The 140,555-nt window shown below is 47.4% G+C and overlaps 2 protein-coding genes across 3 annotated transcripts; both read right to left on the reverse strand.

Annotated features, from left to right (window-relative positions):
- Nucleotides 1-1,542: 1,542 nt before the first annotated feature.
- Nucleotides 1,543-121,542, reverse strand: gpc3 (glypican 3). The gene is made up of 8 exons (XM_030107417.1): nucleotides 121,294-121,542; nucleotides 112,130-112,291; nucleotides 51,480-52,168; nucleotides 39,269-39,420; nucleotides 38,342-38,467; nucleotides 32,577-32,688; nucleotides 18,871-19,057; nucleotides 1,543-2,249 (listed from the first exon to the last, which is right to left on the reverse strand). Exons 1-8 carry the CDS (start codon nucleotides 121,448-121,450, stop codon nucleotides 2,074-2,076), a joined length of 1,761 nt encoding a protein of 586 aa, XP_029963277.1. The 5' UTR covers nucleotides 121,451-121,542; the 3' UTR covers nucleotides 1,543-2,073.
- Nucleotides 121,543-131,302: 9,760 nt separating this feature from the next.
- cab39l1 (calcium binding protein 39, like 1) lies at nucleotides 131,303-137,775 on the reverse strand. 2 transcript variants are annotated; one of them, XM_030110068.1, is made up of 9 exons: nucleotides 137,498-137,774; nucleotides 136,967-137,095; nucleotides 136,703-136,867; nucleotides 136,383-136,501; nucleotides 135,666-135,834; nucleotides 135,416-135,475; nucleotides 135,268-135,333; nucleotides 135,022-135,165; nucleotides 131,303-134,876 (listed from the first exon to the last, which is right to left on the reverse strand). In XM_030110068.1, the coding sequence occupies exons 2-9, from the start codon at nucleotides 137,081-137,083 to the stop codon at nucleotides 134,685-134,687; spliced, it is 1,032 nt and encodes a 343-aa protein (XP_029965928.1). In that variant the 5' UTR covers nucleotides 137,084-137,095; nucleotides 137,498-137,774; the 3' UTR covers nucleotides 131,303-134,684. The 2 variants fall into 2 exon arrangements, with proteins under 2 accessions (XP_029965928.1, XP_029965937.1); XM_030110077.1 differs by having other exon boundaries at nucleotides 134,685-134,876; nucleotides 137,512-137,775.
- Between the last annotated feature and the right edge of the window lie 2,780 nt (nucleotides 137,776-140,555).

Below are 140,555 nucleotides of genomic sequence, written 5' to 3' on the forward strand. Positions count from 1 at the left end.
GCCCAATGTTTCTTGGAGGGTCATTTACTTACATTCAATCGTTTGAACACAAACAGTAAGTATTGAGTAGTTGGGCTTGATATCCACATGTTTACCAGTAAAAGGACTAAAAGGCATATTAAACAGCGTTTATGAAGACCCGTCAGAGATCCTGCTGCACCGCACATTACTTAACCCACAATGTCATCGAGTTTGGAAGAAAAGAGATTTACAAATACAATCATAACAATCGAACTCGACTGCATCCTGCAGGTCCAATATTATTTTCCTCAGTAACTTCTCCAAGTGTAAAACATCAATCAGAACACGATGAGCTCTTTTTGATAGCTGGAAAGTTACATCCCTTTCAATTCTTAAATAAATATATTAACATCTTTTGAATAGTTCATTGCAGAAACACATTTAAAAAGTTTGAAGAATTTTGCATCGTTGTGCATCGTCTCCTCTTTTGGTACCGTTTGTAAATACTGGAAATTGTTCACAATTTTTAGATTTTCTACAATGTTCCTTTTACACCTGAATATATTACTAATCGGTCATAATACAAAACACCTCTACAGCTAGTTCTTATTAGTAGCACTCACATTTATTGCCGTTGTCCCTGTTTTTTTCCTCCATTAATCAAATTCAAAATAAGCCAATATTTTGTGGTGAATGCTTTTTTTGTTTGTTTGTTTTTTTTTACGTTCTCATATCAGTCCAACCTTTTTGGAATCGCAAAAAAGAACACATGAAAAGGGGAAATAAGGAATTTGTGTGCGTGTGTCGTGAGGATCGCGTCTGAGCGGTGAAACCGAATCATCGGTACACGTGATGGGACGGCCGAACCCTCGCAGCCGCGCAGCCAGCCGCTTTCCACACATCCATCACATCTCCAGTGTGAATAACGAGGGGAGCTGGACTCCATCTCCGAACCACACTTCATACTGAAAACCAAACAGAATTAAATAAACGAGAAACCGACTTCTGGTTTGAAACCCAGAACACAGAAGCAACAAGTGATTAAATACAAAGTTCAGACTCTGAAAGTGTGTGAGCCCAGTGCAAACCAACATACACACATTTTTACACATATTTATACTTCATCTTACTGCTCACTTTATGCACAGTGCAGAAAAGAAAAGAAACAAGTTAGAAACCTGCAGCAATGTTTCATGGTTCGACCAAGAAATCAAAGAACCGATGCTGCAAATGAAGTGGATTTTGTAAACATGGCACCAACACGGAGAAACAAACATAGATCTGTACAGGAGTCAGGCTGATGTGGAGACTGATGCTCTGGCGATAGCCCTTGGATCTTCTTCTTTGTTTGTTTGTTTGCTTCTTTCTTTTTTTTTTTTTTTTTTTTTAATTTTTGGGCTGTTAAGAAATGCAGCTCTGAAAGTTAAGAGAATGGTGATGTTCTGGTGGGAGTGCATAACCGAAGTGTAACTAGCTGCAGAGCATTTCAGGAGCAGTGCATCTTTGAATAAGTGATTCATTTCAACCTTCTGGATAAGAAACTCTCAAAAACAAAAACAAGACCAAAAAAAAAAAAAAAAAAAAGAAGAAAAAGTCCGCTCTTGGTCCAGTGCTGGCAGGAGATCATTCACAGCCCGGACGGGAAAAATAGTCGCAGTCGGTTTCTTCTTCTCCGTCCAGCTTGTTCCTGCAGGGCAATAACTGAGTGCAGACTCAGAGTCAAAGCATTCTGAGAAGAAAAGGCCTGTTTTGTGTTAGGTCCTCAGTTACAGGTCCAGAACAAAGCCGTCCAATGGCGTGGATCTCCATCATGGTGTTGCTGTAGAGAGGATGGTGAAGCTAAAGGGCAGCAGGTTGAAATAGCTGTGGTGGGAGTGGACTGGTGGGTAAGGTTCATATTTACACAGTTCGGAGGGTTTTTCTCGTGTGCTTTGGTGAAAACATCTGCTGACTCTGAATGAGATGAAACCGCTTTATTTTGAAGGGAATGAAGAAATGTAAGGTTCTTAATCCCACTGATGAGCCACTGCGGTTGGAACCAGCGCGGGTTTGTCACCGTCGACGCAGTCCGGAGGGAATCCCGGCGTGACGGGGTGAGCCAGCGGAGCGGGGTCAGTGGAGACGGAGCAGGACCACAGTGAGCGCGGCGGGGCCCATCAGAACCGGGCCGCTCCTCCGCAGGGGGGCGGCGGGCGAGGAGGCTCCCCCGACCCCGCCCGTGGCCAGCCGAGGGGTCAGCAGCTGCTCCTGGAAGGTGAAGTCGTCCACCGCCAGGTTATCAGACAGATCTGCCGGGGAGACACAAGACAACAGGACGGCGAAGGAATGAAAAATATGAGCGGCAGGAAAGAGGATGGAGTCCATTAGAATAAACACTGTGACAGAATCTGAAAAACACATGTCTGTCCTCCTTTCGCATGATGTCTTCCACAGCTGTGCAAACAATGTTACATCGGGAGAAACCCAAGCCCCTCATATAACCAGATGTTGCATGTTATTGTTGTAGACACATGCTGAATCATGCAGACATAAATTTTGCTGAGAGTGAGTGCTGAAATGCCGATTCGGGCCTCGAGATGCAGAGAATCCCAGAAAACAAGCTGCTGCAGGAGACGGCGTCCGAGCAAATGAAAGCATCAAGACGTTTGACTGACGCGCGTTGTCCGACCGACTCCGGCAGATTGACGAGACGAGACACGGCTCACCGGACAGACGGATCACAGATCACCGGGCGGCTCCGCAGGTCGCCCGCTCAGATGTTCACAAAACCCTAATTGGATCTGGAGGAGACTCAAACCGGCTTGTTTTGGCTTCGCTGTAATGTTTTTGTAATTCAGAGCAGCCACTGCAAAACAAACGTTTGTATTGAATTTATTACTTACGTAGTGGTGGGAACAATTAGGCCTAATTTTAACTTTTTCTTTTACAAACACTTTTCTGCTGAGACAAATCACATTGTCATTGTAATCATCTGTCCTTCCATGTTCCCCAAGGGAAGGGAATTCCCCAAGGAGACTAATAAAGCGTGCTCTTCCTTCTTTTTTCTTACCCACTGCGTCCATGTGGATGATTGTGAGGGTCTAGAGAAGAGGTATGCAACTTTTATGACAAAAAGAGCCATTTTTATGACTTTCAGCCAAGTCAAATTTTTCTGGGGCCGCAAAACACATTTAACCTGTAAAATGAGGTGAATAGTTGTCATACACAAACAACAACTATCTCATATCACACATTTATGCAGTCAGGGTTCAGAATACTGAACATTTTATTGAATTTAACCTATATTTGTCCTTGATTTTAACAGTTTTCGCTCCTACTTTCAGGTATTTTTGTAGACAATTTTTAAATTTGAGTAGTTTTAACCATTTCACCTCCTTCTAAGCAGTTTTTGCATTTTTTTCCAACCATATTTCTGTTCTTCTTTTAGAAATTCTTGACATTTCGCTTTTTTTAAGCTGTTCTCTTACTTTTTTCCCAATTTCTTGTGGTTTTAGCTATTTTTCTTAATTTTACTTGCACCTTTATTTGAATCCCTTCTGAACTGATAGCGACAAATCGTTTTGAACAGTACTGTGGTGTGTCACTATAATAATAAAAACAAGTTTAATGTTCATTCATGTTTCATGTAGTGAAGGCGTCGTGGAGCCACTGCAGAGGGACTGAAGAGCCACAGGTTGAACACCCCTGGTCTAGATCCTACAGCAATTGATCAAAAAGAACATCTTGGCTGATGATCAACACCACCTTGGTTATTCTTTGCAAAAAAATACTGAACATTTCATGTAGGCTCCGTTTACACCACATTTAGTGAAAACCCGTAATTTGTGAGTTATCGAAAAGTTTCGTGTTTGAAAATGACGTTCGTTTATACAGAAATGGCCGAAACTCTGAAAACAATGTAGTTTTCATGTTGGAAAAGTGGAACTGCTGGTTGTTTTTGGAATGAAACCACACACACACCCAGAGCAACATGCTGTAAACCAGGGCGACTGAACTCCAGGCCTCTCGGGCCGCAGTGTTTCAGCAGACCTCAGTCTGAAGTGAAAAATCCCAGTAACGAGCCCCTCAGTGCAGCCAGGTGCTGCAACTGATTAGCAGATCAGCTGCGACCCATTAACTCATAACCACTGCAGTTTTAATTCCACAAAGATGACGCCCCATGAAACTCAGCTCAGCTCGGCGGAGCACAGCAGATATTGTGTGTGTTGTCAGGGGGCTGCACGGTGGGGCAGCGGTCAGTGGTTTCGCCTCACAGTGAGAGATCCATGGTTTGGATTCGGTCGGGGAGCTTTCTGTTTGGAGTTTTCATGCATGGAGTTTGTGTCTCCACTTTCCTCCCGCAGCTGAAAGACATGCGCCCGAGGTTGATTAGTCACTTTAAGATTGATCATAGACGGGATTATGATGTTTTCTGCTTCAGCCCACAGTCAGCTGGGAGTGAAGTCTGAGTCCCGCAACCCTGAACGATTGGACAAAGCAATAAAGAAGATGGATGCATTACCAGGAGAGAAAAAAAAATAAAATATGACTTACAACAAGTTTTCTTCAACTTTCAATCGATCACCCTCTTTCATTCTTACACTGTAGAACAGCTTGTTCATATTTTTGTGAGGTTTTTGGCATGAAATTGATTAAAATCTGCACATCTGTTAAAACTATATGAAGGTTGAAATCAGACTAAGTTCTTTATCAACTTTTACGCCACTGTAGTTTAACAAGTTGATGCCTTTTAGTACAGAGGTGGTGAAAATGTTCTTTTTCAGGATATATTTACAGTCATTATGTGAACTGTGACATCTAATTTGCAGAATGTGGAAGTAGTGGCTGACCGCTCGGTTTGGAAAACTCTCTTACATAAGCCTTACTGGAAAAAGCAAAACGACTGGCCAAGCACAATCAATAGAAACACAGATACTAATCAGGCTCTTAAGAGGTCAAAATACATATTTCAACTGCAGCATCTGAACCCGAACTGAATATCTGCTTTACATATTTCTAATATTCCTTCCAAACAGCCGCTGTACTGGGATAAGAGGGTGTTCCACCAACAGGATATTTAGAGAAGCCTTTCCCCTCCTGTACTCAGCTGGTATTTATATTTGTTGTTCTTATATCAGTAGTCAAAGCACTGAAACGGCATCTGGGGTGAAGTGTAACAGAGAAAGTTACATCCGTGCGTGAAACTGGTTCTGCCGTGGGCTGAAAGCCGGCCATTCTTCCTGGCTCGCACCTCTCCCGCCACAGCTATTGTAACGGCGCCCTAAAGCAAAGGCACTTAACTCATTTGCTCCAGCGGGGCTGTTCGGGGGCTCAGGGTCAGAGCGCCGTGGCTCTGAACGACCCAGAAAACCTTGTTTACATTAATAAAAGTTTCTCAAAGCGAAGTGCTATTTTTTTTTTCCCCTCCATATGTTTCGGACGCCGCGGTGACTTCATGGTCACCTGCTGCTCCGCCGCTGCATCCACAGCTGTTCCCCTCCTGACGCTGAGCAGATCCTCCTCCCGGTGTGTGTGCGTGTCTGTCTGGATGTATGCGTGTGTGTGTGTGTGTGTGTTTGCGTGATGTGATCTGTGCTGCTTTGTCTGGCGGAGAGCGGCGAGAGAGACCGAAATAAAAGGCTGAGTTATGAGAGAGGCCAGGAGGATATCAGTAATAAAGCAGCACTATGGTGAGGAACGCCAGCTATGAGCTGAGCTGTCCCCTGTCAAGCCCCAGGCCGAGCACGTCTCCAGACGCACACACGCACGCACACACACACACACACACACACACACACACACACACACACACACACACACACACACACACACACACGGGTGGATTTCTCACATACCTCATTCCCACACAATGCTGGTGGCTGTGCACATGTAAGTTCACATCCTCACACACATTCACACACTCTGTCACAACTGAGCTCCGAAAAACAAAAACACAGATCACTCCTAATTGAATTAGGCCGTCCCATCTGATGTGTGCACGGCTCTCCCTGATGGGAGCGATCCGGCGGGAGGAAGTGGCCGAGGCGAGCCACTGTGTGATCGGGGGGGAGCAGCCGGGGTTCTGAACCACGGCGGGCGAGGGGCCCTTCCAGCCCGGCGTCTGAGGCCCCGGGCCCCGGCGCTGCCAGGCACCGTCTTAAACAGGGGAACCGGGCAAATAAATAAACCTCCACAGCTTCCAACTGCATGTCCGACGGATTTCTTTGCGGTTACGACATCGTTTGAGCGCCGGCCAGGGGACAATTAACTTTTTTTCCCTCCTCCCTGTGTCCTCTGACATGGCAGTGGGCAGACATTCTCTGGGGCTCTGAAAGAACGATTTGTCACTGTCGACAGCGGCGCACTGTACTGCCGAGCCAATTAAGCTCAAGGTGCAATTCGATACAGCTTTTATACACAGCGTGGATAAGAGGCAGGGCAGAGGGAGGGGAGGCGCCGGGCGGCGGCGGCGGCGGGAGCGGATGATTGAGTGGGGTGTGTTCGCCCGTCCCCGTGTGTTTTTGTGAATAAGAAGGGGACAAAGTGGGAGAGCACTGTGTTAGTGTGCTTCACGGAGGCAATAATTTGAGTGGAAAAAAAAAAAAAAAAACTCCCAGTAAGCTGAGGAGAATCTGGAGTTTCTAACTGGTGAAAGAGTCGGACATGAGGGGAGCCTGGTTCTGCTGGACTGAAAAACAACCCAACAGGGACTCAACGCTATGCAAACCTAGATCTCCGACACTCCTACACAGGGCTCGCACTAAGAATATCCTGGTATAATTAGTGATGAACACCTGTGCCTCTGTGTGTGTGTGTGTGTGTGTGTGTGTGTGTGTGTGTGTGTGTGTGTGTGTGTGTGGTAAAGTACAGACAGAGCGAGAGTGAGCAAAATGAAAACCACAGACAGAAGTCACGCAGATTCCTGTTCCCCTTTCTGTTCCGGAGAGCAGCCGGGACAGTACTGTAGACAGACAGAGACAATTAAACCAATAGATGGACGCCTCCCGGCTATAAATAGACCCAACGGTGATGAATGCGACCGCCGCGGCCGTCCTGGCTTCTCTCTCCGGCACAGCCCTCCTCCCGCTCTCTCATTGGAAGCGTCCACCTTGCCAGCGAACCCCTGCTGGCTTCACCCCGGCCTTATGGGCTCCAGTTACGACCCGGGGGGAGAGGTCAACAGTCCACCCATTGATTTCTGAGGCTCGTGGCCCGGGACCATGAATGAGCACATGCGAGTCAACAACCAGCACAATTTAACCTTTAGAGCGAAACGAGTCGATAGCACCGACTTCTCTAATTTGTAGTTTTTGTGTTAGAAGGTTTTGAGTCAGTTTCAAGAGGCATTGATCAGTTACCTTGAGCATGATGCTAACTCTGATCCGATCAAGTTATAAAAGGTGGTTTGGCCACATTTGGCTTCTACATAGTCATGAGCATCGATTGCTGGGACTCTTTGCAATGCTGCATCAAGATGCACCAATTAAATGGAAAGTGAGGCATCGCAGAGAGGATTCCATCACCTCCCAAATGCCTCGGTCAATAATGAGCCCAACAACACTGCAAATAACATAAATGAGCACAAATTAAAACAGTTTAGTTGCAGAGATTATTTTGCCACAATGAGAGCAGACACGTAGCTTCAATGCTCGACCTCGGCCAGGAGACCACACAGCAGCTGTAATAGCGCTGTGCTGTGTTATCTGAGGGCCAGTGGCTGATCTATTTAAAATGTTCGGCTGGAGTCATTCAAATGTGAGCAAACTGTTCATGAACTACTGAGAGAAACAAGAGGGAGCAGCCCATCAGCTGATAGCTGACAAACATGAGGCTGGTTTTATAAACTGAAAGGTGAATCCTCTCTCAGCTCCTGTGACTTCAGGCTAATCGGAGAGATACCCACAGTTCGTTAGAGCTCCTCCACCGGTAAACAGGAGTTTGATGAAACAGCAACATGGTGAGCATAACAACCAGTAGTGTAATAACTTGCCAATAAAGCCATAAAACAGGTAAAGATTGTTTTTACAACCATGATCGAGAGACAATATTGAATATATAAATATAAAATATATCCTCAGTGAATTACTGACTACCTCATCTGTTACATTTATTTTTCAAAAGAGTAATTGTGCAGAAGCTGCAAGAAAACTTTCTATTTCCCATAACGGCCACCCTATTTATGTATTAGCACATTACCGGCTGCAGTCATTTCAAAGTGATTTTTAATGTGACTTCAGTAAAGGTAAGAGATGACATTACTGGCAAAAGGTTACTGCAATAATGGATCAAATATCTTGCTACTCTGTTCACAAATGAAGGCAGGTTTCACATTCTTGGTTGTCATGAGGAGATATAAAATTAAAGTCCATCAAACCCTCAGCAACACATTTTACATGAGTAATAAGTTACTAACATGTTGCTGCCAATCTCTTTTTGCGCGAGTATACCTTGGCTTTGATCAAAGAAGACAGATATTCACAAATCGTCTGCGTACGCTGGTCAAATAACTTTCCATTTTCCTCCACAGCCTTCATTTTTCCACCTCACTCCAGACATCGGTGCCCACCCGTCACTCCAAGGTGCCACAGATGCTGATGTTTTTGATGTGTGGTTTTATCCTGTAAGTGTGTTTTCGTAGAAACTGCAACCGTACAAACTCTACAAACAGCAACAAATCTTCTGAATGAAGCATTTTTTTCTTTTTTTTTTAGCTTCATTGGTAAACACACCTCTAATAATTCATACCAAAGAATACTGGTTATTCTTTTATGGTTTTGAAACCTAATTTTATTCTCTTGGACTTTTTCCTCGAATCATTCAAACTTGGGTGAGTGGTTAAGAACACATTTTTTTTGTGGCGTGACAAATTGAGAACACATTTATTTCTGTTTCATGTGGCCTTAAACCTTGTTTTCCTTTGCGACCAGTTCTCTGGAGAACAGACCAATATATCCCGGCGCTGTGGGTTTTCAGGGGGCAACGGATGTTTGTTTGGATCCCCCTAACAGGTCAAACAGTGGCTGGAGTGTGAGTCTGCCTGTGCATGTGTGTGTGTGTCTGTCTGACTCCACACAGAGGGACAGGGCAGAAAGAGGAATGGAGTGGAAGAATGGAGTGGAGGAGGGGGGGCTGAGCGTGAGTCTGGAGTTTGGTTTTGAGCCGTGATCGGTGCCTGAGGCCTGTCGTTTACGGTTTGCAGTTGTCACAACAAGGAGACTATGTGGAGAAATTGCAAGAACGGCTGGAAAAGCCGCACTTCCCGACACACCCCGAGTCCAGGTGAAGACTCCGTGTTCCAGAAAACGACAGGAAACAGTCAGGCTGTCTCACACGGTCAGGAAGCATGTTGTTTTTAGTGGTGGCCGGTTTGCTGTTCGGAGTCGGAGCACATCGGCGGCTACTTGACACATTTCGGCTGCCCGGGCGAGCGGGTGCCTCCGCGGCGAGGTACAGTTTATGCAGTACATGTGTGCTCTGCACAAAGGCCTTTATTTGGTCAGATAAGAATGTGGAATGTTAAGTCTCCAAACACAGGTGCTCCTTATGAAACGGGAGCGATGGTTTAGATTGCTGCTGCATTGGCAGACGATGTGTGCACATTACACACCTAAGCTGGTCAAATTTGATCTCGGTTTTTAAGATTCAACAGCTTAAAAGATATTATGGTTTCCGAGGTAAAGCAAATATTTTATCGCTCGTCTCATCTCCGCGGAGAAAACGACTGACTCGGGTGTTCAATTCAGCAGCTTCAGAAGAATGCGAGGGGCCGGCGTGCCTCGAGAGGAGCCGCCTTCCAGCTGCAGAGGAGACGGCGCTTCTGTCAAAACACGATAGGAGCTGCTGAATTCGCCGGCTCCGATCTGGCAGCGCTAGACTGATAACAACTGTGATTACTGGCTCCTCCGTCACATTCTGTAGCTGCGAGGGTCTGCCGGGGCCGGCCCGTCCCCACCGAGGACCCGGGACGGGAACGGAGGGGAGCGGCGCGGGATGCCTCTGTCCGCGGGTCGGCGGGAATGCGAGCGTCTGCCTCCACACCCGCGGGCCGGCCACAGGGGTGCTCGCAGAGGCCAAGACAAACGGGGAGGCCCCGCCCCTGCTCCCCGGGCCGCCACGGCGCCCAGGGACCGTCGTCCACCGAGGGCGAGAGGCTGAGACACGAGGACGAGGTGCCGAAGAGGGCCGAGGACAGATAGAGAAAGAGACGCGTTTAAAAAGGAAACGTGCAGAGGTGATTACATGGAGCTCGGAGACAAACACAATGAGGGAAACAGGAAATGGTGAGGATACAGGAGACAGGTCTGCTACGGGTGTGTGTGTGTGTGTGTGTGTGTGTGGGTGTGTCCTCTCTGATAAGAAGGGGATAAACCCTGTCAGAAAGAGGGAAGCCAACCCGTCACAGACACTTTCCAAGTTTTGACTCGTGGAGCAAATGCAAGTCAACACCTATTAATTAACATGACCGATGACGGGAGGCGGTGTGAGTGAGGGGATGACCAGCATGCTTTGCTGCACCCACTGGCCTCTCCCTGCTCCACACAAATTAGATTAACGCCAATGTATTTATAGTCTCCACTTCCAGCAACAGCTAATAGAATCATAGGAGGGGAGAAAGAGAACGGGCTCAGAACAGAGGCATAAATTCTAGCTGTGAATTCCTCGCAGCGCCGGCGCAGGGAAGGGTGGAAAGTGTGTGCACAGGCCAGAGAGGTAAAAACCATAACAAATCAAACGTACAAAGAGTGGATTCTGTGCTGAGGGCGAGGGGGCTCTGGGTTCTGGGCGGGGAGCTGCGGCGGCGGACAGAGGAGGCCTGTGAACCGGCTCAGGGGTCAGCGCTGACGGAGGGTCAGAGGTTCTCAGGGAGAGTCGCTTAAGGGCCGCACAATGGCGGCTCTTATCAGAGGGAAAGACACGAACTGGTGGAGGAAGCAGGAGGGGCTGTGCACCGAAGCCGAGCCGACCAGCGGGACGACGCTGGGCTTGAGGGACGTTCTGATCCTGGACATCCAACACATTCTTCGAGAGCTGCAGCGACAGGGTAATAAAGAGGGACGCTGACATCCCACACATTGTGCTTCCTCCTGCTGGGTCCAGCAGTCAGCGCAGCAAAGGAAATGTAGCTGGCAGCTCGAGACGTGTGTTTGTTGTGCGAGTGTCCCTGCCAACAAACGAGCACAATCCTCCTGACATTCCTATCTTAGAAAAGCTGACTAGATACAGCCAAGAGTGACAATTTGGCTGCTTGGACTGCACACACAAAGAGCTCCTGTTGTTTGGTTTCTCTATCTGTCTGAGACCGTTTTTTTTTTTTTTTTTTTTTTTTTTTGGGTGGTTAGCCTTCGCTCTCCTCCAGCAGCTCAGAGTCCTTTTGACAGCGTGGCTCCCGCAACGCTCGCCGCACCGTTGAGTTACTGTTAAGAATGAGCTGGGAAAACAGAGCGGGAGCGGGCCAGAGGCGGGAAGAGTGGGACCGAGGGGGGGGGGGGGGGGGGGGGCTCCGGAGCTGCAGGTGAGGGTGGAGGGCTAACATGTAACATTCAAGTCACCCAAATCCTCAAGTCAGCTTTTAAGACATTCCCACAAAATGGCTTCTGTGTGTCGCTGTGGCAGCGAGCGGCGGCCCGGCGGGCCTGGAGAAAGGTCCCGCTGTGTGCAGAGTGTTTGTGGACTGTGGCTGGGCTGATGGACACGACCCAGGAATGGGCCTGGAATCAATTTGGAGCGTCCAAAAAGTGCCTGCGAATGTAAATAAAGCTCTTGAGCAAACAAACGCTTTTCCAAGAGGCACACACAAACACAGAAAAATGCTCGGGCCTTACAAAATGAATCAAATGTCGAAGCCCCCACCCCGCTGCCCCCCCCCCACCGCCCTTCACAGAGCTGATGAGAACCCAGGCAGAACTGTGTGCTTGTATCCACAGAAAGGAAAGTCAGGGCTCTTCCTCCCGACTCCGGCTAATCTTCTGGGTTTTATCCCCGGTTTGATTTGAGGAAAGCCAAGCGGAGGAAGACCAACAAGGCTCCAGTCAGAAGGGAACGCCGTCTCTCTTTCTCCCGTCCCTCCTTCCACCGCCACCCTCTCCGGTCAGGCTCGGACCCGGGGACCCCCGGTCCCGGTGAGAACCGGGCTGCAGCGGCGCTCTCTGGCCAGGCCTGTTTACACAGATGGTGGCAGGCTTCATTATTTTTGTGTGGGGCGTGGAGGAGGTCGAGGGGGTGAGGAGGAGGATTGGCTGAATTTGTTTATGAGCTCAGAGAGGAATGGTCGTGGAGAACATTGGGTCAGGACATTTCCAGCGTGTTATCAGCTTCTCCGCCTCCGCCTGATCCTCTCAACGCCTCCTCTGCTTCACGTTTTTACACGATCATCACTTTCAGACTTCTTCATGAACACGGAGCCTTCGTTTTGGCCGTCAGTCTCTACCTTTAGGCCAACCGTTAAACAACACAAACTTAAACAGATTTTTGCTGGCGTAACAGAAGATAGCCCTGACGAGCGATGGAAGCAGGATGAAAGCGGGAAGCATTTTCCCAGATCTCTGCTTGGACCGACTGGTCGATCTGCAGCGAGGCGGCAGGTCGCCTCAGAACTGAGCAACAACATCTGTTCCCTAATTTGTGTGCCGTCTGCATCTGAAGAACAAAACAAATCATAACTGCGCTCTTTTGTAACCACACTTAAGATACATTCCATCAAAACCCAAACTTTTCAGAGATGGAAACATGTGAACAGCCCTGATTGTTTACTAATGCTCTGCGGTCAGACGGCAGGGGAAAGAAAAGAACAAAAAACTAAACAAGGGCTACAGTTTAATGCTGTAAACACATGGACGTGGTCACAAGTGATTCCAGTGAAACTCACTCTGTTTAATAGCAGATAGTCTGAGTCAAAAGCGACCTGTTCTCTGAAAATCAGTGATTCATTACAGCCTGCGGTTCAGTAAAATACAATGCTCTCACATTTCTGCTGAGTGTTGCTGGGAAATGTGAGTTTTGAGATGCCTCTACCTTCATTATTTGCAGATGACACTGCTTATAGTTTGACGTTTTTCATGTTGCTGTTGGAGCCCGGAGGATAGTTCAGGATTAATGTGGCGTCCCCCAACAAGGAGTGAACAGAAGTTCAGTGAAACGGCTGCGAGTCTGCAGTTTGGAAAACACTCGACACAGAGACAGCAGCTCTGCAGCCACACCTCTAACAGCTACAGCGTTGACCCCCGTCATGACGTTTAATTCATGACACTGAATATGGTTTGTTTAACCCTGTTCGGCTGTGAGTTTCAGTCTGCTAGTCGTGAATTGTGAGTAAACTGTTTTGTTTTCGGTCTCTGCCAAGTGTCCCAGCCTTTTGCCCACAATGCTCTGGGGCAGTTTTAAACATGTTCTTTAACGGACCGTGTGTGTGTGCAGATGATGGATGGATGTGTTTTTAGCATGCAGTTGAATAAACCTATTAATGTCGTCTCCCACTCACTGCAAGCAATTACACACAGCGCTATCCTAATGCCGAGCAGCGGCGAAATACTTCTCCAATGATGGAAGTGATTGTTTCAGTTCTAGAATCACATTCAGCCGCCTCGAGAAAGCAACGCACCACTCCACCGCACCTTCAACACCAACAGCCCGCTGCGCGCTCACACGGCCGCAAATGCATTTGCTGTGAAAACAGTGTAATACGGGATGGAGATACGACAACTGTGTCACCGCAAACACACTTGTGTTACACTTGACAGCACTCAGGAAACTCACGTAAGATAAAACCCCGAGACTCTCCAGCAGAGTCCGTTTGGGATCATGTTTAAACAGACGGGTTTACCAGGTACAGTGTGTCGCCGTTACTCAGGCTGACGTCGTGGTTTACACTCTCGCCCTGTAACACGGGCGGATGGATGGATGGATGGATGGATGCATTCCCACCATAATAATCTTGCCAGGCAGTTCAGCCATCTTCAATTGATCACGTAGTCACTTAGTCAAAGAGGTGAAGACAGGAGATTTCTTTTAGATCAGAGGGATTCGGATTGTAGTACAGTGGAAACAACTAATCCCATGGAAACAATGACTTGTTAAACTACAGCTGCAGAAACTCTTTCAATAGAAATTACCCACAGTCGATTCTTAAAGCATCTAAAAGTACAGGAGTAAACATCATATAAGCCAGAGGTATGTAATATTTGTCTTAGCGGGGAGGAAAGTGAAGGCAGGGACAGTCGGAGGTGAACACACCCAGCCGCAGCGGAAGAGAAAAATAAAAATAAACAGGCGTATATTCACTCTGTTGGACCAGCACACAACTGCAGCAGCTCAAGCAGGATTTAATTAAGTTGCATGGAACGATGGCTGCTGCTAACGCGCCACGCTCAGGTTAGTTTGGCATCCTTTAAATCCTTATCTCGCCTGGTTTGAGGAGAAAATGTAACTTATCACAACACTGACCAGGCAAAGTCTTTATCCACTTAACCTACTGGAAGATAAAGGCTTTGGGAATGGGATACGTCGAGCTTCAGCTGGAATGCAAAATGATAACCTCCAGAGAGCAAGTCTTACTCAGGCAGCATTTAAAATCCATTATAGTTGTTGAAGATTGTAATTACAGAGTATGAAATGACTCCTTATGCAAACAATATATTCCAGGGACATTGATTCACTCCTTTCTGAGAGATTTCCTCTCTTGAACTTTAGTCGATTCCTCTTGAATCAACCTTTTTGTTTAGTCGACAGAGAAATTATACATTAGGGACATTCGTGATACATGTACTGCTACTTCTATGGCCAATTTGAAACCGTCAGAATGTGCTTCTAAGTGATCAGTGGTACTCAGTCCTGCTAAAGGGCGCTCTGACACAGAAACAGGGACAGACAGGTGATTGAACCACCAATCACAGACCCCTACAGCTGCAGTGGACCAACAGCTAAGGCCTCTGGGAAACGTTGAGTGCTGAGTTGAGTGCGAGTTGCTGAGGCAGCATAGACTTGGCGCTGTGTCAGATAACACTGCACCTGTTGGTTCTCAGCACATACATTTGCTGGAGGAGTTCACCTGGCTGAGGACGGCCTCGGTCTGCGGCTCGCTGCGACTTTCTGATGGAGGTTTGAAACCACAGGCAGCTCGGTCCATATGGGCACACACCTGCACGCCTCCTCACACATCTGCATCGTCCAAAACCAGCTCACACCTGTGGCACGCAGGCCCTCTGACTCACAACCACATGTTGACGGCTTGAGAGCTGCAAGTACCTTCAGGCCTGAAACTATACGGCGCCGGACCGGGGAGGGACCTGCGCGCACGTCCGGTGCCGCTAATGTCAACAGCGTCTGGATCGCGGCTGCTGTGATGGAGACACGTGGCGAGCGCTACCGTGGCGTGTGACTCACCTATCAGGTGCGGAGGGTCAGAGGTCGCAGCTGGAGTTAATTAGCATACCGCGTCCTCGCACCGGCGGCACGTTCGGCCGTTAATTCGACCCGCGCACACAGAAAGGAATGTTTAGCTTTCCCAGCGTATCGCCCTTTAGAGCTATCAAAGGTGTTTTTGTCTCTTTCTGTTCTTTTCCCCACATTTTTTCATCGCCTCCTTCTTTTCTTTCGCCCGCTCCTTTGTTCCAGCCACGAAATTCGTAGCAGACCTGAAAGGTGAGCCCAGCCCGAGCCTCTCATCGTAAGCCGCGTGTTTCACATTACAGGAATATTTTCACTTTGTGTTTTGCTGGCCGCCCCCCCGCCGGCGCTGATAAAACGCTCCCAAAAGAGCAGCCTTCCTTCGGGGTGCCTACGGTGACCGAACGTCTGAGAGCGGGAACATAACAAGAGGTCCATTCAGGCGGCGAGGGCGCAGCGGAGGCCCGGACGGCTCGGCGGCGAGCCGCCGAGCCCGGCCCAGGTGGAGCCCACCAGCCGCTCGCTTCCAGACGACCCAATGTTTCCAAAGAGCTTTAAAAAGCCACTTTAACAAGTTATGTAGTCCAGCAGTTAATGTCTTAAATAACCGTCTTTATGGAGGTTTAAACTTGAGTAGTCAGCTCTCGTTATAGAAAAAGACATTTCTTTGGATTAGGGCCACTTTTCCCCAACAGGAACTGCCATATTTTATTATGTTGCCTTTTTTTTTGTGTGTAAAAACTTCAATAACTGAGTCATCCAGTTTAATGACTTTACATGGTGAATTACTCAGTACTCACTGGTGTTCTGGTGAGGCTGCACGGTCGAAATACAGCAGAAGCAATCTGACGTGGCGGCGGAGGATAAGAGGGAGGCGAGCATGAGGGAACGATGAGAGACTTTTAGACAAATCAGCAGATTTTTCTGCAGTGATGGAGGCGCTTTCTTTGTTTCTAACCAAAGCTCCGCTGTCAGAGGCCAGGTGTGCATGAAAACAGAGAAACACAGCCGAACCCTCATCGGAAGGGAAACACAAGTCTCACAAAATCCAAGATTAAAGGAGCCTCGCCGTCCACACACACAGAACGATACACTCCCAGCATCACACACAGTTATAGGGGCAGCTGTGACTCAGATGGTACATCCAGCAGTCATACAATCCCAAGGTTGGCGATCTGATCTCAAGAACCGGGTGCAAAGACTCTTTGCTGTACTGTAATTAATTCACTGGGTTTGCAGAGACACAGCAGTGACCGAGTCTGAGACTGAACGATGCTCTGATACAGAGAGAAGTGCATGATATCCTGACCCGTCCTGTCCATGTGACCCGGATCATTCATAAGCAACTATTCAAATAATTTCCATCTTGTAATTTCCTGATATGAGCAGTGTAGCGTGTTGAAGTATATATTTGTTGATCCAGCTGTTTACGTATTAAAAACGAGAGGAAAGACTTCAGATGCTGATGTTTTCGTGAGTAACGAGGAGCATGGAGTCCGGATAGGAGCCACTCCTCTATGACGTTACCCCGTGTCCTTAAACTGAAAGAAAAACAGACACTGACGTGAATCCCAGCTTTAGTAGGTCAAATAAGGCAGTTTCTCTCTGCTGCTTTGAGATGCGTCTCCAATGCTCCCGACCGTGAATTCAGGCTCATTCGCTGAACAGCGTCATCACTGAATGCCAACTGTGTCGGGGTGAAACTGGAAAAGGCCGCCGAGTTATTCGTTGATCTGCTTTCTACAGTGTGTAAGATAAGAAATACCAAACAGTTCAGTTGAGACGCTGAATTCACAGGCAGTAAAGTCCAGTCTTTAGTGAGCTTGTGGCCTCGTGAGCTGTGCCTCTGTCAGCAGCCAGAGGAGGAGGATGATGTTCACGTTCTCTTTATGACTGATTGCACTAAACTGTGTGGACAAAGTCCAATGACCAATCATAGAATCATTTGACCGCCAGTAACCACATCACATATTCAGAGCTGGAACTGTCAGCATAACAGATATTTCATTGTTTCTCAGAGCTTCGACCGATCCACAGCTGATCCTTCTGATTTGACAGCCTCACATTTTGGCTATAAATATGGAAGCAAAGACAGGTCAGTATCCTCTGGCTGCCAGTCTGACTTTATATGTGTGTGTTTGGGGGTGTTGGTGGGGAAGGGGGAGGGGGGGTGTCCCTGTCCTGGAATAGCTCGCCTGGCCTGGAATGCTCTAGGGAATGTGTAGCATGGGGTCTGACTGGTCAGGAGGGGGAGTGTGTGTGTGTGTGTGTGTGTGTGTGTGTGTGTGTGTGTGTGTGTGTGTTGTGGAGTGAGTGGCATTAGTGATCAGAAGGTTATGGAATCTGAGCAGAGGATGAGCTGTGACAGATCCATCACTGGGCCCGTTTCAGACCGTCCTCTGTGGCGTTGGGGCTGACAGCCGGGCCGTGTCGGGGTCTCAGCTCTGCCTCGGCCCTGTCCGCACCTTGTTGTTGTGGCCTCCGCCACCTTTCCCCACCTCCTGCGTGTGTGTGTGTGTGTGCGCATGCCGCCGTCGTTCTGCACCGGGGCTTTGTGAAAGCGGACCCGTTGCGTCCATCTCGGAGCAGCGGAGCTCAGACAGGCCGCCCATCAGGCCCGGTGCTCGGCAGGCTGACCTTTGAACTCAGTTCCCCGGCCGTGCGGCCGTGCTGGGTCGGCGTTTCGCCGGGTCGTTGCAGGCTATCAGCGGCTATCTGCCGCCCCGCCAATGAGCAGAGACTCCTCAAGGTCTGCAAACACCGCTGGCTCGTGTACCGACAGGCACAAACAGACGTATATGTGCCTGCAGACACACACACACACACACACACACACACACACACAGCAGAGGAACACAAACGTCTAATCTTGTGATTCGCAGAGCAGATAAAGGAAAACTGCTGCAGTGCTGAGATTAGAGTGAAACTTCCAGGAGGAGTCGGTGTAATCACGCAGTATTGTTGTTCACTGGCAGGAGTGTGTGAAGGAGAGCGTGCTGCCGCGGCCCGGCCTGCTGGGAGACGGGGCCCCGGGGTTCCTGCTCCAGCTCCCAAACCCAAATCTCTGCCACAACATCCCCGACGGGAGGACAACTCCCACTGCCGTGTTTGCTCAGCTGCGCCGGCTTTGTGTCGGGGAATCAAACCCGCTTGTTCCTGCGCCGTGGCTGTTTTGCTCCCTCTTCTTGTGTTTGGTTTCTTTTCTTCCAGCAGTTTGTATCTTTTTTTTTTTTTTTCCGTCCCTCGTTTGGCTCCCAGAGAGCACGTCTGGCGTTGGACTGGACCGACGGGGACAGGGGTCAGGGGTCAGGAGGCCGCGGCGAGGCGGGACACCTGAGGAAGTCTCCCGTCTCCCGCTGCATAGTGTCGCAGTGGTGTCAACATGTACAGTAGTCGTGTAAACACCTCTCCGCTGCGCCCGCAGCTTGGCTCTGACTCACTGCGCAGACGGCGAGTCTCTCCGAGCGCGGACTGATTTTCAGTAAACAGCTGCAGGATTGAGGTCGAGCGTCAAAAGACGCCGACGTTCCGGTTTCCAGCGCGTCTCACCTGCGAAGATGCGTAGCCGCTTGCGTCTGGGCGGCGGCCCGAGCCCCGACACCCCGGTGCACTCGTCCTCGTCGTCGCAGTCGCCGCTGGCGAATCCGTCCTCGGCGTCGTCCCCCCACCCGTCCGCTCCGGCTCCGCGCGACCGGGCTCTCCAGCGCTTCTCGGACACCGTCACGATCCGCAGCAGCTGTGGGGTAAACAGGACGCGGTTAAAAGGTAATGATGCACAGTCGCTCCCAGCCCCGCCGCTGGAATGCGCCCCGCGCATATTAATGGTTTAGCAGAGCCGTGAAAGTAAATAGGAAGTGTCCTTTGATCGGAGCGTGCACGGTGTGATTACAGCAGAATGAGGGGAATTCCAGGCAGAGAGAGACGCAGCGAGATCCCAAAGCCGCGCCATTTACAAAACTCCCGTTATAATCACCAGGCAGGGAGACAGTTTTGTTATCGGTGCCAGTTTTGTTATTTTAGTCCAAACGTGAATCATTCAAAGGGCTGCGGCTTTTTGCGCCGTGTAATTTACTGGTGGAAAAAGAAGCTGCGGGGCGAGCAGGCTGGTGCGACGGTGTTGGTATTGGCAACCGTCATTGTCTTGAGTGGTTGTTTCAAAGCAATAACACCACATGACACACTGTCCGAGAAGACATCAGCCCTCAAGACGCTAAATTTGAAACTGGAGATGACAGATCGGATAAAACAAACACTGAAGCTGAATATGGCTTTTCTTTATTTTCTCTTAGATTTACATCAAACTTGTCCACAAGTGTCAGAATTAGTACTGGCGGTGCTCCACTGTACTTCCCAGCAGGTAGTTAAAATACTAGTATTTACATGCAACAGCAACAGCACAGAGGAGAAGAGCCTCATCAGAGCAGGCAGGACAGTTTAACCTTCTGACCCGACAATGACCTTTAAACAAAAACTATTCTTTGTTGTGCTGCAGAGGATGCGTGATGAAAATGTTCATATTTTACAGAAACCAAACAATCTCAACATAAAGCTGATTTTAATGATACCATCTGGTGCAAAATACTGTGAAACATCTATAAAACAAAATACAAAATACCAAAATCTATGTGTTCCGGGCCGCATCAGAGCCTCTTGTGGCTGGTTTTGTTCCAAGGGCCTTATGTTTACCACCAGACGCATAGAGGATACCATTGGCATGTATCTGCCTATCTATTATTAGTCTTTTAAAGCAAAAAGTTAGGATTTCAATGCAGGACAACCGAAAAAAATAAGCTAACAAGAAGAAAGAATAACAGTTAACTGAACCCTACAGAGGCTCTAAAACAGGCAGTAAGGATGTGTGTGAGTAATAAATCACAGTTTCTGAGTTGAGACGTGCCGTTGTTTCACATTTTCCGATACATTTTATTGAAGATCACATCATGTTGTGCGACACACACCAGAAGTGTTTATTGAAAACTGTGGTAAACCAGCAAACTCAGAAATAATAAAAATAAAACAATTCCACCGACAAGCTTCACCAACTAAAATAAAATATTTTGTACTTTTAATCACTAAAACATGAGTCCAACATGGCGTCTTCAATGATGGAAGAAACCCTCTTTGAATTAATTTTAATCTTTTTTTTTTTTAATTCCGTAGCTGTAGATAAACTCTGGAATGAAAAATGAAAACACGTCTTCCCGTCTTGTTTCCACGGGTGAAAAACATGTGTGTGAACTTGGAGACGGCCTACACAACCACACTGTGACCACCTTTCAGGCTCCAAAACATCGCACATGATTGAGAGCCCTGCCAAACGAGCAGATGTGCTAAATTCCAGCCGCCTGCCCCGCGAGCATCCTTTCATCTCGCCGCTCTGCCTCCTTCTCCCTGTTTGTGTTTTATTGATTTCCTTCCTATCTGCGTACGTCAGCACGCATTTTTTCGGGGCTTGTTGTTTTGCGCTTGTTTTTAGTTGTCGACGGGAGAAAATTGGGTGCATATGGGCGCTGGGCTCAGGTCAGCTGCGTGGGCTCAGACAGAGAGCGGAGGTATAAAAACCCGGAGCCTAATCGCAGAATTACGTCAGCCAGAAGATAAACAACCCCGCTCCCTCTGCCCGCATACACAAGCCAGTCAATCTGGGTTTTTACAAGTGACATAAACTCTAAAGTTTGGAGAGGGAACACACATCACCCTGTTCCCGGCGCGGCCGCCCAACAAGCCCCCCATTCACGCCTCGGCATTGAGGCCGTGCATGGACGATGACCGCAACATTTCTCAAAGCTCGGTCACTCGGGGAGCGGGGCGGGCGAACAGTAACTCACAGACGGGATCCGACCGGGACGTTTTCGCTTCGGCCTGAGCGCCGTCTGCCGGCGGGGCCGCTCGTCTCACGATGAATGGGGCTTTAATGTACTCCGCTGTTTTGTCACGGACAGAAATGTGTTTGTCTACGTTTAGCGGAGTGCTCCACAGATTCACCGAGGTCCTGAGATTCCTTCCCATGGTTTGTATCCTGGCAACTGGCCGGGTCTCTGCCGAGGGGAGGGACGCCGCGCAGACCTCGTTAAAAGGCAAACAACCACTTGTAAAGCGCGGGGGGAAAGATGTGGCTCGGGGTATTTTAGAACAAAACCTAAAAAAAGGAACAGGGAGTGAGGGGGGAAAAGCACCGGCACAGAGCCGCTCGCCACCGCTGTTTAGACTCCAGTCTGCGAACGCCGCCATGCGGAGCGCACCGCCGTCCAGCAAACACACAGACGCTCCTCAACACGTAAACACACACACACACACACACACTGTCGTCTGATTCACTGCAGACGAACCCAGGAACAAACACGTCCAGCTCGGTGGACGCTCGGTGAGCCGGATGACAATGTCGGCATGTTAAACTACTCTGATGTGATACTTTAAGGTATAAAATCTCTTTTTCGTTTTCTCACATAACGGTGAGAAAATCTCCGGTTCGAGTTTGGAAAAGGGGGAATTTCTGAGTGGAGTTTTCTTGACCTCTTTGGCCTTTGACTGGTTTTCATACCAGCCTCGGTTCAGCATCTTTCAGCTGCTCCCTGCGAACATGACGAGATCTCAGAGTATTTAATGTCTCACAGGTAACTCGTCCCGGTCAGCTGGGATCGGATCTGCCAAGGTGCAACACCTGGAGAGCACAGATGATCCTCAAGGATCTGCAGTGGGAACTTGTCAGCCAGGGATTTGAACCAGTATATGTATACATGAACCTGGGTTTATCTACACATAATATAAAAGAAGGATCAAAAAGTGTAAATTATGTCACAAAATGTATGAAAAAATGAGGGATGAGAGACTGAAATAGCTTAAATAATACTGATTGCTTTGCTGCTTTGGTGAAGTATAATGTGAAATTAGAATGTACCAGATTGAAATAGTAATGTAAACAGCAGATCACACAATTCCTCTTATAAATCTGGGTTTTGAGAATCAGCCCTTCTCCAGACGGCAGCAGCAGGGCAGTAACTCTCTCCGTGGGCTGCGGTGGTCGGGATGAAGTGACGCTGCGCTTCTGGCACGGCCGAGCAACAGCGAGGAGGATTACCAGCAGAGGGAGGAACCTCAAACTGCCATCTTCAGCAATTAGAAAAGGAAAGAGAAGCAGGGAGGAAACAAATAAGGTGCAGTGTGTTTTCTGTTAGAGAGGAAACGTGGAGCTCTCGCTCTCCTCATCCAGAGCTGCAGTCGGCGTCGCTGCGGGCGTCCCGCGGGCCACGGGGTTCACCTCCCTCCAACACAAAAAAAGCACGAGTCACACCAAGGAAACGCCGGCTCAGAGGCTGCACACGAAGCCCAAACATGTGGCGGATTGCTCAACGGCAGGCCGGCCCAGACAGAGACACCGAAACCACAAGTCTGTCCCTGCCTCCCACACGTGACACGAACTCCAGCGGGGTCACCGCTCCGCGCGACAGCTGCAGCCGAGGCCCGGAGCGCCGCCGCGACCCGCCGGTAGAACCAACCTGCGCTTGCCGATCATCAGCTGTGGTCTCTTCCCGCCAGCTGACGCCCGGCGGAAATTAAACACACGCGGCGATGCAGCGGCAGGAAGGGGGGGGGGGGGGGACGGGCTGTCAGCATGTGAGATTAGGATCGGGGCCGCGTTACGGCCTCCGCTCCGTGCAGTCGGACTTGTCTGGGCAAGTTGCTCGTGACTCGGCCCAGACGGAATCTGCTGCTCCGAAAGTTTCTGTCAATGCCTCGGCACATCTAATCAAATCTGGAACCCAAACAGGCCGGTTACCTGACAACGCAGCACATTCAAGACCCCAAACATTTACGGTTTCCACAAATGCTGAAGGCTTTTTGTGTACGAAGCATTTAAAGCCTTCTTTCAGTCACAAACTGCCTCTGAAGCTGCTTTACAGAGCTGTTTGGATCAGTGGAGCTCGGCAGGTCGTTTACACCATGGCAGCGTTCCCTCTTCCGCCGCGGAGCCTCTCGCCGTCCTCAGGAGAGTGCACGGCACACTGAGGTCCCACTGCAGCTCTAAAGTGTTTTCGCCTCCTTCCTGTGGCTGGATGTTTGAGCTTCTCTGTGCAGAATGATGTATGTGCAGAGTTTAAGACGAGGAGGAGAGGAAACCGTTTCATCTGCACATCAACAACCACGGATTTTAAGGAGCTGACGCTCAACAGCGAATTTTATGAGACTATAGATACTGTTAGTGTGATAGAGACACTATTTTTGTGTTATAGTTCACTTTATGACCGTTAATTTGTCTTCACTGCAATTATGACACCAATTTTTACCTCCAGCATCCACCTTTAAAACTGTATGCTTTATTGAAAGCGAGTGGATTATTTGCAGTTTTATTGCAGCCTCTCTGTTCGGTTAACACCCGCAACTAAAGCACACCCGGAGAACATCTTCTGTTCTGCAATAAAAACTTGGCAAACTAAACATATTTGCATTTTCATACATGCAGAAGTTCTTAAAGAGGATTAGATCTCACTTTAACCCATTAAATCCACATTCTAAATTTATGTCGATCCCTTTATGAGTGTTTACAGCTCCGGCATGCGCCTGTGCCTCGGAGCTGGAGGAGGCAGCATGTTTTTACCTTTTTCCCCCCCACATGTGGTTCTGCAGATCATCCTGCATTTCATTGGTCACGGCTCTTCAGACTGATGGCATCATTTTAACACATCCATGCTGCATCTGCTCGCAGAGGCCGGATTTGCATACGTGTTGCTGCAGGTTGTGGAGAGTTAAGAAGTTTAACAAGGTGACATCAGTTTTTTTTTTTTTTTTTTTTTTATGAGGGGAAAACAGATAAGATCAACGCTACAAGCAGAACATTTGTCTGAGCACGTGTCTTTGGGGCCTCCTCTCAGTTCATCTGCTTGATTTAAAGACAGCCTGAATGCTGAAGCCGTGCATGTGTGTTGTTTTTGTTTTCTTGTCGGATGCTGCGTTTCCTCCCACAGCCCAAAAACAAGCTCTCTGAGGTTAAAGGGTGACTCTAGGTTGCTGGTGGAGGTGAAAGTGTCTGTTTATCCGTGGAGTTTGGGATGGATGGTGAACGTCTGCTGGGATCATCTCACAGCCCTCACACAGGATGAAGCATGTCAGGATTGATCCATCATGATCACGGTCAGTTGTCTTTTCTCTAATTAACTGAATCCTTTTTAGCTGTTTGTCTGGTTCCTCTTAAACACACAGCACTGCAGTGGCAGAAGTTATGGACTCATTTTGCAGAAGTTTGCATGTTCTTCCTCTCCATAAGCTAAAAGGGGGAAATATTATAACGCATATATAATCTCAACTCCTTCTTTAATCACTGTGTGTTAGGATCGTGTTCTGTGTTTTCTTTTTTCTTGTCTTCCTATCTTTAATTTGAACATTCATATCAAAGTTTTTGCTGTATACTTCTCCGACTTCGTCTCACAGCCCAGAGACGAGGCCGTTTCTGTTGATTAACGCCTCTTTAATGCCAGCATGTGTGGAAGCCTTTCTCTCTTCTGCCTCTCCCCTCCGTCCTCCCGTGGTGGCAAACAATAAATGTCCCTAGAATCAAAAACTTAACTACATATGGTGGTAAATTCTTAAAGTACCATAGAAGGGTTTTTTTTAATCCACTACGCTGTAAGATACATAACTGTAATGTGTATTCCAGGCAGGGGGGAGAAACGTAATAAACCGCCGCATTTTACAGTGTCTGTAATTGTTTTTCTATTTATATCAGTGTTCCTGAGAAACCAGAAGCAGCAGCAGAGTCCTGCAGCGGCGGAGGAGTGAATGTCAGGGTCACTGTGTTAAACAAACACGTCACACTCTTCAGAGCAGAGGATTTTACTGCAGAAATGAAGAAAGGGACTTTCCTCACACCTAATCCCCTCAGTTACTCCAGCGCCGCCGTGTTTGCATCACACTGGCAGACAGTTATGTTTGGATGATCGGGGCGAGAAAGAAAAAGGCAAAGTGAAGGAGGAGCATGATGGGAGAGCAGATAGAGCGGCAGATGGAGGGATGACAGCGGGCACTTTCCACCCAGTGAGTCACGGAAAGCTCCTCGGCAGGCAGAGCGGCGTTCCCACCGCTTCTCCGCCACTCTTATTGAATCTGAGAGAGAGAGAGAGAGAGAGAGAGAGAGAGAGAGAGAGAGAGAGAGTGTCCGCTACCGTCTCCTTCTTCTTCGTTTCCTCCCCCCTCAGCCTCTGCCTCCCTCTATCTTTCCGCCGTCGAGTATGTCACGCAACGGGAGCTCAGCCTCAGACGGCTAATGCAGACAGGATTCATTTCCTGATGTTCATTCCAGTCGGAAACACGGCGCACAGAGGCGGAGAGCAGCTCCCTGGCCCGGCGTTAAACTGGGCGTGTGTCCACTCCACCTTTCTGACTAAGCCTTTAAGTCTATTTCCAGATTCCTCCAGTTCAGACCGAATCCTGAGACACTGTTGGCAGGGACCTTTCCCCACCAGTATATAATTTATAAAAAGCTAATAAAAACTCTTAATCCTTGTACATACACATTAGGCTAGCAGTTAGTCTTCAAGAGCGTCGGATTCCAGCTCAGATCAAGGGTTAACTCCCTCAAGTATCAAATATATCTGGTATGACAGCCATTTTTCAAACTTTTCTGAGGCTAACCAAATGAAAATCTTGACTTATGTCTGTGAATGTGGCCGATTGTCTGTGCGGGGGTTTAATAGTTTAAAACGTTCCATTCCTGGACGGGCCGCTGGCAGCTAAATCAGATTACGCCTCGCAGACAAACCCTTTCTGTCTGCTGCTCCGCCGCTTTACACGTTATCGCCGCGCTGCGCAGAGTCACGTGTCGCTTAGGAACCTCTTCGTTTCGCCGTCAGCAGACTGTCGGCCGCGCGTCCCATGATCGCACCTAGCGGGCGGCGGCGTGCGTCGGGGCTCGGCCTCCTGCAGGACGGCGGCTGCTCGGTGCGGAAAACTGCCAGAAAACAGCAAGAAGAACGTGAGGAAAGAGGGAGGAGCAGATGTAAAACAAGGAAACGGAGGAGGAACACGAACTGCAGAGATAAAGCATGTTGGGGGGGGGGGGGTCTGGGAGTGTGAACGCTCCGACAGGCCCGGGGATGTGCCTCTCGCCGTGCCGTGCCCCCCGGAGCACCGACGCCGCAAACAAAAGGCAGGGGAGGGACAGAGGAGGTCTCTGACCCTGACTGGAGACCCTCTGGTGACCCGGCAGAAACAGGAAACAGGAAGTGTGACCCCTGACCTCCTGACAGGGTGGTGGAAGGTGGGGGGGGCTGGTTTACAGCTCCACGTGAGCGTGCACGGTGACAGCCACCCCTGATGTGTGTGTGTGTGTGTGTGTGTGTGTGTCGCGTCATGGAAAGAAGACTGTTTGTGCTTCTGTTGAAACAGAAAGAAAGAAATTACAGAAGGAGAGCGAGGAGGAGCCTGGGCCAGAGGCGGGTGCCCGGCTTGCGCTGCAGGCTCTTTATAAGCCGGGTGCATGATAATTACACCCAGTGGGGCGGCAGAGGTGTGGGATCGGAGGGGCGGAAAGAGCGAGGGAGCAGAACCCAGTCCGGGCCTCAGGACGGACGACGGGAGGGAGAGGAGGAGGTGAGGAGGAATGGAGGAATGGAGGAATGGATGGCGGCCGTGGAAAAAGGATGGTTGAGCCTCATTAGCAGGAAGACTAATTGGAAGGAAAAGGACCCTCACATGCTCAGTCTGACCCCCCAGCCAGCGGGGGAGAGACCCGGCGAGGCAGAGGGGTGTGTGAAAGGAAGAGGGGCGGGACACTCGAGGAACCAGAATCCCCAAAAACCCTCAACTCGCTGTGAAGTGGCAAGTTTCCGGAAAACAAAGGAGGTAACATGCGTGGACTCTGCTCTGATAGGAACGGAGTGGAGGGGAGGGGGGGTGGGGGGGTGGGGGGGTTACAGTCTCAGCCCACGCAAATGCCCCGCAGCTCCTCAGGGGTTTACACCAGGTGTCACACTTCATTTAAAAAGCCCTCGTGGCTTATTCCTGCACACACAGCAGCGTCGCAGCCGTTCTTCCTCCGCCCGCTTCCAGAGCAGTCACGTAAAAAAAAAAAAAAGAGCGAGCGAGCGAGCAGGGCGACAGGACAAAGGCCCCGAGGGGGTATATTAAATAACGCTTCAAAAACCCTCGGTAAATAACATCAAACAGGAGTCAGAGTCTTTGACTGGAGCGAGCATAATGACTAGGTTAGCAAGTGTAAGTTTACAAAACAGCAGGCCGAGTCTGACACCCATGGTGTCTATTAGTCTGATTGTAAGCACACCCCTGAGGAAAAGGCCGCCGCATGCTGGCCTTGTCATGGAGCGGCTTCCATTTTATCTCCACTGTAATAACAACACACACCGTACTGTATTTCACTACATCTTGAAGTGTTGCTTTATTTTACGGCCGCTCGCCGGCGTGTAAATCACCGCTGCATATAGGCTGCAGCTTTATTCCTGCGTGTAACAAAGATTAATCACGGCGAACATGAAACCCGCTGCAGCTTAAGTGTGTGCGCTATATATTAAAGAGCGCGTCCTGTGCGAGCGTGCAGGAGGTGTTGAGCGAACGCTGCCCAGGCGCTGGTGGCTCGGAGGAAGTCGGCCTGCGTGATGGAATTTGTGGCGCTCGGGATCTGGTTTATTTTCCACCCTGGATTCCTGTCCTACCTGCAGGATTTTCCCAGGTTCTGGCTTCAATTAGTCTGGGAAGCTGCGAAGAGGAGAGGAGGAGGGGGGAATGAGGGGGGGATCGAGAGGTTTAAGGAGGGAGGGGGGGGGGGGGGGGCAGGGGAGGGCGACAGCGCTGGAGTCTGTCACACACAACTCAGCACAGCTGGGGAGACGGAGAGGAAGAGAGGCTGGCTGCTCAAAACATGCAGGGGAGGAAAAAAACCTCGGCTCGCAGGATGAAGATGTTTGTTATTCTTCAAATGACAGAGCAATTTTAATGGCATGCCGTCAAACTATTGCTGTTTTTCCCCAAACAGATTGAGGAGAAAAAAATCCTCAACAGAGAAGTGTCTCTCCGAGGAGCGTCGCGGAGCCAAGAGCCTGAACAATCCCAGGAGCTCTGACCCCGCGGACGGCCAACTCCTCGCTCCGTAATCAAAGACCAATCACATAATTGCTCTATTTTGCCACCAGCTCCACCGTCCTCCGCCAGATTAGCTGTTCGGAGGAGAAACCTGATCCTCTGGGAAGTTTCCCAGATGTGCCATCGAAACATGTCCTCATTTAAGAGCGCTAACTCCAAGTATGTGTCTGACGAACAGAGTCACGTCCACAGTCCACGTCCCGGCCAGAATATCATCGCCCTGACGTCAGGGACGAGGGGAAAGCGGCGAAGCACACTTGTCTTTATCAGCTTTAACGTATTGCATACACAGGCTCAGACGGGACCTCACACAGGAATGTGCTCGGACCAAAAAACGTCCACGTCTCCTCGCACTGTTTAAAGAATCCAGGTCGAGGAGCAACAAGCGAAGGAGAAAAGCGTTTCTTCCTCCTCCATTTATAGTGTGCAGCTTGCTTTAGGCTTGGCCGCCGCTCAGTCATGACTTCAGCTGCTTTAGGCGTGAGAAAACCCTGTTTTATAAGCCCAGGCGACCGGCTCAGGCCTTTTTTTTTTCCTCTCTTACGGTGTTTAGTTTTTGCCTCGCGGAGGCCAGAGCGTCTCTGCATCTGCAGACACTCTGATCAACACTGACAACGTGAGAAATGACACGTTTCCGCCGCAGAGCCGCGCTTCGCAGGCCCGTCGCCACAGAGCACTTAGGAGCGCAGGAATGAAACATCGGGGGGATTAGAGTTGGAAGGAAGTAGATTCTTTGGAGGGGTCCCACGTTCCCCTCGCTGCTCGGCGGAGCGAAGCCCCCTCATTTTACGACGGGGTCTCACATGCTCTGGTCTGGGACTGATTCGGGGTTTTAAAGTGGGTCAGTCGAACCCGGAGGAGCCACTGATTGCATCGACAGTTTCAGCCAAAAAGGAGAATAAAGCTCAATCAGTCGGAAAACGGGATGAGAGCGGCTTCCGGGAGTGTGAGGAGCTTCATTCAGGTGGCCTCCGCATGCAAGTAACACACATTCTTCAGCCACCACAGAAGAAGATAAATCACACAGACTGAAATCTGCTGGTTGACTTCCAGGAGCATGACACACACACTGTCAGAGCGCTGGCCTGTCCTCACACACTCTGCACATAAACAGGGCAGATGAAAGTAATTACCTGTGGCCCGCTCTCTGGCTTCAGATGCTCAATTAGTCCATTTGCCGTTCTGCCCCACGTCGTCCAGAGCCGGCGGTCTTTCCACCGTCGGCTGGGCGGAGACCTTGTAAAAGGGCTTTCAACTAAACAACATCGCTTTCTCCGCCGCTCCCTCAGGTTGTTTACAATACGAGAGCCGAGAGCCGCCGGGGCCGTGAAATACTGCGGACGGTCAATAAACATTTCGCAGGATTATAAAGTGTGTTTAAGGCTTGGTGAAACGTGACATCAGCCTTTCCTCTCGGCGGTCCGGGTCTGGGACGGGGATGCCAGCGAGTCGGTCCGTCTGCCGCCTTGTTCCAGACGGAAACGCCTCGAAAACTGCTTCAGACTTCGCCCAGGTGTTAGTGACGCCCAGACGTTCTGTCGGTTCATGAGCCTTTTTATCACACTTTACTTTCTGCAAAAAAAAATTTTTTTTTTACTTTGGGATTAAAGGTATCCTGGAAACCTTGGTGATCTTCCTCCTTGCTCCTCACCCTCAGGCACAACCAGGGGGCTGACGTATGTGGTTTTGAATAAAATGTCGGCGCTGTCACTGGGTGGGTTGCTGCTAAATTTCCTACAGACATCCACACATCCCCTCAAGTTGAAATCCAAGAACTTCTTTCTTCGTGTGTAACCCAGCACTCCCATCTCTTTAGAAATTGCCCAATTCTTGCCTAAATACCTTCATAACTTTCTCATTAGCCTCTGGCAAAGTGAGCACTTTGACCACAATTGTATAACACTGTAAACGTCTCTTAATTCATCGCAGAACAGCTTCGCCAGATTGCGCAACGCTGTAACTTGTCCCCATCATTTCTTGCGCGCTGAAGCGTTGTGATGATTGGTTTCGAAAATATTAGAATAATCTGATTTCAGCACGGCTATGAGCCATAAACAGTTTTACTGCACATGAAATATGCAATCAAACACAGTGGTCCTTCCGTCAGATGTTGATCCAGCCCATTGAAGTGGAGATCTGACGGGAAGTTGAGGCTGCAGCAGAAATGTGCTCCACTCTGCTGCATGGTCATCAGATACGGGCCTAAAAGCTCCCATGTGAAAAGTCAGCGTGCATAAATATCAAGCGTTCCTTCTCCAAACAAAATCTTTAGAAAAAGAAAAAGAAAAAAAAAAAAACCCACGGCCGTCCACGTGCGGTGCGGACCACGTCACCAGCGCCAACCGGAGCCAATTAGAGGCCGAGCATTAGGTTACCCAGAGCGTCTGGTTCAGGCGCGTTCCTGTTTCTGAGGATATTGTCCGAATGTCTTTAACACAATGAGCTCAGTCATTTCGCTAAACTGCATTTTCTCGCTAAATCTCATCAAAAGCCTATCAGGAACTTGATCCAGGCGGTAAACAGGCCGCAGTGCCACGGGCGGAACGTGCGAGGCGCTCGACCTCCACTAGGGGCAGCACTGACACATGGAAATCGAACTACCAAACCTGGAAGGGAAGAACGCCGGTTCTCCGTCACTGAGCCGCAGTCGCTGCAGCACAGAAACATAGTTTTCATCATCTTTTTATTACATCTGTGCTCTTCAGTGAGTTTTAAAAAGAGTTTAAAAGGAACTGGTAGATGTGTTTTCAGCAGAATAAAATAATGTCTTAAAAGGAAACAAGCATAAAAGTACTGTGGAATACATTTTTACTTCCCGAAATTCATTTCATTCCTCTCTCGGCTTGTTTTTCTCTTTTCGGCACCACAGCTGTTATCATCATGTGAACGCTGTAAACCTGAAATCAGGCCCTCCCAACTGGTAACTATCCTGATTACCAGTTCACAGAGCCATGAACAGAATTCACTCTGTCACTTATAATGAAACTGCAAACAGTTGGACGGAATTTTCTTTAAATTCCCCTCACCTGAACTGATCCAAACGAGGAAAAAAATCAGCTCAAGCTCTCCATTAGAGACATGCATCGCGCTGTGTAAACATCCGGCTGCAGTTCTGACATGTTTGCATACAGTTTTCTCTCCGCAGTGACGGATTGTTATTGACGTTTTACACTCTTTCAGTTTTAGCAGCGCATTAAACGCTCCGCCAATCAGAGGACTTGTTTCTCCCTGCAGCGAACCTGAGGAATTCAAACTGGCAAGTACAGCGTGATGATGATGATGACGATGATGAGGATGATGATGATGACAGTCAAAGCTATGAAAGTAATCGATAGGATTAGAGTTATCAGAGATCATGTTTGGGTGTTTTGAAGACGGCAGGAGCCGTGTAACACAAACGCATGAGGTAATGCAGCAAAAGAAAATGAAAAAGTGAAGTTTTAAACCCTCAACCCGTTTGGTTTTTTCCTTTTTTTGGCCCCTGAAGCGTCTGTCAGAGGGAGTGGAGGAGGGCCCACTGCCGCTCTCAGATCTCCCAAGTTGTTTAAACAGAGGAAAAGGAGACTGTAATCCACTGAGACAGGTCTGCAGCGCTCTGAAACTCAAACACACACACACACACGCACACACACGGTGGGTGTAGGTGGTCAGCCGGAGGCGCTGACAGCTCCAAGTGCAGCCACCAAGAAGCAGGAAGTGTCAGCTGATCGGTGGGCTGATACATCGATCTCGGGGGTTTGATCCTGGGAGCATCGCCGCACCGTGAAGGTGGCGTCGGTGATAACTGAAGACGCTGAAGAAGGAAAGAAAACTGTGGGCGCCGGCCTCGATGACAGCAGGGCTGACTGTAGCCTCTCAACAAGCTCACTTAAAGACAGAAAATAGGTCACCCTGCGGCGGCTCGTGTTTTCAGACGGGACCTGGAACTCTCTGCAGCCTTCTGTCGGCGGCGCTTTGTTGTGTTTGAGCAGAATGAGGTTTCCACTGCACCTTGAGCGCAGGTGAAGCATGTGCGTGGCAGAACGCCGCGGCTTCATCTCACGCCTCCGTCTGTCCTGTGCTGACCCCCCGAAGGAGCCGCGCAGCCTGCCGAGGCCCGCGGCATTCTGGGAATTCAGCGCGATCGGAGACGCGGCGCTGACAGGAAGGAGAGGCTCGGGACTCACCTGATTGATGTGTTTGAGTTTGTCTATGATCTGGCTGATGACCGGCTCCGGGGGCTTGTTGCTCCTGGACTCGGAGGCGGGGTGCAGCCGTTTGAGGCCGGGTCCGGGAAACCTGCCGGGACAGAGGACAAACATTCACGCACATCTGTCTGATCAGACTCTGGGAGCTCCGGCAGATGTGGAAGAAATTACAGAGTGACGGCCGCTCCCAGAACCAGGGGTTTATCACCATCTAGTGTCGATGCAGTGAATGGCAGGACGGAGGCTCGGAGCTGCGAGGATCATCTGGAACCGAGCACTCCGCACCGCACAAACTGTCATCTCTAATGGACCTTTAAAAACTCTGCAGAGGTGAAGCATTTAATGCATGATACCAAAAGGAAAAAGAAAAACACTCGCTTGAGTAGTTCTAGGAAAAGCCAATAAATTTAACTTGAAATAAAGTGATAAACATGCTCTTAGGTGCGTCTGCATTAGCATCTCAGCAGTCTGGGCCTCCATCCAGACGAGTGACCATTAGGACAAGTTTGGCTGCTGATTAAACTCCTGTACATTAACTGGTCGATTAGTGTCCTTTAAATCATCCACAGTTAACGACAGAACATTAGCAGGAAGGTATTTCTGTCCCGCTGCAGCTCCGGCTCGGCGGCGCTCACACGTTTCCACGTGTAGCCGAGGAAACGCCGCTCTGCTGACACTCGTCTGTGTTGTGGAGAGGGGGAACTGGGCGAGTCTGGAAGGTCGATTTCTCTCCGCTTTCACGTGGAGACGCTGCTGCAGGTGTTTGTTTCCTCTCCTTCAGGCGGAGCTGTGAATCCACCTCCTCCAGACACGCCCGGGCAGCCCGGAGGTGGAGGCTGACTGACTGCCGCAGAACTCCACGGCGGGATCGGCCCCGGCCAAAAGGCTGGACCGCAACGCAAATGTCACCTGATAAAATTGCCGTGAATGTTGGAAAGATGAAGGACAAATGAGTCGGAGTGGAAAAAATGTGTTGGTGTAAAGGTTAGTGGGATGGAAGAGGGGAGGGTGAAGTAAATACTGCGTTCAAGTGGCTCAGTAAAGCATGAGGTCATGCTCTGTTCTGGTCTCAGTGACACACACACACACACACACACACACACACACACACACACACACACACACACACACACACACACACACACACACACACACACACACACACACACACACACACACACACACACACACACACACACACACACACACACACACACACACACACACACACCTTTCCATTTCCATTCATCAGTCTCTTTCCTCTCAGACTTTTCATTAAAATCAAATTACATTCCCCCCGTTATTTATTCTTATTATTAGCCATGACCTCATCTCACTCCTAATTATGGCATTAATAATGGAAGGATGTGTGATCCGTTCAAGAGAGGGAAGAGGAAGCGTGGGTGGAGGAGGCGGGATTAGAGGAGGGAGAGCGGGGTGGAGGATAAGGAGCCGCGGCAGGTTAGTGTTTCACCTGATGAACGTCGGATCGTTTAGCCGCGGCGTAATTTATCCTGCATCTCTGTGAAACTCTCTCCTCCTCCCGATAGTCTCGCTCCTCGGCTCTCTCCTGTTTCTGCGTCGCTATTTGCCGTTAACTCCGGCGATAACTTGATCTAATCTCACCTCAGTTATCACGCGATCGGGTCCAGGCCGGAGCAGGCTGTCTCATCAGGAGGGGGGGGGGGGCAGACGGAGCCCAGGTGCTGCAGCCCGGAGTGTTTTCACACCATCTGAAGGATCACACCTCCGGTCCCACGCGGGGGGTCAGAGGTCACAGCCAGCGCTGTGTTAAAACTGTGGTTACACACCAACGTCAAGCTGAACGAGGAAGAAATCTCATTCAGAAGTGAGAAATGTTTATCATTTTTGTAACAGGCAGGGACGGTATGATCTGCTGTTTGACGTGCGCTCTGGCAGCTTCACTGCTCGCACGTCGTCCTTGTGCATGCTCGGCTTCTCTCCTTTCCCTCCGCAGTCCACAGACATGAACACTACCTCTCCGCTGTCCGTCAGTGAGAGAGAGAGAGAGAGAGAGAGTTTGTCCTTCAGTGGACTTACAGACAAACGGTTTATTCTAAACACTACAAAACAGAAGGTTTCTGATTAAAGGCGGCGTTCTTCTGTCTCACTTACAGACGGGTTATTTTTCATTTGTAGGATTCACTGGTTTTGTTTCCTATTTGAGATGAATCTTTTTTTCACTGAATTTGCTCCTTATTGCCGTCTGTTTTTCCTCTATGTCTGCATATTGGCGCTTTCATTCGCGTCCCGACTGCATTTAATGAGTTCACAGTCGTTGCAGCTGGAGCAGATGCGAGTCCAGACTGATGCAACATCCAGGAATGTTTGTCAAACATTAACTTTCCTGAGACGCTTCGTTCACTCAAATGACGGAAGCGCCTGACTGGTTCATTTAGGAGCCGACATGATGAGGAAAGACGTTTCCTTCAGACTTTCTTTAATCACTGCTTTCTGAAAAGTGGAGTAAACAAGGTCACAGAGAGTCAGTCGGGCCGCCGTTGATCACGAGGGTGCCAGGAGATATTACATTAATGAGGATGAGATGGATGAACGGACAGTACGGAGACTCCTGTTACCTCCCTGACGCCCAGCACAGGCTTCAACCCTCTGTCGAGGCAGCAAGCTAACTTTCTGTCTTTCTTTTCAACTTATGAATACATGATGAAATTGTTGGGTGAAGTTTTCAGAATGGATCTACTGCTTGTTTTGCACTGTTAAAGGGATACTTCAACATTTTGGCAAATTGGCCCATTTAGCGCAATTCCTTAGTCATTTCAGCAGCATACTTACTTTTTTGTGAGGGCGAGCTGTTGTTTATTCAGAGGCGAGTCGGGGAAGGTTTTCGGGACGGACACAATGGAAGTGGATGGTATTTTTGTTCCCCCTCGTCAAACTCATCAAATACACAATCCAACAACCCCAAAACACTTTGGTGGACACGTTATAATCCACACATTCACTACGCTGTGGAACACCAACAAATAATATTGTAGCGTTACGACACTGAAGCAAATACTGGGAACTACTTTTTCTTTTGAGATCACTACGCCCAGACTCCATGTTTAGTAAGTAGTTCCGCCTTAGCAATCTTTGCATAAACAACTCAATCTGGTAATTTTGCATTAATATTTCACAGCGTAGTGAATGTGGGGATTATAACGTGTCCACCAAAGTGTTTTGGGGTTGTTGGATTGTGTATTTGATGAGTTTGACGAGGGGGAAGCAAAAATACCATCCACTTCCATTGTGTCCGTCCCGAAAACCTTCCCCGACTCACCTCTGAATAAACAACAGCTCGCCCTCATAAAAAAGTAAGTATGCTGTTCGAAATGACTCAGGAATTGTGCTAAATGGGCCAATTTGCCAAAATGTTGAAGTATCCCTTTAACCTGGAAAAGCCTCATTTTCTTACATTCAGTTCAAGCATATAGCCACAAACTAGACTTTATAAAGCTGCTTGAGAAAAACAATGAAGTTATCTTTCCTGCTGCCTTCTGGTCTGTCGTGTTGCTCAGAGTGTGTTTTCACCGCCGTAACAGTCACACTGAGAAAGGCGCTCGCTCTCCTTCAGAAGCATCTTTCCCAAGGACACTTCGCACCTCGACACAAAGGTCATCAGGATCACACCAGCAATCCCAGAGACCAGAGCCCCACCTGAGCCCCAGCCCCTGCCTCCAGGCTGAGGATCCTTCCATCGCACGATTCCACAAAATCATCACAACATGCTCAGAGCAGTGTGTGCAATCTCTAAGTCTTAACCTCTAAACATGAGCATATTTATATACTGCATTCATTGTTATTTGCTTCACCTGATTTGAGCTGATTGTGCACAACAATAAGATTTGGCTCCAACTGGAACAAATACTCTGCATGTTTGAAAAATAAAGTGAAATTCCACTCTTCCAATGTACCACTCAGAAAAAAACTGCAATTTGAGTGAGAAATAAAAACATTTAGCTTCAATGAATAAATGAAGAAATAAAGCAGGAAGTAAAAGAAAGCCGTGATTGGCTAGGAGCATGCAGATTAAAAGGTTTCAATATGAATTCAGAGAATTCTAAGTATTGAATTATCTTAGTGTTACTTGTGTGTAGACTGTAGAGTGATACTGGAATTAGAATGAGTGTTTCTGATATTTATTACTTTCAACCCTGATAAGAATTGTTGCTGTATGAACTGAAAAGACTTTTTGTTTGTTGCAGAAGATCTTCTACACACACACACACACACACACACACACATCCACAGGTGGTTTAGCGCCACCAGTAAATCCTGGCCTAACGTTGAGGGACTTGGAGAAGCAGCAGGCTGCTGTAGGATCGGGGTTAAATGGCTGAGAGAAAAGCTGAAGCGTTCCCTCCTGCCGGGCGCCGCGTTCTACAGATGTAGTGTAAACTGTCACCTTAACCACCGACTTAAAAAAAAGTCACTTTATCTTTACATGAACGGAATGTGGAGAGACTCCCTGAAGGCTCCGGGAGAACCTCGTTAGGGAGAAGGAGCGAAACAAACGCAGAGCATCAGGCGTCCTGCCACGGCCGTCAGCTGCCTGATCACAACGCTCTGACCTCCTCCTGATTTTCACAGCTCTTAAATGAAACGTTCGCGTCGACACGGCGTCTTATCTGCTCTCGCTCATCGTGTCATTAGATCCAAAACGAGGAGGAATGAGGCGACGCGGCGTCTTTATCTCCGTTATCGCTGTGACGCTCTTTGATGTGCTGAACAGTGCCGCCTCCTCTGATCTCCGTTCCAGGTGGGACGGTAAACACGGCTGATAAAAAGCGCCTCATTTAGCATCCCCGAAGATCGACGGCTCAACTATCTGAGACGGCCGACCCCTCCGGAGCTTATCCTCCCACCCCGCGGGATCCAAAATAACCCGCCTGAGACAACGGAGCGAATATCTGCGGCGATAATGGAGGACGATCCAGAACCAATCTGCTGAGGATGTTCCGGGAGTGTGTTTGCACTCGTGGGTGACGCCGAGAACTGCCTGCTGGAAGGCGCCGTAATCTCTCCATCACTTCGTCCTCCTCCCCGCCCTGATATCTCCCCGCTCGGTCCAGCTTGTAATCACCGCCTCGGGACAGCTCTGCCCTCGTGCCAACCCGATGTCTGCTCCTCACACTGAAGGCCTTTTCTCTCTGTGTGTGTGTGTGTGTGTGTGTGTGTGTGTGTGTGTGTGTGTGTGTCTTCGCCCTGCAGTTTGGGAGAAGCAGTCATTCTCCATCCTCCTTGAGAATGAGAGGTAAAACATTAACCTGCAGCACTTCTCGTCTGAAACGTCTCCTTCTGCACTGATTTAATTCCAGACATAATTTAAAAGACACAAAAAAGGAAGATGATGTCTGAATCTATCTGAGCCAAATTGAAACCGCGGGCAGGACGACAGCGGCGGCCCGAGAGGGAGGGAGGAGTTGTGACGTGTGAGGCCAGAGGACGGGGGGTGAGATGAAATACGGGGGGAGGCAGAACGCGGTTCGGTGGGGTGCACGGGAGAGAAGCGGCAATTAACTAAAGCGGGAAGGAGGTGACAGCGAGCCCGGCATTAATAACATCCCATAGAGCCAAAGTCAAGATTTACACACACACTCGGCGGGGAGGGGAGGCCCTCGTGCGCGGCCCATCAGCTCGGGACGAGCGTGCCCTTCAGATCACCTCCACGCCCGGACGCGAGGCTGAGTTTAGAAACACTGCGAAGCGTGAAGCGTCCGTACCTGTCTGTCATCTCCTGCCCGTTCCAGCAGAGGGAGTCGTTGGCGGGGGCGGGCTCCCGGCTGCACAGCGCCTCCCCCAGGCCGCTGTAGAAGGAGCTGAAGCCCCGCAGGCTGGTGATGAAGTCCCTGCAGCGGCGAGGACAGGCAGAGGAAGAGGAACACCTCGGTTCATTCCAGTCAAACTCAGGAAGACGCAGAGGTGGAAACCGTCAAGACTGAGTCAGAAGCGTCTTAACATCTGGATCACAGATCGACCTTCACCGAAACATTCATTTAAGACATGTTTGCCAAATACATCTGGATTACAAATGACTAGACAAAGGAAAAAAAGCGGTTATTGATTGGAAAAACAGACCATTATTATTTTCCCAGCATGCCTCCTTCCTTGCATTTTGAGAAGAAATTATGGCAAACAGAGTGTATTTGCACAGTGGAATTAATATTTATTATTAATATAACACACAATACGTGCATGAAGGACAAACGGAATAAGCTCCACTGTAAAACCCTGGAGTGTGACGGGGATGAGAGCTGCAGGACGTCAGGATTCCTGATGCAGGACGTTCTGCACCGAGCAAGAACCTGAGAAAACGCAGGAGTTTGGAGGGAAAAGCCCGATTCTCCCTCACTGTGTGGGAGTGAGCGGCCCTGTGGAAGGAAGGAAGAAGGCAGAGACACGATGATAGAGGGAATTCAGCGTGATAACAGAGAGAGTAAGTCGATTAGATCCCCCTGGAGGAGGAGTGTGTAAAAGAGGCTAGAATAAGCAGTGTCTCTCCTCCTAATTGACATTAATCTGGCCGTTGTGCTGCCGAGGCCGACGGCCCCGCCGGGCTTCATCACGCTGCTCGTTTAAGCCAGTTACTGCATCAGAGGTGTGAGAGACTCCGGAGAGGGCTCGCGCCTCCATCGTCCAGACTGTCTCACCTGCGGAGGCCTGCCAGGGTCTCGTCAGAGTCCGGAGACGGAGGCTGGGCGCCGCGGGCCGCCGCCGCCGCCGCCGCCGGCCGTGGAGGAGGAGGAGGGGATCCCACGGAGCGGGAGGCGCGCTGAGGAGTCTGTCCACACATCCCGCTCACCTGCATGGACCAGGACAGAGGGGGGGGGGGGGGGGGGGGGGGGGGGGGGACGTGTGAGCGAGCGAGTCGAGCCTGTTTGTTCAGACTCCTCGCGGCGCCGCAGGCACTAAGAACCTGTCGACTGGCAAACGGCGGGCCTTACTCAGCTGAGCCCCTCTGCAAATTGTCATCTGTTTTGGGTTTGTTTATTTTTGGGAGGGATGAAAGCGGGAGGGATTTGCATAACAAACAAGTCATTGTGTCGTCTGCCAGCCCTGTTCGAATTTGTAATCATAACACTCGAGAAAAAAAAAAAAAAAAAAAAAAAAAAAGAGGGAGTGTGAAAATAAGGCCTCTCGTTCGCTCCTTTCTCCACATAAATGCCATTGTGTTTCCACACGGGACGACGCAACAATAATAAATAAGGAGTCCCTCTCTGTCTCCCCGAGATAATGGACCTGGCGCATTCTTTTCAGGTGCAATAAAAATGCAAATGGCTGTTAATGTTTAGCTTGTGGTTTAATGATTTGCCGCCGGTTTAATTTCCCGGGGGGGACGCTGGCTGAGGCGGAATTCTGCCATGTAATGTTAACGGCTAATTGTGGCCGGCTTCTCCACAAAGTGGACGGGCTGGAAGCACCGAGGCTGAATGCTGATGGGAAGTGATAGAACTGCACCGGACAGCTTCATCTGGCGCTGAGCGGAGCCACACACACACACACACACACACACACACACACACACACACACACACACACACACACACACACACACACACGCGCGCGGTGTATTCACCATGTTTGTTCCTCACTGCCTGAAATTCACACATCTCCCTCCCATCGATCCGTCTCCCTTCCAGAGAGTTCCGAGACTCCATCTGACCCACAGTGGTGGAACTAAATAAATGCAAACACTCCATCATATCTGAGCTGCTATCTTCATGAGGTGCTGACTGAATTCCATCAGACCTCATGAAGGACGGGAGCATCAACAGAACCCTGATCCCGACACGCAGACAGTTTCAGTGGGGTGTGAGGAAGTCAGACCTGCATGTATCCTCCAACTGGTCCTCTGTGGTCTGAGCAAAGACAGCGTCACAAAAACACACATGCACACTCACGTACGTGCATGGAAATGATGTACACACACACGCACGCACACACACGCGCGCGCGCGCGCACACACACACACACACACACACACACCATACACTCATAAATAGATTATCCATGATAAACAAAAAACAAATCATTTTGTGTAATTATTCACTTGAACATAGTGCACTTCAGCCCATTAACATGATAAACACATGCTTCAAGACAATATATGCATGGCACACACACACACACACACACACACACACACACACACACACACACACACACACACACACACACACACACACACACTCGCACACACACAAACGTTTATCAAACAAACGCTGATTCTAAGAAATGCTGATCAGCTGTAACACAGAATCATCACCGTTAATCAATGTGGCCTTGTCATGTAAGCATAGAGCCAGCTCGGACACACACACACACACACACACACACACACACACACACACACACACACTCTCACACACACATACTCACGCACACACACACTCACACACACACAAACTGAATTGGTATCTTGATGGTCACAGATGGCTGAAATCTGCTGCTCTCTACGTTCCGCAGCACCCAGCATCCCCAACTAGCCATTTGTACTAATTCACCCCTGCTGTGTACTTGGAAGAAATCACACACACACACACACACACTACACACTACACACCACTTCAGCCCATTGTCTCTGGCACCCCATTCTTTTTGTCCTCCTCCTCCTCCTCCTCCTCCTTCTCCTCTTCCTCTTTCTCCTCCTCCTCCTCTCTTCTTCCTCTTCCTCCTCCTCCTCCTCAGCCTGCAGCGGGCGCCGTTTCCCCCACAGGCCATGATTAATGTGAGGGGAGCCAGGTTCCCTGCCTGTCTTTGTGTCGTGCGTCCCGGGAGCCGTAGGGGAGTCGTGGCACACGAGTCCCGCCGGCCCAGCCCCACCCCTTCAATTGTTTCCGGATTTCTTCACGGAAGCGGCTCATTAGCGGGGGTATTAATATCACCCAGGGCTGGACCGACACAACCGACAGGAGAAAGTGCAGATAAAGCCCGTCTCAGCGTGAGAGCACAGAAAAATATCTGTAGACTTTTATCTGCACTGAGCAGCCTGCATGGCTGAGGAGAGAGGTGCTGACAACACACACACACACACACACACACACACACACACACACACACACACACACACACACACACACACACACACACACACACACCTGCATCTCAGGTTGTGTGTGGGGCTCTGCTTGTGCAAACCCGCTGTAAAGATAAACTCAAACCATTCAACAGAAAGGCACATTTGTGCGACCATTCATCTGGATCACAAAGATCTTCCTCATCAGCAGTCTTTAATCCGATGCTATCAGCGGCGTCCGGCGGCACGGCGCCGTGCGCAGCGGCAGCAACATGCTGGAGAGTATTTGGTGAGCAATGTTTGTGTTTCAGGAGAGTCAAGGCTGAGAGGAAGGACTGAGTCAGCACTCCGCTCCCCTCCTCCTCCTCCTCCTCCTCCTCCTCCCTCTCGCCGGATTGTTGTCACCGCCATATGAACTGACTTCTGGAAGATGCACACATTGCAGACAGCCTCTTTCAGCTGCAGCCTTTTCACTTTCACCCAGCGAAATGGAAACGAGGGAACGTCTCAGTGAATGTCAAAGGTAAAGTAATATCAGGCGACCGTGGTTATATCTCCAGGAGATTGTACGGTCTGGGCTTCAAATGAGTCTTTCGGGCTGAAATGTAACGTCGCACCTCCAGATCTGAATAATACTGCAGTTCTTCCAGTGGAATACAGTCTTTTATTTCTGGGAAGTCGGCCTTGAAGGAGCCCTCTGCCCAACGACTCTCATTTCAGTGGATTTTATAGTCTATTTGTATTTATGTGAAGGTTGTGAGGCTTTCTTCTACTCATTTTTGTGCTACAGGTAATTATTTTATTTTTTTACACGTACTCATATGACAACTTTACTGGTGTCCATTGCTTTCTCAACATTGTCACTGCAATGTGCTTTGAGCTTAACTTATTTCATTTATGTCTAAAAGAAATTCTGTTTGAATAATTTGACAATAAAGTATAATGAAGGAGCAGAAGGTGATGCAGTCAGTACCTCTGCATCCCTATGGAGGGCAGCGCTGAGCACACAGCAGGAGTGAAGCATGGTTTTATTCTATCAAGAGGCCTGTGTGCAAAAAAATAATGTAAAGTAAAAAAAAAAAAAAAAAAAAAAAAACTGTTTCATAATGAACCTCTTGGAGTGAAAAGAACATGACTTTGAAATTTCAGCCACAGCTGCACGCTGACCCTGTCTGCATTATTTCCACTGATTGAAAAAAAGACGTTTTACAATCAGAAAACTTGAGCTGGTTAAAAAAGAAAAATGTGTTTCAGCCGAAGTTTTTCTGTTTAAAGTTTTGAAAAACCTCTCTTTCTCACTGGTAGCGTAAGAAAACACTCTCTGGACTCTGGGATTTCATTGATGTTGCAGTAATAATGGAAATGATGAATGAGAAAAACAAATGTATGTACGTTAACAGGTACGGCAGGAACACACCCCGGCAGCGCGGAGCCCTCATGGAGTGAGGAGGGCATCTCTTCACCTTTCCTGTCGGATGGTGTTTCAGTCATTCCCAGGCTCGCTGCTGGGCGGTGTGGTCTGACTTGGCACTGTTACCGCTCCCCCCCGCCTCCTCTCACACTAACACGTGTCACATTAGCGGGCCGCAAGCCGACAGACGCCGATCAGAAGTAAACTGCGGGGTTTTTAAGCTTCCACCGAGCCGCTTCAGAGGTGAAAACGTCCGCATGCGGCGAGCTTTTTGTTGCACACTTTTGAAATATTTCTCAAATGAGCTGAGCTCTCCTGTAACGGCAGCCGCTGGCGGCTCCAGAAACGGCCCCCCCGGGGCACGGCGGCCCCCGGGCGGGAGCTGCTGAGCTGGAGGGAAAGTGTGAGGACAGGAACAGCTGCTTCACTGCGGCGGTTCTGAACTCACACACACCTTCACAGGTAGAGCCAGTCGGTATCAGACGGACTGAATATATATATGGCCCCGTTACGGTGAAACTAAGCCTAACACATGTAGATGATTCTCAACAGAGAGATAATTTCAGAAACATGGATTCAACTGAAGGGTACTTTAACGGGATGCAGGAGTTGGATGAGGACGGAGATAGATGCTTCCAGAAGCAGCAGCGACCGGCTAATTGCCTGCACTGGGAGACCAGCGGCCCTGAAAAATGGCCCTTTACTGACAGAGGAAACGTGTGACCTAATGAAGAATGATTACAGGAGCCCATCGGTAAATAAATTCAACTCCAGACTTCAGTTCTGGTTTAATATGTAAAAGCAACTGTTGGATATCCACATTTTACCACTGAAAATTCATTATCAGCCAAACAAATTAAAAACATTTTCACCAAATACATTTTAATTTATATCATCAAAGAACGAACTCGAGCCTTTTATAAGCTCCACAGATGAAGTTGAACACAACTTGAATGATGCTGCACTATTTCTAAATGGATTTTTTTTGTATGTTTGACAGCTGCAGAGGTTTTTTTGTAGTTGTTTGTCGTCTCAGAGCTGGGTGAGCTCCTGGCGTCTGTGTCTGAGGGGATTAATAAATCATAAAAATGCAACAGAGATTTAATTAGCACTCGTTTCCGTCGGTGAAGCAACAGTTTGATCACAGATATTTCTGTGCAGGAGAGGTGGGAGGCAAAGATAAAAAAATTGTGTCGTTGACAAAATATGTTGGAAGCACAGTTCATGTTCAGACCGTGTCGTCCAGATCGGGCTCACTTGCTTGTTTTTTATGTTGTGGGATTAAACCCTGCACAGGAAGAACATGCAAACCTCACAGGTCAGGTCCAGACGCCACTTTGCAGCCCCGATGCTTGACGTGAGAGTTAGATTGAGTGTGAAGACACACACTCCTCCAGTCCTGCTCAGATCCGTCACATCCCCGTCTCAACCTACTTCCTGTCTGGGCTCTCAGCCGAGGGGTCGCGGGGTGATGGATGTCTCCTTCACACTCTCCTGTCCTCCTTCCCCTTGGGCTGCCTCCTCACACACACCTCCCTCCTCCACCCTCACACTCTCCATCCCTGCCTTTGTCCCTCCGCCTCTCCTCAGTAACCGGTAAAAATAGAGCTTCATAAATCATGCATCTTCTCTCACAGCGGCGCGTAAGGAGCGAGAGGAAAGAGAGAAATAGATGGAGGGGGATGAAAGAGGGAGAGAGGAGATGTGGAGACGGGGGAGGACGACATCAAACTCCAGGGCCGGGGTGGGAAGCTGACAGGGGGATAGATGGGAGCTGCAGGGCTGCTGGCCGCCCTCGCCGCCGCCGCCGCCGCTCTCTGATTCACGCCGGAGTTTCTGCCGGATGGAGGAAACGAATGTTAACGTGCCGGCAGGACGCCGAGCGGTCATCTCGGGAAGAGGAGAGAAGCCTTCCTCTCTCACCTCCGCTCTCTAACTGGAGGGGAGGTGAAGCGAGAGGCGCCGACCGCATCTCCAGCCACAGGAAACCACAGAACAAGACGCGCCGCGCTGCAGAGCCATTACGCTGCCAAAACGCTGAAGTGTCGCTAAATGATTGCTCCAGGTTTCCTCTCAGCGGTGCACATGCAGGATTTACACAACCGCAGAGCTGATTTACACTTCGACACCTGACTAACTGAACGTGGTTGGCTTTTATCTTTACCGTTTAACTCAACACAAGGCTGGAAACAGAAAAAAAAGGAAGGAAGGAAGGAAGGAAGGAAGTTCTGCGGCCACTTTAAAGTCTGCGCCTGATCAGAATTGAAAGTAGGGAGTTAAAGACAAAATTTCAAGAGCGACTTCTGAAGAGAACACCAAAGGCCAAAATATATCTGCATTAAATGGAGCTACACAGAAAAAACCTCTCCACCAACTTCAGCTCTGCTTCGCGTACAGACCGAACTCACCAGATTCAACCAGTTTCTCTACTGTTTTCCATCAAATCCTCTACAATAAAGAAAAACAGAATTCTATTCATCCAGGCACTCGTCTGAATTTACACCACAGCAAACGAAACGGCAACACTTTCCTGATTCCCTCCCATGCAGTTGGAACTAAACTCTAGTTCTGGCTTTAGTCAGTCCTGGTCAGCAGCCTTCAGGACTGTGAGGGTTTAATTACGGTCCTGCTGCAAAAGAGGAGAGGAGATGTGAAAATGAACTGTGGTCTCCGCGATTCAGGCCAACATTTTTTTTTTTTTAAAACCATCCAAAGAAGATGGATGGGAATAAAAACACCATCCGACTCCTTCCTTTGACCTTTAATTATTACTGAATAATGCCAGATGGCCGGTCATGTCACTTTAAACTAAATATAGAGCAACATGGGGGGGATGAGTGATGGTGCATCTTGGGAGGTCAGTTTTCATTCCGTCTGATGTACGAAGCTTCACTTCTCTCCGGTTTAAAACACGCTCCATCCCAGCTGCACCACGTCCAGATATGCTGCTGGTGCTTTCAGGCTTATTTCAGTGTCAGAAACATCCTGTCATGGCCGAACTTTCCCTAAACACTGAACGAAAAGATTCCTGCATCTTAAAGGAAAATAAAACATATTATATTACACTGAAGGATGGCAGGAAAACCTTTACTGACATATAGGTAGAAATCCATCACTTTAAGCTAGAAATGGTGAAATATGTGTAATCATTGATCATGGAGATGTAAAGGATGCTAATTTATGTCAGAACTAAAAAGGTCCTTTAGCACGATTGAAGCATGAGGGTGGATTTTTGGTTTTAAAGGTAAAAAGTGTTCAGTGTACAGAGCGCTCTACTGAAGGATAAAGGGAATAATATATAAGAGCCATATCAACATTTTCTGACAGCTGAAACAAGGTTCACATTGTTAGCTAATAGTTTAATGGAAACTGGCACGACTGAATGAAAATTAATGGACGAGGTGTTAAAATGGCCAAAGTGACCGAGAGTCTCATTCACCAGGCGATCAGAGCGTCGGTCAGCTGATCAGAGCTCAGAGCTTTGGAAACGTTTCCACGACCCCATCGCGACACATCTTGACCTTTGAGTGTGCGTCGTTACAAATCTAATCATTTCATCATTAATGAGAGTGAGACGGATTCCCAGGAACAAAAGCAGAGGCAGAAAGACATGGATTCAACAGGCAGAGGTTTGATTTGTTGAATATTACATTTGCGGAGAGACTGCACCACTTTTATCTGTTACTGTCTCGTTTAGCCTAATAAAGGCGATTTGTCATCTGGTCGCTGTGATCACATGTTAATTCAATCATAATTAAAAAGAAACAAACCTGCGATTAAGAAAATGTGATAATGACATTTTAATTAATGTTGAAGGGTTCTGGCAGGAACAAGAGGTGTGATTAGTAAAGGGGGACTCGAGGGGAGATCGACCGCTGCCTGTGCGTCGGATCTTCAGCTGAAATGTTTTTACGGAGCCGGGTGGGGAAGCGGTTTGGGTGGAGGATAAAATCTGTCTCCCTCCCACTGTGATCAAAGCTCCTTCATCAGCAGACGGGATTAAACAAGACCGCACACGGCGCCGACGCCGTCATGTTAAATATATGGCTGATGTCTGACTTCATATGAGAGATTCTGTTAACAGCTGTAGGGATCCAAAAAAACCCGTTATCAGATTCATCTTATTCATCTACTGCTGGGAGTCAGGCTGGTGGATCCGTTACACCTGCTCGCTTCCTGCTCATTTCACAGTTTTAAGTTACAATTAAGGCAAAAAGAAAAAAAAGTTTTGTGATTTTTTAAAAATAATTACAATGATAAATTGGAGAAGAAGAACCACATTTCTTAAATTAGGATCATTAAAGTCGGCCGTACAGGGCTGCAGTGGAGCAGTGGTTCACACCCTGGCCTCACAGTGAAGAGGTCATGGGGTCAGCTCCAGGCCGGGCGTCTCGCTCAGGAAGCAGGTCGAGACAGAACTATGACGGGTCTGAGCAGGATTACAGGACACGGACTGCTATGGACCATTTTTGTAGAAAACATACGTCTACAGGACGTTCCTGGATTGGAATTGGATTTCTGGGATCCGTAGTTCCTGTGCTGGACCGTCCAACGGACTGTCCTCAACATAGTCCTAGGCTTTACTTCTATTGTCTCATGCTAGCTGTTGCCAAAGCTGTCCGTCCCTGGGAGAGGGATCCCTCCATACTGTGGTTCTCCCCAAGATTTCCTCTTTTCCCACTGGGTTTCTGGAGTTTTTTCTTGCCGGATGTGAGGGTCTAAGGCAGTGGTTGCTTCGTTTTGTCTTGTCACTGTGAATTTGACATATTAACATTATGCTTATTCACCGTTTTTATTTTTACCAACCAATGTAACATCTTGAAGCCTCTGAGGCAGCTGTTGTTGTGATACTGGGCTATACAAAAATACATTGATTGATTGATTGATGGATGATTGTTTTCCTCTCACAGTGAACATGGATTTACTAATAAAGACCTAAACACCTGGAACAGAACCTCTAAAGAGAGGAACTTCTCCACATCATCGTCAGACTGATAAAACTCTGAATATCTGCACTCCTCAATGTTCTTATTACATTTCCTGCATCTGTTGTCAATAAATCTAATTGTCTGACGCTCATCTGACTCACTTCCAGCCATTTCTTCCCATCGTCCCAATTTTGAGAAAAATTCGAAATGAGCAAATATTGAAAAAGGGAAAATGTCCTACTTTCAACATGTCTTTCTTCTTCCCTTCTTTTGTGAATAAAACATATGAGGAATGAAAATCATCGCCACCGATTTTATTTGCATTTCACACACACTGTCAGAATGATTGCGATTGGGCTGCTGGGAAAGTTTTAGAAAGGTTGGCGGAGAGAGAGGATGAGTGTTTGAAGCCCGGCTGAGTGAGACGCTTTACAGAGACGCCGCAGAGAGAAGCTGAGACGGACTCCTCAGGTGCCGAGGGCTAATTATGGAGACAAAATTAGCCTTCAGGGAAACGATGCCTCCGTCCTTCAATGACACAGCGGAGGAAGGAGTGTGTCTGCACACACACACACACACACACACACACACACACACACACGCACACGCGGAGCTGAACAATGCGCTGGCAGATTGACGTTAATCCCCCGGATTGGAGCAAACCATGAACACAAAGTAAAGTCGTCGCCGCAGACTCAAATAAACCCTCACAGGACGTTATTTAATTTTGGATAAGGATCCGAAACACGGAGCGAGAGAGCCGTTCCCCCGCAGTCAGCGATTCGTGCGTCGACACGCCGCAGAGTAAGTGAGGTCAACCTGTGTGTGAATAAATGATGGCCTCTGAGTGGAAACCCGCTCGCTGCCGGGATCCGGGGTGTGAGAGTGAGGAGTTCAGACGCTCATCCGGCTCCGTGGCTCCGGCCGAGGGAGGCCTTCATATTTCATGAGCGCTTCTCTCTGACTTCGCATGTGGGCCGAGAGAAAGCCTGGCGGTTTCATCGCAGGTGAAAAACCACACACACACGGCGGGCTGCAGTGAGCGTCTGTCCGACCCCCCCTGGAGGAAGACATGATGGTTCTCTGAGCCGCTTCGCTCCGTAAATCCAGTCACAATGTGGGTGAAGAGACAAGGCAGACTCACGGCACCGCAGAAACAGACGTGATCTAAAGCTCTTCAAGGTGTTTCCATTTCCAAAAATGACTCAGAGGCTTTAAATTTTTAAGTTGGCATGAGCCGTCCTGGATTTTACCGTAATTATGAAAGGGTGGGGGTCGACCCCGGAGGGCGGGGAGCTGGAAAAGGGCAGAACTCTGGGGGTCAATGAAGCCTTTTCCAAGCAGGATTTTTACTTTTTTGCTTTCTTTTTTTTTTTTTTTTTAAGAAAATAGCCATACACACATTTTTATCACTTCATTTGAGACACAGCTGCAATAATTTTGCATTTGTGCAAAACCAAAAATTGAAAATAATTCATGAAAACACTAAATAAATGAGTGTGTCATGATGTAAATCCATCTCAACAGACAGGTTGGACTTCTACTTTGCATTTTTTGTGGCTTTGAATGATTTATATGAGAGCTACATGAGATAAACCACATGTAATCAGTTCCCCTGCTTTACAACCATGCTCTTTAAAGGACATTAGATGCTGAATATTGGACTGGATATTCCAGTCTGTGGGACTTGTGTCTGTCAGTCCTCAGTCGGCCCTGGGAGCAGGCCTCGTCTACATTTACACCCGTTTTTAAAAGTGCAAAACTTCAGTAAATGAGGTCCATAAAGTCTTTAAATAGGATGAGAGTAGTTGTGTTTTTTCATTGCCTGCAGGTCTCAACATCCTTTATTAATCCAATCTCACGTATGAAAAAGATCAGCCATAAGTTCCCATTTAGCAGGAGACGTGTGGAGTGAAATTTTAGTGAGTGTGTGGCTCCGTGTGTGTATGTGTGTGTGTGTGTGTGTGTGTGTGTGGTGGGAGATGTTTGCATCAAAAATAATCAAATAAAAGGACAAAATGATCCTCCATCAGTAAGTTATTCATACAGAGTGTAATTTGCTGTGTGGGAATACATCCCTGCTTTCATCTGCTTGTCCCTCTTCTGAAGAAATCATCTTCGTGGCAGGGGGTGGAGAGAAATCCACACCCCCGCCTCAGTGATTAAAGCCGCTTCACAAACACACAAAACTAATCAAGCACAAGTAAATGTATTGGAGAGGAACTGTTACCAAGACTCCCGTTATTCTTCCATTAATCGAACGACGGTGATTCATGGCTGATAATTAGAGCCTGATGGCTGCAAATTACAGGCGCTGAAAGTGAAACGGACAATTGTTAGTAGAAACCTGTTGTACTTATTCCCCCCAGGTTGAGGACATCTTCTTCTTTTGAGAGATACGACTTAAAAGTTCACGTATTGTGCGTCGCAGCTGTCCTCTTCCTTCAGCTGTGAGGCTTTAGTCCAACAATCACTCCTGTTGTTGGCTTTTCTACGCTGAGAGAAAGTTGACCGCTCAGAGGATTCAAGCAAAACACTCACCAGCTGCAACATGCAGTGCAGAGACACACAACCCGTGACTTTTATTTCTTATTTCTGTCACACAGTTCAGAAAAGCTTCTTTCTTGTCCTCCATTGATCAAATATAACTGATTACTTATAAACTGTCGTCACTAGGGTGCCATGTGACGCAAGTTCCGATCAAGAACGAGGGTGTAGAAATGTAGATACTTAGAAAATTCATAAAATGTGACGTTAGAGTGTCCTTGACCTTTGACCGTTGAGATTCATCCCATTTTTTGATAAGTTTGGAACGAAATTTTAAAGGAATTCCTTCAAGGCATTCAAGATAGTGTGTTGAGGAAAATTGGACTGAGAGAGGCCTCCCAAAAAAAAAACCTATCTTTTGGCCTCCAGCTATCAGCAGGGAATGAAAAGGATTGTATTTTCTGAGTGTTTGGTGTCTGGTCGCTCAGGCTGGACCTCCTGCAGCTGATCATTTCATCGTCTCACCAGAGGAACAAGAAACACAACCACATGCGGCCCATTTACAGTCTGACACCTTCACAAGAGAGTGTGTGTGTGTGTGTGTGTGTGTGTGTGTGTGTGTGTGTGTGTGTGTGTGTGTGTGTGTGTGTGTGTGTGTGTGTGTGTGTGTTTATGACTCTTGTGGGACCCTGAAGCTGTTACAGCGGCACATTTTCAGGACTTGTCGTCTTTGAAGGAGGAAATAAGATTAAGTCGGTACGAGGAGAGTCATCAAGCTTCAAACAGAAGGCACGGCGCTTCCCCTGAACTTACTAGGCTACAGTTGTTTCACAGGTCAGAGGTCAGGAATGTACTCATGACAGCTGGGAGCAGAGAGATTAATGTAAGTCGATGCTACGTAGCTAAAAGACAGAAACACTGATTCAGTGAAGTTCTGAGATATGAGAACCTGACACACTTATAGGAACCAGTGAGGCTTCAGTGTGTGTGTGTGTGTGTGTGTGTGTGTGTTCACTCACCAGGGTGCTGATCCGGCTGCGGGCGTTCACGGCGTGCTTGATGGCCAGTCTAATCATGGACGGCAGGCGGAGCACCACGGCCTCCATGTCCTGCTCGCCCCTCATGGCGGCGGCCAGCTTCCCCAGCCCGTCGATGTAGCTCCTCCAGTGCGGCTGCACCTCCGCCGCCCCCCCCAGGCAGCCGTGCATCACGGCCTGGCAGAAGCCCCGGCAGGCCGGCGGGCCCAGCATGCCCTGGCAGTGCGGGCAGTACCACAGCCGGAGCAGCGCGCGGCCGCAGTCCCTGCCGGGCCGCAGGTGGTCGGTGGTGTTGACCACCTCGATGCCCAGGTTCAGCGCCTGCAGGAAGACCCTGGTGGCCAGCAGCGAGCGGGACAGCCGGGTCATCATCAGCTTGGGATACGGGCCGAACGCCCCCGAGTCTTTCCAGGCCCCCCTCACGCACTCCTCGGACGCCGACGCCGCCGCGCCGCCGCCCAGCAGGCGGCGGTACGCGAGCGGGAAGAGGCGGCCGTAGAGCGCCGCCACCATGTGGTCCACCGTGGAGTCGGAGCCCAAGATGTAGAGCGACATGTCCAGGAAGAGCTGGCCCACCGAGCTCTGGGCGGCGCCTCCCAGGCCGGGGAACTCGGACTTGAGCACGGCCAGCGTGGAGTTCCGGCCGTGGCGCAGCACCAGGTCGAAGGCCTCTGCAAGACAGGAGGACGGGGGAGGTGAGCCGAGAGGCCGAGGCTTTCACGACGCGCCTCAATAACCGCAGCAGGTATGCCGAGCTGTCAGAAAATTGGCAATTTAGCTCAAAAACATGAAACCCTCAAATAGAAGCTATTCCCTCGAACACCGAGCCCTCCTTAACAATCACAGCGAGAGAAAAAAAACTTCCCACGCACATCCATTCTTTCCCTTTTCCCTCTTTTCTCGATTTTTTCGTTTCGTCTAATGGGACTGCTTACACACACACACACACACACACACACACAAACACACACAAAATACCGAGAAGAAAAAGCAACTTGAAACGTTAAGACAACAAAGAGCCGCACATAGGCCGACATGAAAAGAAAGAATCTGGGTTTGACTTTTGATCGCTACAAAACATCGGCCTGGAAACCGGCTCGGAGAAACTTTAAAAAGACGCCGCTCATGTCAATATATCGGGGGGGAGGGGGGCGGGGGGAAGGGGGGGGGGGGGGGGGGGCGTCTGCAGGGAGGAGGGCGTTCAGCATTCAGAGTGCGCAGGAGGGAGGAGGCCGGGCCCGGCTGAGGAGGAGGGGAAAATAATAATCAGCGGCGTTTTCGGGGCACAAAGCGGAGTCTTATCAACAAGGTGGCACAAGAGCAGCCAGGTCTGTCGTCGGCCCGGTAGCGAAATGAGTGAGAACCCGACAACTGAGGGGATTTAAAGCTCCATTACTGAACTTAGCAGGGGAGCGGGGACCCGGTGAAATGAAGCCCAAACCCCATCCATACCGCCGCCGCTCCACTACATCACCGTGCTGAGAGCTGATCGCTCTGAGAGGAGGGGTGTGTGGCAGAAACACTGGTTTAGGACACATTAGAGGAAGTTATTGGTTTTTATGCTACAGCAGCTCGCCATTTCATCTTTGTTATTTCCTATCTTCCTGCTCGGGTGGTTTTATTTCCCTCCGAGGTGGAATGAAGCTCATTAGCCTGCTCGTAGCCGTGGGTCCTTGGATATGTCTTATTTGCGTAGGACATATAACGTCCTCGTCTGTGTGCAGTTCCAGGCCCATAAAGAAGTCCTGCCATGATATAAATACGTACGAGCAGACGTCTCCCGCGATGACTAACCGGCTGCTGGTGTGCATTTAAAGTATGTGACCTCTGACAGAGGAGTGAGCACAGATTCCTCTTTATGACTCAAACTGGAAGTTGAAAGAAAACTTAGGTTCAGGGCTTTTTTTCCCGCGAGTCGTCCCGCATTCAGCATCAAAACACATCGCACTGAGGCAGTAAGTGATGCATAAACACAAACGGCTGCAGGGTCACTCTGGGAGGTAAACATAAATCCACACAGGCCACCAAGTTTCTACTTGCACTTATCTTGTGCAGAGGACCAATTATATCGCGACAATCGCGGGGTCAACTTCCCCCCATGCATAATGAGATCCAATCGCAGGCAAACACTTGAGCAAGCTGAATTCCTCCGCTCATTAAAGCGCCCTGTAAAGTCTGCAGCTCAGTGGAGAATATGAAATCCTTCACAGCCACTTCTGCGATGAGGCCGACCAAATAAACCAACTGAAATCCTGAGAGGAAGCAAAGTTTTAACTTCAAAAAGATAAAAGATGAACTGAAATACCACAATTAGTAAAACTATTCATATTCTGACAATAAATCCTCCATTTGTTCTTGACCAAGACTGAAAGCCTGATCGACTAAAGGTTTTCTCACATGAGAACTAACTTGATATTTCGTGCAAACATGTGAAAGTTGATCTATTAACAGGATGCAAGAACTGACAGACGAGCAAAATAAATCCATTTATGAAGCAGGTCTGCTTTCATTCATTGAAATGTCAGGTGTGTCAACCAGATCTCCCACGGGAGGGACGTATTCTGAGAGATTCATCTGAAAAGCTCAATGTGATTCATGGATTCTGGAAATATTCGCAGTGTTTATATCTGCTTTCATTTTTAATAAGTTGAAAAAGAAGGTGTGGGTCAAAGCTGTTAGTGTTCCTGCTGTTATTGAGGTAAAAGACATTTCCTCAGCTGGCCCGCTGCAACTTTTATGTGCACATTTTGCTGCAGCACGACACTCCGCAGACCTCGGCAGAGCGAGTTCGTCAGTGTGAAAGCGGTATTAGTGTCAGCTCAGGTTTTAATAAGCAATAAAACCATCAGTCACACATGAAAGAAACACATCGTACCATCAACTGGCAAAGATTCAGAAAGCTTATTCTCTTAACCAGAGCATCTCTACAGATTATTTAAAGATTAAAGGGATTGGAGTGTGTTCGATAAGTTGGTCAGGAATACACAAACCACAGCACCCTCTGAGAGGTGGAGTGAAGTTAAACTTCCATGTTTTTGAACTGGGATAATGGGTTATATGATTCAAATTATTATATGCTGCAATACTATCAAGACACAACTATGGAAATGGACAAGAAGACACATATTTCTTGATAAAAACACAGCATTCTGCTGAGAAAACACAGTTTAGACGCGAGTATCGCTCACGTTTCAACAGTCGTTAAACAGGAGAGTTAACTTTCACTAACCAAAGTTTGCATTGAGTGTGTTCTCTCCCTACAGAGCAGCCCACACCACCTCCACCTTTTCATCTCACCAGGTTTCTGTGGAATCCTTTAATTGATTCTGGTCCTGCTCTATAGTGCGTGCATTGCAACAGAAGGTATTTGTCCTTGGCCCGACACAGTCAAAACTCTCTGCCCTGCTGATGAAAGGACATTTTTGAAAACTCTTTTCAGAGCTCCTCGTGCTGCCGCTCGCTGTCATATGAAACACATGCATGAATGCACGTCGAGGCTGAATGTCTGAAGGTTTCAGGAATGTCATGAATTATGTTTTATCCCGCAGCGTGGAGGCTTTAATTGAAACGACTGAGGAGGATCTTTGTGTTTATTATGCAGCCTCACAATAGCCTCACACGGCCACAGAGGAGACTCGGTTTTTAAAAAAGTCCCTTAATTAACCTCAAAAAACGTATGTGCAAACACAAAGCAGCACATTCAGTGAAACGGCTGGCAGGCGAAGAAAGGTGAGAGAGAGCACTGCAGAGTGTCTGGGTGTGTCTGAGAGCAGCGCACATCTGTCGGCGGCCGCCCTGCTGCGCCGTCCCTCTGTGATCAGAGAGCGGACAGATGTGCAGACGAGCAGACAGGCCGACGGGAGGAGAGACACCCACTCAAAAATCGCACGTGTAGATAGAAGCCTTCCACTCCCGGTGGGATACAAAGAGAAGCGTTCAGTTATTGATCGAATGCATCCACCTCAGAGCCGCTCCTGTCTTGTTTCTATGAAATCATCCAGCGTCTAGCCACGCCGCTCAGCTGGTATGTGCAGAATCTCTTACGCCATGAAGAGGAGAGCCACTTAGTAAATTAAGGAGAGAGACTAGAGGGCTCTTCATAAATGCACCTCAGTGGCTTTGAGTAGTCAGGATCACACTAAAAACCATCGTGAGCCCATTTCCTGCTGCACACTCTCTTTCATGGCTGATAGCCGGGGCAGGATCAGGTATCCTTTAATGGAGGCGAGAGGGGCTTCGTGTCGGAGACCTGCGACGCTCTGGGTGCAGCTGCACCAGGTCAAGAGCGCGCATTACCAGAGGCGAAGCCCGCACGATCGCACTGGGTCACGCTCTTTAAAATTAGCAGCAGCATTTATTTTGTCAGAGTCACAGATGGAGGCAGGAGGCTGGCTCCCGGAAAAGCGTTTCTCCAGAGACCGGAGGCTTTTTACAGGCGGAGGGAACGGTTTCTGCACGGCCTGCTTCACTTCTGCTCACCTCCAGCGCCAGGCGGATCATGTTTACCCCGAAGAAACAAGACCTCTCGTCTTCCCGAGGCCTAAAATCACACGCACCATTATGAAACAGTGCAGTATTTATATAAAACGTTCAGTCTTCATTCACAGTTTCAGCGGAGATATCTGAACATGTCATCAGGTTTTGGGCCTGTTTTCCAAACAGCCTTCAACAGAGACGTGTACTTTCAGTCTCTCCTTCACTGACTGCGCTGTGATTGATCTGTTTCGACTGCTTGACGTTCAGCGGCAGCTCTTCAGCTTCATCGTTCCCAATCAGCCGTTTCTGTACATTTCTGACAGCACGTCTGACCGACGACAGCCTTCAATCCCGATCGCGACGTTCGGTTACTCCACGGGACAGAAAAACCAGAGACACGCTTCTGAAAAACAGACGTCGGAAAATGTCCAGTCGTTCAACAAACGTCAGTGAGGCTAACGTCCTCATACCTCCAGAAACTGCTCTTTGAGCATAAAACCAAAACAACACCTGTCGGTTAGAAAAAACACCTCCTCCTTCATCTGACGGTTAGCAAATGTTCAAGTCTCAGTTTTAATAATGAAGCACAGAAGACTTGTTTTCCAAGAGATCCTTCTCTCATTAACATGATTGAGTTTATAATGAAGTAAGTGAAGGTAAATACTGTTAATCTTCTATTAAAACACACATTTTTGTGGGATTGAGATTAACTGAACTCATCAAATGAGCTAAACTGGGCTGCGACAGCTTTAGACTATAAGTCACGACTGTAACCAGAATGAGGATCTGTGCTTTCACTGACAGTAGATCACTGACACCAGGAATATCTCACGACGTGATTAAAAAACCCAGTCAGTCCAGAAACTGGTTCACACACCATGAATGTGCACATCACGTCATCATGTATTTTTTTACCTTCCCTGCATGAAAACGGGCCAGAGTTCACCATTTAAAGTCCTATTTTTGAAGGAAATTTCTGGGCTCCGTCATTTTTATGCTTCACACTCTGTTACGTGGGCCGGGCAGCGCTGACAGCCGCTCGGTCACACCGCCGCCGCCGCCGCCGACTGATGTAAATCTGAGATGTGGCGTCACACCACGAGTGTTTTATCATAATATCAACTTTCTCTGCATATCGTGCCATTAATCAGCACAGCCAATTACACGGTCATCACCGGCTGCAGACATTCGGTTATCCGAGGAAGAAAAGAAATCTAATAAATCTGCTGCACAGTGAGGTCGGTCGCTTATCTCTGGCTCTAAGTGACTGCGGATCCGGCATAAAACACCCTTCGCGCGGAGACCATGAACGGCCCATCAAACCGACATATTAGACGCTCAGAACGCCATAAATCTGCTCAGTCAACACGGCGGCGCTGACTGACCGCTGACGGGTCGACACGTGCAGCGTGCTGCCTCATCCGTCAGCGGCCCGAGCACCCATTATCCCCAGGAGAGGAAAACATCAATAAATTACCAAGCCAATGAGACTAATCCATTTGGCTGATGGGGTTTCACCTCTAGCTGCCACGGAGACGGATGCGGCCGTCGCTGCCACCTGGTCTGGTCACAAAGCCGCGCCGGCCCGGGGAGGCCTGGCACGGCCGCCAGAGCCTCCGCTTCAATGTGGCAAACACAATCACACAACAGTGTTTCTGTTTGTGGACGGTCCAGCTTTGGGCCTTTTGAAGGGAGATTCAGACAGATCGGGTCAAAACGACAAAACGGCTCCATCACCGGCGTCTCAGACCGAAGCTCTTTCAGCGTGAGCCCACTGACTGGACACAATATGTCGCTTTGCTCGGTGCAGCCACCTGACAGCCCGGCTCTGGAGGGACCGGCAGGGCTCCGGGGTGGGGCCCCGTCCGGCCCGGCCCCGCCCGGCCCGGAGGAGGGGCCGGTTCCAGGAACAGGGCAGACAGGATGCTGGTAAAGGCCGAGATAGCATCGCCGGGCGGACCGTGAGGGCCGGCGGACAGCGGGGCAGAAATGAGACGGGTATTAGGTTACTCCATCTGTTGGCTCACACACACACACACACACACACACACACACACACACACACACACACACAAAGACGGAGGAACACACTGCAATCACGGGGCACAGCGGCGGCCAGGTGGCGACAGCACGGGCCAACGTTTGGCAAACTGCAGCAGGAGGACGAGGTGGGAGTCAGGTGTGTGAGGATGCAGCCACACACTCACACACACTCTCACTCACTCACAAACACACACACACACATGCAAGATGATTTGTCTTTTCATTCATTTTCTGTGCTTCCAGCAAACTTCTGGGGAATATTGTATCACAGCGAGATAATGTGGAAACAATGGAAACTCATTTGGAAGTGATATGACTCCTTCAATAAAGTTAAACACACACTTTGCACAGTCATCTGGCTTTTAGTGATAACTGGATCTCTAAAAACTCAAAGTTTAATGAGAAACGTGCTCATTTAAACACAAGACGACGCTGTTATAATACCAACACCAAATGATTTGTTTCTTCGATGTTTTCCTGCCGCCGTGATTTAAAAGTGAAACTATTTGATTTAAACTCTAAAGTTTTGTGTCTCACCAAGTTGTAATGTTCGGCTCAGTGTCAGAATGAAGGCAGCGTTAGACCCTCTTCCTTGTGTTACTTTGCAGAGTCGAGCCACACAAAGCAGCCTCACCTTCACTCCGGCGGAGAGCGCCGGTCTGGGTTTCTGCCCGTGGAGCTGAAAACATCCAGCTGCATATTTTATCTGATTGACTGGTTGAAACGGCCTCGTGTCTGCAGACTGCGGAGCCTTAGGCGGATCTTTAAGCTTGTCAAGTGCATCCATCATCGGCCCAGGGTTTTTAACAAAAGCAATTGAACACAACTCCGCTGCCAGCCTCTCATACACACACCTTTCACTGGAATCTGGCTCCATATCTTCACTTGCAGCTGTGAGCCGAGCGTAGAGTGTAGCATATATCGTCCAAATGGTGTTTACTGTTTGCAGAGATGAAGCCACCCACCTCATCCTTGAGACGCAACCGATCCCTCTCAAACACACACCGACTCCACAAACTACAGCATCCGGTTCTGTTCGGTTACTGATTATACAGAATCTGTAACTTATCAAGCAAGACTGGGAAGTTTTTGGTCTCCATGTAATGCTTTGATACACCCAATCCTAATCAATACTGAACAAACAACAATTAAAAAAATAACCTAGAAAGGCATTTATTATTTATTAACAGAGTGCTGTTACTTTGATTTTTTTTCTTTCGGCCCAATCCCCTGAACTGCTGCTGACCTTTCCCTGCCTCGATTTCTCAGAGTAAACCCGGGGAAAAGTATTCTGTCAGCCGCTTGTTCTCCCCGGAGCACGTCAGTTTACCCACCTTGTGTTGTCTCGACTTCCCGGCCCCGGCGTCACACACTGCTCCAGCCTCCCCTCTTCACGCAGCCTTGTTATCTCCCCTCTCTGTTTTCTATTTAGGTCGAACACTTCACGCTTGTCGGCTCCGCGCCTCTCCTGTTGTTCGCGTCACGTCGTTACAGCCGTTCAGAACTTTCTGTATCTCGATGCCTGTTTTGACCCCGGTCTCCACTTCCTCTGTCTGCTGTTTTCCCTTTCAGTGGTTTTGTTTTTTCACCCAGCGCTGCTCGCCTTGATTTTTTTTTTCTTTACCTTGTGGAATACATTTGTCTTGGAAAGTTGCTCCGGTCGTCAGTTCGAGTCCTTACAAGAACTCTGCTCAGTCTTTTCTCCCATCCTCCCTGCAGATGTGCTGAGGTTCAGGGGTGAATAACGTTCAATGAAAATAGTTTGACAGCAAAATAAGACGCTGATCAACAACAGTCAACGCTTTAAGGCCTTCAGATGCTCCAGCAGGATCATTTGGAGCCTTCGGTTTGTTCTTATCGTCGATTCATCTGTTTCAGTGTGGACGGCGCTCCACTGACTCCCCCTTGGTCTGGACTTTATTTCAAAATGGCAAAAACCAAAAAATCCAAAACACCCAAAATAAAGCTGATCTTCTGCACCACCCACGGCGCTGTCTGGCAAATCCAGCGCTCTCCTGAGCCAAGCCCAACAGAAATACACTGAATTCATCGCTGAGGTTAAAAATGGGACGTTGAAACAGCTGTGTGGGTTTATACGCTAAATTTTATATTACTAATTCACTATTTAATTACCTTCAACAAGAAGAAACATCTGCAAACACACAAACCATTGAAGACGAGCGACTTTCTGTTTCGAGCTGTAATATTTTATTTCTTCCCAGTGTGAAAATTTAATCAGAGCAGAAACCTCCCAGTCAGGATTTCACAAAGGCGCGGTGAAGGCTGCGTGGCGGCGGCGGCGGCGGCGGCGGCGGGCGGCTCGCCGCGGCGCGTGCAGTGTGTGTTTGCCGCAGATCTGAGGTCAGGGGCGCCGAGCGTCAGAACGTAACGAGGAGCTTTCATCCAGCACAGCGGCGAGCTCAGCTCGGGTCGCCGTCGCTTCCTTCATCTCTCTCGATGCAAAATGCACAATGGCTGCGTTTGTGACATCTGAGCGAAGGACGCCGCCGGCGTTTGAACCGCAGCTCTGCGGACGCGGCCCGATGAAGACGCCGAGCCGCGAATCTCACTCTGCAGCGGGAGTTTTCGTCTGATCCGGGTTGCCTGATCAGCCCATTTGTGGCCGAGTGTTGATGTGTTTTGTTAATTTGCTGCTTATTGTTGCGCCATATGGAGCCACCCAGCAGTTTAATATCCTCCACATCGCTGCACACCAAGATGCTTTCTTCAGTTTGCCTTTCAGAGAGTCTGTGGACAACCCCTCACATCTGTGAAGCCGAGTGTGTGTGTGTGTGTGTAACCTTCGGGAAATACACACAATTAGCTCTAAATCCTTTATGTCTCTTATTATGTTCTTCTTTCCTGTGTGTCCATGTGATCGCTGCTGTCCCACACCCCGGGCTAAGAATCAATTCACGATCAATAGCTCAGTTTTCTTGATGTGTGTGTGTGACAATGCTGCTCTGCAGAACTCAGATTCATATGTTTTATATCTGAGTTGTACATGATCTGTAGGTTTGCAAGCCTGTGGGTTGTTATAGTGGTTAACTTGAGTTTTCTTCAGGTTCTTTGACTTCCTCAGACATGCATGCTGGTTAAATTATGACCCTAAAGTGTCTTTTTAAAAAGGCGTTCCTGTCTCTCTCTGCGCCAGTATAGAAAATTAATCCGCAGTTTGGGTGAAACTTTCCAAATTAATCTTTTATTTCTGCCATCCTGTACATTGTCTCTCTTCTGCTCTGCTCCTTTTTTCTCTTTTATACTTATATAATTTAACTGAGGAAACCTGGACAGAAGAAACCTTTCAATGCATCAAGAAATCACAAACTGTGTGTTATTATGAAGATATGATGATGATTACAGGTCACATAAACCAATATACTGGAACTGCCTTGGCTATTTCTTGAGATACCTCAACATATTTATATGAGGAAAAGTGAGTTATGACTGAATTTACACACTTACCAAGTGGACTCGGACCAGAACAGCTCGCTTGGCAGCTCAGCTTGAACTTCAAGTCACACTTACCACAAGAAAGGTGCAACATCTTCCCAAACGAACCTGCTTGAGGTCGACTCTGGGTGACATATTGGCAGAAACGATGTTTGTTTCAGCGTAAAGACCAATGCTTGTGCACTGTGGTTTTGTTTGCTCAGCGATGTAGTGTTAAGAAAAGTAAGAAGCAAACGATCATCTTTACGTTTCTGGAGTATAAATCCATGAGAGGCAGAAGATCTTCTTCCCCAGTGATACAAAATATGCCGACAGCCTTTTTCTACTTCCTCTGCCTCCATATTTCTTCATCGCCATCGACTCCATTGATCTCCGATGCTGCGGTCCTCGCCAGGGTCAAAGTTGAGCATCTCAGACCGACAAACGGGCGCTGGGCAGAGGACAGAGTGTGCAGCCGAGCAGAGGACACGGCGAGGTGGGGAAGAGAGCTGGAGGGGAGGAGGACGAGGACGAGGAAGAGGAGGAGGAAGAGGAGGAGGACGAGGAGGGGGGGAGGTTGGTGAACGGTGCCAGAACGTGTGGAGAGAAACATTCAGCCGGGCAGGCTTTGAAGCCGCATTCAGAGGCAGCTGGAGTCAAGCAGTGCCAGAGCTCTGAGACACATCGCACACCTCTCGCCAAACCTCAGCCACGAGGGCCGACACCCCCGTCACACGCTCGCCTCGCGGGCAAAACACACAACACACACACGCAGCGGGAGCACACGCTCGGACTCTCAGGAACCCGACCACTCAGGAAAGTGATACTTGAGTGAAAGGCTATTCCAATAATGGATTCATTTCCAGCACACAGACGCAGACACAGAGGCAGGACAGGCAAACACACACACACACACACACACACACACACACACACACGGCTCTTGTTGCTCTCCAGGGTTACAATCTGAGGATGTGGATAAAAAGCCTGCAGCCCATCCAGAGTGAGGAAGACGTCAGCCGAGATGAGAGAGGTCACGGCGAGCGCGGCTCCAGCACTCCTCTCCAAATGAAGCGTTCCAGCTCTATTAATCCAAAATGCATCTCAGAGTGGCTCCTGCGGTTTGAGATGAATGCGCTCCCACTCATTCACCCTCAGTCCAGCTCCGCATCACGCCCATGCAGCGTCGGCTTAAATCTGCTGCACAGCCCACTTTCCAAGGAGAAACAAATGTTCCAGAGGAAATATTTGCGCCGAAGTGCTTAAAACGTAATAAAAGATGAGATTCTTTGGGGTGTTTTTTGAAGTCGGGCTTACGAGACATAAAAGGAGCGGCGGACTGCAGCGAGGAGAAGTTGTGGAGCGAAGCAGCGAGGGTGTTTTTGAAGTTCTTGAGACAGATGGGTTCACAGTGTGAGGCAGAGGAGGAAACGAGGAGCGCGAGAGACGGAGGGGAAGAGATGGAGGGAAGCTGCGCGGCGGCTGCTGCCTTAATTGTGAAAAGCAGACAAATAACTTTCTGCGCATAGCAAAAAAACAAAACAAAAAACAATTAAAGCATCTCGTCCAAACTGTGACAGTATTTCTTCTGGAAGCTTCCTGTGGCCTGGTCACAAAACCAGTGTTTTGCTTGTACTGTCGTTATCTAACAGCAGAGCGTCGTCAGAACAAGTGGATGAAAATCCCAATTTCAAGCAATCATCATCACACTTCTCCGATTCCTGCTCACGACAAACCCTCCGTCGCTCCTCTTTCACTGCAGATGCTAAAAATTGATGCAATCTGAACCGAGCTGAGCTAACCACGCCAGTGGAGTTCAAAATGTTTTTGCAGAGTGTTTTTTTTTTTCTTTTTTTCCTGCTGCTGTGCCCCCGCTGAAAAACTCGCGGGCCCCCCAGGGTGGCTGCACCACACACGATGGAAACCACTGATACACTGCACCAGACCCAGTGATACAGAGGAGCACGCAGAGTTGTGGATGTGAGAAGTTGCATGGCAGGGATGGGATCAATCTGCACACTGCAAACTGCAGGCATGATGCTCGCTGCTCTCAAGAGTGCAAATACGAGAATCCGACCCAGATCCCTTTTTCATAGACCTGCGAATAGAAAACATCAACAGGAACTGGCTTCAGGTCTTCAACAAAAACAGAATGTTTTGTTCTGGAGTCAATATCAGCTCACAGTCCAGCATCTGAAGGCCGAGCAGCTCTATGAGCTCTTCAGCCATCGATTCTCCTCAAATGCATGTTTTTGATGTGTGAAACCGAAGCACCAGAGGAGCCAGCAGACAGGGAGGATATGGAGGATGTGCACAGGAAAAAGCCCGTGAGGCGAACATGCAAACCACTACACAGCAGCATATTTATGTTACGGGGAAGCTGATGCATTTCATGAGGGAAACAGAACGACTCCATAGGACACAGACGACTCGAACAGTAATAATAATCCCACATACAATATTTAGATTTGCAAATGCTTCCATATAACGGCTGTGAATGTGAGAGCTTTTTGTAAAGTTATTCTTCACCATGTTGTTTCAGTCAATGTGACCCCAGTGATACAAAAACATGAGCAACAAGAGGCTCATTGAGTTACACTCTAACCTCTTCTCACGCTCGTGTGTGTGTGTGTGTGTGTGTGTGTGTGTGTGTGTGTGTGTGTCCACACAAAGATCCCAAAAGTGCAGAAATGAGATGAGAGTCATTTTTAATTACTACAAGGAGAATATAATAAAAGATTAGAAGGGCCAGCGCCGCGCTGCTTTAATAATTAATAGTGGCGAACACGTCGCGGCTCCTATAGCGTATTAGTATGGGAGGAGTATTGTGACTTTGCTGTGGTGGAGTCAGGCTGCTTGAGGAGGACTTATCTTCATCCATTGTCACCAGATCAAATGGGTATTAAGCGTGGGTGTGTGTGTGTGTGTGTGTGTGTGTGTGTGTGAGGTGGTGTTTGTAATTGACTGCCTGGAGCCCTGAGGGTTGAAGGACATCAATGACACTTTCATTACGGCGCTGCCGAGCTGCAGAGTCAGGAGTTTTTGTGTTTGCTGTGTCTTCTCCTCGCAGTAATGCAGGTTCAAGTGTGACACCGAAAACACTGAATCAGTGTGAGTTGTGCTTGATGGACCAGAGATCATTAACCGAGAAAGCCTCTTCAGCAAGACGCTCGCACTTAGCTTTAAGAGAGGACGGGAACAACAAACTTTAAGGTTTAACATGAAAAATACGGAACTTCTGACCAAAGCAGATGTGAGGAAGGAAAAAAAAAAGGCTTGAGGGGCTTTCTGTAGCTGGTGGAAAGCAGAGTTTACTGGTGTTTATGGAGAAGATGGAGAGAGGAAGCTGGACCTGGCAGCTGTCAGGCAGGGAGCAGATATCTGAAGTGTGCGGTCAGGAGGGCGGAGGGGTCAGGAAGGAGGATTAGGAATGAGTGAAGCAGCCAGAGGAAGTCGGCTGAACGGCGGCGTTTGGCACATCGACTGGATAAAACCGGGAAAGTTATCAGAGTAGAGACAGCGAGCCCGGGGAGAGCGGCGAGGAAGGCAGGCGGCTGTCTCAGGAAGGAAGAGGAAACGACAACAAGTGGAGAGCAGCAGACGCCAGATGACAGGGAACGCGATTCGAGTGTAAACCGGAAGAATCCCTGATCGCACTGACGACCGCAGAGGAGCAACCAAAGAGGGCGAACAAGCGAAGACGGCACTTTGCAAAGGCTCATCTATAATTGATGAACTCGCTCGTCGCTGATTCCTCTTCACGGAGACGGATTTGGTAAAGTCTGGGTTGTGTTTACCGCCTTTATTCTTTTTGCTACACGAGCTTTTAGCAACACGCTGTACTGTGTGTGGAGCCGAAAGTCCTTCAGTCTTTATCTATAAAAAGATCCAGTCTTTTATACTTTATACATTCTCTCTCTACCTGCTGGGATTGTGCATCTTTTGTAGGAGGAGGGGTTTTTTTTTGTTGCACATTTTAGAAATAGTGACGCAAGATGTAAGATAACTGTGAAATACAAATGAATGTGCAACAGGAAAAATAAGGGAAAAGGCCTCCAGAGAGGAAGCAGCAGGAGGGGAAAGCTTGATTAAGATCTCATGTAAACGTGGCGGAAAAGAACATTCAACAAATGGTAAAGGTGTCTTCTCTGTAACCCCGGCCAACCGCAGTCACGAGCAGGAGAGAATATCTGATAACCTGAAGGGGAAAGTTTCCCAGAGTGCAGCTCTGCAAGGAAGTCACCTGCAGTCTGAGGACCTGCTTACCTGACGCTCTCAGAGAAGCTCAGAGCAACTCAATACTTTTTGAAAAATGGCTCCCATAGTGGAACTTTTCAAAAACTCTCAGTCCGTCTCCGTTGTCTTGTGTATAAAGTTTCCTTTTCTGTTGCTTACGTTATTGATTGGCAGAAAATTATTCGAAAGGGTCTATAAAATAATGAACTAATGTAAAAAACTAATGTGTTGAAGGTTTAGCTGTTAAAAGACTTACTATACTACCATTTGAAGTTAAAAAAACAAACACTGACCTCTAGAATGGTGTCTTCTGCACACCAGCAGGGAGACATGGAAAACATGCAGGGCTGCGGCCCTTCAGGACCGACTTTGGACACCCCTGCTTTAAACAATCGGTCATCTCCATCAACAATGTCTTAATTTTTTTAAATTCAAACTGAGAAGTATAATCACACTGCTGGTCTTGATACTAAAATTCAGGCTTTTTGCTGAGACCTGATGTTTTCCCATGATCCTTCAGACTTGATTTTAAATGTGCCGCCATCAGACTGCAGTGTGAACGTGATACGGCCAGGCAGTGAACGGAACGCACTGAAAGAACTGTGACGTCCCGCCGAATGTCCTGTTTAAGGAAATAAATATAGAGCTGTGCAATAGAGAACATTTAGAAACGACGACGAGGGAAAGAAGGAGAACAAGACAAAAGAGAGTCCAGCTTCCTCTGTGCCGCTTCGTGATGTCAGTGTCATGTCGTTGTGAACAATCCTGTCCTCGAATGAATCCTCCTTCCTCCTGGAGGTGGGACAGCTGAGCCTGGGCCTCTCGTCTACCCGTGCCATGTTTGTTCTGGTTATCTGATATAAAATCACTGCACAGCTCTGCAGAAATCCTTCACTGCAGACTCATTAGAAGTGAGGCGAGAGGTGAAACCAGCTGCCTGGTTTCTGACTGCAGGAGCGCGATTCTTCACAGGGTTCCTGATCTACTGAGGCTCTGCTTGTATGATACGCAATATGGAAAAGTGTGACTGTGTTACAGATGAGGCAAAATACTGGGAGGAGTTTATGTTAATTAGGTTCATGAGCAGTGTGAGCTACTATTTCAGAAAACAGTAGAATTGTTTCTGATTGTGTTTGTTTTAAAGCTCTTGAAAAGGAGGCAGAAACCAGCAGCATTCAGCAGAGACGCTGTAGTTACTGTATTAGGAGGCCTTTTCCTCACCTGGCTCCCCTGAACTTTTATTTGTGGACTTTATTAAAGGATATTATTTGTGCTCGACTGTTTGATAACTTCCTCTACTACAACTACTGCTTTATGAAGAACTTCTATACCTCACACCTGAGCTTTAAGCTGTAAATCTCACAGGTTAGCAGGAGAGACTGGAAATTCGAACCCGATGTGCAACAGGTGTCCTCCAGCCTCGTTCAAACGTCCCACTCAGGCAGCTCAGAAGCAAGAAGCTGGGCTTCGGTTTTCCTGCTGCCGCTGCGAGCGGTGGAAGCAGCAGAGCCGCAGAGACGGAGACGATCTGCCAACGGATCTGTTTTGAAGCGCGGCGGCTCCCTCTCATGTTCCGGTACCGACTCTGACATTTCCACTCTCCTGGTGGAGGACATTAGAGCCTGACCTTACTAAACCCGGCGCTCTGATGTTTTCACTGCATGACAGCTTCCTCCACAGCGGCAGGCAGATGTTTGTAAAAGATTCCTTTGTATGAAAGTAAGTTTGGATGCACAGAAGTCAGAGTTTCTGCTTTAAATTCATTGATCGTATCAGCATTAGCCTGCTGGTCTTTGTTAAATTGACAATGCTGAGCGACGCGGTGTGTGTACAGCTCATCCACAGCAAAGAATAGAAACTCCCACTTCACCCTGCGTAGAGAAAGTACTCTGATAAATTTAACTTCAGTGTTTCTGCAAACACAAAACTTTTCTGTGCTTGATATGAGAATGTGGTCGCCACGGCGACCGGTGGGATTAATTAATCACAGTCCTGTGAAACTAAAAGCAACCTTACTGACCAGCATCTCAATGAAGGAGCTTCAAACGCCAAGAGCTCTCTCCCACTATCCACACAAAAAACACTTGGCTCCGAATGCTGGTGGCGTGCTGTCGGACATGATGCAACAAAGTATTTATTTTCAATTACTGCCTCGCTAGGCCACAGTCAAATATTGATATGGCAGCAGCCCCAGTTTAACAATGCCCCCGACGTCTCCTCCAACAAGAGCACCAGATGTCCTGAGATTTTGGGATTACATCCGTTTCTCAAACAAGACGGGGAGACAATTAATCTTTCAACCAAAGAGGACGACGACAAATTCTGATCTCACATGGAAACGTTCCTCGGGAAGAAATCACTTTAAGACCCCTCTTTAATCTGGAGGCAATTATTTTCTCGGGCATGATGGCGCGGTGGCTGGCGTGATTATAATGAAGCGTTACGTTTCCAATTGATGAGGCGAGTGAAAGCATCTCGGAGGGCTGGAAACACAGCGGCGTGCCCGGCAACAAATTCAATCAGCACAACAGCAGAGCAGGGATCTCGTTAAACGCGCGGCGCTGAAAGCTACTGTGCAGCCCCAACATCACGCGAGCTGCTGAAGCAAGATGAAGCCTATTGTCAGGAAAGTGGCGTCGAGAGACGGAAACGACGACGCTAAACCAACAGGAAGTGCTTCAACAACGAAGCACCCTCTGAAACAATGTCTGGATTTAAAGCCTCGTTTATTTTCTAGTTTTAGAAAAGTTTTGTGTTTCCACGGCAACATTTTGAAAACGATGTCCAGTTAGATGAAAACGGCAGGAACAACAACGAAAATGTTAGCATACTCGGCAACAAGCTAGCGCTATTAACTTCACTTTTTTTTACTATGCTTATGATTTCCTTGTAGAGTTTTTTGTCACAGTAACTTTCCTTGTTAATTGCTTTCCTAAAATATCAATCAATTTCCTCCCGTTTCAAAAGGCACTTTAGATGCACATACACTTGAATAAAGAGCGTTCAATAAACTGGAAGCAAATATTGGTTTTCGAAGCTGCAGTCCTAAAATAACACGTACTTCCACAAAGATAACTGAAAGCCAAGCAGGTAATCTTCATCTTGCCTTCGGCAGACAACATGTGGTCACAGAGATGAATAATAAACAACCAGGCTCCTTGATTTCCATCCACAAAGTGAAAGCACTTAATTAGCATTAATTAGCCTATTTTACCTTCTACAATAAACAGCAGGAATTCCAAATGTGAGAAGCACAGTGGCATAAATAATATTAAACACATATTTACCTACGGTGGCTTATATATAGGCTCATGATTTAGTTTTTAATTTCTCTGGAGATTGACAGGGTTAAAGCTTCACACAAATCTGCACAAATTTACCCAAAAAGACGTCTACTGCGACGCTCTGCTCCAGACCAACCTGATGGATTCAGGACAGAATGATCAGAGAACAGCTGCAGGTCTGAGACGCAGCACCGCCAGCCACGTTTCTTCTCAGGCACCATGAAAGCTGAAGGTTACTGCATTTTGTTTCCCTTTAAAAGCCTGTTTTTTCATTGCCTGCTGCTGCCTGGACATGAGAAACAACGTGTTCAAAAGCCTCGCCGTTTCTCTCGCCGCTCAGCCTGGACGGTGAAGTATTTACTCAGGACCTTGCTTTCATTTCATGAATAAGGAAATACCAATATGATCGAGGCGCATGTTAACGGACTCTTTTGAACTCGTGAAATCACAGCTTACATGCAATTAGCACGTCGTGTTCGCTAAGCGTCAATAAACCCCCTCAGGACAGAATCTGCTGCCATGCTTCACGAGGTGTTGGTGGAGGTTTGTTGTGGATCAGAGTTAAAAAAAGAACCTAAATCATGTCTTGGCGTTGAATTTGATGAAGTTATGAGTCAGATTTTGGACGGACTGCAGTTCCTCTGGGTCCCACATCTCCTCTGCAGCTGCTGCAGCATTCAGTCAGGCTTCAAATCCGCTGGGTCGCAGTCGGTACCTTTATTCTGCATGACAGCGCGAACAAATACAAGGGAAAAGAGGAGCCGGCGGGGGGTGAGCGCCGTCATTTCGCTAATCACTCGTCAAGCTGGCCGTGGTCCGTCCGCGTCCCGCATCGCCTGGATGGAGGAGTGACTGACGTGAGACGGGTCTCAGCTGAGAATCCTCATGTGGGGACTGGAGATTGGAATCTGGAGGTGACCCCAGCTCTGCTATCAGGGGCAAGTGACTTTAAAACGACCTGCCTGAGGCCATGAGGCTCGGTGAACTTCACACACGCTAACAGCGAGCAGCTTACCGTCCACCTGCCGTCTGCGTTTCGTGTTATTTATACTTAAGTGACGCGAAAAGCAGCAGAATAATACAACTGAGTCAATTTAAAATAAGATGAAATTATCATTAACTCAAGTGAATTGAACAGATTTATCGTCACATATATTGAAAGTACTGGCGCCTGTCCCTCTGTGCATGAAGCAATATTAATAGTGAATAGATTTCAAACATTACGGAACTTGAAACGGGGAGTGAAAATACTAAAGTCGATCTGTGGTATTTTCCAAAGTTCAGCGCAAACAGGTGCTGATTAATGAATTATAAATGAATAATTATAACTTCTGACTTTCACATCGCCTCATAACTTTATTTCGTTTGCACGTCTTAAAATCCAAACGTTTCCCTGTTTCACACTGTCCACCATTCAGAGAATGTCTTTTCTGGCTGATACGTTTTCCAATCCTTGAAATTGTTTTTAATAACATATTCCTATGCTTTCAATAACTTTAGCTTCATTTAAATTGTACTACAGTGTGTTTATTCACATTTTAATGTCTTACAATATCTTTTACTTACGATCCAAGATTTGATTTGAGCTCTAGAGAAATAAATGTGACTTTTTTTTTTGCGTTGGACTATCTATTTTCCTGTTCTTACTGATCAAAGTGAAGGAAAGTGCAGGTAACTGCAGTAATTATCTCCTCTTCACTCAGGTTCATGATGAGCTGCATCTTCCTCTCCCTCCTCCTCGTCTTCCTCCTCCTGTCAGGTTGCTTCCTCACATCGGAGCTGTTTGCTCAGACCTTTCAGTTTGTGAGCAGTGTTTACCTCTCTGGGTTTATTGGTAAACAAGCGCCTAATTAAGTGATGCTGCACTACTGTGTGTCTGTGTGTGTGTGTGTGTGTGTGTGTGTGTGTGTGTGTGTGTGTGTGTGTGTGTGTGCAGCTTCTCAACCTGCGTGGCTAAAAATAGATGAGAGTTTGGAAAAGCTATTGTACATGATGGAGGGGGGCTTTGTTGTTTGCGTGAGAAAAGAAGATGAAAGACAAACGCCTACACTGCCTGAACGGGTTAGACACACCTTCACTCACTCACTCACACACACACACACACACACACACACACACACACACACACACACACACACACACACACACACATACACACACACACACACACACACCTCCCCATCACCCCGCTCCCTTCTCTTCTTTCTCTTCTTCACACTGCCTCGCTCTCACCCCCAAAGCAGAGCAGCCCCCCCCCCCACACACACACACACACACACACTAACACACACACTTGTTAAGGTTGACGCCGGATTTGACTGATCAAAGGCTCACACACAAACGCACTCACGCACGCACATGCGCGCGTACAGTAGTGGCCTGTCAGAAAAGTTGTGTTTTCACCCGTTTCCATGGTGACGGAGCATTTTCAAGAAGTCCCACCTCGGGAGCCATTTTCAAAAAGTGGCATTTCAGTGGCTCGGAGCACCGTTGTCGTGTAAACGGAGGAGTTTTCTGTTTTCAGCCCTGCTGAGAAACACCTGAAAGCTACTGAGAAATAAGCAGAAAGACTTTTTGAGACTCACATCCAGGAGGCAAAGAAATAGAAAAACAGCAAACATCTTATATTCGGATCAATTCAGTACTTGATGCTACAGTATGTGGTGATTGTTGTATTTCTTTCCTGAACAGGCAGACTTACAGCCTCATATTGAGAGTTACTGTTGGCTGATGAAACAACACTGCTGACTTTACAGATGTAAATCTGAAAGGTGTAACCGAGAGATGTGTCCAACCTCATGTTGGTCATGCTGGAGGAAAACAAATGTAAAAAAAGAAAACCAAAAAAAAAAAAGGAAAAAAAGAATTACATCCATCTAAGGGTAAATCTTAGAGACAGACGTCATTTCAATGTTTTTTTTTAAGCATTTTTCATTGATTCCTGTCCCCAAAGATGAACTCTTCATGGTCCCTGTGCCCACACTGCTGACACACACACACATACACACACACACCCTCGCTGTGTAGTTTCTCTCCTCTGTCTTTACTTTCCTTTTTGTCTCCATTAATTAAAGCTGCTGTAACCTTCGGCGCAGACCCTCCCTTCTCCTCTTCCTCCTCCTCCTCCTCCACCTGGCCCACCCCTCCTCACCCCTCCCCACCCTGACCTTCATCCATCTCCGCTGAAGAAGACATCTCCAGCGGGATAAAAAATGAGCCCGACTGTGTTTTTTTGGGTAAAAACAATGAGCAGAGTCCCGGAGCTGCAGTGCGCTGGGTTATTCATCTCCAGGTAAAGAAGCGTCTCATCTCCAACTCTTCCTCTCCTCATGTCTAATCCTGTGCTCCCACCGCCGCCTCCTCCTCCTCCTGCTCCTCTGGGAGTCTCCTCAGCCATCCATACATTACAGCCTGGACCTCAGGAACCAGCCAAACAGAAACACTTTTAATTTTTAATCAGGGCCTCAGTCAGAGGGGACCTGGCTTTTTCCGCTCCCTTTCTCCAGCCACCTTTCTCTCACCTTCACTCCTAGCCTCTCCCCATTTGCTCGCTCGCCCACGCGCCCCATCCCTCGCGCCTCTCCTATCCCAAAGTCACGGTGATGAATGGGCGAGCGCTGCCATCCCTGTGCCCACCAGCGAGAGGCCGAGGCCGGCGAGCGGCGGCGGCTCGGACGCTCCCGGGGATCGCAGGCAGCGAGGAGAGTAATTAATCCAAGAGGAGGGGAGGCAGGGTTGCAGGACATCCTGCGAGCTTTAGGACACGGCGTGCGTGTGTGTGCGTGTGCGTGTGTGTGTTGGAGGACATTATTGGAAACAGAGGATAGAAGCTCCAGACAGAGTTTATCTGTGTAGAACCGGGAGCGATGTGTTTCAGAGCACAAGGTTAGACTAGTGTGTGTGTGTGTGTGTGTGTGTGTCTGTGTGTACGAGACTTCGTGTGTGGGCAGATGAGCTCCTTAAATAAACACCGCTTGGGTACAGACAGGAGCAGCCAGAGGCGGCACATACAAGACCGTCCTTGAACTCCAGGGTCAAACGCACTGAAACAGCCCACCACACACACACACACACACACACACACACACACACATGCTCCATCACTAAACGGGCTGTTCCAGACTTTCCGCCATGTTTTCCGTCTCCCGTTGTTGAGAGAATCTTTGTTTGTCTGAGCGCCGCAGACGGACTCGGCGTCCACACGAAGCTGCGTTCACCTCGACAGGATCGTCCCCGACAGGAGTGTATTAATGAAAGATGTGTGGTGGCTGGCTGTGTAAACAGGTGCGCTCTCCGTCAACGCTCCGTGTTAATTGGACCGATCCATTACCCGCCCTGACGTGGCTAATGTTTCGGGGGATGACCGATTAGGGCGGCGTGGAGCGCCGTACACCGGCGCCCGGCCGGCTTCCTCCGGTCCGTGACGCCTAACCAGGGGCTGCGTCTCCGCGCATCATTAGTCCTGGCCGAGCCGGCGGACCAATCAACATGTCCCTGCAGCCCAGCGAGGGAGGCCGGGGGGGACGTGGGGGGAAACGGCGGCGCCGCCGTAGAGCCACTCCGAGGGGTTTCCGTGTGCGGGCGCTAACAGACAAGGCTCCCCAATTACGGCGCCAAGCGAAGCTGGAAAGGAAACATGCCAAGCCGAGAAATATTGGATTCTGCATCAAACATGAAAAAGCATGTGGAGGATGTGTGAGGGGGGGAGGGGCGGCTGACAGCGCAGGTCTGCGTGGGGAGAGGACGCCGCGCTCCCCGCTTCATGTCGGGCTTTCATCTGCTGCGCGGCGCTCGGCAGCCGGAGCATCGGCGGGGGGAAGACGCAACGCGAGGAGGAAAAAAAACGCAGCACGCTGTCACGGCAACGCTTTGAGATCAACGCAATTGTGAGCGCACAAACAAATTTGCGTTTAGTGTTTGTCTGCATGTTAATGTGAAGGAGTCTCCCTTCGCCGACGTGGAATTTAAGCTGCTCAAGGTTCTGTCAGCGTGGCTCCAACAGGGGTTCAGCACCTTACCCACTCAGAAGGCTGAAAGTATTCAACTTCATGGAGGAAAAACGGGTTCGTTTGGGTCTTTTTCTCCTATAAAACACCGGTCCTCCCGGTTAAAACCATCAGGAGCCACCGCTCTGCGATTCTGGTTGAAACCAGTCCAGCAAGCGTCCGTCCATCCATCACTCCATCCGTCCATCACTCCATCCGTCCATCACTCCATCCATCCATCACTCCATCCAACTGGCTCAACACAGGAGCAGCTGGAAGACATGCTGGACATTAGAGCTCCAGAGGCAGGTGCACCTGTCCCATCACCTGGCCATGACAGGAAACACACACACACACACACACACACACACACACACACACACACACACAAAACAAACAACTTCCACAGACACTCTTCCCAAATGTTCTGATTTATTTTAAACAGTTTCATTTTATTGCACTAACTTATACAGCATCTTCCTCCTGACACTATAACGACCCTGAGCCAATCACGCTTCTCTACTCAAACAGCCGACACGTTCAGCGGCATCTTTTCCCAACTCTGTTTCTGACTTCCCTGCTTCTGCCATTGAACTCACTGCTGATCGATAACATCGTCAACATGAACACAAGGAAACATAGTTTTATTAGGTTGGGAAGACTGAATCACAAAAACTTTAAAATCTCAACTCAATGTCTGCATTTTCAGCACAAATCTTAAAATAAAAACTCTTTTCATGTCTCGATTGTGAGTTTTTCATGTTGCAGAAATCAGAGCGTCCCCATGTAATGTCTGGTTCAGCTTTTGCTGATTGATGATCTATAAATCTTTTTTAGACCATTTTAGACCAACTCCTCCTGACTGCTGCTCACTGTGTGAAGAGACGGCACCAAAAAGAAGGTTTAAGTAGCGATCCAGCCGGCCGAGTTATCTCAACACACACTGCCTTGGTGCTCTCAGTCAGCGGCGGCTTTACGGCGGCGATAAGGCCGCCGTGGATCCAGGTGGAAGGAGGCTCCCCGCTGCACACCTCATATCGTGACCCTTTTTTTTTTTCCCCCGGCGGAGCCGAGGGACGCCGAAGACGTGGAGAACGCGGCGTCCCCGAGGACGGACGGCCATTACAGCGGGAAACACAATCATGCGGCAGCCTCTACCGCCCACTCTCACCAAAACGCTTTTCTGCTCTGATCAAAGACACCCGTTCACCCATCGGTCGGGCTCGCTGACGCACGGCGGCGTGGTTTTTCCAGCCGAGGACGGGCTCCCCCAGGGCTCCCGTCCATCCCGAGGCCGTTTTCTTCCCCCGGCTGAGATTAGCAGACTTTGGTGAAGCGAGTGCGTCGCCGCCGGTTTCCAGCGGAGGCGAGACGAGGGAGCGGCGGGATGAAAGCGCCGAGGCGAGATGAGAAGTCACAGCGGAGGGGAGAGCAGACCCACGGATATGGAAATGGAGTCAAGAGGGAGACGGAGATATGAACTTTCTTCCTCTTTGTATTTACCCTTCAAAAACACAGAGAGTCGGGCCTAATAAAACATTTATCGTTCCAGGAAAGCTCTTTAATGTCTCTGACATTAAAAGGCAGGAAAAGAGGAGCGAGAGATGAAGAGAGGGACGGCAGAGGGGAAGGAACCGAGGTAAAGGTGTGCAGGGCGAGAGCGGCAGCTGAAAGCAGCGAAGGACGCCGAGCCTGGAGACAGGAGCTGATGAGAGACGAGACGGGGGGAATATTCAGATTACAAGTTATTCCTTTTGAATCTTTCTGGACAGTTCATGCCTAATTCGTGCACGGAGCCCAACGCGGGGCGCATTAAGAAACAAGAACAGAGAATAAAAGACGATGGAAATTACATTTATCTTCTCCTCCATCTCAAAACCCATTCCGGAGCCTTTGATCATACTTTAATATCTCGTACTTCAGATCATAATATTCATCAGGCGGTTTCTCTGATTCAGGAATAAGGAAAAATAGACATTCATTCAAAAATAATTATCTGAAATTTAAAGTAATGCGGCCAATTTTTCCCATACAGACACGGCCTCAGCCAACCCACAGACGCTGAAAGAAGACTTTGGATTCATAATTAGGCTTCATTACTGTAAGATGTTGTGTTTCCTGATGGCTTTTAACCTTCGCAGCAGCTTTGTGGCCACCGCAGGCTCTCTCAGGCAACGCCTTCAAGTGAAAATCTGAAACTTCTGTTGTGTTTCGGTTCAGTGAGCTGCAGGAAAAGTCAGAACGACGTCTCTTAAACGGACGTGGAAGAATGTGGAGGTACTGACTCGATAGGTGGTCAGACGGCTATAGATCAGGATATCTGGGGGCCACCCACCAGAAGAACGATGGTTTTAAACTCCACTGGATGGATTTCCATTCCGCCGTCCTGAACAATCGATGAGCCGGATTCTCTTCTTTCTTGTGCTTTTTCAGTCCCGACTCAGTCTTTATTTACAGCAGAAGTTCACTTTTTTAACTTTTTCCACTTCAGGTCCAAAGCGATGGACTCTTTCATCCCCAGAGCTCAAATCCGAGGAGCAACTCAGTGCAGAAGTATTTAAAACCAAACTTATGATCCAATTTTTAAAGATTATCTATTCATCTATTCATGTATTCATTCATTTGTTCATTGACTTTTAAAAGACGTCCTCTGGCTCCAGAAAAAGAAGAAAAAGCTGTTTGAATAAAGAGAGGTTGATCAACTGATAGCTATGGGCTCCGATTGCAAAAAATATCACAACTTATTAAATATTTTGAGATGCTTTTCTTTCTTTGTTTTGAAACTTTCATAGCTTCTACACGAAAATCAAAGAGGATAAAGTGAAAAGAGACTTCAATTCAAGTAAGAAAAACTGAAAATATATGGGAGTTTCACAACTTTTCCAGTTTATTCCAACTTTTAAAGACTTTATCAATTAAAATATTTAAATATGAAAGATTCTTTTGGAACTTCATTTATAAAGCATTTTTTTCCTGTTGGGAATCTTGAAAACTATCAATCAGAAAAGCGAATTTGCTCTTGTTGAAACATCATTTATGAGAGGTTTTTTTTTCCTGCTACGATACAAGAGTATTTTCTGCTTGCAGTCTGCATGTTCTCCCTGAGCCTGTGTTGATTTTCTGTTGCATATTTGTCATTCAGTGAATTCTAATTTTCAGTACAAATTCATATGACTGTGTTTTCTGCCATTTTCTTTCAGTTTTCAATTAGTTTTATGTCACTGCTTCAATCAAATCCATTCATTTCCTTCAGCATCGCTTCTACATTCAGTGTTCATTAATTAAAATAATGGTTAGAGAGTAGTTTATAGATTGTTCTGCTGTGACCTTCATGTCCTCATTCAGTCATGTCAGAAGAATAAACAGCAAAAAAAAAAAAAAGCTTTGAAAGAGCCTTATTAGACCGCTGAAGGCTCAGTAAACATCATTCTCCTGTTCTTTAAACATATTTTCACTCTGAGTGGAGAAACAGTCCAGAACCACAGAACCGCTGAATATTTCCCAGAGTTCTCTGCATCCATCACCAGAAGCACTAATTCATAAACAGATTATTTATTATGTTTTACCATCCGCAGACTCAGTGACAGCACAGCTTTGTTTTACAGCTTTGTAGTTGTAAAAATGAGCTTTTTAATTTCCCAGAGTGACGGTAAGAATCTGATATTGTGATTAAAAAAAAGTGTGAATTCTGTTTTAGTGCTTGTTTTCTCTGAACTGTTTCTCTGAAGTGATGTGAGAGAGAAAGACGGAAAATTTGAGGCAGGAAAAATAAATGGAATCAGAAAACTGAAGGAAAAAAAAAACAGCAAACAGACTTAAGTATGAATTAAAATAAAAACAAGGAGGCGTGTTGATGAAGATGACGCTGATTGCAACATCATGAAACATCTTACCGCTGCTTCATCCAGAATATATTTCCTCTGAAAGCATCTCGTCTTTGCTGTCCTGCTCATATGTGCAGGTTAAACTGACGATCTGACTTTTCCTTTGTTCTGCTTTTCAGAGGAAACGGTGCCTCTTCAGTCCCGCCGACACTGATCATTAAAGAAATGTTTGAATCATAGTTTCTCCGGGTTGCACGTCACATGAAAAACAGTTACACGATGCAATTGATCTGCTGTTCAGATGAAGATTAGAGTGAATGAAGTCAGAGGGATTTCTTTAACCTCCTTAAAGTCTCAGCGTTTACTTACATGGATTTTTTTAAAAATGATCCAAAATTGCAGTAAATCTGAAACGAGCATCCACAAACCACAAAGCTGTGAAGTCTTTCTTCTTCATTCTTCAACCGATCTCATGTTAACCCCTTTATATTGATCTAGTTCCTCTGAGTAGAAAACTGTGGATCAAACACACACATGTTGCTCACACACTGATCCACAGCTGCACATACATGAGGTTTTGAAACTGACACAGGGCTGCTTTCAGCTGGAAAATCTGCAAACATTTATCTGCAATTCCTATGAAAGAAACAGAAACAATTAAGAAAAACAAAGACGGACAAACAAACAGTAAATATAAAAGAAAGGAAAAAAGCTTTTGAATGTTGGGAGTGATTCGTGAAATTGAAGGAAAGTCGACAAATAAACAAGAAAAAATACAAAAATGAGTGAAGAAACAAGGAGAAAGCGACGTTAACAACCAGATAAAACTGAAATCAGGACAACAAATCAACAAGTGTAATGGACTTATCAAAGGAGTTAGAGGGAAAAAGACTAAAATGGATAAAAGATGAGAAGAACGATCAAATTCTAATAAATAAAATGAGCCAAACTCCACTAAAGGAAGAGGTGTGTTGTCCTGAATAACTTCCTGTTTCTGTGAGTGATTCAGGTTTGGCTGCAGATCCTCAGAAACCAGTGGATTCGATGTCGGATGTGATCTGCCCTCTCCACACACCGGCGCTGTGTATTTCACGAACGCTCTCAGCTCTGTGTGTGTTGTGCTAAACTGTTTCCCTTCGAGGCCAATCAAGCTGGAGCAGATGAAGCTGTAAAAGAAAAGCTGACAGTTAAGTTTAAAGAGCGAGACCGTTTAATCAGGGCTGGGACGACGCTTTGATGAATAAGAACTAATAGTCTATGATAAAAATGAAAAAAAAAAAAAAAAAAGCCCCTCCACTCACAGTGGGCACAGCCTGGGAGTTCAGCTTCAGATGGAAATCAGTGTTTGTCCACCTGGTCGGTGCGAACGAGCCCATCTGTTCCCTCAAGGCAGAACGGAAACCTCCAAAACCAAAACACCCCCCATTAAAAGATGTGAAGGAAGTCCTCGCGCCGGGCTCCCAAACACTCAAACTGTCTCTCTCTCCCCGGGGCGCTGACAGGCAGCGTGAAATGCCGTCAGTGACACGCCAGAGACGGCGCGCCGCAAATACATCAGCCGGACAACGGCGCGCGGAGAGACGGATCCCTTTGTGCTCGGCTTTTCTGCCCGCCGCCATCGGCCGTGGAAATCTGGAGTGACGGGATAATCCAGACACCCATCACGGCGAAGTAATCCCGCCGCTCAGCACTCCAGCTAATTCAGCAGAAGTAGTGAGACGCCCTGCGTTAGCTTGGACTTTGAACGCCCCGTTCTTTCTGACTGAAACAAGATTTGAGTCTTTAATTTAACTCCAACACTTTAGTTCAACACGCAGGAGGAGATCAGATGAGGAAACCGTCGCCATAACGGAATGAAAAGCCAACGGCGGCTCTGTTTGGCGCAGGTTAGCAAATACACACACACACACACCAACTGCCGTGCAAGGTGCTCACACACCGCGGGCAGAAATCTGGAGTTCACTTTCTTGCCCAAGGACGATTTGTCAGAGAAGCAGGGGGAGACGGAGGACCGGCGCTCTGACCTTGGACGACCCTCTCCGGCGCCGGGCCGCAGCTGCGCCGGCTGAAGGTGTTTCAACACTTTATTTCTCTTGTTTGTGGTTCAAGGAACACCGTGCGGCTGCTGTTAAAGCAAGCCCGAGAAAAACGCTTTAACCGGAGGAGGAAATAAGGTGGAGGCAGCTCAACCAGGACAGCTGGACCGACGCTTCGTAGAGGAAATGGTGTTTTCGCACGGAGCCGAGTCCAGATGAGCTGCATCGGTCTTTTCAGGGCTCTGAGCCAGATTAGAGCACAACAAGCGCTCCAAGGCAAAGCCCACACTGATTATCAAGGTTTCTTCAACTGATGATGCCTTTCTGAAAGTGCCTTGATGCTCATTTTACCGGCATTCATCCTCAACAACAACGTGTCCCGGCTCTCTCTGCTCTGCGTTGTAATTTAAAAGAAAGGTTTTACCTCCTCGATCGCTGCTCTCTTCCTCTCTCTGGTTTAAAAGCTGAGATGTGCGCCACAGGACTGATGTGTTTGTGTTGTCTGCAGATCTGTTTATATCTCCGTGCTGGGCTTTAGTATTCATGCGGCCGCTGTGTGAAACAGCCTCACTTCCACTATTTTTCCCTTTCGGCTCCGGAAAATGTCACGAGAGCAGCGGTTCACTGTACGTTTCCACCTGAGGAAAACACGGCGCTCTTTCCCGCTCTGATCGCACACTCGGAGAGCAAAGAGACTGAAGAGCAGCCCTGACAGCCTCTGGGCCTGGGGCAGGCGAGCCCGGGTTCAGGTCTCAGCGGGGGGTCCCGTCACATCCCCGACTGCAGTAAGTGGCTCAGCCGGAGCACGGACTGCACACACACACACACACTCCTCCCGAGTGTTGTGGTGGTGTTGCTCTGGTCCGCTGTGGGCTGCCGTAGACGGCGGAGCGTCAGTCACTCGGCCTGGCAGTCGGACCCCGGGGACGGGCCGGGGACGGGCCGGGGCTCGGGGGCGGATCAGGCAGCCGGGCGCGAACCGCCGGCGATGGCCGATCCGGCCGCGACACGGCCCTGCCGCGCCGTGAAATCAGAGCTGCGAGGTGAGAGCGATTCCAGTGTGAGACATCCTCCGACAGGAGCACACACACACACACACACACACACACACACACACACTCTCCCAGCATGACACACTACTAAAAATACATACTGCTTTAAATCACATGAAGCGCAGACCAAACACTCCTCTGTTGACTCAAATAAATGAATGAAATCCTTCATATTCAGGGGTAATCGGGCGTGAATCTTCCCTCTGCTCTCACAGGACCAGCTGCCAGCCTGTGCTCTAATTCGTTCCAGGTATGTGGAGCAAAAAATAATAATAAAAAAAAAAAAAATCTGTCTTTCCCAGGTCAGCTCCAACCTGAGAAATCTAGAGCAACATTCAGAGGTGCATGAAGCACCTACAGCCTGACGGAGCTTTAATAATACACACAGAAAATAAAATGTATTGACGCTTCCTGAATGAGATCCAATTTATGCTGCTGTGAAAAATACAGAAATGCTGATATCGAATAGAAAAAAAAATGCACAATCATGAGATAGCACATTGTTTTAACAGCAGAGGGGGGAAGTTGGGTGTTTTGATCATCTGAAACAGGTGATGGAGGCCTAATAACATCCTCCCTGCCCTTTTCTACAAGCTGTAAGGAGACAATATCCTAAAAACGCAACAGAGAGACTCTATCAGTACCAGACGCTACAAAGCCAAACTTCCAGTGTCCTTTTCCATGGAGGTTTCACCTTCAGCCATGTGCTGCACACAGGGACTCCTCCCTGCATGCCCTGACACAGCATCTGGAAGCCGCACACAGGAGGAAGCCACCGGTTCTCCACGTTAACTGGATGAATGTATCTGCTACGCAAACAAAAAGGAACCAAAGGTGATGCCACTGTTGGTTCTTGAGCCTTCAGTTATCTGGAGTAGACTGGTGAACTGGACCAACAAATCAAAATTAAACAAAGAACAACTTGAATGACTGATCTCAACTGGCTCCATTTCAGTTCAAACTGAAACTGTTTATTTCAGGAACTTCAGCCTTTTTACCAGACTGAGCCAAGATTTCAAGCATGAAAATGACACAAAGGAGATTTCTAAAATGTGGACTGAAGAGTCGGTCCAAACGCTTCGGGGCTGCAGCCCACCAGTAGAGAATCACCGGCCCACACACACCCTGTGCTCAGATACACACCGTACACTTCCACTCTTCTTAGAGGGCTCTGAAACACCTAAACTGAGAAATTAAATGATGTGGTCAAATAATAACAATGAATTAAACGTAAAAAGAAAATCCTATCAGCCACTGAAGAACTCAGTTTATTCTGTACATCATGATAAAGTGTCGTTTTCGAGGTAACACTGAATTCACGTGACACTCAGGAGACGAAGGGCTCAGTTTGAGATTCCAGTTTAGCAAGGAGAGCTTTCAAAGTCAGAATCGTAGGATCACAATGTGAAGCTCCACTTCATTTCCATACCAGTCTCATGCAGCGAGCATGTTGCCAGAGGCTCGATATCCCAGTGAAGAACTGCAGGGTTTGAACTGATAAAACTGCGGGGTATGAATATTAAGCACTGCCTGGGCGTCACTGCTCAGAGCTGAACGGATGATTTATAGCCTTATTAAACACTGACATGTAAATACCTCCTCGACATCCAGCTGATAAGACTCACTTACAGTCCAGTTGCATGTGTTTTTGCATTTCCGAGTTGTGTCAGTGGAGGTTAACACCCTGCGGTACGCCGGGAAGCCTTTCAGAATGAATCAGTTTAAACAGCAGATTTAGTCCGGAATTAATAAGCAGATGAGATGCTGAGTGGGTCCTCATGCTGCAGGAGCACGACAAAGTGAAACCGTCCTCTGTGGAAAACGCCGAATCTTTACTAAGGAAGCTGTTCAGAAGCATTTCCTGCGTGTTTGTGAAGTCTCCCTACTCCAGCCTGTGATGACCTCCTCCTCCAGAGAGCCTCGTCCTCGGTGCTCCAACCAGACTCACAATCAAAGAGTCTGCATTAAACACCCCAGTAACCTCTGCTTTATCCACGCGTGCTGCTCTCCATTTCCATCACAACCAGCAGCAGAGTTTGCAGAAGTTTGGGAAGAATCGTCGCTGCAGGATGAGACGCCCAGGTAGTATTTACACATGTGCACTCAAATCACAGAGGATCACTCCAAAATTTATATTTTTAAGACACCAAAATGTTTGTTTGTTGTCCCGCCCAGTAATGACATAGAACTGTTCCGTCTGTAAACATCCAGGAGCTCCGGCACCCACTGACCAAATCACCGGTTCTCCGGCTTTCCTTCAAACACCCTCCAAACCGGCTCTTCTGGGACCGCTCTGACCCAGTTGTCAAAAACCTGAACAAACACAGGAAGCTGGAGCTCTATAAGATCTGCTCTCAGCTCAGAGATAGAGTCCGAGCAGAGCGGCGAGCTGAAACTCTCGGGGGTCAGCAGGTGGAAACCTGCCTGCAGGGGAGGATGGTGTAGTGATGCAAGTCAATTTCTCCAGAAAAAGACCAACAGACTGTCGACTGGAATGAATCAGAGTTATTCAGGTTTTGTTCGTCCTGCTGAATCACAAGGCTGTGACTTTCTAAATCTTTCTAAAAAATATATTTTTTAAAATTACTATTAATATTTGAAGCCCAATCAGGCTGCGTCAAGGTTCGGCAGATCCCCAGCGGTGCCACACTGGATCAAATCAAACCTCTTTTTGATCAGCTGATCAGTTTCATCATCCTCCAGTAGTTTCGGATAACTGCGGCTGGAATGCAGTCAGTTAGTTAAGAGACTTCAAAGAGGCTCTTTGAAACGAGGCCATGAAAATGTCACCGCTCCGGTACCGTCTGGCTGCGTGCTAATGATGAGCAGATAAAGTATTGGGCCGAGCGGCGTTACTCAGCAGCGGTCAGGCCGCCGCGGGGGTGTCCGTCCGTCCGCCGGACGGACGATGCGACCGACGGTGCCGTTTTGCCCGCGAGTGAAAAGGACTCCGGCATGCGGTCGGCGGTGAGAGCGCGCCCCGGCGCGAGGCGGCGGCCAAACACTCTTATCTAAGAGAGGAGAGAGTCGGGTTGTGTAATTATTTTCGCTGGCTTTGATCCAGAGCCGCCTCGTCTCGACACCTGGTGGCCTCCGGCTTCTGTCTGAGGCCGGATAATTAGAGCCACAACCACAGGGGCAGCGACGCGCACACACTCACACACTCGCATTAAATACATGCATACAAGCAGTCATTTCCGATCACACTGCAGAAGGCCTGCAGAGGAAGGAGTGATGGAGTCAGGGTTTGGCCAGCCGTCATTCCGGCGGCGCCGCCGGTCAGAGGCTTTCCCGCCGCAGCAGCCGCTGATTGTGTTTGCTTTTTGGGGAAAGTGGAATTTCATTCAAATTTCTTTTTTTTAAATTATTATGCTGCGTCAAATGAAAAGAGATTCAACAAGTAGGCACCTAAAGGGAAACGGACCAATAAGAGGCCTTGGATTTTTCTTTTTTTTTTTTTTTTTTTGATATAAAAGTGAATTCTTTAAAAAGAAAATATAATTTGGAGGAAAAAGTAATTTCCTGACATGCCTTGTCTCTTCATTTCAGTGCAATCCCAAGGCTGCCTATTATTTGTCAGAGAACAGAGAAGCTTTTGGGCAGATGGAGCCAACGTCTCCGACGAGCCGCACAAAAACAGCCAGAAACGGGGCGACCGGCCTTGAAGCGTCTTTGTGTTCGGAGTTTTACTGGTGACTCCACCGATTTGAAACTACTCTAAAAACTCGGTGGCTTTCTGCGACTCCCCTGAATGACTCGCGTTTGAGCGTCTCCCTGAAGCCTTCTGCCTTCATGCCGCAGCGACGGAGGGAGCGGCGGGTTTCTGTCTCAAGGTTGGTACCGTTAACGCCCGGCTTTCCAGTGGAGCTTGTTTACGTGACGACGGCGCTCGGAGCCGCTTGAAAACACCAGGAAGTGGCGAAGCTGCTGCGGGATTCCTGAAGCTGCTCCTGTGAAATCAGCTGATCAGACCGAGGAGATCGGGCGCAGTGCCGAGGCTCTGCAGTGCAGCGCGCAGAGCGGAGGCAGATGGCGATCCTCTCGCTGCTCAGGAAACTCACAGGAGCTCTGGAAGTCTGCCAAGAGCAAGGCACTGCGAGCGTCGTACTACGACTCGTCTATAGGCGTCCAGAGTGGAGTGAGCAGCTGGATGTGAGCTGCAGCGTGTCGCCGACACAATACACTACTAAACAGAGAATGCATGTTATTGGAACTCACTTGTAACTTATTACACTCTGATTTTATTTTCATTCCTTTTTTTCAGCCCTAATTATTTCCTACCTGGTGAGAAAAGCCTAGAAATCAGAACCACAAAAATTTTAAAAAAGTCAATAAACTATGTCTGAAACAACGCTGGTGGAACTGCAGGCGCACATGTGACGGAAAAAAAAACGAAGCAAAATCCAAGTCCCAGTCACAGCGGCGAACATTAGGGATAAAAGGAAAAGTCACTGTTATTTAAAAGAAGAGAAAACTTAGAGAACATCCACCAAAAACCTCCACATTCACCGAGTCTTAACGGTGCTTACAGATCATTGCAGCTGAGACATTTATTCATGTGTATATACTCTTAATGAATCTAATATTCATTTTCTTTAGTAGAAACTGGGATCATTTGTGCCTCCTGTTGTGCTGAGATGGCTCAGCCTCTGAAGTCGAAGCTAAAAATGACCCGAGAACTGCAGCCGTCCTGAAGGAGCGCTAGTTAAGAAGAGTTCCTCTTCCTTAATCACTTATAAATAGAAATCCACCAATTAATACGGCCCGGCTGTGGGACTCGGCGTGTTTGTGTACGCGCCGTTTTCGCGGCGGCCATGTTTTTGTGGGTCCTCTCTGCAGTCCCGGGAGTCGGTCATTAACCCGCCCGGGCTCTCCTCCCGTTCTGACTCTGGTAACCTTACGGGGACATCTGCGCCGGTGCAGGAGTGTAAGACGATCCAGTCCCCGGCGCCCCCCCCGGGGGCCGTGTCCACAGTTTGCTCTGAAATGTCGTGGTTAAACCCAACACCTCTCCTGGGGTTTCCACTGGGGTTCGGACAGTTTTTGCTGCAGTTGTGTGTCGTCTCCTCTGTCTTCGCTCTCCGTTTCTCTGCCCTTCCTAAAAAATGCATGAGCGAGAAGCAGGGTCGCTCCATCACGGCGGTGCAGTCGGCGCCGCCGTCCGTCTCACTTGGATTTTAACCTGGCGCTGCCCCTTTAACTCGCTGTGCTGTCGCACACGCTCGGTGACGTGCGGAGGGGTCACCGCGCTGCAATCTTTCATTAATTATAGAGAAAGGAGAAAATAGGCGGATGAATAAAACAATTCTTTAAAAAACTCGAATAAAAAGACTCCATTCGTCAGGAAAATGAAACTGTCCTTCCACTTTTATGAGTGAATTGTGGCCTCTCGTCAATAAAGAAACGGCAGTGTCCTTCATTTCATTTAACAGTAGACACTCCGAGTGCGGCTTTGTCAAAACCGAGTGAAGCGCTTTACAAGTTACGCTCCTGTCCTCCATAGAGCTCCATGCCGTCACGCATGACATCTTCGCCCTCCTAAACAAAAGTCTGTGTGTCTGGAGATGAATGGGCGCAGGATGTGAAGGCAGGAGAAGTGTGCACACATCAGACACACACCTCTAAACTCTCCCCGGCGCAGGTTTGTTCCGACAAATAAGGAAAAACACGGGTCGGCATCAAACAAAGGCACAGCGTCAGAGCGAGCAGCGTGGGATAAGGTGTGCAAATGAAGACAAAAGCTCGACGTGAGAGGAAGTCTGTGCCGTCTCAGGGAGACCCGGGCGCTTGTTCCTTCAATTAATGGGGCGTTGAGCGCGCACACACACACACACACACACACACACACACACGCATAAACAGACGTTCCCCTCGCAGCCTGATGTGAGCGCGGCCATTAAGATGATGCGATCCGCTCGCGCGCATCCAGGCCCGCTTCTGTTTCCCCAAATGAAGGCGAGGTTCAAAGCAGGACAGGAAGAGAGTTTTCCTGCCGACACCTGTGACAAATCCTGCTCCTGCGAGGAGAACAGAAGGCCTCCGGATAGCAGGAGGCCGCCGACACGGAGGGAGAAGAAAGGCAGGCGGAGATGAAAAAAGGAACGCTTGACCTTAAAGTACAAAGCAGCCATCATGAATCTTTTCTCCTCTGTTTATTCGGGACTTTGTCTGGATGGCGGGGGACTCCACGTTGTCGGGAGTTTAGCTGGAAGGGAACAAGATATGAAGATCAATACTGCACAGTGAGTACAAAGCTCCGCGGCAGTAACGGTGGCTTAAAGGCTGGAAACAGGGCAGCTCGGGTAGTCTGGCGAAGAAATACTCAAGGACATAACCAGGAGTAAGATCAATTCTCATTTTCACAGCTCTGTATGGATTAAAGAAGGAAAACACGAGAGGCTGATTAGTCAGCTTCAGAGCTGCGAGTGTTTACGCAGCTGCTGCTGGATCTCTTTTACTGCAAATAATCCACTGCAGGTTCATACGTTACTAAATCGGGGAAATTGAGGATTCATTTGGGCATATTAAATCAAGCCCTCATCCAAACAGCTTTTGCTGTTAAAAACATTGACAGCGGTGTTACCTGGCTAATGGAGCCAGAAGCGCCAATAATTCACGATATAAAACCCTCATCGAACGTCTTCCTGGGTCCGTTTTGGTGTCAGACAGTAGCAGCATTGCAAATTATGCATTTTTCAGAGAGAATTAAGTGTGACCAGGCTTACATTGAGTCTCAAATCCATTCAAAACTCCCTGGATTTTCTCTCTCCGCTGCAAAAAAAAAAGAAGCCGAAGTTGAATTTTGTTGCAGTAGGTGAAAGCAAGTTTAAGAAACTTTACAGCTCTCTGCAAGAAGTATTTTCTTCTGTTTATTTAAAAATGAAGCATTTCTGATGTGAAACCAGCAGTTTGAAGAGATGTCCTCATGATTTAGAAAAAATCTGGAGTATGCATCAAACCAGTCAACATTCCTGACTCTATCCCACAATGCAAAGCACTAACATGGCGTTTCCTTGCTTTTTCCATCATAATAATCCTCGTCCCATGAAACGCATCTGAGCCTCGATCCTTCAAAATCATCATGTTGATGATCAGGTCGACTTCAGGAATGTTGGGTAAACACAGTCAGAGGGAGATCAGAGCTGTTCACTCATCGGAAATTATAAAAAAGCACAACGATAATGAATTAAAGCAGAGTTGCTTCGCAATGCACACGACAAAGAAATGGAGTCAAACTTTATTTGACTTTTTGAGTTTTTACTCTTTTGTCTTCCAGAATGTTATTTTGGTTTATTTCAATGGTTGTGTGTAGTTTGAGGCGCCTGATTTAGTTTGTTTAAAATATATAACACTAGTTATCGAAATTTGCCATTTTAAAAGGTAATTCACTTTTAAATTAGCAAAAATTAGACATAAATCATGCAGATTTCCTCTCTCTGTATTGTCTCGAGAACAGTGATGTGAAGTCCCGGCAGAATCTCCTGCCAGGCGCACCTTCTGCAAAGACGGAGGATTCTTTCAAGCGGCGGCTCTGAACTGTACACCAGCGGAGGATAGGCTGAGAAATTAGGGAGGAAAAAGTCAGATATTAAAGCTGCATGAACTCCTGAACTCTGCCTGACTCGGGAGCGGCGGCGGCGTGCACGCCGGGCGGAGAGGTCTGCACGGGCGGATGCTCGCCGTTATCTCCAGCCGTTAACGACTCCGAGTCCGATGACGGCGCCGTGACATGACAGCCGGAGCCGCACTGAGCAGATATACGCTAACAAACTGAAGGGGGGGGGGGGGGGGGGGGGGGGGGGGGGGGGGTAACACGGCCACACAAATGAAAACTAATGACGGCCTCTACGGGGGCTGACAGGCAGGAATTGGCATGACGGGACGGTGATGGATGGGAGTGGGGGAGGGTGGAGCTCCGGGGGGCGAGGGGGGGGGTAGCGGAGCAGCGGTGGAGAGAGTGACGGGGCGGCGCTGTCTTCATGTCTTCTGGGGCCCCGGAGCCTCTTCTGTTGAGTAAACAGCTGCAGCGACGAGAGCGCCTCAAATATTAATAGAGACCGACCGACCCCCTCCCCCCCCCCCCACCTCCATCCACCCTGATCAAATGGATGATCCCTGAAGTGGACCGCAGTGCCGGAGCCTGCTGAAACACTCCGGGGCCCGCCGGGGGCCGCCGGGTTCAAACTCCGGGACACGCCGGCCACGAGGAGGTCCTCCCCCCGCAGAAGGAGCTCTCGGCCTCCGGTGGCTCGTTACCAGCACCGCCATCAGAAGAAAACATTTCAGACGACTAATAAAACCTCACCGAAGGCGGCCCGCCCCCGCAACCGCCCCCGCCCCCGCCCCCGCCATCTGTGCCCATCAGACAGGGATGAATTATAAATGAAAGGGTGCTCAGTCTGAGGAGATCAATACTAACGCAGTCCAACTTCGCCATGACACACTTCTCGCTCCCTGCTTGGACTTCCCACCACTCCTCCACCCCCCTCTGCCCCCCCCCCCCCCCTCCTCCCCCCGCAGGACGACACAAACAACTACTTTCCAAAAAAAAAAAAAAAAAAGTTGCTAACGAGGGAGAATTAAGTGTTTTTGCAGCCTTCGTTAGGAGGTTAGTGAAAAGTGTGTCTGGCTGTTGGTAAACGAAGCAGAGTCAGTTCTGCCTCCTCTGATCGACCCCCCCCCCCCCCCCACATCACATCACCTCCACTGACAGGCGCGGTGGAGGAATTGGCCGAGGAGGAGAGGAGGAGTAATGGAGCTTGTCGGAGAGCTCCCGGCTTCACACCACTTAGCCTCTGGTCCAGGGCTGGGCTGCTGTGGGGGGCGGAGGGGGCTGCTTGGGGGGGGGGGGGGGGGGGGCTCACCGCTGAAGAGGCTCCGCCGGGACTCGCAGCAGACTCCTCACCACCCAAACATTTCTCCTCACATCAGTCACGCCGGGCGGGCAGAGCAGCCGCTCCCTCCACCTCCTCCATCCCCCACCGTCGTTAAACCACACAGCCCCCCCCCACCCCCCACCCCGCCCCCCCTCGCCCCCGGGCTGCACCCGCCCTCTTCACACACTCCTGCTGGGCGAACACGGTGTCCTGCTCCATCAATAATTCCCGGGGTCAATCACTACAGGAGGACGAGCCGACCACACACTCCGCCTCGGCTTCATCAGACCGGGGCCTGAAAGTAGACCGGAAAAAAAAAAACAACCTGTCCTGAAGCGCCGCGCCGTCTGTCGGTACGAAAACACGAACCTGAGCAACAGTCCCAGAGATGCAGTTCAACTTGTCAGTACTGCCACGTTGAAGACCATAAATTTCATTCACGTTAAACTCACAGCAGTGAAACGTCCAAACGCCGTCTCACTGAGCGCCACATGGCACCGCACCGCAAAGATGGCCGCCGCCCGCTCTCATCATCCTGGCGTCTGAGAAAATGCATCGATTTTGCGTTCTTATTTCAGAAAAGTGTGTTTTCAGCGGCTCAGAGCATCGCTGTCATGCAAACAGACACAAAACAACACAATGAAAGTTTTCCATTCAGCAACATGTGGAAAAGCCAACGGCAGGTTCACCGAGCCACTGTTTATAAAAGCAACACAACTAACGCAACAGAAGACTTTCAATCTTGCAACAACCAGAAACAACCTGCCAGTTGAATAACATTAAATATAATAAAGTAATAAATATAGCAACTTCCCAACAGTGTCATGGGCTATACGACTTATTATCATAATAGTAGCATTAAAAATAAGTTCATACATAAACGTGAAGCAGTTCTTGAAAATAAAAGCTTGTTTTTCCAGGTTTTATGCCGTTTTCTCTGAAACACTCTCACTTTCCCTGTTTCATCTTATTATTGGCAGTTTATTCCAGTAGATTAACAGTCCTGGCTCTAATTATATTTTGGTTGTCACAGCTTTTAATTTGAAAGCGTCATGTTGACGCTCCCAACAACCAGCCTGCAGGTCTCTTCTTTAGTTTCTGAGATACAGACTTTGAAGAAAACTTTCCAAAGATGGACAAAGTTCCACATTTTCCTATGTTTGTTCAACATATTTAGCATTTCAATTTGAAAAAAAAAAAGTTTCTCTGCATACTCTCCAAGTTGTAGGTATTTCAGACTTCAGAAAAACAGCAATTGCGGCAAAAATCGTCATTTCGAAGCCATTAAAGACAGTGAAACTGTTCCAACACGTCTCCCTCAGTCGTGGATCCACCGCCAGGTTTACAGACACCGAGAGGACCTATAAAAGTCTCTCCTACATCTTTTACGGGAAGTCTTCTGCCCAGGCCGTTTGGTCCCACGCCGTTAACTGCTTTATAAAGGCTCATAAAGGAGGACTGGAGCTGCAGATGGACTTCCTGGGACAATATCCTGGACTGACGGGATCTCTGCGCCCTCTCAGCCCAGAAAAAGAGATTCCTGGTGACGATCCAGCGGATCATTGGATGACCTGTTCAGTTTAACCTTTTAACACTGGCTTCACAGAGTGGTGCTTTGGGATTCTACGTTTTTTAAAGTTTGTTGACACAGTTAAACTGTAGAAATTAGTTTTTTTAAAGACAGAAACACTCAAAAACTGATTATACCTAATATTCTAGTGACATATTTTGGTTCTGAAGCTTTTAGCTATTTAGTTTAAATATCTGTTTTTCACTGCGACACAACCTGTCAGATAATTTACTGAGGGTTAGCCATTCCTGAATCTACATTTTGAGGATTTAACGTGAACAGTTTGAGTGTAATGACTGGCAGAGACATTTTTTATGTCTCTCTCTATCTGCCACGGCCCCGGTTTTATCTTCCTTTCTCAGGTTTGATGAAATGTGGCTCTCCGGTGTGTTTTCCTTTCTCGCCCGCCCCTCGTCTCTCCTGAGCTCCTCTCTGATTAACCCCTAAACTGCTCCCGCCGCCGTCTCGCCTCGGCCTCCTGCTGCTCTGTCTGATTCATCTGCTTTGTTTTCTTCTGGTATTTTCTGCTCTGTTTTGTTTTCGTTGGATCATCACATTGAAAAAAATGTCATTTTAAGCAAAATGAATTTAAGAAGGAAATGTGGTCTAAAAAAATTGGCAAGTTTGGCAACGACTGTCTCTTTTATTTACCATATATTGGAAAAAAAAAAAAAATCAAATCGAAGCCATTTCAGAAAGTCAAAAACGTGCATTTTCAGTGGTTCAGAGCAGTCATGTCATGTAAACGCAAGAAAAGTTTTGCCTTTTCACTTGAAAACGTCGTGTAAATCAACCAGGTGCAAATGTAGTCTATCTTTGGTGTATTGAAAGGTATTTCAAGAAAGAAAATGTGAAAATCTGGCTTTAGAGGTTTGTGCTACGAATAATCTGTAAATCAGGATATATTATATACACACATATATATATATATATATATATATATATATATATATATATATATATATATATATATATATATATATATATATATATATATATATATATATATATATATATATATACACACACACATACATATGTATATACACGAGGGGGTACCGCAAAGAAACCGGACTGTGTTTATAAAATTAAAAAAGTATAAAAGTTGTGGTTGTTCAATCTGGCTACAGCATGTTCTTGTGTAGATCTCGGCAAATTATCGTCTCACAAAGTTACACAGGGAAAGCACACACAGCGCTAACGTCAACAGGACCCCCTTCTTCGGAAAAGCACAAAATGGCGGAACACATCACTAAATGCGATCAGCGCGCAAGCATCAGGTTTTGTTTTCTGCTGGGAAAAACAGCGTCAGAAACACTCACCATGGTCCAGGAGGCGTATAAAGATGGTGCCCTGGGGAGAACGCAGGTTTCTGAACGGTATGGGCGCTTTAAAAGGGGCGAAATGTCCATTGAACACCAGCCCCGCTCCGGACGACCCGCATCCTCACGCACGTAGGAAAAGATCCGGGAGGTGGAAGCCGTGGTCTTGGCTGACAGGCGAAGGACGATCGGGGAGGTGTCCACCTTGACGGGGGTTCTGTGGAGTTCCTGTCAGGAGATCCCGTCCCAGGATTTGGGCTTGCGGCGGGTCGCAGCGAAGATGGTTCCTCGCGTCCTCACTCCGGAGCAGAAGGCGTGGATGTGTGCCGGGAAATCCTCCAGCACATTGAAGAGGATCCTGGGCTGCTGGGCAAAGTCATCACGGCGGATGAGACCTGGCGTCACGCCTACGATCCCGAGACGAAGCAGCAGTCGAGCCAGCGGCGACACCCGGACTCCCCTCGGCCGAAAAGAGCGCGCCAGTCCCGATAAGCGGTAAAAGCCATGCTGATCTGCTTTTTCGACGCAACAGGGGTCGTCCACAGCGAGTCTGTGCCGCCTGGCAGTCTGTTCACCAGGACCCCTACATCCAGGTCCTGAGGGGCTCCGAGAAGCAGTGAGGCAGAAGCGTCCGGAGTTTTGGCGGGATGGCGAGCGGTGGCTGCACCACGATAACGCGCCGGCGCACCGGGCCCTGCGCGTAATGCAGGGATGATCCTGCTGCCTCATCCGCCCTATTCGCCGGACTTAGCCCCGTGTGACTTTTTCCTCTTCCCAAGAATGAAGAAAGAGCTGGAGGGGCGGAGATTTGAGGATGTCGAGAAGGTTAAACAAAAATCGAAAGATGTACATACATACCAGCATACATACCACATACATACATATATATGTGTGTGTGTGTGTGTGTGTGAAAATAAGTTGTTTTTTTTTAATGCGGCGAGATCTGAATTCCGTATTTCTCTCAGTTTCTGGAGATTTTTTATTCAACGAACCAGCTCCTGCCTCAGATCATTACTTCATTCAGGAAAACGTTGCACCGACCCTGAACGGAGCCGAACGCTCTCACTCTGCCCCTCCTGCAGCGCCGGCCTGGCTGAGACGCCGGAAACAGCATTATTACGCTTTTCCCCGACATGTTTAAATCTAATGCTGATAAAGTCCCGGCAGGTGGAGCCTCGGGTCGCTGCTGTGATCTCTGGAAACCGCTGCTTAGTTTAGAAAATCAATTTACCAGCATAAACATCTCGCCGCACTCGGGAGCATCGTTACTTTTCAAACGTTCAAAGACATGGCGAGGCGAACAGGGGTCACTCCGGGTTTGAGTGGGGACCGTCTGGATGTTTCAGGAGAAATCAGGTAAACGTTGTTGAATATTTATATTGTTGGGAAGGAGCGGGGAGATGTGAGCGGAGCAGGACGGGCCCGGCCGCCCCGCTCCGCCCTGCCCCGACACGGCCGCCGTGCCCGCATGACTGAGCACGTGTTGCGTAAGCGCTTCAATATTTCATAGGGGGGGAATGAAAAATGCATTTCTTTGAACTATAAGTGCATGATTGGAGAGGAAGAGGGCAAGCTGGTGGGGTCGGGAGGTGAAGGAAGGAGGATGAAAACACGGGGAATGAGCAGAAATAAATGGGTCGCTGGCTCGTCGGCGCTGCCAGACTCTTCTAATCTTCCTTTTCAGGGAGTCGCTGCGCTTCATCTTATGAAACCGCAACTGGAATTAGGTTCAAACGTCTCAGACCTGCGAGCGAACTGACAGCGGAGTGCAGAGGATGCTTTTCATAAACAGGGAGGCCTTGAAGATGAATTCTGGGGCAGGTGTCCCGAGCCACAAGCTGCCAAACGCCGCGCACAAAGAGAAAGATTGACAAGCAAACACCTCCAGGTCTTGCTGGGGCTGAACCCACAGAGCTGCTGCAGACTGAGGGAGCGGGAGCTTTGAGCGGCGCCAAAGAATCACTCAGACCTGAGACTGAAGGCTCCCGCCCCGCAGCGAGGACTCGAACACAGCGACGTCTCCGTTCGGGTTCATATGAAGACAGATGTGTCTCTCAGAGACGCGACTCTGCAGTCGGAGCTCACATTAGCATTGATTCAGCTCACAGAGGCGGCTCTGATTAAACAGAACCGCGGGTCGCTCTGAGCAGCAGCTCTGTATCATCCAGTCTCATGATGTATGGACGAACAGGGCGATTCATTTAACCAGGATGAAATGTGTACATGTCAATATGCTGCCTTTTCCTGCTCTCTATTCATCTTCTTCCACTTCCTTCTGCTTTCCTTTCCATAAATGTGCCGTGGTCTTTCTTGTCTTTGCTTTCTTTACCTTTTCCTCCTTCAAAGTCATTAATCTTCTTTACTTTCCTTGAAATTCCGCTCTCTCTTGTTCTTTATATGCTTTATTTCCTGCTCAAAGTTTTCTTCGTTCATTACTCATTTCTCTTCATTCACAGTCTTCCTGCACTCATTCATTCATTTTCTACCGCTTCTCCCTTTCGGGGTCGCGGGTGTCTGGAGCCGATCCCAGCTGCTGTGGGCGAAGGCGGGGTCCCTGGACAGGTCGCCAGTCTGTCGCCTGCACTTTCTTTCCTTATTTTTTGATTTTCTCTTCCTTTCCTTCAATTTCACCCATTTCTTCATTTCACCTTCTTCCCTTCATCCCATCACCCTTTCCCACCTCTCCGTTTATTCATCTTGTTTCCTTCATTTTTTTGCCTTTCTTTGACATTTTCTCTTTTTTTCCATCCTTTTCTTTCCTTGCACTTTTCCTCCTCTTTCTTTCCCCACCACTTTTTTTACGTCATTCATTTAATTCATTTCTCAACACTCCTTTCTTTCCTTTCCATTTCCCAGCTCTCCTTTCTTCTTCTCCCCATCTAACAAATGCTCCGTTTCTCACTGTTTTCTTCATTTCCTGTCTCCTCCTCTCCTCTCCTCTCCTCTCCTGTCTCCTCTCCTCCTCCTCTTCTCCATCCCAGCTGATGCACCAGTCATCAGACTTTAGAGAAACAAAGGCTTCTGGGTGAGGAGCCGGAGCAGGGAGGAGCTGTCAGTCCCCTCAGCTCTGTCTGATGATAGCATTTCAAATGACACTTTGATCCTCGCTCCACACTGTTTGTTTTCCCTCCATGATGAAATTCAGCTGGAGAGGCGTGCAACAGGGCGCATCGTTAGAACGCGGCTCAAAACTCTCCAGGCCGGGCTCGTCCCTAGAAACCATTCGCGACACTTTCTTCTCGTGTCACGTCGGCTCACGGGAAGCGACGGGGTGGGTCGGCGGCTCGCCCCGCAGATACCGCTCCGCCGAGGTGACGCCGAAGCCGAGACAAAACTGTGGAGTATAAATGAATCTAATGAGGCAGATCTGCCACGGCGCAGCGCCGCCTCTGATCAGGGACGAGTAGAGAACAGAGTCCTGCCTCACAGAGGCGGGTGGCGAGGATTTGCAGATAAAACCGGGGGAAAAAAAAATGTCAGTGCAAATTCATGACATGCTTTCAGTGTTGAGGAAAAAACATTTCTGCATACCAGAAAACACTCAAGGACACCAGACAGGCTGAGCTCCGAATGAAACTAATCAAACAGTGCATTCACAACTTTTTAAGTCTGTTCTCTCTCTTTTTTTTTTTTTTCATCCTCTTCTCTTCCTTTCTAGAGGCTCAGAAGCACCAATCCTCCACAGGTTCCTCCCTAAATTAATATAAACATTATACACCGACTCTTAATCTCAATGGAAAAATGAGTCTTTGTTTGAAAAATAATGCTGGAGATGAAGAGCGCGGGAGTCGGGCTGGTTTCTTTCTGGGGTGATAATTCTCCTATTGAAGATTTTCAGAGTCACAGCTGAAATCATATGCAAATATCCCCCCCACGGGGCGCCGACTGGCTGACACATTATCAGCAGAGACACAGACGTGGCGTTTTTCCTGGGCGTGAGCGTGGTCAAATCAAAAGAGGCGGAGGCACGCTGGAGAGAGGTGCACCGCCGAGCGCGCACGAGACAACGGGAGCGCTTTAAACGGGACGGCGGGCCCGTCGGGAGGGAGACGGCGAGGCCTCCCGCGGCGGCGGGAGCGCCTGGCAACACGCACAAAGCCCGCCGAGATAAGACGGGCAGTTTGGAGAAACGCACAATGAGAGCGCGCAGAAACGAAAAACAATGGTTTATCTGCGCGAATGAAAAGCCCGCGATTCCACGGGAGGGAGTGAGATTGCTGCACGTCGTGCCCGCTGGAACTCGACAACCTCAGCAATTAGTCACCTCCGCTGCTGCGGTTCACCCTCCAGAGTGTGAGCCCCAGGCCCACCATGCAAACTCAGGACAGCGCCAGGAGAAGCACAAGAAGAGAAACAGTCTATGTTCTGACAAATCATCTCAAAATCACCGCAATTTTAACATAAAGCTACTTTGAGTGACAGTTTCTGCTGCAAAATACAGTGAAATGTCCGGAATTTCCACTCTGAATGTCAGTCTGCTGCTCCTAGCAAAGCTGTGTTACGAGAACAGTAGATGGTTTTGTTGTAATTTTTCCAGTTTGCTTGGTTGTTTCTTGGCCGGATTGGAGCCTTTTGTGGGCCGTCTTTGGCCCGGAGGCCTTACGTTTGACACCCCAGGATTAGACCACGATCTGTGTTCATTTGCTTGCAGCACTGGAACACACCAACAGTAAAAAAAACAAACAAACAGACAAAAAAAATGGCAAAGGGCAAATTAGTGGAGGAAACGTGTTAAAGTCAGAAAACGTCTCTCAGTGCATCAACAGAACGATCTCTCCTGAAGGATTTTCAATTTCAGTAGAAACTGAACATTTTCAGTGGGAGAAACTCGTAGCATGGCTTTTACATTCATCAATTATTCTCCTCCCATTTTGTACAATCTGCCCAGCATTACATATTCATAAAGGTAAAAGCACAAAATCAATGCTGTGCACTACTGTGAGTTTACAGGATGTTTTCTGTGTCTCTGTCCTGTAAGAAGCATTTGCAGTTTTGTATGGCTTACAGCCTTTAGTCAGCACAAAGCCTTAATCATTAATCTTTATTATATCACTTATTTAATTTTATCCTGTCTTTTTTGATATTTAACCGTCTTTTCTATTATTCTATGTAGAGCAACACGTAATGCTCTATTTGATAGTAATGTGGCGGTCGCAGAAAGAGGAGCCGGACGAGGGATTCGGTGTGAGCGGAGTTTATTTGCTTACACACGCCAGTAACTTCTGGCAGACCAGGAAGCCCCATTGACAGGTAACTGTACAGGTAAAAGCACCATCAATGAGCAACAATCAACTGCAGCCAAACACAGGAGGCCGAATCGCGCGGCCAAAACGACTGCGCACCTCCACAGGCACAGGCGCAGGACCAGCCGGCGGGGCAACTGCAGGCGCAGGGGGCACGGTGGCAGCAGCCGATTTGGGGGGACGCCCCCTCCTCGGAGGCTGCGCCACCTCCACCGGCTCCTCTGGCAGAACGTGCGCAGGCTTCAAACGATCCACCGAAACCCTGACCTGCCTCCCGCCAATGGACGCGGAACGGGCCATCATAAGGAGGCTGCAGTGCGGCCCGGTGGGCATCATGGCGAACAAACACAAACTTCGCTGCCATCAGCATCCTCGATACACAGGAGCGGAGGAAACAGTGATGGGCCGGAACTGGGACACAACGCCGACCGGCCTCCATGGAAACAGGCCGCCCAACCGCCATCGACCAGGGTTCCAACGGATCAGGGAAGAATTCCCCGGGAACCCGCAGCGGCAGACCCAGGACCAGCTCCGCCGAAGACGCCTGCAGATCCTCTTTTGGGGCCGAACGCAGGCCCAGCATGACCCACGGCAGTCGGTCAACCCAGCTGCAGTGCGTAAGGCTGGCACGGAGGGCCGCCTTCATGGAGCGATGGAAGCGCTCGCACAGCCCATTAGCCTGAGGGCTGAACGCCGTGGTGCGGTGCAGCCTCACACCGAGGCTCGTCACCACTGCTGTCCAGAGCTCGGAGGTAAACAGGGGGCCCCTGTTTGACGCCACATCCAGGGGCGTGCCAAAACGGGCCACCCAGGTGGATATGAAAGCCCGAGCCACCTCTGCTGACGTTGTCGACGCCAGCGGAACCACCTCCGGCCATCTGGTGGTCCGGTCCACCATGGTGAGGAGGTGCGTAAAGCCTCGGGAGGGGGGCAACGGACCAACCAAATCCAGATCAACATAGTCGAACCTCCGCTCAGGCACAAAAAACGGTTCCAGCAGGGCCTTAGTGTGGCGGTGAATCTTGGCCCTCTGACACGCCACGCAGGAGGCCGCCCAACTCCTGACGTCCTTACTGAGACCCGGCCAGACGAACCGCGACCCAACAAGCTTCGCCGACGCCCTCACCCCCGGGTGCAACAACGCGTGGATGGCGTCGAACACCCGCCGGCGCCAGCCTGCAGGTATCATAGGGTGGGGCTGTCCTGGGGAGACGTCACGCAGGATCGTAGCTCCACTCCCCTGGAATGAAACGTCCTCCAACTCTAACGCAGGAACAGGTGAACGAAAAGGAATGACGTGTCGCCAGACGCCAGCAGCACCAGCATGCTCTCCATCAACTCCGTCGGCTTGCTGTCACCCAACCCGTTAAGGGATAACAACCGCTCTGCGCGCTCCGCGTCCGACAGCTGGAACAAACGGAGGAGCTGTGCCTTCAGGGCGGCGTACTTGTCCTGGGCTGGCGGATCCCGCAGGAACCCCATCACACAGCGGGTGGTGGACGAATCCAGAGCCGCCACCACGTAATAGTACCGTGTTTCATCAGCCGTGATGCCTCTCAGCTGGAACTGGGCCTTGGCGTGCTGAAACCACGGCTCTGGATCGTGTTGCCAAAACTCCGACAGCTTGATTGCTGCAGCGTACACGGGAGCGGCCTGAGCTCCTGCACCGGCACCCGACTCCACAGACGTGCTGCCCGAACGTCCAGGGTCACCAATGTGGCGGTCGCAGAAAGAGGAGCCGGACGAGGGATTCGGTGTGAGCGGAGTTTATTTGCTTACACACACCAGTAACTGCAGGAATACCAGGAAGCCCTATTGACAGGTAACTTCCGCCTTTATAAACCCCGCCCCCAGCGCACACACCTCCCCACGTCAACAAGCCCCGCCCCTTCTAATGTGAGGAAACCCAGCAGCTACACAGACGCCACAGTAAATCATATGTTGTATTTTTCTTTGCAGCTGTTTGACGCTTCACTGTCATCTCTGCACTGGAAGGTTTGGAGTTTTCACATCGACCGCTATGATTAATCTCCAACAGGCCCCGTCCTCTAAAAATCTGACTTCCAGTACGCAGATGGAAAATTTTATGCTGGTGAAAACATCTTTGTAGTTATGTCAACCGTTGCTCATACATTTTCCTGCACAGTGAAGCTCAAACATGTTGCAACAAGACCTCAGAGAAAATTAAAAAAAAAAAAAACATGATTTTGACTGGAATTTAAATCTAAAAACTTTATTGTGCCTTGCATCACACTGCAGTGCAACACAGGTCCGTTTCCTCTCTGCCTTCTAGAAGAAAAATTAAAAAAATAAAAAAGCCCTGATCCTGACAACATCAGTGGTAAGAAGTGAAAGAACTCTGGAGTCAGAACTATGAATCCCAGTGAATCTGCCTCGGTAAAGCGGACTCTCCATGCTGTGATGTTAGCCTGTCGCTCAGCTAGGCAAAGAAAAAAGATGGCCTATGCTCCCCTCGACCTGATGAATGGCGTCCGGCTCGATGAAAACCGACCTGGAGGCGGCTGGATCAGAGTCAGCGACGACCCGCAGCAACAATATTCTCCACTCCATCCTGCCTGACAGCCTTTCAGCACACTGGCGGCGCTTGACATTGAGCCACAGATCAAGTTCAAGAAGGAGGCGGCTGTGACTGAGTGGAGATGATCGGGGTGCAGCCGGGCCGAGGGAATTACCGCCAAGCCATATAGCTGCTGGTCACGACGCCTCCTCCGAGGACACGCGGCGCTTCAGCAGCTGTTTGACTTTATTCGCCTCTCTTGCTCTGTACTTCAGAATGTCCGTTTCTGAGGAGAAAACGGGAGAAGGAGCGTCCATGGCGGCGCAGAGGGGCTTCAACCCCCTCATTATCCCACTGGACTCCATCTCACTCATGTTTTTCAGATAAATGTCAAATAGGACTTCTTCAACCAAAACCGCTCTTGAATGTTTAAAAAAAAAAAAAAAAAAAAAAACTCAGAAGCTAAAAAACATAACGTAGCCAAGAGGACAAGTCCAACAGCAGAGCAGACCACATTTAATCCTGACATAACAAAGGTTCATGTTAAAAAATAAACCTGTTCAAGGGTTTGCAGTGAGAGACATTTCTTCAGCTGGCTCCCCACGACTTTTCTATACAGACTTTAATTTCTCAGTCTTTTCTGAATCTCAAACCAGAACCTGCTTGAGTGAGATGTAATTGAGCATGTTTTATTCAGGATGTCAGTAAATTAGGCCCTGACAGCTTTATAATACTGGGAAACGTGTGTAAACATTTTAACCTTAAAGGATAAGTACGGTTTAAACAGCTTTCACGTTGTTTGAATGAAGTAGAACAATATACTCACCCCGATGATGAAATATTGGTGAAACTAATGATTTTTCGGATGATTAAAGTCGTTTTAGGAGCGGCGTTACCGATGCCCCGTCTGCTAGCCGTATACGGATGTGCGCCGCTCGATTTTGGATCAAAATTTCTCTCGAAGAACTGTTCGGATCAGAAAAGCATTCGGGGTGAGTATATTGTTCTACTTCATTCAAACAATGTGAAAAGTGTTTAAACCGTACTTATCCTTTAGACAATACCTTTAGAATGTAAACTCAATAAGAATAAACACCACCTACAGAATCAAAACTCTTGCAATGTGGAATCAAACTGATTAAGTTAGTTAAAAGCTTGAGTCCCTCTGAAGATTATAAATCGTAAAGTAGAAGCATTAAATATAACTAATTAGGTTAAAATTTCACTATTTTCCTTGCGGTGGTTTTCTGTCAATAATAAACATAACCCTATTTTTCTATATCCCCAAACTCCCTTTAATTTAAATAGTCTTAACTCAGAAGAATATTATTTACTTGTTGGCCTCAGTGGTGTCTTGCCTGATAAAAGTTTCTCATGAAGCGTCACTGTCGGCACTTATCTTTATCGCTTCTGAGTTTCCCCGCAATGTAACTCTTGGGCCACGTTGTGCCCACCCACAAACCGGAGAACAGGCACCTCGAGAGGGCTATGAACACGAGACAATCAGCATCTGAGAAGGCTGAGAGGCTCATTCTGGTGTCTGATACATCCCAGTGAATTCATTCAGCACACAATTAAAGCTGCAACAATGTCCTCCGGTATCATTTCTCACCAGCATCCGTCTATTTCTGTGTGAATATCCACTCCGCATGAGTCAATAAAGCATTTCTCACAGCATTAACATCCTGTACTCCCAGCTCCGGTTTAATCCAGACCGGAGATTCATACATTCCGTCTGCACACACACACACACACAAACACACACACACTTGAGGAAAATATGCCACAATAAAGAAAAACACATTAGATCTTAATTCAGTGGCGAGCTGCAGCCATACATCTATTTTGTATCTGCCTCCGGTGATTTATTGTTTCATATTAGACTTTCTCCACAAACAGCACACAGGATAATGAGAGGAAATCAGGAGGAAGTGGTGCATTCACCGCGCTGCCGTTTCCTCCTCGGGCTCCACGGACACGAAAATGTTCTCTCGGGCTTTTCGTAGAGAAGAAAGAAGAACTGGAAGGCTTTTTCTTCTCCTTTGCGAGGTACCAGCGAACGCTCACCACCGCTTTACCGAGCATCAGTCTGTACATCGACCTGCCAGCCCGGCAGAGTGCTCAAAAAAGCCAGAAAATCTCATTACAAAGAAAACTAATAAGTGGCGCATAATGATAAAATGCGGCAATTAAGTTAAAACCAAATTACGCGCTGATTGAAGAAGACGTGGTAATGGCCGGTGCAGCCCCGTCGCGTCTGGCGAACGACGCTCCGAGGAGCCGATTGGACGGAGCCAAACCGCCTCTCCCCATCATTAAGTTATTAGATTAGCCCGGGGCAGCGAGTAAACAACTTCAGACATCTCGCAGCAGGCATTCATCCCACCAGTCCTCGCTCTTATTGAATCACTCAGGGAAACTTCTCCAGAAGACAAAACGGCTCTGCGGAGCGAGCGGGAGGGGGATGATTATTGGAAAGTGGATGGCGGGGATGAACAGAAGGAAGGAGGGCCGCTCAGGCCGGGCGCCCGGAGCACTTAGGATCGAGCGGGCGGCTAACGAGCAGGAGACAGGGGGATGGATGCAGAGGGCAGCGGGGTCCGGGTTTGATTATCGGCGGGCCGGGCCTGCCAGCTGCAGCGCCGGCCGCCTTCCTGCCACGTCTCGTTTGGGTTACTGCCACCGCAAACGTCCATTCAGCACTATCGGAGACAAAGCTCTCCTCAAGGTCAACAACCACCTCCACCACAGGGCCACGGGGGGCTGCTATTGTAATTCCTTATACACTTAAAGTAATTAAAACCCGTCCAGAAGAAGCAGGGGAGTCGATAGGGGTTTTTTGAGACTGCTAATGAGATGCTAATTTGTTGGCCCGCCAGGAATGAGGTATGAGGAACTCAAGGACACAAAAGAAGATTTATTCACATTTGTGTGGAGTGAACTTTTTTAAATCACGGCACGTGCATGACAGCATGTGTGTGTGTGTGTGTGTGCTCGTGCACGCTCTGGCAGATACGCAGTGAGTTTGCCGAGCGGCGCGCTCCGCAGGTCGCCCTGTGTCTCCGTGTTTGATGAACAGACACGAGCGTCCTTTCAAGCTCCTTCCAGGCTCCCGATCATTTACAGAGCTCGGCCCCCCCGCGACTTCAGAGCGGAGCGGAGAGAGCCCCCCCTGCCTCGCGGCGGCGAATGAAGCCACGTCGCCCTCACACCGCCCGAAAGTAGTCCAAGCCAGACCTGTTTTCCAACACCCCACTGCGCCTGCCTGCCACCGACTCATCCAGTCATTCCAGGAGCGCCGGGCCGGCTGGCCCACTTCTCTCTACCAGATATCACACAGACTCTCTGATATCTGCCCACACACACACACACACACACACACACACACACACAGCACAGCTTCTCTCCCCACATCCTTCACTTCGGAGGCAATCAGGCCACTTCGGTCCTCTCATGTTTATTAATTGGGTTTGCTCTCTGGACTGGAGTCCGACTCCCTCCTGGGCGATGTCTCCTCCGACGGGAGCGGCGAGCTGTGATGAGGCCCAGCGTGCAGCGGTGTGGTCCTGTTCCCTCCACCGGCGCCGCCATCGCAGGACGCTCCCCCCTCCCCCCTCTTCCTCGTGTCATTTCACATGAGTGAGTCAAAAATGACCACATGTGTCCAAACGCCGCTCTCGCACAATAATAACTGCATATAAATCACTCTGAAAAAGTTAAATAAAAGCCTGTCTCGTTTACAGAGGAGGATAATCTAATTTTTTAATCTGTGTGGCCGGAATGAGCGTCACAATAACAGCAGCAGCGGCGGCGGCGGCGGTTGGGCTCTGAAGGACACATCGCCGGGGAAATAACAACAATTAGAGCTGCCAGTCAAGCCAAATGCCAGAAGACGGATTCTGGATGAGTTTCTGCTCCACCGGGCGTCATACGGGGGAAACAGACAGGCGGCCCGGCGAGGGGAGGGCCGACATGACACGGGGAGTTTAATCACGCCACATACATAAATCTGAGGAGAACTTCGCCAAGCTTCATTGTGAAGTCGGCCTTTTGGAAAAGTTGCTGCTCCGAAGCAGCTTATCACAGTTATTCATGCACGGATTCACTTTTTTCTCCCCCTCAGAGTCAGGCTGACATCTTTCTAATTGGTAGCGCCAAACAGAGGCTGCCTGAAAACAGAGTTCCTGCCGCTAACCAATTAACCCCTGAGCTGACCAGGCGAACCTCACAATCCCCACAACTCCCCAAATCTGTTTTTTCTTGTAGTTCAAGCCGTTTGATGCTCGAGTTTTATTGTGCAGAGTCTCAGTTTTTCAAAGGACGTCACAAATGGTTTTAATAGGAGTTCAGAGACGGAGACAGAACACGGACAAGAAGCTGATGAAGAAAACTGCTGAACAACTGGGCTTCAGGGTTCAGAAGAAACTTAATATACGGTATCCAAACTCTGGTCAGAGGCTTCTTGAGAGACGGGGAGCACTCCACTGCACAGTGAGAGGATCCCCAGTTCGAGTCCTAGAAGACAGGTTTCTCTCCAGTTTCCCCCTAAAACCACAAAACGTGAGTTTGACTCACTGGTGACTCTAGAATGGCTTCAGCTCTGACTAGGATCAGTTAAATCTGAATGGCTGCAACCTTAGGCTCAATGAAACAAGATGGAAAAAGAGATGGACAGACTGACGTTTACAGAACTGGGTATATAAATCCTGATCCTGGACCAGTGAAGAACCAAACATCTCACATTAAACAGTTGGAAAAATGAAGTTTGTTCCTACTATTATGTATTAAATGAACTTATGCAGCACTAAATGTTCAACACGGGTTATTATATGTTCTCTGTGCTGTTCTGATGTTTAAACTGGAGCTCAGGTAAACAAACTCAGGCCACAAATTTCTGCAAAACATTCAGATTCTGATCAATTTTCATCTGTTCAAACCAAGGCTGAATGCTATTCGTTAAACATGTGATGTGTGGTCATGTTTTTACTTCTTCAAAATAACAGCGCTCTCAATGGACCGAATTTTAATCTTGTTTTTTAATCAGCAGCAGTCCTTCACAAGCAAAGACGTTTGTTTCCTTTGTTGTTTTTAATCGGTTTTACTTGATTTTTGTGTTTTTGCTCTGTTGCCATCAGGTATAATACAATGTTGAAATTATGGAGTAAAATACAATCGATTTTCAAGACACGCTAGCGCAGAAGGACTCCATCTAACTAATCAAACACGTTGAAATACAGAGTATGAATGCTTAATGCAGAGAAAATACATAATTTATGGGCATTCAGTCAGTCTCACTTTGAACATTTTGCAGTTGTTGATGCTGCAGACGTGATCAATTCCAGATGTATCATGCAGCCCTGATCTAAGAGAATATATCTGAATATTAACAATCTGCAGCTCCTTCAAATAAGTATCCGACTGTTGTTGCTTTCACGTCGTTTCCATGGAAGCGGGTATCGTTCGCAAAAAAAAGTTGCCGTCAAAACGAGAAACATTTTTGGAACCGGAGCACGAAAACGATGCATTTTCTCTTGAAACGGGGCCGAAGTGCAACACATGGTCAGTACCTGACCGGCGCGACGGCAGGAGGATTCCTCACAGCCTCTAATTTGACGTTTCACTTGCATGAGGTTGCGAAAAAAGTGAGAGCGGTTGCTCACTCGCCCGTGTCTCTTCCACTTTGAGCTCCCGTTGCGGCTCAGCAGTCGGCCGTTCCTACAGCTCCATTCTCCAGGTCTGATGACACACACACACACACACACACACACACACACACACACACACACACACACCGCCGGTTACTTCAAACAGTCCTGCAGGGCCACAGAGGATCACACACCTCTGTGTTATTATCCCCGACAAGTGTATGTCAGGCTGCGTGTTCAAAAGCCAGGTTGTGTTTCTTTAAGATTTCCTAAGTTACCCCGACATCGACTCGGTTCTGCCTGAAATCTGAGCAGATAAAGATCCCGCTCAGCTGCACGCGGCGTCCCATACTAATGCGCCGCCCCCAAAGATCGGCCTCCATCATTTATTTACCAAATGAAACCCTCGGCATGCGCAAGATCAGCCTCTCATTTCAAAAGATTAGATGTAAAGATGTGCGTCCTGTGCAGGTTTACAGATTCTCATTTCGAGCTTAATTGCCGACATCGGGCCACTGAGAGCAAAGCAATCTGGGCATGCGGGGCCCGGACGCCGGGCTCGTGATCTCCATAACGCCGCTCCAGATGAAATCCAATAACCTGTGGTATAGCAGGGAGGCCGCTGCCAGTTATCCATTATGTACGATTTCCCAGGTACGTCGGCTCAGGGTCATTCGATTGTCAAATGGCGTGTGAGACGTGTGCACGAACGTTAGAAACTCCTAATGCCTCACCTGTTTCCTGGTATTGATCTGCAGGAGGCCTGCCGTTAAGGCCGCCTGTCATCCCGCCGCTTACCAGACAGCGGATCGACGGAGCCATTACTTTTCTGTTGTTTGGAAAAAGTTGACTTCAAAAGAGGGAGGAAACCTCTGGTGGAGGCAGAAGCTTGGGAAAGCGGGGCGGGGGCGGGCGGGGGGGGGCAGGTGGGGCTGGAAGGAGAGGGGGATGCTGGGATAGCAGGGAGGAGCGAGGAGAGCGGAGGGGATAGATGGAGAGCAGAGAGGAGAGAGGGGAGGCCCTTTGATCTCTGGCAGAAGAGAGAGACAGAGAGCAGCACAGAAGATTGCAAACAAGCCAGGCACTCAATTCCCAACAGCACCGACGGGAGAAGGAGAAGAGACGGAGAGAGAGGCGGAGGAGTGAGATGGAGAGAGAGAATGACAGGGTCACAGAGAGACGGAAGAAAGGAGGAGAAGACAGAGGATAAAACTGAAGTGCGGGGAAACAGATAAGACCAGGATGTTAAAAGGATTTCAGTCCGCAGGCTGTTTGGGGAGTTCTCTCAAGCCTTATGCTAAAGCAATTAGTATCGAACCCCTTCTAGGAAAGAGCAGCCAAACCACAGCGGCAGTCTCTAACACAGTTAGAGTGTAACAACCGAGTCAAGCAAACCCCACGGTCCCCATTAAACCTCAAGTTTTAATTGGCGTGTCAGGACGGTGCTGGGTTTCACAACCCATGAGTGCGCACTGGCAAATAAAACGAAGAAGAAGAAGAAGAAGAAGAAGGAGGGAGAACGAGCGCCGGCCCCAGCGAGTCCCCACATCCCACTTGAAGGAGCAAACCTCCAGACAGTAAACAGTTCTGCTTTGCTGGATTGAGGAGGGCCTGCGCAGCCCGATAACAAAGCTCGACAGTAAATGTGAAAAGGAATACTTCAGAACAACTGTTGCTGCCCGGATCCAGACGGGGAGAAGCCGCGCACCTCTTTGTGATTCACAAGTTTACATGAGACGAGCTCCCAAAGTTTAAGACCAAAGTTCAGGAAGTTTCCGTCAGAGTTGAGTCTGTGTGACTTTTCAGAAGTGAAGGAGACTGAAGTGAGAGAACAACGTCTCCATCTGAGCCCAGAGCAGCTCAGGAGTCAAATCAAGACACTTTATCTTCATTACGTGGCAAAACTAACTTTTAGGAACGCGGCAGAAAGTTAGAGCAGCCGAGGAAAACTGCGTAGAGGTGAACAAACGTGTCAAAACACAAGCAGGATCTTCTCTGTAGGACTCACCAACAAAGCCCTGATCACATGTCAGAGCTTGTTTCAATCTAACCCAACCTGCCAAGTGCGAGCTCTTCCCCGGCATCACGAATTCATGGCAGCAGCGGGAGGCGAGAGCGGCAAGCCTCCCGACTCCACACACACTTCAGGAGCAGAAATCTGCGCTTTGTTTCATAGGAGTTTAACTTTTCATTGGTGGGAGGCTTCTCTCTTGTTTATGTTTTTTCCAAAAACAGGCTCGGATGTTTCGCTCAAGACAGAGAATTCAAGAACAAAGTGAGTCTGTGAAGTCTTTAAACCTCACAACTTGAATCAATGCGACTGAAATCAAATTATTCTACTTCATTATGGAGGTTTCATCACTTGTTTTGCTGATCAAAGAAGCAGTGTTTTAGTACTGCAGAACAGTCGTAAAGAAACACAAATTCAGGGTCCTGGTCTTGACCCGGTCTCAGGTTAAGAGGTCCTCCTCTCCAGTCCGGTTCCCGTCTTCTTACAACAATAACAATGACAGATTCAGGAGTGTTTCTGCTGCTCGCTTCTTTAAATTCAACACTGATTTTCCAAAAACCTGAAGATTTCCTGCTCCATCTTCAGGATCAGCAGACGCCTTCCTGAGAGGAGGATCTACATCCGGCATGAGCGCCACAGTGTGAACGTCCCCGCCTCCTACCGGCACCCTCACACAGCGTCTCAGTCTGCATGTTGTGGCTGATTGCTTGACGTGCTCGACTCCTTCACATCTGCAGATCTCATCACAGCTTGATGACTTTGGCAGGGATTTCCCTCCACAGCTGGAAAATTGTTGTAAATTCAGTGAGTTATGATTATTTCACTCATGTAAAGGACGTGCGGCCTCTAAAGAGGTGAACACAGTGATGAGTTTTGTTCTGCCGCTGCACGATGGACGGAGCAGTGTGGCTGCAGTATTTCTAAATGTTCTCACTTCCAGTTAAACTCGTAAAGAAGAAGATGTGAGTGGGAGAAGCTCCGTCAATAATCTGGACTGTTTTCAGAAAGCCTCGACTCTCCGCTGGCTGCTTTCGTCTTCACTTCTTTCTTTCATACCAGGCGGCGGTTTTATTAAAGCGCTGGTGGAGGCAAACCGATCGACCAGAGCAGAACTAAAGTAAGCAGACCAAAATAAAAAAGAGAAGATTCTGCCACTGTCTGACCAGGAGAGGCTGAGAGGCCCGGAGACAAGATGGACGAGCGTCTGATGAAAGAACTCGCCACTTGAGCGCCGGCGCCGCTCAGAGAGGCGCTTAATGACGCTCCGTCACCTGCCTCTGCATCCGCGCACAACGCTCGCTCCGCCGCTGATCAACAAGGCCAAACGGTAAATGAAGCAGAAAACGCTGCTGTCAGGCCACGGCGACAGGAGTCCAACACTTGAAAAGAAAATTGGTGCCCTGCAGCGGGAAAGTATTCAGCATGAGGCAGGAAAAAAAAAAAAAACAAAAAACAAAAACAGATGATCTTGAAAATAGACCACGTCCACGAAACCCAAGAATAATTGAAATCCCTGAGAACAGACGTCGACGCGCCAAAGTCTCATCAGAGTTTCTGGTTGGAAGTTTTTGAAAAGTCCTTTTTCTTTCCAGTTCTCGGTGCATCTTCAACCACGGGAGAAACTTCCGCACGTCGGGCTTCGTTCAGCTTTCTTCTTCCTTCACACTCATTTAGAGATGAAGGCTGCGTCACATATGCAACATGTTCTGAGGTGTATGGAGCCGCCTGGCACCACGGAGCATCTCAGCTGAGAGGCTCAAGACCTTTTACTAGGTCTGTAGAACAGAACAGAGCAGGGTAGAATCCGATAAATTCGTGTCATCAACTTTTATACAAAAACACAAACCTTTATGGTGGATCGAGTCAAACAGAGCAAAACGGATGAACATAAATAAATCAGTGTGTGTGTGTGTGTGTGTGTGTGTGTGTGTGTGTGTGTGTGTGTGTGTGTGTGTGCAGGCCTATCAAAGTGGCTACTTTTGCATTTGTGTTGTTGTTCTTGTGTATTCCTAAATCAGTCTTGAATTGTGCATGTGGCTGTTTCATAACACCACTCGCAAGTTAAATATTCAAAAACTGCATGAAAATGTTAATTTTCCGCGCAGCGTTCGGAGCATCAGCTTCATGAGCTTCATGCTTGTTACATCTAAACAAGATCCGTCCGACAGTTTTGTTCATTTTTGAAGAGAATCTTCTCATACATGTGCAGCGTGAAGTGAAAACGTGCATTTCTGATTTTAGACTCCAAAATTCTGAGGTTTCTTTGTTTAAAAGCAAGTATGAAGAGAGGAGATTTAGACCAAATGAATGTGTTGATTTTATATTAACCATGCTCCAGGAGCCGTACTTCAGTAAACATACAAGCATAGAACGAACAACAACCTATGACATTAGGGTAAAGATTGTGATAAAAGCTTCAGGTTAACCATGACTTCTAAAGCGTTTTGGGTTTTTTTCTTTTTTTTTACAGGACAGACCCACATCAGTATTATGAAGCTGTTGAGCTCATCTCATCACTCAGATTCACGTTACAGTCAGCTGGGATGAATCCGTCCTCTCTGCTGTAACGCTCCATGTTCCTTCAGCAGAATATTTGACATTGCAGATGAGCTTTTTTGAACTTTGGGCCAACAAGAGGAGACGGCAGCACTTATGTAGAAGCAGCTGGGATTCTTCCTCGGCGTTCAAAGCCGGCTGGATGCGACGGCGTTTCATCTCCCTCTTCAGTGTCTTTGCCTCCACCGGGTGTCATGTCTCCGCTCAGTCATTCCCTCCCAGCAGTCACCTGCCTCCTTCATCTTCCTCATTGCAGCGACCTGCTTTTCTGGCTGCTGTTGTTGTTGTTGTTTTTGTTGTTGTTGTTCTACACGTTAGCGCGAACCTGCCCTGCCAGCAGCGTCTCCTCTGACCGCTCTCATCCCTGTTTCCAGGTTTCTTCCACCAACCGCTACTACTACTATTTTTTATTTTTTTCCTAAATCCTCTCTGTTTTTTTTTTTTTTTTCCTCCTCTCTGTGAATAATAGTCATCACTGCCTGCAGTGCGCCAAATCTCAGGAGGCTGTCACTTTCTGGAACAACATGTCTGGCGCCGACAACCGCGCTACATCTAAAGTCACTTAAAGCGCTCGTCGCTGCCATTCTAGCGTTTAGCTGAACAGCAGCCGAACGCCCCGTCCCTGTCTGTCTGCGCGCATTATGCTCCTGCTTTATTTACATGTGACTCACTGTCTGGAGGAGTGAGCTGCTGTCATGAAGACGACGCGGCGCCAAGGAAGTCGGCGCCGGCTCGCGCCGCTTCGGGATCTCGAATTCAGGCGATCGGGAGGTGTTTGTTTGTCCTCGCACGCCGGAGCGCTCCAGACTGAATACGGCCTCTGACGCCGTGAGCGCGCCGCAGAGCAGGAACAATAGAAGCCCCGCCCACTTCCCCCTTTATCCTGTACGGACGGTAAAATTGTAACATAAATATGAATTTCTGTCCATCTAACACTGATTTTTTTTTAACAAATTTCGGTAGCGGACACGACACATCAGCAAGAGCCGAGCTGAGACATGATGGAAGAACCTCACTGCGATCAGGCCGAGTCTCACGTTGTCAGAGAGTATTTACAAAAACATGTTAATACAACAGCAATAGGTCAGGGTTTTTGGACGTTTCACTGCATTTTCCACCAAAAGGTTTCATTAAAAAGGCTTCATGTTGAGATCGTAGTCATTTTTGGTAATAATTGATTGGTTTTGGTTTTCATCATGTAAACTCAGCGCCTCAGTTCAGATCTATAGGTTAATATGACAATATTTCACCAGTCCAGTCCGCAATGTATTTCAGGCTACAGCAAAGCAAGGAGACAGTTTTACAGGTTTAAATTTTCCATATTCCAACTATTTTAATGAATGATCTGATAAAGAGTGAAGTTTTCATGATGTCTGCACATCATGTTTTAATCTTTATATTTTTTGACCGTGTCAGCGCTACACAGCACCGCAGCAGTTCATCGACTCGGTTTTTCCCAGGAAGGAGAAACACTCCCGGCTCTGAAACTCCTGATAACCATCATCACTCCCGACGCCGCTTACCTTGGAAGATGGCGGCGTTCTGGATGATGAGGCGTTTGAGCTGCGCGCTGACCACCTGCAGGCCGGACTCCATGTTGCCGCGTGCGGCGACCTGATAGCGCTCCTCCATCTTCTTGGAGCAGCAAGTGGGACCTTTGGTTTGGCAAACCTGCAGATCTGCACCTGGCGAGAAAGCAGCAGAGACGGGACGGCGGTCGGCGTGAGCAGCGGGAAATCCACTTACGTTCACTTCTCACAAACACAAGCCCCTGCTCAGGGAATCTATCTGAAGCAGATTCCGCAGCCTAATGAGAATACGATTGCTATGTATAGGCCGTGTTATCTCGCAGGGCTGGAGTCGAAAATAAATCCCTCGCTTTTAAAATGAGCCATTTTGATGCACGTCGGGAGCAAAACGCCGGCTTTCCTCTGAGATCAGCTCGGTCAACAGAAACTTTTCCATCACTCCAGGCTACACTTTTCACACCCAGGATCAAAAAAAAAAAAAAAAAAAAAAAGATATTTTCAGGCACAAAGATGAGAGCCGGGAGCAATGTGGCATGCAGACAAACAGAGCCAGGTTTCAGCGTGATTTCATTCTGTTCGGCACGGAGGGGGAAACTGCCGCCGCGAGGAGGACGGAAGGGCCGACGCCACGGACACAGACGAGGAAGAGTCGTATCTCCAGAGCTTATTTTTCTAAGGCGAAGGTGACAAGGATGTTTGATTGAGTTGATGGTAGCCTTACAGACACCTGATCAAAGAATTAAAGCCCTGAAAAAAAAAAAAAAAAACAAATTCAATGACTCCCAGTGAGGACGGGCATAAAGACGGAGCGGCGAGAATCCGGTCCGATCGAGAACGGAGCCGAGGCCTCGGCTGCCGCCATTGTGCGCTGAACTTCATCTCCCCGTTCCGACGCGGCGAAGGACACGGCTGGCACAAAAAGCCTTTCTTTCTTCTTCTATCGCGTTCCTCCGCCATCACAATGTCACATCTGCGCGGCGAGAAGCGCAAAATCTGCTCGGGAAGTTTGAAAAGAGATTTTTACTGTCATTCAGGGTAATGGCTCCGGCTCGACACGAGAGGAAGGAACACAGATTTCTGTGTCAGACCACCTTTAAAGAAAATGCGCGCGTCCTCAAAAAGCAGGTAGAAATTTCCACTTTATTCCCAAACCTCTCCTTTAAAGTGACGCCTGCAGACGTAAGTGGGGCAAAAAGCAGGCGGTGTTTAAAGACAAAGAGGAGTTCCTGCGCGCGGTCCCGCCGCATCCGGGGCTCGGCGGCAGGATCTGCTGCCTGAGAGGCGTCGCCGATAAGAGTCGCCTGATTGATGCTGCGGTAAACAAATGTCACGGGAGTCTGCCAGCTCCTTCCGCCGCCGCTCGGGGTGCTGGGAGAAGAAAAGAGACGGAAGCTGAGAGATTAATTTGGAAAGGGAGCGAGAGGGAGGGCGCCCGGATTGCAAGATGTATCAGAAAAGTCTTGATAACTGGCGTGTCAGAGGAGGGAGGGAAGGCTCCTCGCCGCGGAGATGGAGGATTTATCCTGATAACAAAAGAGGAATTTCTCCAAAGGTTCCAGCCTTTGTCTCTCCGAGATCTTCAAACAAAAGATCTCAGAAAACAGAAGCTCGGGCGGCAACAATGCAAACAGCAGCCGCGCAGGAAGTTAAACTACCAGGAGAAGCAACAGGAGTGACAGCTGTGATAATTAAGAAGCGCCGGAGAATCAAAGGCAGAGGAGCTTCTGCTCGCTTCTGACTTTCCATCAAAGTTTGAGGTGCGGCGTCTAATGAGCCAAAGAGGCAATAAAGCCGTCGCGCAGCACCTTTTGTATGCATACTGACAGGCTTAATATCTTAAATCAATACCGACAAAAGACTCCTGACAGATAAGATCAACTTAATTTCAGGCTGCAGGGGCAAAATTATTAAGCTGTCAATAGCGGCGAGGGGAGGTGAGCGCGGCCGGAGCCCGAACAGAGACGGCGGGGATTTAGCAATTATCTGTGGTTAAAAAGCGACAGATTCGCCGTTTCTCACAGATGATAAATGTGTTTCATTACAGGAGTGAGTGAAGGATTCGGAAAGGGAAATGATTCCCCGCAGAGCTTCACAAATAATAAAATCACACTGTCTAAATAAAGCCTTCTTTGTGAGTGACGGATCACTCGGGAATAAGCTTCCTCCGTTTTTACCTTCGCTCCAGGCTCAGCTCTGCTCCTCCTCACTCAGCTTTTTTGGGTTTTTTTCTCCCTCATTCCTTCGTTTCATCTATGCAGTTGTGTTCTGGGCTTGTTTCTCTTCAGGTCTAATCGCTGCTGGGCACTGGCAGCACTCCCCATCAGCCTGTTAGGGGTTAATTAGTGGATTTTTGTGTCCCGATGGCCAATTCTCTCCAACGAAATGAAGACAGACAAGGTGCGAGGCCAGGAGCAATTTAGATGTAAATTTCACATCACCTCAGTTCAAGGTGACGCCTTCAGACGATCAGACCCTGAGAGCGAGGCGGGCGGGGGCGGCGGCCGTTCAGCATGCAGAGCAGCGGCTGTTTTTGTGAGTGCTCGGGTCTCTGAGTGCCGTTTAAAAACACATTGATCGGCCTTGTCGCGGCCGCGCCGGACCGCCGGCCGCTTCAGCCACACAGAGGAAGTTTTTAGAAGGCCTGCTGATGGAGACTGAACACACACACACACACACACGCACACACACACACACACAGATCCCGAGAGGAGTCCTTCTCCTCACATCCCTAACAAGCTCGGGGACCCCAAGCCGAGGGAACGGGGGGGGGGGCAGCGGCGAACACAGCTCCAGCCTCCGCTTCCCAGCGCCAATTAGAAAACCATTGCTATGCAAGTTTAATGACGGAGACCATGGGGGGAAAAACAACTGGTATTAAGATATAGAATATGCTAAAAGCTGTTCATTATGAGCATAAACTATACAAGAACCCCCAGTTTGGAGTGGGAGCACGCGGGAATCCGCGGCTGCCTCTCCAGGGCAAAACAAGCCAGTGTCACTTTGTAAAGACAATACGAGAAACGAGGAGATCTGCTCTCTGCAGCCAACCTGAGGAATAATTATGTCATTAGCTACTGGGGGTTTCAAACGCACCACTTCATGTATTTTTAGAGCTCACTGCTCCACTTGAATTCATTTCATGAAGCGACGGGATGAAAAGCAAAAACCTGCACGCCAAAAAAAAAAAAAAAACGAAATTATTTCCACTTTTTTTTTTCCCTGTAAAAATCAACATGAAACAAAGAGGCAGTGAACACGAGTCCCTTCATTAAAGCAAGAGCTCTTCAAAAAGGAAGGAACAAGCAAACAAGATCGGAATCAGTGTTTAATGAGACACCAGAAGACCTGTGGTACTTCAGGTCAGCTGATCCAGCTATTAGCCCGCCGCCGCCGCCGCCGTCTCTTCCTTTGTTGTTCACATTTATTTTTGTGACAAACAACAAGCCAAGGTGTCCCGACCCGCCAGATAATTACTGCTCACACCTGAGAGGGCGAACACTCTGCTGTGATTATCCTACCACAGAGAAAAGAAACAAAAAGGATGGAGGGAGGAGGAAAGAGGAAACAAAAGGAGAAAGAAACTTTGAAGAAGGAAAGAAAATGATGATGGAACAAAATGAAAACCGAAGAAATAAGAACAGAAACATGATCCTAGCTCCCCGCTTGCCAATGTTTTCAAGTGAAAATGCAAAACTTTCATTGCATTTTGGGTGAATGTTTACATGACAACGGTGCTTGAAGCTTCGCTCCGACTCTGTTTCCGTGGAAACGGGTGAAACTTTGAGAACCACTCCGCTGACATCTCAGTGCAGACGCAGGAAAACACAACTTCTCTGCAGCGCTGCTGCTGCTGTGCATCACGCTGTGGGAAGTAGTTCTGTTTGGTGCTCAGATGGACGATCCTGTTCTCCTCCACAGAGTCACGACTTCCTGATGTTTTCAGAAGATTCCAACTCGGGAGCCACTTTCAGAAAGATGCTTAGAGCGACTCCGACCACCACCGACGAGTAAACAGACAAAACTCAATGAACGTTTCCCACTTTATAAATTTGTCAAGTCTCAACCAAGAGACTCTTCTTTTAATAAAAATTTGGGCATAACAGCCTCAGCCTCAGAAACTAAAAACCTGTCAACCATTCACTCCTGAACCTGGAGTTGTGCACCTTCAACATGCTACCACCTGTTACTCTGTCCATCCATGGACACGATGATGAAGCAGATCATCAGAACTTACAAAAAGCACCAGATATCTTTTGTCTTTAACAGCAGTCCCACTCGGATTCCCTGCTGCACTCTCCCGTCCCGAGGTCGGAGCTGTGAAACCGACCACCATCCTCTCCACACTCCCACAGCTCCACCGCCTCCCGCTGCCCTGTTCCTCCTCCCGTCTCCACTGCAGTGTGGTTTCGTTACACTCGCTTCTTCCGACGCTGGAAATACAAACTTATTTCTCCTCTCTTTTGGTGTTGTGCCTGGCGGCGGCACACGCAGCACTATTAGAATTCAGCTCTGCCTTCCTGCGGACATCTCTCTGAATCAGCCACCTCGCCCACACACTACTCCATGTCAATACAGGCCATTTCACATTTCCCTCCAGCAACGCAAACACACACACACACACACACACACACACACACACACACACACACACAGAAAGTGATCCTCGCCTCAGTAACATCACAAGGAGCCATCCTCAACATGGGTTCTCATCAATCTTTCATCGAGTGTGTGCCTCAGTGAAGAACCGGCGTCAGACTGAGCTGCACGGCGAACCCTGTTTGTTCAGAAAAATTACCCAAAATACAGATGAGACCCCAACTTTTCACGCAGAAATTAGCGATAATGATACAGTAGTAGTAATAACGGGTGATTTGGGGGAAAATGGGACAAAATGCATGAAAAGTGACTCCAGCAGAAAAGTTCTTTCATTGAAGCAGGACTACGATTTCAACTGTGAACGTACAGGAATGTTATCCACTAGAAGCTGCCTGGGAAGGGTTCATGTTGCTGTTTTTAAGGCTTTTTTTAGTTTCACTACCCTTGGCTCCAACAACAGGACAAATCTCAGCATTTGTTGGATCTCAGTGTTGGCTCGGTCCGAGATAATGAGACACAGAGTCCATTCAGTTTTCTAATGGGCTTAAAATCAGAGTTAAAGTTTGACTTTATCTCCTACAGAAGTACAGCCTTCACTGAATTAGGTGTCCAGTGTTAAAACTGTAAAAGATACAGTCAAACATACCTGCAGGCCTCACCTACTAAACTCAGTTTGATCTGTGAAAGATTCAGTTACTTGTTGAAGACTCCAACAGTTGTTGAATATATAAGAATGAAAAATTAAAAACCAAGAGAGCTTCTTTTTCGTTGTTGCCAACTATTGACAGCGACAAATATCTCTGACTGGAAATGATTAGCGTTAGCTACGTTAGCTTCCATGGTCATCTGTTCAGAATCATCCAGGCTGTAGAGCATCTTTCTCCAACCAACAATACTGCAATTAACACAGCAATAACACAGATTCATTAGGACACGTTCACATGAAATACAATTTAAAAGAATCAGAAGAGTTACTTTCTTCATTTTCAAGTTACTTTTCGGTAACATTACTTGACTGCTCTCTTTAACAACCGATCTCTTCCTCAGCGTCGCTACTTTTCACTTATCGGCCCTGAACCGGTCCCCCGGCCTTTATCATGACCGTCTGGAGAGGCTGCAGCTCGTCGCTGAGAACAGCTGCTGTTCGAGGGTGAAGGAGCGGCACAGAAAATGAACTTTTAATGTTTGTCTTGTCACTGTAATTATTTAACAGCCTAATCAGCAGAGCCTGTAACGGATGAAAATGCCAAAGAGCTCCACAGACGAACCGGCACCGACTTGGTTGTTTATCTGCTTTTCTCTTTCATTTCCTGCTCATAATGTTTAATCGGCCTTTGACATTTGCAAATGCAAACACGACACTGGTGACATTTTTACTGTGGGAACATAAACTGAAGATGAAGTTCAAGAGACGCATAACTTTATAGAAAACTTCGTACCAGTGATAAACACTATTTCTAGTGTTACACTGAGCTTCTCTAGGAGGATACGCTTAAATGTGTCTTCAGTTAAACACTTTGATTTGATGATTTAGTGAAATTACAAGACAAATTAAGAGGTCAGCACACCGAAGACTTCTGTCATTAATAATTAAACTGGTTGTGTGTCTATGAATATTTATGCTTCGACAAAATGTCTTGAATGAATGAAAGAAAGAAAAAAAAGACCAAAGAGACAATTATGAAAAATAAAGCCAAGAGCCTTCCTAATATATGGAAACACACAAAATAACAGTGAATATGCTTTGTCTAACACAGAGTAATGAGTTTCTTTTTTTTAAACACCAGATTTATGATTTTCTGAAAGGGTTTTTATTAAAGTGGTAACACCCATGGAAAATAAAAAAACAGAACTTTTCCCATTTTAACTTTGGTACTCCTTCATATACTGTCTGCAGCTGCCATGACTGTTCAATGCCATTTGTCTGCTGAATTCAGTTTTTAATTATTTATTTCTGATCATCATGATTTCTGGTGTGCAAATGCATCACTTCATCCAACATTTCTCCTCCTGCTGGAGAAAATCCAGGCACATGCACAAGGAGAACATGCAAGTCTCACACACACACACACACACACACACACACACACACACACACACACACACACACACACACACACACACAGAGTCTTTTTCAATTTGAAAGGACAGCTGTTACTTTGAAATGGGATCTGATAGAACCTGATCACTCTGAAGATATCTGCTCCTGCAGACACACCAGCTCCTTTTTTTCGCTGCACCTCTGCATTGATTTCCTCACAAAGTATCAGCTGTAACCAAACTGGATTTCACCCTATTAATAGCATTTAATGGAGAAACAGATCTGGGAACATGCTGGACTGATGCTGATCTGATGGAGGTATCACTGCAGGACGGAGTGAAGAAATATAACGGATCGGTTTACATGCTGAGCTGCAACAGAATGACTTTTTAATGCTGGGCTGTGTGGCTGTGTGGTTTGTCAACCATTAGGGTTGAAACAGTATTAAATACAAATGTTGGCGTTTTGACGAGGCTCCATCAACATAACACAAGTCAATGAACTCTCACTTTAGGGGAAATATTGTACATTTATGGAAAATTCTGTTGTTTGGGGTTTTTTTGTGCTCCAATACATTGAAATTCTGTTCCACCAATGGTCTGAGGTTCACCTGTCACTGTAAATTTAGTGTGTGTGAGTGAGTTGAACAAAGCTGACGGATGGATGGATGGATGGATGGATGGAATTAAAGCCATCCTGGATGTTTCTCATTAAACAGATGCACAAAAGCAGAAAATGTTGAACTGACTACATTTTGATGGCCCTGATGTGTTAACACGATCAATAACCGACAGAAACAAACAAGACAGACGACTGCTGAACAAAACAATGGCGGAACCGAACAGTCACCGTCACAACTCTCTCGCTATACGGCTCTGGTGGTAACCACTGCTCCGCCCCGGCACCGCCAAACAAACATAGTGCCCGGCTTTCCTTTACTGCCTTCATCAATTCATGAGTTTCCTGGAGCCAAATCAAGATTTAGTGTCCAAAGACAAATCAATTAAGACTAGTTTTTTGTATTTTATTTTTTTCACAAGCCTCCTGCTGTTTATCCAGTACATAAACACAGCCATCAGTCAGCCACGGAGCACCAGTGAGACTGGCTAAACCAAACCAGGGCCGTGCCGGCTGAGATTTATGGTCCTCTGGCTGACGCTGAATTGATTTCCAGTCTAAGTAATGGTTATGGCCAGCAGGACGTCCAGCTCAGACCGAGTGAAGGAACACAGCCCGCTGCCATGCTTTACCCCCACTGGCCTGCAGATAAAATGCCCACCGGCCCTGGTGCAGAGGTGTGTGAGTCAACATGGATGCATGGAGAATTATGGCGCACACACACACACACACACACTTCACATTAATATCTGTTGGAGGCAGCGTGACAAAACCTGCTTCAAAGTGCTTCTTTCCTGCACGTTCCATCTGATGCTTTCTGTGATTTGTTGCGCTCTTTCCTGTTTATGGAACATTTTGTGTTATTTAACAAATCCCCTTTGACTCAGGTGGGAGTGTGTGTGTGTGTGTGTGTGTGTGTGTGTGCGCTGCACGCTGAGAATGGAGAGAAAACTGTTAACCTGAAGCACTTCCCTGTGCTGACATGACACTAAAACACCCAATTAACATTTGCAGCTGGCTGTGATTCAGCCACATGAGAGCTTTTCCATTTACACACTGAATCAGATGCAACAGGCTGAGGCACTGCAGAGCAGCACCGCGGACTGGAGCTGTTCCCTCACCGAGAAATGAATCATTCCACCCAGGATCAGCATACATGCACATTCTGACAGAGACACTTAAGCCAGAACTCTCCAAAATTAATCACTTTTTTTTTTTTAACTCAGTAGTTCTCTGCTTGGTCACAAGTCACACAACAACAATAGAGATTGAAGATACCAGAGACTGAAGAAAGAAACATGGGAACATGACTAACAGTCAGCTCCTACAGGAACAGCTGCTCCGTTACTCGTTTTCCCTCCATCAACCAGAAGATTTCATTTTACATTAAAAAAAAAAAAACCCCGCAGGAAGAGGTTCACATTTTGTTCAACGCACGGACCAAATCAAAGTTCGGGTTCAGGGCAGCCTGCTTCCCTTCATGCTGGGATCAATACTAGAACAAATCGATTTTAGTGAGCTATTATTTCAGAGTTAACTGGCGGTTTATATAATTCAACTTGGATTTTTTTTAAACGCGATTCTCAACCTGGCTGAGGGTTTGTGTTATTTATTAATTTTTGGTTAGTTTGTTTGCACAGCGGGCTTGTAAAGGTTCCTCCAGAGGGGCAGAGAGGGAGCGTGTGGGCTGGATTTCTTTGCGAATACATGAGAGGTCAGGCTGTGAAGCAGCTCTGTGGAGACAGAAACATGTCGTCTGACGGATGGTTCTTCTACCGCGCAGTGGATGAATGAACTGAAGTGAGCGGAGAGAGTCAGAGACACAGCTTCCCCTGGTCTCCTGTTAATCCCGGTGCGTAACGCGTGTTCCCGTCTGCGCGAGCTTCAGAGAGAGGAGCGTTACCTGACACCGGGGTTTCGGGGACCCACTTGGAGCCCGGGTGCAGGGACTGGAACACCGCTCGCACCTCCTGGCAGTTCGGCACCTGTCCGCCGGGGAGCCGGAACAGCTGCAGGAAGGCGCACAGGAAGAGCGCACCGCGCACCGGCGAGCCGCCCATGGCATGAGCGCAGCAACTTCACCGAGCCGGGCAGAAATGGAGCGACCGCGGCCGGCGGAGGGGAACTTCAGCAGGGTAAAAGTTCGGACGCGGTCCGGCTGGTGTGGAGAAGCTGCGGCTCCCGGCTCAGCGCTCCCTCCTCGTCCTCATGCCGGTCCCCATCACGGCGCGTCCGCTGCTCGGCTCTGCCTCCTCCTGAAGACTCACTGTCGCTGGGAACTTGTGAGCCCCCTCTTCTCTTGCGGCACGGAGCCTGAGCGGCACTACGCACGTGCGAAGCGCCCCCACCCCGCCCCCCTTTGCCTCTTAAAGCGCGCGCCTCGCGCTCGGAGGGGGTTCACGCGCTGTGCGGAGCCGCTGGCGTTTTAGATGAATGGCGCTGTTGGGGATTGGTCCGCAGGTACTGCTCTGTCCCGTGCAGTGGCCGAGCTGCATATAGCCTATATATTTACATATATTACAATAAAAGTAAGACACTGTTGTGACAGTAATGTATGAGCTGAATGCAGATTTTATTATTAAACCGTTGAGGATAAAATGAACAGAAAACAAGTACTCGAACGTTTGCACAAAAACAAAAAGAGCACGCACACGTTTCCTTACAGTTGATATATTTAAAGTGATTATTTGACTAAAAAAAATGTTTTTATATCCTGAGTTGACTTGCGGCTCCCGCAGCGCTTCATACAGCCATTAGAGCTGTGATGGTGCCATCTAGTGGCCAGTCTGCGTACCTGCAGCCTCTCCTGCAGAAGTCGTTCGTTTCTGCAGGCTCGCCTGGTTTCTCCAACATTTAGTTGCTACAGTGTGACTGTTTCACAGCATCTTGCGGATTGCAGATGGATACTGTGCAATTTCTGTCATTGTGCCAAGTGTTGAAGTTGCAGAGTGATCCATCTGAAAACAGCGAGACAAACAGCAGCGCAAAACTAAAGCAAGGCCTCAAGACCACTCTGAACGGGTCAAAGTTTCAGTTGCTGTAAAGCGTGTGACAGTCTTCTTGTGTTTCTCTGAGAAACAGAGAGCTTTGCATGGATTTGCACAGCACAGACGGGAGGAAGCTGAGAGCAAACCAACAAAACTCGCCGTAAGCCCAACTGTAGCCACCTGTGAGCGCCGCAGACGGGCTGCTGGAAGGTGACCGGCAACGCCCGAAGTGCACAAACTGCAGTAGATGCATGTGGACTACCTGCACTGTGAGCACTTTGGAACTGCCGAGTCCACAACAAGCTCGGCGTCACGCTCAGCAAGTAATGAGGGGGAAATGTCAGCGAGGAGCCCTGCGCAGCCCGGTGACACTCTGACAGCTCTGTACCTGTGTATGCATGCAGCAGAATAATCAGAAGAGACCTGTTTGCGTATGCACAGTGCAGAGAAATGAAAAGATATTCATCACAGACATGAGCAAATTGTTAAATGCTTTAATATAGTTACATGCTCTTCAATAAACATACAATGAAGAAAAATAACAAGTGTTGTCGTGTTCTGAAAGCAGGAATCAGAGGCGTTCCACCGCTGGGATGAAGCCGTTCCACTCCTCTCTGAGACAGAACAGCCCTCCATCCAGAAGGAGCAACTAGGGCAGTAGATGCTGAACTACTTCACTAACTACACTAGATGCACCTTAGCTGGAGGACTGCAGGCTGCGTGGCGGAGTGGGCGGGCTGGATGACTGCCAGCTGCTCCAGGAAGGATCAAATACACCTGAAACAAAATCAATCAGAAGTTAAGAATGATAAATATTCATCTGGGTTCTATAAATAATTACTGGAGAACGAATACATGCTTAGTAAGCTGCACTGCGGCAGGTCTGCATTTTAAATGCAACTAGTCAGGGTTCTGACAGAGACCCACATTTCTGCATGGTTTCCACATAGTAAAGTAGAATTATTAAGTGTTGAACAAGATCACATGAATATGGCTCTTGAGGTATAGTCGAAAAACATTTAAAATATCTGGTAAGTATTTCTATACAGTCTGCAGCTGTTACCTGTGGTTTTCATTTAAGCTTTTACTTAAGTATTTTTAGTCCTGCCTCTTTTTATTATTATCATTATTCATTTTTACCATAATTTCAAACAAAAAGAAAAGAAAATCATGCGAGGTAAAGCATACTCTTGGCTCTCCCAGATATTTTTTCCCTTTTTGCCAGACCTCCCTCCCTCCCTCCCTCCCTCCCTCCTCTGGTGTCTGAAGTGGGAAACCACTGAAATACATAACGTATTTTTATTAACGCCAATCAGGGAAACTTCAAAACAATCATCATCATCATCATCATCAGGAGCATCTCAACATGATCTCAGAAACCAGGCTGGATGATGACATTTAATTAAAAGTATGAAATGTTTATTGACTGGTGTTCTGTCACGTGGAAACCACAGTTCAAATGTCTCGTGTGGCCTCTGGACAGAAGTTGCTTCACTGACTGCGGCGGGATTCGAACCCCCGAACTTCAAGTCTGCAGTGAGACTCGCGGAGATCGGTACTGCGCATGCGCACTACGGCGTAGAAACCGAGACTTTCGTAAACAGTAGTGAATGAATCCAGTAGATGTTTTTCAATCTTCTCTCTTGAATTCAGCAGCGCTTCTCCAATAAATCGTACATTGAATGTTTTTTAATTCCAAAACGACTCGGAGAGACAGTTTAAAGGTGGACATGTTGACTTCTTACTGCGTGTATTTATGGGTGCTTTGTATTGGATCTAACACAGCGCCCACTAGTGGTCTCATATAAAAACTACACCGTTTTCAGCTTTTCTGTCTCTCACAGCCACAGATGGAAAAAAAATCCGTTTTACACTTTGCACACAGTAACATGTTGTTTGAATGATAGTTTTCATCTTCATCCTGGACACTGCCTGAGCAGGGGACCAAACAGCTGCACAGATGTTTCTCATGGACTGTTTTCCACAGGAACATTAAGTTAAAAAAAATATACAAAAAACAAACAAACGTGTAAACAAACACCTGAACTTTCACCACTTTCTAATTTAAATTTTTAATTATTTGTCACTTCTATTTATTACTCTACCTACTCACACAGGGCCTTTTGTTCAGTTAATTTTATTGCTTCCATAAATCTGTGGCCTGAGAACAAATTCTGTCTGCATAAGGTCAAACTGCTTTTTCCCTGCATATCATCTGCACTCCGTATTCAATTTATTACCAGCCTTCCACTTCCTCTTAACTTATCTGGCCCAAAATGTGATCTGAGATATAATTTATGTCAGGGAATTTCATTTCAGTGTGGGAATGCTTTATTTGGTAAGTCTTCAGATTACTTTCATAACTGTTACACTTCTTTTCTGTGCCTCACTTCATTTCATCCCATTCTGCTGACCCTAAGTTATTTATTCATATAGTAGTTCTGCTTTTCACTAAATTCTTCTGAGATTTCTTAGGTAAAAATACTTGGGAAAAGCATCCTCCTGAACCTCAGATCTCCCTGCTGTTTCCTCCTTCAAACTCTCTGATGGCCCTTGGAGACCCACACACTCTAAAAACCACTTTTCTATCTGAAATATATAAATAACTCTGACTGATAAACTCTCTCACCACTCAAAAATGTTTTCACTACATTTTTCTGACTCAAAATACTGAAGCTTCACTGTTCAGAGTAGCAAATATGCAACGTTTCAAACTATTTCTCAGCTCATCCAGAGATTTAAGGGGAATGTACATATTAACGCATAAGACAATTTTCTTTTCCAACAGACGACTTGATTTCAGGGATTCCTTCAGGGATTTCTATACAAACTTTTCCATTCCAAATTCAAAACTTTAGATCGCACACACACTTCATGAAAATTGTGCTGATTGATTGATTGAGATTTTAAAACATTTAGAAATGTAGCACATCCTGTAAAAAAATAAATACAGATCAAAACGGTGTAAACTTTTTATCCCTCATATTTGTGAGGTTTTTTTGTTGTTGTGAAGGAAAAAATCCAAAGGCGCACATTACTTTTCCCAAACCCAGTTTTCTATGAAACTTGTGTATGTGGGAGTTTGTTAAAGTTTCCTATACAGAAAGTGCAGGTCTGCTTGAAGAAAACAACTTGTAATATTGTGGATAAAGACTCAGTGGTCGCTGTCATTTAAGGGAACACATGGCTGTTTAAGGTCAGCCAATACAGAAAGAAACTTCCATTACCTGACCGTACAAATATAATCAAAAATATAGAGAATGAACACAAAATTATATTAAAAATGAAATAATCAGGGGTCAAAAGGACTGAAAATGTGGAGTTTTTACATTTTGTGTTCAAAATTGAAATTTCCAACTTTATCAAGTATTTGCATTCAAATCATTTACTAAAATGAAACATTAAAAAAAAAATCCACTTTGCCCATTTGTGTTGAGAAAAATGTAAATATGTGAAGCGGGACTTTTCTATAACTAAATTAATACATTTATTGGATAAGATTTTTAATGGGTTCTTATTCCAATGTACTCCAGCATCGGATCTTATGAATAAAATTACACACCTTATGATAAAATAAAATAAAAAATAGTAGTGTGTAATGCCTTACTTCCGTTAATGGAAATAATCTAATCAAGCACTCAAACAGGACTCCATCTTTTGTCACTCGGATGAATCCTTGTATAGATAATACCATATTTATGATGTTAAAGAGCTGAAATTAAATGATCAGTTGTTTGTTTTCAGTTTCTGCTCCACCATAAAGAATAAATTGTATATGTAAAGATCAAATGTTTGAAGGTTTGTGTTAAAACCAGCTGCACAGGCGACCCATGCAGAGCGCACCGAGTTTAGTTAAAATAAAATAAAATAAAGCTTCTGATGAACGAGGAGCGTGTGGCGCGTGACCCCTTCTCTTTACATGAATCCTCAGTTAGTGGAGACTTAGTGCCTGAGTTATCATGACTTTCCACGTGAGATATATATCTTCGTTCACAAAGTGGCGCCAACAGTCTGCCGCTGATGATGATGATGAAGATGAAGAAGATGAGGATGATCAGCGCTTCACCCCCCCCCCCCCCCCACCCCCACCCCCCGATTAAAAAATGGATGTCTAGCACAATCACATCCGCTTTAATCCACTTACATCATTAATAGGAGCGGCGGCGGCTGCTAAGTAGGGGGATTAATTTGTAGGGTTTTTTTGTTTTTTTTTTGTGCACAGACGCGAGCTGCGCGCGCGTGAGCACCTAACAAAGACTTGATGGAAAGAGCTTTAACGAGCTCCCGACGCAAAGAAAACTAAGTTGGACTATTGCAGATGCAGAAAAGACACCAGAATGCACACAGATGAGTGAAGACGGGGTGGAATAACCACGCGCGGCACACTGGTGGGGGCTTTGGGGTTTTAAAGGGATAAACGGGTTCCTGTGATCGCGACATGCTGCAATATGTGTTAACAAACAAGAAGAAGAAGAAGAAAAGCTGCGCCTACCTCCGCTGATACATCCACCGCAGATCTGCTGCCGTGCTGCAGGAAACCCAACGAACCACACAACTCCGCAGATGCATCCTCCTCACAAACAAAAAGTTTTTCCATGCATGAAATTGTGAGCGCATTTTTTTTTTTTTTTCCTTAATGTTTCTCTCTTTGTGGGGGTGGGGACGGGCGCGCGAGGCAGGCGTCGCTCCCTTCGGATGGATCCTCCTCAGATCTTCTCTCATCCCTGTTTGGAGAACTCGCGCTCGGACCCTTGTTCTTCGGGCCCGGAGCGAACCGGGCAGGTCCGGTGCTGCTCGGAGGACCGGGGGGGAGGAGGGGAGGGCTCCCGGTGGCCGGTGCGCCGTCCCGCTCCGCCGCTCCATTCAGCGCCGCGCTGGTCAAAGAAACGCAGGAGGCTTGTGACCTGTAACCCCTGTAAACCCTGCCCCCACTGCCTACTGCTGTCTGCTGGAGCACGTCCCCTCACTCACACACACACACACACACACACACACACACACACACACACACACACACACACACACACACACACACACACACGCAATAACTTGGTGTTTGTGACCGAGATCCTAACTTCCAGAGGCGGTCCACAGGCGGGGTGGCACCGGCCCCTCCTCCACTGTGGGAACGGGCTGCAGCCTCTCCTTACTTGCCTTCTCCTCTGAATGAACTTTAACCTACTTTCCCATGCTGCATCCTCCCTGCCTGTGTGGTGTGTGATCCGCGGAGTTCAAGGAGAGAAAAAACAAAACGCGTCCTATCTGTTGCTCTGGCGAACCCACATCCAGCATGTTTGAAGCTGCACTGGGCTGATATGAAGAACGCAGGTTAACAGTGGTCACCGGCTCTCTGAGCTCATTTGCACGAAACCTGGTTCTTTGACAGAAGATTACTGGCTTTTGTGGATTTAGCAGGTCTGTTTGTGGAGTGGAGCTGCAGCCGGTGGAGCTCTTAAAGCTATATGTATGTGTTTGTTAGCAGAAATGAAGAGGGGTCCTCACAGACAATAGGCTGCCAGCGTATTGAACAGGCCTCCTGGCAGGATGGAATGTGTCCCAGTGAACTCACAGCTCGCACTGCGGCTGGGAGGAGGGGGCTTCTTCACTCACACCGGCTCACAACATACCCCACAAACCGGTCCGGCTGCACGAGGTCGTCCGGATCACTGCGAGAATGAACCACTGGCAAAGGGAGGCGAAAGTTTTACGACAAATATCCACATTCACAACAGTGACAGAGAACAGACGATGGAGAGAAAATTATCAATAAGAGCAGTAAAACAAAGTAGTATGAGATAACACACATAGGAGTAAGATAATATATAAAGGGACTGACATATAACAATGGTCACTGTATGATTTAGCAATATTTACATAAAATGTATTACCCATGCACAAGTAAAGAATAGTGAAAAGTTGTTTTCGCATTCCATCCAGTGCAGTGTAATAGGTAATGTTATACACAGAAAATGAGTGATTCTATAAGTGTATATACAGTGGAAGGACCTGTAGTTATTGTATAATTCAACAGACAGAAGATAATGGTTGAAATGATACCTTCAAATATACAGATATTAGCATTGTGAATAGATTTAAACAGATCTGTCAATCCCTACAGATTACATATAAGTGTTGGGCAAGTTACATTAAAAAAAGTAATCAGTTGCTAGCTTTAAAAATATTTTAAATATGACTTATTACTAGGTAAAGTAACTATTTCATTACTAAAACATGTCAAAGTTTTTGGATTCCCTCTCGATGAAACTTTAAGATACATGCTGAATTGTTTATTATCAAACTGAATATATGAATAATGGAATAACTGGACACTGGACAGAATAAATTACATCCGGCTCGGTTGGTAGAGCAGTCGTCAGGAGCTTGTTGATTTGATTCTCCGTCATCCCCGTCCATGTGCTGAAGTGTCCTTGGGCAAGACAAGAATGCTCCCAATGGATGGACTGAGCGCCTTGCATGGCGGATGCCTCCACTGGTGTGTGAATGGGTGAATGTGGTCATGTGCTTTGGGCTCTGTTCAAGCAGTGTAAAAAGTGCTTTATAAGTGTAGTATATTTAAAAGCAGGGAACGCTGAATTAATCTAAATTATTTTTAGGGTGTTGTGTGATAACACGAGACAGGACAAATAAAATTTGATTTGTAATTATAGATGTTAAAGAATAATAAAACACAAAATAGCCGTATGTCAATAGTATGTATGTCTGTGCTTCCATTTAAAAGTCGCCCTTGATTGATCCCGGTTCTATGGCTGTATCTCTGTCACGTCACATGGTGCAGTTTGCACCAATGGAGTTCCTACTTTCTGTATGATGACGTCATTTAAAACTTTCCTGACTGAGATGGCAACAATGTATCAGTTTTAAATGACGTAATCTCGAATTTGACCCAGATATGCAAATGAGCAGATAGGCTAGTTAGACGATGACGTAAGCCACTGTGGAAAAGAAACCTTCCTTTTAAAGGTTAATAATCTATGAAATAATGGACACCTAACACAATAAATCTAAAGTTACTGTGTGATAATATGAATTTCTACAGTCATTGACGTATATCTACTGACATACGTCTCGCTCTGTGGCTGTAGCTCTATCACGTCACGTGACGCACTTTGCGCCAATACGGTTCCTTCCTTCTCTACACAAACTTGGCGCTCCATCGGCTCAGCTGGACTCCGGAGGAGGAAAAACCAAGCTGAAAGCGGGGAATTTTGGTGACACAACCGCGACTCATGTCATTGGTAGTAACTGTGACAGCGTAGTAACGCTGGGAAAAGTAATTAGTTGGATTACTTGTTGCTAAAAATAGCATCGCCGTATATTTTAATGCAGTTACTCCCATCACTGCATACAATGTAGATATGCATAAATCTAGACAAAAATGTACACACACATTATTTCGAAGAAAAATATGAATTTATAGTTTAAATATTACAGTATATACAGGATAAACACCATGCACATTTTTACTAGACATCACGGGGTTTTCTTCTTGTGTATATCTGAACCCTTATTTTGAGTTTTTTTTATGTGTGTCTGTGTTCTATTTTGTAATACACAATTGAGAGCATTTTTTGCATCAAAAAAAATTATTTCTTCCAACACAAGACTGGAGAAATTTATTTATTTACACCATCAATGGGAGAAACATTTATTTTTTACTCATAATCCATTTTCTACAGGGCTATATTCGGCAGGCTACATCCTGGACCAATCCAAAGACAGAACGACAGACAGCCACAAATCTATACATGAGGCCTAAAGGCCTGGACTGTCAGGTTTTTGAATAATAATTTAGAACCCGTCATCTTCTGAGATTACTCATTTTAATTTGTGCATTGAATCTTCTTCCTGCTCTTCATCTTCCATCTGACCTGCAAGGATGCTTCCTTTTTGACAACACTGTCCCACGATCATTAAGAAGGAAAAAAAAACCTGCAGGGAGATGTCAGCTCCTGTAAACTGAAATCTCCAAACTCTTTCAGCCTGTTTCTGCAGGAAGCCTGCACCTCTGGGTCTGTTCCTGCAGGAAGTCTCCTCTGAGTCTGGTTCTGCAGAAAGTCTGTGCTACACTGGTTCTGCAGGTTTCTTCAAGTTTTTTTTTCCTTTTTCCCCTTTCCACCACATCCTGTGCACGCTTCTGTGGATTTGTTGTTTTTCTCTGTAAAGGTAAGGTAAAGGTTTCTCTGTAAAGGTAATGACTGTGCTGTATTTGGTGCTCTACAAATAAAACTGAATTGAGTTCAACTTTGATTTTGGCCTGATTACATCTGAACTGTGACCTTTCTGAGCCACAGGCACATTTTACACAGCTCTAAGTAGATTGTATTTGTAAGATCTGTTAGAGTCTGGCTGAGTTGATAAAAAAAAAATAAAATACTGAGTTCAAAGGTCCAGTTTTTATTGCTGTAGTGAGAAACTATTTCCAGCATAAAAATGTTTTAAACCTATTGTGAGCCAAAACTTGGTATGAAGGTGAACAGTTGAAGGCCCACAAGCTTCTCTTAAGTGTTGGTACAGAGCAGAGACCGAGAAAACTCGCTCTAAAGCTCTCCTGAAAGTCAGAATAATCAATCAAATCTGCTCCTACATCATTACAGACCTGAAGCGGTTGAACAGATCCATTTCCTTGCTTTGGTTTCTGTTCTGGGAGAAACTCTTACTTGTGACTACATGGCAATCTCATCACTGAAGGAAGATTTGTTTTACATCAAGTTATGCAAATATTTAGTTTTAATTTCTTCCTTTACTTTAACAACATATCCAATTTTAAAATCGGTGTTTTACACTTGATACTTTTATTTCTTAATGATTTCTTCTCCATGATACTGTTTATTTATCCCCTGGGATCGAAACCCCAACTCAGATAAAACAAAAGAAAAGATACAATGAAGTCTCACTGAAAACACGTAGCTTGCAATAAACTTTTATTCTCATCAACGCTTTCACACTTCACTTATATTTTATAAAGTTATGTACACATAGTTCGCTCCCATGGTAAATAACATATCCAGTGTGGAAAGAATAAGAGGAGAAAAAGAAGGCAACAGAGTTAAAAAAAAAAAAAAAAAAAAGGGGGAGGAGGGGGGCTCAAAAGGAAATAAAAATACAGAAAAATAAATCATGAAATATCCGGTACATGAGAAGATTTTGAATTCCTGTCTGCATAGCCTTGCCAGTGATTTTTTTTAAATAGTTAAGAACTGGAGGTAGGGTGAGAGAAGTGAAATAAGTTATAGATCCAATACAAGGTGCAAGTGTAACCCACAGCACCCCCTGGTGGGAAAGCTGGGCACAGCATGTCCTTCACAGTGCATCTTCTGACTGAAAGCTTTGACACTGAATTACTTATTTTTTCAGAAAACCACAGTGGAATATAGAGTATTGATATTCAGGATCCAGAGATTTTAATACTTTTGTCATTAATCCAGAAGTTTGTTGAAAATGTTTTTATCCGTTTGTCCATGACGGAGCACGGTGAGGACTTCAGTCTATTTGTTGAATGTACCATGTTCACAGCAGAGTTCCCAAATGATTCTATGGCTGCTAAAGATCAATGTAACTACCCGGTGCAGTTTACCAAACAGCGATCAGTTACTCAAAAACAACAAATAGAAGTCGGTTAGTTACCTAAACTACCGAGTGATGCCTGCGGATTAGATTAAAACATATGTACACTCGCAGGATCACGCTTGGAGCGTAAAGCAGCCTGCAAAGGAAAATAAAGAAGTCTACATATGAACCTGAGAAAGTCAATAATAATGCATTTGGGACATGAAATATACAATTTTTTCACCCTTTTTTTCTTTCATGGTCACTTTGGTTTCAAAACAAATTAAGAGGTCTGGAATTTAACACGATCATTACGATCCATTAAATGTCTTTTAAATAAGGCAACATTCATTACAGGGTACCACACTGCAATTCATTATGAATTAACGTTTGTGCGGCACCGCCCAATGAAATATTTAAGTGTAAAAATCTGGCTTCCCATTGAGAAAACCAGCCTGCAGTCCCTGTTCAAGTCTGAACATATACATATATATATTATATTTAGGCATGCATACATCCCAATGTTGTGTATGTTTAAAATAGCCAATAAAATATCATGTCAAAGAGAGAAGGAAGGAAAAAGAACACAGCATTTTGCAAACTCAAACCCCATGAGGTATATACTAAAAGACTGTGCACAGGCCACACACCTCCACACCCCAATTACTACCCAGTATTTGGTCACAATCAGAGACAGAAATCAAACATCTTCTATATATATATATATTTATATAACTCGGTGTGAAGTGTGTGTGAGGGATCAAGTCAGTGCTGTTCCAACAGAAATGGAGTTGTGTGCGTTTTCTGAAAATGTCATCTCAGGCGAATCACAGGCCTGTTACAGCTGGTTATAGATCAGAAGAGAGCAGGAGGGTGAGGCGGCTTCTTTGAGGTCAATTTGCAATTCACCACTTTAATTTTCTGCTTCTTAAAGATTCAAACTGAATAAATGATCCACTTCAAAAAAAACAAAGTGACTCTTGAAAAAATTCTGGCAGTAAAGTCAATGTTGTAACATCCAAAGCTTCCATGGCTAAGAGAGGAGATCAATCAGTTCTGCTTCTGCCACTTCCTGGTGCGACTGAGATCAGCGAGGAGTTCTCAACTCGAAGTTCAAACCTGCTGTTTGTTTTGACATTTGCAGCTTTTCTCCTGAAGCACGCTCATCTGCTTATGATACATCTGAAGCATGTGTAGTACTGAGAGTATTGGAGATATTCTAAAGGGGAATAATAATTCTAGAAGCACATTTTCACTCTGAAAATCAACGGTGAACAATATCAAGTTGTTACATCCAATTCCCAGCCTGAATGTCATGTTTAACTACTAAACATTATAGGCTGAAGTCAGTGACTGACTGAAATCAATGACACTATTTTAAAGCTCAACACCTCCTGCTGCGACATGGACGTAACGGCTGTGATGCAGCGGGTGTGTTTTGGTGAACGGCTGCTGGCCGCCTCCACCGCGTGGAGCGATCGCCACGAGATCAATGGGTGTATCCTGTCTGCTGGCTGTGAACGGATGGCTGGTGCCCTGCGGCGTTATCTGACGCCTTGTTTCTATTTCAGTCATGCCAGCATCACAGGGTGCAAACTAAAAAAAAAAAAAAAAAAAAAAAAAATCACAGCACAATTAATTGATTGATCCCTCTATGGTTTTGATTTTCTCTTCCTGTGCCGCCTAATGCACGGGCGAGTGTTCCACGTCTCACCCCTGTGACCCGACGCCCGCAGCCCGAAGCCAGCTAAACTACACATTAATCAGCTAATGTCACTACTTTGTGCTGAGCTGGTCCGTGCGCTCCAAATCTCACTCCAAAGCAGTTCATCCAAAGATCGGCTAAAGATCAGTCCCCGTTTGACCAAAAGGCTAACAATAAGGCAAGAAACCAAACCTAAGCAATCAGATTACACAAAGTCCAAAGAGAAGGTTTACTGTGCTTTAAATGGTTCAAGATACATTAGAAAAACAATATATATTTACTTCTCAGCATTTCAACCTCTAAAAGAAGAGTTTGCAAAAAGGACTCTGAAGCCCACCTCAGACAACAGAAGAGTCTCAGCCAGCAACAGTGTAAGTAGAGGGGTAACAGTTTAACGTCCAACATAAACAGACTAAAGGCATCTCATCGTCACTAAAAAGGGAGGAAGAAGAAGAAGAAGCACTGCGGTTTAAATAACAGTTCTTGGCCCATTGTGTTGCTGGATGGAAACCACCTCCACACAAAACCAGAATGTAAAAGAAGCCAATTTGATGTTCTTTTCCTATGTTTTGTCCTCGATGTTTGAGTACCAGTGTGTAGAATTTAGTGGCGTTTTTGCCGACGAGGGCACAGACTCCCTTTCATTGTGCTATCTTTAAAGCGTAAGAGAAGCTACGGGGGCCAGGGAACCTGCTAAGAAGCAGAGAGGGCTCAGGAGCTGGTGCTTCATTCGTACTTTCTCCAGCTTGAAACGGTGCTATGCAGTTCCACAACCTCAAAAGGAAAAGACCCGCTCCCTAGACAGAAACCAAAGACTCTCAACAGAGCAGAACACAAGGCTTAGCGGGTGATTATAATCCTATGAAACCTGAATGAATATTATTTTCCATTTCTGCCCACAGACTCTCCCAAATCCTACACACTGGCCCTTTAACTCTTAATGGAAGGTGTTTTTTTTTCTCACATCTAGCTCTCTGCAGCACCGACCGCCACCATGAAACTCCTCCACCTGAAACAGCAGCTGTCTGTGCGGCTTTAGGCTTCCTCCGGTGTGGTGGGTTTTTTCAGATCCCGGATCTGCTTGATCAGGTAGTTCTTCTCATCACAGAACTGCTCGTCCTCGGATCTGTCCGTCTGGAAGTGGCTGAGGAACTCCACCAGCTTGGTTTGGTTCTTCAGCAGTATGTCCAGCACGGGCTGAGTCTTGTTGGGGTTTGCAACAAACACCTAGGAAACATAGGAGAGACTGGGTTCACTCATCATTGATGAGGTTCTCTCAGAAAATCAAGTGGTTACATCAGGCAAAATATCCAAAAAAAAAAAAAATATCAGCAGTTTATGAACTTCAGGTGGACGAATTGTGCGTAAAGACCTTAAAGACGTGGAATGCCTCAAATTGAATGTTCCGGCTGTTGTCTCGCAGCAAGTTCATCATCAGTTTCAAGTTCTCCGCACGACTGATGTACTTGGTCATGACAGTGAAGTTGTGTCTGTCCAGGAGAAGTTCCCCGAGGAGCTGAAACAAAACGTAGTTCAATCAAACCACAAAGCCTCGGCTGAAAGCCAGCAGGAGGAATCCAAACTGTGATTTTCATTTGACGGAGCAGCGCGTTTTTACCTTCAAGGACTGCCGCTTGGTCACGTAGTTGTCAGAATGCAGAAGCGTTTCATAATCTGTGAAAACCTGACGACGCACAGCCTGGATGTCAGCAGCAGAACGGAGCGGTGTTTCAATTCAAGCTTAAAATTCACACATGAACCCTCACCCGGTCGTAGTTGTTCTCCAGGAAATCCGCACACATAATCTTGTGTCTGGTGAGAAGATCCTGAAATAAACAGAAAGAAACAAAAACATCGCTGAGGCATTAACATCATCAACCCATCTTCTGCATCACTTCATCCATCTGAAGGCCACAGAGTGGCTGCAGCGCATCCAGGCTGATTATGAGCAAGCATTAATATTAATTCAACATGTTGTGCTGATGCTGCAATCATAGCAAAAGCATTTCACTGCACCTTGAACGAGGCGAAAGCGTCTGAGGCGATGTCAAAGGTGGAGAGCTCCACGTAACGGAAGAAGCAGTAGAAGTCCTCGGAGAAGAGCACGGTCCTCGCCAGGGGCTCGTGACGCAGGCACTCTCTCAGCATCATGCCACAATTCAGGGCCACTTCTGCACTCTCATATCTGCACGGGGCAACACGGAGGTGGAGAACTGAAGCACACCATGTGTTGCATGTTTTGAGGAAGTACAGAAATGGATTAAAACAAAGTCACGTTGAGTGAAATCAACATTTCAAATGAGATCCTTTCAACTAGTATAAAAATCATTCCCTGTAAAAAAACAGCTGGCTGAGACAGTATGTGACTGCAGGCTGCACTGCAGCTCTGAGTGAGCAGGGTGACTCAGTTCTGTAAAACCAGCATGGCGCTATCGCTGTGTGCATCTACACAGGTAGCCTGCGAGTGAATGCAACAAGTTCACACTCGCTCCTTTGGGAGATGTTGAAACACATTCTGTGTCATGAGGATTCGAAACGTGCATTTCGGGAAAGTGATATTCACCAAAAAATGTATTTATAACTCCACAACAAAACCACTTCTGCTTCTTGCTTGTTGTTTTTTTTTCAAGACCAGTAAGCAACATCCAAGTGAGGACATCATGTAAATGCATGCAGCTGGACGAACTGAGCCACCAAATACTGAGGGTATGTGCAGTAAAAAGATGAACTTACCCTTTCAGAAGCATGAAGAGGATCTGCGGGTGTGTAGAGATGTATTCTACCGTGGGCGTGCGAGTTCCAATCTGACGTCTCACAATATTACTGAACAAATGGACCACATCCTTCTTCCCCTGCAACACAACAACCACTCAGACATATCAACGGCTCAGAGGATGCTCATCCTTTATGCAAACATAGTTTTCCTTTGAGCACAAATCTCTCAGATCAGGCACGAGCGGTCTTGTCGACCATTTGATGCCACTGCAAAGTAATCAATCTTTTATACACACGCAAAATCAATGTAGGATTTTTTTTAATACTTTCCCTCATACCTCAAAATCAATTTTCTGTAGGTTTGCAATGAGAGCAATGAGCAGGTTGGTGTTGTACAGCTCCTGTGCGAGCTGGGCCACAGCTTCGGTTTGAGGCTCCTTGTCACCAGTACCACTGAGTATTTCCTTCAGTGAAGCCAGATGTTTAGACACTTCCTCTGCAACCTTAGCGATGAGGCAAAACAGAAACCAAACAATCAGGGAATGGGTTCAAAAAAAAAGCATGTACATTTAAAACAAGTCAGAATTACGACCACTGCTGACCTTTTCACACTTTTTGCTGTCTGCAGAATCCAGCTTTTCCATGTATGCCACATTCTCCTTTAAACTCCTCACGATTTCAGCAGGACTCTTCTGAGACTTTCCAAAGGGAAAAGGCATGGCTGAAGATCTCTGATAAAACGAGATCCAGATGAGGGAAGAAAAGTTAAAATAGCACCAGCTTCCTCTGACAACACCTGAGCCGCTCAGCTTCTGGTAGCCGCGAGAATAACTCACAAACTCACGGTTCAAAACTTCAAAAGTTACCAATTCGACAACAGAGTTATCGTTTTCCACGGAGAGTTTGCTGCAGATTAAGTTATTTGTGTTGTTAATCTCCTGACGGGAACGCGCAGAGTACAAGATGCTAAAATGTCAACTTTACAGCAAAGTTGAGCTAGCTAGTGACCTAGTTAGCCTTGACGAGGAACGAGCAGACTGACCAGAGGACTTGGCTAAAGAAGGCGAGGACAGCGGAAAACACACACTCCCGACACGCTGATGAAATATTTAGCCACGGCTGTCAGGACTCACCGGCTGAAGTCTACTTTTGAAGCTGAAAGACACTCGGAGGCTAAAGGTGAGCTAGCAGGCTAGCGAGTTGTCCCACACTCCAAATCCGCCGAAAAGTCCGCGAGGGGAATCCGACAAGTGTGGCAGTCCAACCGGCACCGACTGTAGCTACAAACCGCCGAAAAGGAGCACTTTCATAGCTGTGATAGTCCGTGTAAGTGTCACCGAGCTCGCTACGGGCAGAGCTGCTGCGGGGCTGGCCTGTCTGATAACTTCATTTCCCTGTTCTGCCCCAGCAGCCGTCCTCTCCTCATCCCGGGGACACTGGGCGGGCGTGTTTTGCCACACGCCGTGACTGACACGTCTTTCAGCCAATCAGAGAGCCCAACTCCATCGTGCGGACACGCCCATTCTACTGTAGATGCGCTTGTTTAGTAACAGATATGGCCCGAGTGCGCGGAAGGACGGCAGACTTCAGAGAACGCCCTTTGAGCGGGCTGTCCTGTAATACAAATCAAGCGTAAGCGACTTCTGAAGAAAAGATAAGACCTTTCCGTGAGAAGTGTTGCTTTCTGATCTCATCTGCTTAGGATTTAAGTTTTATGAAACACCTCAGTGTCATGTTTTACTTGACACTAACACCCAAAAAAATTACATTTGATGTATTCCCATGAATTTTAGTTATCATAGCTTATCTTCAGAAGTCAAAGAAGCACTGAAAACTTAGAGTTACAATTACTGTCAAACTGTTTACATTGAACCCAGTGGAGTAAAAACGACTTAGAGGAACTTACACTGATCAAAACTGTAAATGCAACACTTTATTTTTGCTTCCATTTTCATGAGCTCAGCTCAAAGAAGCCTAAATCTGTCAGTGAGCACTTCTCCTTTACCGAGATAATACATCCACCTTGCAAGAGTGGCATTTCAAGATGTTGATTAGCCAGACCGTTAAAAATAGTTTAAATATATAACAATTTCTAATTACTTAAAGATAATTACAGTTATACGTCAATAAGTTTGCAAACTTGAAAAGAAACACTCATAAAAATCACTTATTACCCAAACATACTGTTCAGTTTTAATATTTCAATTTCCAAACTATATGTAATGTCTAAATGTGCAAATGTCTAGATAGATAGATAGATAGATAGATAGATAGATAGATAGATAGATTGAGCGACAGATAAATAGATTTTGTTTCATGATGTGGTTTTGACATATCAATTGATAAAAAAATTAAAAATGTAAAAAGTATTAGGATTATTAACAATGTCTTTCTTTAAAGCAGCTGGCAATCAAACTCTGACAGTCAATTCTTTCATTCATTGAGGTTTAAGTGCTTTCACATACTATTTTAGCAATTAGCAATTCTTGCCTTTCAAAATAAAAGGCAAAAAACTCCTTCAAAGTAAAAATCATTGCTCACAAAGAAAAATTACAGTAAAAACCTAAAGAAATGATATTTTGGTGTTAGCTAGAGTGGGGAGATGTGGCTGTTAAAATAATAGCCTCAAATCCCTTCAAAATAAATTTTTGTGAATTTATTTGTAAATTATTTAAAACTAAACAAATGGATTTTTACTAGTTGATCAGTGTTAATGCCCTACCTTTTCAAAATAAAAGCCCAAAATTCCTTCAAAATGAAAGTCATTTTATTATGCAATAAAAATTTAGGTAAAATCATGAAAATGGATATTTAGGGATTAGCAAGGCTCCTGGTGACCTGGATTTCACTTAGTGAGCTACGAGAACGGTGTCAGTCGTGGGCCAGTGGGTCGACTCCGTCTTGACCAATGTCAAGAATGTCTTTATTGTTATTATTATTATTATTATTATTATTATTATTATTATTATTATTATTATTATTATTATCATGTCCATACAAATTCATTAAGTGGGTGCAGATAGCCTTTATAAAATCTGATCTTCCAATCCGATTGGAGACATTTTCTTTCCCCCAACTTACTTTTGAGTCAAAATAAAGGAAAACCAATCATTATGCGTATTTCTGTGTCACAATGTTTGGAAATGGTAAACCAGCAATTTAGTAGCTGAACAAACCACCACAAGCCCCTTTGGCTGTACCGTGGTGCTTTAGCGTTCATTGTGTCTGATTGTTTTCTTTGTTTTATCATTCACATGATAGTTTTTGGCAGCAAGCTTTCACTCAGTTTGCCCTTCGATGGATTGGAGCCCTGTTCTACGTGTGCCCTTCACAAAGATGGACTGAATTTATTTTTGTTTTGCATACTGAAAACTATCAGTATGAGAAACTTTATTATTTGCAGGAATTCTTTTATTCACAGAGAACAGAAATTCACAGATTCTCTGCAGATGGTGCTGAATAGTGATGACCTGAAAACCCATTTTTGGTTTAATTTCTAGAACCAATTGACTAACACTGTAGTTCACTGAGTGCAGAAACATTTCGGTTACAGTTGCTAAAGCAAACACAACCTCTATTTTCAGCCTGTGCAGTGAGACCAAACGTTTACTTTCAAATTCAGTTTTCCTGACTCCAATAGTCATTATTCAACAATACCTGTGAAACACTTAGTTTTGCCCTCAGTACAGACCTTAGTGGCCTCTAGCGCTTGGTAGCTGCCATTGATCCAAAGAGTCTGTGGTTATTTGGTGTATAATTGGGGTGTGTAGAAATGCCCTGTGGAGTAGCTCCAACCTCTGTTGTGTTAGTCATTCTTCCAGCTACTACTTTTAGTGACTCAATGCACCTACTTCATAGCATCAAGGAAGGCAAATTTATTCATGCAGCACGATTCAGACCGAAGGCAACTCACAGCGCTTTACAATGAAATTGAATTCATTAAAGTAATACAATTAACAATCTACATCTTAAGTGATAAAACCTATGAGGTACATTACAACGAAACAACAGAGAAAGGCAAAAAACATCACAAATCATACCAATAAATGTACAAAATGTTATTTGTTGAGTCCATGTTAAATATGTACCTTTGGTCAGAAGCTAACTGCCATATTTGTTGAATCTGTTTACTGTAGATAATATATTGTCTGTGATGAACCCGTTAAGTTAAAACTCAGAATGCTGACTAAA

The sequence above is a fragment of the Salarias fasciatus genome, chromosome 2 (assembly GCF_902148845.1).
Source record: "Salarias fasciatus chromosome 2, fSalaFa1.1, whole genome shotgun sequence".
In the NCBI taxonomy this organism is placed as follows: domain Eukaryota; kingdom Metazoa; phylum Chordata; class Actinopteri; order Blenniiformes; family Blenniidae; genus Salarias; species Salarias fasciatus.

Excerpts from the sequence above, each read along its gene's own strand:
- gpc3 (XM_030107417.1), bottom strand. The coding sequence starts at position 121,450 with ATGGGCGGCTCGCCGGTGCGCGGTGCGCTCTTCCTGTGCGCCTTCCTG. Across the intron at positions 39,421-51,479 it reads GCAGCCGGATCAGCACCCTG|GTGAGCGGGATGTGTGGACA; the intron begins GTGAGTGAACAC and ends TGGTCCATGCAG. Across the intron at positions 38,468-39,268 it reads ACCCTGGCAGGCCTCCGCAG|GGACTTCATCACCAGCCTGC; the intron begins GTGAGACAGTCT and ends TCGCCGCTGCAG.
- cab39l1 (XM_030110068.1), bottom strand. The coding sequence starts at position 137,083 with ATGCCTTTTCCCTTTGGAAAGTCTCAGAAGAGTCCTGCTGAAATCGTG. Across the intron at positions 135,476-135,665 it reads ACGCTTTCGCCTCGTTCAAG|GATCTTCTCACCAGACACAA; the intron begins GTGCAGTGAAAT and ends TGTTTATTTCAG. Across the intron at positions 135,334-135,415 it reads TGGAGAACAACTACGACCGG|GTTTTCACAGATTATGAAAC; the intron begins GTGAGGGTTCAT and ends GTGCGTCGTCAG.